The 144,179-nt window shown below is 36.9% G+C and overlaps 5 protein-coding genes across 19 annotated transcripts in view; 4 read left to right on the top strand and 1 right to left on the bottom strand.

Annotated features, from left to right (window-relative positions):
* Positions 1 to 1,501, top strand: part of LOC127876588 (microsomal glutathione S-transferase 2-like) — an 11,816-nt gene extending 10,315 nt beyond the window's left edge. For all 4 annotated transcript variants that reach the window (XM_052421913.1, XM_052421914.1, XM_052421915.1 and 1 more), the window contains exons 4-5: positions 876 to 957; positions 1,343 to 1,501. In XM_052421913.1, coding sequence (XP_052277873.1) covers positions 876 to 957; positions 1,343 to 1,478 — 218 coding nt within the window. In that variant the 3' untranslated portion in view covers positions 1,479 to 1,501. The remainder of the gene's footprint in view (positions 1 to 875; positions 958 to 1,342) is intronic.
* Positions 1 to 18,472, bottom strand: part of LOC127876586 (MIT domain-containing protein 1-like) — a 23,450-nt gene extending 4,978 nt beyond the window's left edge. Inside the window, exons 1-9 of one of the 8 annotated variants that reach the window (XM_052421907.1) lie at positions 18,427 to 18,472; positions 13,709 to 13,879; positions 12,844 to 12,945; positions 12,373 to 12,509; positions 11,866 to 11,952; positions 9,891 to 10,009; positions 4,125 to 4,255; positions 3,040 to 3,201; positions 1,542 to 2,463 (exon numbers count right to left, since the gene is read on the bottom strand). In XM_052421907.1, the coding sequence (XP_052277867.1) occupies positions 2,261 to 2,463; positions 3,040 to 3,201; positions 4,125 to 4,255; positions 9,891 to 10,009; positions 11,866 to 11,952; positions 12,373 to 12,509; positions 12,844 to 12,945; positions 13,709 to 13,850 (1,083 nt within the window). In that variant the 5' untranslated portion in view covers positions 13,851 to 13,879; positions 18,427 to 18,472 and the 3' untranslated portion in view covers positions 1,542 to 2,260. The other 7 variants (XM_052421904.1, XM_052421909.1, XM_052421908.1 and 4 more) reach the window with 7 other exon arrangements.
* An 8-nt stretch (positions 18,473 to 18,480) lies between these two features.
* LOC127876587 (spermatogenesis-associated protein 4-like) lies at positions 18,481 to 36,219 on the top strand. The gene is made up of 6 exons (XM_052421912.1): positions 18,481 to 18,636; positions 29,543 to 29,672; positions 30,225 to 30,343; positions 33,096 to 33,258; positions 34,494 to 34,665; positions 35,309 to 36,219. The coding sequence occupies exons 1-6, from the start codon at positions 18,560 to 18,562 to the stop codon at positions 35,410 to 35,412; spliced, it is 765 nt and encodes a 254-aa protein (XP_052277872.1). The 5' UTR covers positions 18,481 to 18,559; the 3' UTR covers positions 35,413 to 36,219.
* Positions 36,220 to 58,350: 22,131 nt separating this feature from the next.
* LOC127877349 (uncharacterized) lies at positions 58,351 to 100,036 on the top strand. 4 transcript variants are annotated; one of them, XR_008048369.1, is made up of 21 exons: positions 58,351 to 58,632; positions 63,096 to 63,182; positions 63,664 to 65,181; positions 65,437 to 65,566; positions 67,819 to 67,937; positions 68,927 to 69,015; positions 69,843 to 69,919; positions 70,627 to 70,734; positions 70,874 to 70,941; positions 71,278 to 74,151; positions 76,621 to 76,737; positions 80,432 to 80,540; positions 81,025 to 81,163; positions 81,903 to 82,027; positions 86,136 to 86,277; positions 89,738 to 89,920; positions 90,628 to 90,695; positions 91,662 to 91,762; positions 92,391 to 92,499; positions 92,978 to 98,605; positions 98,896 to 100,036. XR_008048369.1 is itself a non-coding variant. In XM_052423094.1 (20 exons), the coding sequence occupies exons 1-20, from the start codon at positions 58,464 to 58,466 to the stop codon at positions 93,030 to 93,032; spliced, it is 6,387 nt and encodes a 2,128-aa protein (XP_052279054.1). In that variant the 5' UTR covers positions 58,351 to 58,463; the 3' UTR covers positions 93,033 to 100,036. The 4 variants fall into 4 exon arrangements, 1 of the variants encoding a protein (XP_052279054.1); XR_008048370.1 differs by having other exon boundaries at positions 92,978 to 98,750; positions 99,041 to 100,036; XR_008048368.1 differs by having other exon boundaries at positions 92,978 to 98,750.
* Positions 100,037 to 107,438: 7,402 nt separating this feature from the next.
* Positions 107,439 to 128,327, top strand: LOC127879550 (mucin-5AC-like). Of its 2 annotated transcripts, XM_052426473.1 has the most exons (8): positions 107,439 to 107,579; positions 122,606 to 122,699; positions 123,062 to 123,171; positions 123,704 to 123,868; positions 124,520 to 124,610; positions 125,105 to 125,232; positions 127,020 to 127,535; positions 127,806 to 128,327. In XM_052426473.1, exons 2-8 carry the CDS (start codon positions 122,653 to 122,655, stop codon positions 128,144 to 128,146), a joined length of 1,398 nt encoding a protein of 465 aa, XP_052282433.1. In that variant the 5' UTR covers positions 107,439 to 107,579; positions 122,606 to 122,652; the 3' UTR covers positions 128,147 to 128,327. The 2 variants fall into 2 exon arrangements, with proteins under 2 accessions (XP_052282433.1, XP_052282432.1); XM_052426472.1 differs by lacking the exons at positions 122,606 to 122,699; positions 123,062 to 123,171; positions 123,704 to 123,868; ... (2 more) ...; positions 127,020 to 127,535; positions 127,806 to 128,327 and adding an exon at positions 114,444 to 117,660.
* Positions 128,328 to 144,179: the final 15,852 nt, after the last annotated feature.

Below are 144,179 nucleotides of genomic sequence, written 5' to 3'. Positions count from 1 at the left end.
GTGTGGTCTATGTGGGCGGGGCGCCCCAGGGTTTGTAATGGGGCCATGCATAGTTGAGATTGACCGTATTGTCATAAGAGAAGTTCAGTATCAATTTGAAGTAATCGGTGTAGAAATGAAGAAATTATAGTAAAAGGCAATTTTGGGTGGGTGTGGTCTATGTTGGCGGGGCGCCCCAGGGTTGGTAATGGGGCCATGCATAGTTGAGATTGATTGTATTGTCATTAGAGAATTTCAGTATCAATTTTAAGTGAATCGGAGTAGAAATGAAGAAATTATAGTAAAAGGCAATTTTGGGTGAGTGTGGTCTATGTGGGCGGGGCGCCCCAGGGTTGGCAATGGGGCCATACATAGTTGGGATTGACCGTATTGTCATAAGAGAGGTCCAGTATCAATTTGAAGTGAATCGGTTTAGAAATGAAGAAATTATAGTAAAAGGCAATTTTGAGTGGGCGTGGGCTTTGTGGGCGGGGCGCCCCAGGGTTGGTAATGGGGCCATGCATAGTTGAGATTGACCGTATTGTCATAAGAGATGTACATTATCAATTTGAAGTAAATCGGTGTAGAAACAAAGAAATTAATGTAAAATAACAATAAAAAATGAGTGAAAATCTCTGACCCGGCCTCACCCCAACCCCCATAACTTTTGACCCAGGGGTCAGATCAAAATTCCAAATAGTGCAGGGTCGCACATTTGCTCATAGCTACCATGTGTGTAAGTTTCAAGGTTCTAGTGCTTATAGTGTAGGAGGAGATAGTGGCCAGGACGGACGGACAGACATACAGACAGACGCCGGAGATAACCACAATAATAAATAATTATAGCTGATACGTGTACATGTACATATGTTATGATACGTTCAATTGTTTTCTAGCGCCAACTGCAATGTTGGGAATGGTCTATCTGTACGCCAGACAAAGATACATCAAAGGCTACATTGAGGCTGCAGAGAAAAGGTAATCTCGCCTGTCCTGTAATACGACTTCACATAAACCAACCAAATACTAATATAATATTCTATATATCAACATTAGAAAGGCAGATAATTAAGGCTTTCTCCATCAAATCTCTTGCGCGAAATTAAACATGAATATGATGTGTCATTTTCACTAGATGATGTGAACATAGGTGGATTTCCAGGACAGTGAGTCTGTGAGCGATAAAGGGATTTTTACACGGACACTTTTCTATATTTCGCTTCTTCGGTTATATTTTAATTAATAATTGTGTGACAATTGATAACTAAGTGTTTTCGGACATGAATACATTTTGTTATGAAAGTTATAATACTAAATGTTCATCGGATTCGTTTTACAGTTCAACGCTTCGTGTTTTTTTCAGGGTACCTCCATTCTGGTTGAGTATCCGCGCCCTACAGGGCTTGTCAGTGCTCAGTATTACGGGGCTGATCAACGTGGTGCTCCGGGAGTACGCGGGGGTAAACCTTGTTGCCATGGCGAGGGAGCGCATCTTTTGATTTTAATAAATGGTAAAATGAAATACAGTATGTGTGTGCTTGTATTTGTCTAATAAAACAAAAAACAAAAACTACTTTATTAACCAAGTGCAGGTCCAAAAACAGAGGATATTTTTTTAAGCATTTGGTCCTTATAATTCATGCAATTATTGGCACGGACAAAGCAATCCAGACTCTGACTCAGCGTTCCGATATCAAAATGTCCTCAAAAGACGCATATTTCTCATTCTACAGAGGGAACAACTAGAATCTAACAAGACCGAACTTTCCTTGTAATACAAAGTGAAAAATGCAAGGTGCTGTATTCAATGCCGAAAATGTCAATGACAATGCCGTTGAAACATAAGAATAACGAAGGCTTAAGTTTCAGAACACAAGGTCGCATGTTCGTACAGATTAAAAAATGCCGTATGAGCCGTAATTATGATTTTCCACCTTGCGATTTCTGACACAGTTCACGAGATTAGAATGCGCACAGGTGCTTGTATACTTATCTACACTGTATATATATATGCCAGGGTGAATTGGCGTCTACCTAAACAAAGCGTGACACAAACGTCATAAATTATTGCTAAAATGTCGCTTCTGTTCACTCAATTCGACATTTAATTAACTTTCACAAATTGGGAATGTCTTTACAAAGGAAGAACACTACAAAACAGTCGAGCATAAGTCTTGAAACTTACGCACGTGCCGTTATGCGTGCTCGTATGAATTTTACTGAACGTGCAAACCTTAACAAACACAAGACAATCAGACACGTCATAGTTCATGATCTATGATTAGCTAGTCTTTCGGCGCGTTGTCACGTGGCCGTTGCACCCGGACTTCCGTTCACTGATGACGACACTGCGGCGCTGGTTGACGTCATGACCGATGTAGAGCCCTAGGAAACAGACAGGCACCGCCAGAAGCAAGGTCAGACCGACCCCCAACAGGACATAGTTTACGCTGCCCCACGTCCGGTCATGCGTCAGTTGAATGGCTAAAATATGTAGTGAAAATTGAGTTAGGAAGGCATCGGCGACGTGTACCTATGTTATAAAAAACATGATAATTCTCATAAGAACTTTGAGTGTGAAAACTTACTTTAAACCTTTTTATTTTGGTTTGATTGTATCGAAAACCTTGGATCTATCAGAACAATCTCGATCCAACTTTTTTGGAACCACCGGTACTTTAGCAATTATTTCGCGAATACCAACATCCATTTAACAATGACCTGTTATCCAAGGAATGTCAAAAATTTAAATACAGGCATTATTCACGTTATATTTTACTAGTATGCGAGAAAAACGTACATTTGTACACTGTATATGTTCATTTGAAATCCAACTTCAATTCCCAACAATGGAAATATATTTGTACTGGAACAGCTTAAATCAGAACAGCATAAGACTTTAAAAGAAACAAAGCGCACATTTCCGTAATGACAGACATTAGTAGATTAGCACGATACATCTGCTTCAACCCAGGCCGGAAACGGGTTAGTTATGTCGAGTTCAATACTGTAATGTACAGTTTAGTCAGGAAGGAATGAACAAACACAAATATTCCATACGCTTCTTTTCCAGCCAGTACGCCAATATAAATCCCATGTAGTTGTTTTTCTTGAAGTCCGTACTGAACCCTATGTAGGCTTTGTCACGTGACGTGCTGAGAGGCCCTTCCGGCCAAGTGGCGCCACACCATGACGCCAGAGATCGGTGAAACTCCTTGTCGCCTGTGGAAAAAGTGTTTTTTGTTTTTGTTTTTATCATATAAAATATACTATATTTCCAGACTTAAGAATCTGTCCGTCGACAAGTTTCAACATAAACCCAACAGGTTCAAAACGCCAATATAGGTCGAAATTAAATCGTTCGAAAACAATGATAATGAATAATATAATACGTATTTTAAGTTATGTGCAAGGCAAACTTATTTTTCACGAGATTGGAATAAATAAGCCTACAAAAGGCACTATAAAAGCGAAGGGAACATTTACTATAAGTTGTTGGTTAACCGCTTTAATATTTGACGTGATATCGTAAGTACCGGTAACTTATTCTTGTACCGGGAAACAATATAAATGTCCCAAACAGGCGATCTTTCACAATATGCTACTTTGCAAATAACGATCTACGGCTATATAACTCTTGATCTGTTCGCAAATAAGAAATAATATTTAGCACAGAAGAGTTTCATCTATTTGTCTATTTTGTTTCCTTAATGCGCGATACTCGTAACAATTGCAGCAGCTTTGTCCTCACCAGTATACAATCAAATAATAACATGTTTTGATACATATTAGCGCAATTAGATACATATTAGCGCAATTAGAAATGTCTTTGTCTTCGTTGTAATATTGCGTTTGGCAATAACAAGAAATGATCACAATATTTCCATTTTCGCCTGCGCGAATGAAAAATAATCGCTTTCCAAAATATTTTTTCACAGCCTTAACAATTTACCATGTTTTCTTTAGATAAGATATTGGGTAGTCTTTACATTAGATATTATTCTTTTTATATCATTGATATGTTTTTCTTATGTTCATGAGATCCACTTCGATTAAACTAAATACAACAAAATAAATATAACTAGTTATATAACTAATATAGCCATAGTACTGAGCTTTAAGACTTTAGCCAGGACATTACGTACCGTCTCGGATCTCCACGGAGTCGCGCACGCAGGCCAGGGAGTACTCTAGTGACGAGTTAAGCACCTCCATTTGAATGATGACGTCATCGTACCCAGAGGCCGCCTCGATGACCCAGGAGCAAGACAAGCGTCTAGAAAACACGAACCTTAGAACACCATAATGATGATGCCGTTTCTGTTAAACATTTATATAATAATATCTATCAATATCTACGATCACTGTTTAAACATTCGTGGAGTTTTCTTTTAAGAAGAACGTTTTTATTCGATGTGCATGATATCAGAGCAATAATTACTGGTATGCAATGTCTCACTCCATGTAAACAGTGCACGTTCTCATCAGTCACTGAATACTTTGCACAGGAAATATAACTTTCCATCATGGAACAATGATTTGCCTATAATTTAAAATGTATATGTAGTTTTTTTTCGGGGGACTAATTTAAGTCTAGCAGAAACCAACGTCAGATGCATCAGCAAACTGGTACAATTACAATATGGTTTCGCTTAAATTTCGAAAGGTTATATTGGGAACATAATTTGAAAAATAAGACGACATATAAAAGCACACATATTTCGTTATTAATGTTATTTCAGAAAATACTACTAAGTAACATCGTAAGACAATTGTATCAAACTTGCAGTAATGATAACTATCTAACATATCATTATGCTGAACCCAATGGCATGCAGCTGCAAAGAAATGCAAAAAAAACGTACGTGTTTTCTCATAAACTAACCAAATATATGTTGGATAAGTAGCAACAATACAGTGATACAACATTTATAACTTCAAATATATGTTGGATAAGTAGCAACAATACAGTGATACAACATTTATAACTTCCTTTGATTAAGTAATACCTTTATACCAGCAATGACTGTTCATTAAGTATATGCCTTTCAGTTGGTTAACTGAATGTGACCCATTTACCGTGTTCACAAAACTGTTTGTGATCAATTATAAATGTTTGTGTTTCATGATAAAGATGAGCTTGAGCCCAATAAGAATAATGTAGAATTTTCATTAAAATTTTGAAACAATACACGAGTACAAAGAACTTGAAATGAGACTTCGCTGTATATAACATGTTGCACATATTTTATTTTTCAACCAGTCCCTAAACAAATCATTCTATTTTCCCTCAAACTATGTAATTTTGAGAAAAATGCTATCGCTCACCGTTGAACGATAAAATCAAAATAAAATAAGGCTAATCTTGATCACGCAGTTAATATTTTTGTGAAAACGGGGCCAATTCTTAAATAATGCCATACTCTTCAAAGACGCCATAGTTGCCTGGGTAATTGGGTGACGTTAGGTATTTCGTGGTCTGGTAGGCTGTCAATGACGTCGTCTCCGGTGGGCAGCCGGGAACTATTACAAATTGCATAATGAACGAGTATGAGGAGAATGTTTTAACGTTTTGAAACGTACTTACTTGTTAAGCTTAAATTCAACATTTATTTACTGATAAAATCTCTAAACTGGTCGATCGCGCTTTTAAGTTTATGGAACATTGTTGAAATACATTAATCTATATGAAGACTTACTACATAAACAAAACCTGACGAATGCAAGTATCAAACAAGCCCAGTAGGTCCAAAACATTATTATTTATGGTCTATTGGAAGTTGACGATGTTGTCGTTTCTTCGATCGTTCCAAGGTATACGACAATTCTGATGTAGCACAGTTGGAAGCCGCGCTATCAGTCCTTTATATACACTGTATTTTTTTAGTTTGTGTGCTCTGATATTAAGTACGAGATCCAAATGTCACATTACCCGGTAAATAATTAAAACACATTCCATTGTTCTTCAATGTCTCACTTTTTATTTTTCACTTATCAAACAAGTAAATAATGATGACTTAACAAAAAAATTCACTGTTAACTTTCCATGAATCAATCACTACAAAACGACAATGAGGCTAAATAAATAATTGCTGACAATATTTAAACATCATTTGTTTGCATTCTGTTTTTCACGTAATACTTTCCGCATCCATTCGTCGCCGTTGACGGTATAATAGTTTATGGTGTACAAAAAAAGAAAAATACTCTTTGCATGCCCCACGCGTCCGAAAAGACAGGGCTAATAGAGATCGGCGGTAAATCACATACGTTTACCTGACCGTATTGACATAAGAATAGAGATTAAACTCACCCCTTCTTCATAAGTTGTTTGTGCACGCGTTCTAAAGAAACACTAGTTCCCAAAGGTTGATAAGGTCTCAAGATAAAAACTTATGACATCATAATTTATCCGATACGTTCGCAGTTGTCCATTATAGTCGAACGGCAGATCAAAGTGAATGCAAATTGTCCCATTAGCCATTGTCAGTGTAAATGATTTAGTAATATCGATTTGAGTCCAACAAAGTGATGAGTAAGACGTCTGATTTAAGTTAATTTACGTATACAGATTTCGAGTGATTATAAGCGTGCATGTATGATGTCAAGTTCTTTAGAAATTGTTACATCGCGCAAGTTTAACGTCGGTCCCATGCACATTTTTTAGTAATGATTGTATATACGTCATCATGTAAGAGTGTACGGTTGGTGAACCTGAATCCTAAAAGAACGTCAAAGAAAAAAGTTGTATGTCTGTAAATGTTTTTAAGCCTTACTTCGTCTCAAGAGTTCAGTATCGATAGAGAACGAGTGCCGTAGTCCATCCTATTGTTAGCGCAATATAAATTTCATGATGCCTCATCAAACGTGTCTGTAACAAAGAACACGCTCAAATTCTTTTACACTTATACTGAATGTTTGTACAGTTTACAGACATAAACGGCTTTCATGATGTTATTTTATCATCGATTACAAGACATGAGATAAATATCGGGTACAACGTAAATATGGTTTAAACATGCGTTAGTTCGTATGATATCATTACAGTTAGTATGAAAATTAACTGACTTAGGTGGTCACAGGAAAATACATGTACATATTTTATTTAAAAAAACAACATTTTATACAAGTGTTTACAAGCTCAATTAAGGTATATACTCGTATAAAACATAAATATTAACATTGTCAGCAATTTGTTAGGCTGCCATAAATATCAAGTATCCGCTACCCCAAAAGATGTGTTGACGTGTTTCTGGTGAAATATATCCACTGTGGTCTCATGGCACTTTCGAAGGTCAAAATCACAGAAGCCGATCACAAACTTCCCGTCCGTAGCCTTGTACATATCCAGGCCTCGACCGATCTTGATGATCCACCCGTTGTTGAATCTGAATGCATACGTTTCAAAACGGTCAAAAGTGAAAAAATACATTTGTAAAACGGGCAAACGTAAGGACATACATGTATAAAACGGTCAAACGTAAGGACAAACATTTATAAAACGGTCAAACGTAAGGACAAACGTTTGTAAAACAGTCAAACGTAAGGACATACATGTATTAAACGGTCGAACATAAGGACAAACATTTATAAAACGGTCAAACATTAGGACAAACATTTATAAAACGGTCAAACGTTAGGACATACATTTATAAAACGGTCAAAAGTGAGGACATACATTTATAAAACGATCAAAAGGGAAGACAAACATTTATAAAACTGTAAAAAGTAAAGAAATTTTCAAACCGAAAAAGTGAAGGCATACATTTATAAAACGGTCAAAAGTGAAAACATACATTTATAAAATGGTTTAAATATAATACCAGACAGTGGGACATGGTCATGTAAACGTTTTCATATGGTAAATAAATCATATGTCTAAAAAACTAAATGAAAACATGTTAACGTAACAGCTTCCTACAGGAATACATGCATATTGTTTTCACAATTGTTGTTTGAAGGAATACGCATTTTCCATTGTTCCACCGTATATACACCGTAATTACCACGTTATAAACCTTCTGAAAATAGCCTATCACAATTTTATTTATATGTGTTAATAAATATTGATGAGTTCCGTATTGACCTGTGTACAAAGACCTATCAATTTACATTGATAGGTCTTTGCTGTGTATTACACGAATCCATAAATGCTCTATGAATGATTAATACAATTAGTACTTTCATTTGACCAGATAACAGCAAACACGACAATCGCAAAAAAAACGCACCTTATTAACTTTGAATACCCTATTGTTACACCGGTGGAATACCACAGCTGGTTTAGAGACGGAGCCAATAATAGTCTGATTATAGAGACGGTCAAGAAACAGAGCGAACTTCAGCTAACGTCAGGTACGAAGATGCAACAACTGCAAATCAGAGATCAGTCTACAAACTGTTCATTCACAGATTGTTGCACAAAACCATACGTTTATCTGAACCAACATGTCAAACAAGAATGAGCATGTATCGAATTAGAAGTATTACTCTCACGAAATGTATGACATAACATTTAATTCAGTTTCAATTATTCAGAGCTTGTCCTTAAATTCAATGGATTGTTTTTTCTTCCATGCATGCACATGCAATACGTTGATAGAAGGTCATCAGAGTTTCATTGAATTACATATTGTTAAGGGCTATTCAAAAAGCTAAAGAATTGGTGGTGTTCACAGTCTCGACAAACCGATTTAAACTTAAACTTGAACTGTCCATTTTAATAACTCTGAAACAGTATACGCTTTCGGGGAGATTGTCTTAAATACAGACATGTCACTTTGTACACATCTCAAAATTATTACACGGGTCTGTTGATTCCTGACAATGTAATGTCATGGACAGTAAATGTAATGACGAGTTTCATGTCATGTGAGGTCAATTTCTGAAAATGTAATATTTTGGAAAGTTCCTTCCTGACCATGTTATGTCATGGGAGGTTAATATAGGTCACCTGGTAATTCCTGACAATGTAATGTCACGGGGACTTAATTCCAGACCATGATATTTATAGAAAGTTAAATATTGACATTTAAATGTCATGGGCATTTGATTGCAGACAGTGTAATTTCAAATATGGAAATATTATTAATTTTTGAAAACGATGTGTTCTGGGAGTTTAAGAACTTAAAACGAAATGTACTAGAAAGTAACACCTCAATTTCGTCCCCATAATGCAATATCGTTGCTGGTTTAAATTCAACAAAAAGATGTCATTGGAGGTAAATACCCATCAAAACCATATGGAAGGTTAATGTTATGGTACGAATGAAGATATGTACATGGAAATTTATCACATCCTGGAAAGTTACTTCCATGTCTATATTGTGTTTTATTCAGGTGAATTCCTGATACAAAGACATATCATGATAGGCACAAACATACAAAAGCCATGTAAGATGACTATCAGGTAAAGGTAAATCTCAATATCATGCATGTTTACTATTAAATCCTCAATCTTGGAAAAATGGGCTCAATGCATGTGCATAAGTTGTTGTCCAAGATCAGGCAGTTCAGTCTGCACAGGCTAATCAGGGAAAACACATTTTGCCTATGCAGGATTTTTCTTAAGAGGACACTTTCTTTAACCCTTTGCATGCTGGGAAATTTGTCATCTGCTAAAATGTCGTCTGCTGAATTTCTAAAATTAGCATTTTCTTCGATTTTTTTCAAAGAATACTATCAGAATAGCAAACAGTTTGGATCCTGATGAGACGCCACGTTCTGTGGCGTCTCATCTGGATCCAAACTGTTTGCAAAGGCCTTAGAAGTTCGGTTCCGGCACTGAAAGGGTTAAATGAAATTTCCATAAAAGTGGAAAGTGTCGTCCCTGGTTAGCCTTCGCTGACTGGGCCGACACTTTAAGCACATGCATTAAGCCCAGTTTTCCCACCAAGTGTTTCACTGAGTACCTGATCTCCCGGTCATGCAGTGTGTTGGAGTACTGCCACTCCAGGGAGATGTTATAGCTGGTCAGGCTGGTGGCCAGATCCCGCAGCTTCCCTTCCTGGTTCGATCTCTGGTCTGGCCGCTATAACAGAACACAGTAGTGAGCAACCAGAACAATAAATAAGCATATACAGTAGTGAGAAAACTGAACAAGAGCACTGAATAAAGGGTGCCAATGCTCGGCTGTGGGTGCAGTTTTGAATAAATGAAAGTTTTTCAGATTTTTTTTAGAGGTCACAGTGACCTTGACCTTTGACCTAGTGACCCCAAAATGTGTGTGGCGTATAGAACTCATCAAGGTGCTTCTACCTATGAAGTTTCCAAGTTGTAGGTGGAAGCACTTTGATTTTAGAGCCAATGTATAATTTTAGCACGACGCGGATTTCGGACGGCTGACGACGAGCTGGCTATGACAATACCTTGGGTTTTCTCTGAAAACAGCCGAGCTAAAAATGGTATATGTGTCTTAAGATTTCACAAATGTATTTACTGTTCCCCAATAAATGTAAGAAGTGTTTAAAATCTTAGCCATAAACTTTGTGACTTAGTCTTTTTTGTTCTAAGAAAATGACTTGATTTCTAGCCCCAAAAGCAATATTTCATTTAACAAGAGGACCAAAGATCCACAGGCGCTCACTTCAGTCCCCAAGGAACAGAGCAGATATTTTTTAAAGTTTTCGCAATAGAAACTGGGTACCATATTTTAAACAAACCACTATAATTTTTGAACTTACCTCAGATATATACAAAATTGTTGAATGTTCTGAAAAAGTTTCAGAATGAGAGGGTCAAAAATGTGACTTCTAGAGTGCTCAAATGGTTAAAGTAAAAGTTAAACTGCCATGCTTCAAGGCTACCATGATTTTCTTTGGACAGGAACATTATCTCACTCGTCAATGGAAATGATCGCAGTGGTGTAGTGGATATGGTGTCTGCCTAGCAATCAGGAGGTTACAGGTTCGATCCCCACTGTGAGAGCGTTCTTTAGATTTCACCCATAGACACCAAGTACTAGTTCTAGTCCCAGGAAATGGACACGAGAATGTTTCATATAAGCCTTAGGCTTTCTATGCAATCAAGCTACTATAAATAGGTTAAAATTAAAGGAAATGATTGGAGCAAGTTTCATGAAGATTGCACAAACAAATGTGACATCTACAATGTTCACCAGCTTTTTCCTTAATTTGACTAAGTCAACTAGTTTTTGCCCGAATATGACCCAGTTTCAAACTCATCTAAGATATAAATGGGATGAATGTTCTTAAGTTTCATAAAGATACTGATAGCGCAATAAATATGGATTCTAGAGTGCTCGCAAGCTTTTTTCTTTAATTTGACCATGTGACCTTCATTTTTACTTCACGCTACCAAGTTTTAAACTCCGTTGAAATATAATTGGCATGAATTTTCTGACCATGTTTCAAAAATATTTGAAAATATATGTGGCGCCTTGAGTGTTAACAAGACTCGCACAGACTTGAAACACCTGGAGGAAACTTGTCCGCAGCCAAAAACATTACCATAGGTAATGATGAGATGAGTGTTCAAAGGTATTCTATTTGATCTAGCTGTTGACCTTAAGTGAACCAGTATTTAAATTGGCAAATATTTTAATGGGACAAATGTTCTTACCCCGTTTCATGAAGATTTGGCAATAAATTTGACCTCTTTAATGTTGACGAACTTATTCCTTAATTTTAACCAGAGTTGTTTTTTTTGCCAAACTTAACCTAGTTTCAAACTCAGCAAAGATATTGCGAAAAATGTTGTAACCAATTTTCATGAAGATTTTGCAATAATGCGGCATCTTGAGTGCTCACAAGGCAGATGTTGAACAATGCGCAACAGATGATGAATGATGGACAAAGAGCACAAAAGCTCACCTAAGCATTTTGTATTTTGTAGGTGAGCTAAAAAGTAAATATTCTATAGTCTTACCTCATCTTGACCAGTGATCAACTTGATGCTTCTTACTTTTGCCTCAGACTTCACTACCATTTCACAGAATCTCAGAAAATTGTAGAGCTGTTTAAGAAAATAGTACAACTGTAAAAGATTACAATACTGGTAGTGAACACCCATTAATGTTTAAAAACTGAATTAAAATATTGGGTAACTGCATCTTCATTATCTATAACATGAAAATGATAAGCACAAGCCCTGAGGGCGCTATATACAAGGTTTTTTCCAGAGTATTTTATGTATAAAGACCATAAATATTACACAAAACATAGAATGCTTATGGAATGGTTTAATAATTCAAGGAGATTGAAGTTTTCTGCTAAAGCACATTTGAAAAAGCAAAAGAAACATAGCAAAATCAATGAAGTTGTTTATAGATTATCTAAAATTCACTAACTCGATTCGGACAATAAGACATGTTTAGGATGCATAAATAAATAAAAAATGTATCATGGCTGGTCAAAAAAAGCAAAAATTTTTTACCTGATGAGTGGACCTTATGTATGGATCTTCCACAATGACTTCTGTCAGTGTTGCATCTAAAAACTGTCCAAATAACCGACTATAGCTGTGCCCAGTAGAATCATTCTCAATGTGTATCTGCTCATGATATTTCCCCGCTAAAACATACACAGTTCTTGTACAGTATTATCGATTTCCACTGAGTGCACATTTTGGGACCAGGCATGATGTACTTGATAAGCATAGTATTAAGTAACAAAATATTACATACATGCTGCAATAGCAGATTTAATTTCACAATCAAGACATTAAAAAAAGAAGTTTGGCTTGGCAAAGCCCAAATTCTTATATGCAATTTATGTTAAAGACAAATAAAAAGTTACAAGCTGACCAGTAGTAATCTGAATATCGTAGTGTGCCAAAATTTACAATTGGAGGATTCACCAGTTTATGAAAATTTCAATCACAAACAGTTTTAATGGAAAACCTCACCTTGCTTTTCTGCCTCGACAAGTTTCTTGAGTTCTTCAGCTCTAGCCATGTAGGTCTTCACTTTCTCCCTTAATTTCTCTTTGCTATCTCCTGCAGGTGTATCTGTTGTAGTCAAGGCAAATAATTGATGAAAATCAATTGAGTAGATGAAATGATATAATGACAAGCCTACATAGAGCCTTTAATCAAATGTAATTTACTGACTTCATATTGTCATCTATTTTTTTTTTAATTTTTACTTGAATAGTAGTGACTAGGAAGCAGCAGGCATATATAATGTAAAAACATTTCCTTTAAAGTCTCTATAACACTCAAAATCAAGGAGAATTTCGTAAAGTATTTCGTAAAATAAAGTTAACACCTAAACAATCAGTGTTCCTTATAGCAATAGCCACAATTTCAACGCTAGATGTGGTATGATTTCATAGATTTTTGTAGATACAAAATGCTCGTTTTTATTTATTTGTGACACAATTAATTCCATTTTAATTTCCCTCAAATATATCTATTCATACGACACACAAACACTAAAATGGTAACATAGTGTTCATGTGTTGTATGAAAAGATATTGTTGCGGGAAATTAAAATGGAATTAAATATGCAAAACAATAATAAAAATGAGCATTATGTATCTACAAACATCTATTTTACCAGACCACATCTGGCGTTTAAATTTTGGCAATTACCATAAGGAACACTGATGTTTAATTGTTTAACTTTATTTACGTAATATTGTACGAAATTGTTGTTGATTTTGAGCGTTATAGGGACTTTAAATAAATCTATTTTAAAGTGAGATGTGAAGCTCCATTATGCACCTGTGAATGCATTAACCTCCACACCCTTAAATATATCAAAGGCTACTTTTCATGACATCCATGAGCAACTGCAGGCCCTCCTGGTAGCAGACGACTGCTTCGTCCATTCGGGCCTTGGTGTCCAGCTCCACTGCCCTGGTCAGTACTGATGTGGCTGCAGTCAGCATGCCGCCTACCATTCCAGACATAGTGAAGACGCAGGCAAAACCTTGAAACCCTATATTAATAATAAACTAGTTTATAGGCAGCGCCCTCACACTACTTTGGGGGAAGGGGTCTGCAGCCCTTAGGAGGGGGAATTTTCGCAGCGTTTCCCTTTTTGGGGGATTTTTTTACTTACTCTCTCATTATTACATTTGTACATGTTTGCACTATATTCATTGCATTTTTCATACTTTAGTATGTTTGCAAAGATTAAATTGAAATAGAATTGAGATATAATAATCATGAGACACATCTTTCTATTAAAAAAATAAAATAATTTCCCCCCCAAAGGGGAAAAAAGTATACTTTCCAGGTGGGGGACTGCCGCCGAATTTCGGCGGCAGATTTAATAGATTGAGGGCCCTGATAGCTCATACGTAATCAGGTTATATGGAAAATTATTTTTAGGACCAATCTTTCCTTTGACTGATTAGCACAATCACTTTCTCTCATCGTATAGCCCCTCCTCATCGTATCGTCACATAATTAAAATCAATAAGAATCAAGGCTCGCGTTTATCCGAAGTTGTCCGAATATCGAATATGGTTCGTTTATTGCAAGCAGACGTATTTTGCCTTTCAAAATTGAAATCATGCGTAAAAAAACAGGTATAACACATTTAATCGTATTAAAAACACTGGAGTTTCAAAAAATATTTCGCAATTATCACTCTAAAATGTTTTAATTCCCAATATTTACTGTCTACTTCTGCGAATCTTTTTGCATCCTAGGCTAACCTTGACATTGCCTGTTCACCGCATGCAGATGCTTTATGTATACGATAGTTCAGTAGCTGTAATCTACCGCTTCAAATACACCACATTCACGTCCAAAAATTAACGCGCAAATTGTCTGTGTCATTTTACTCTCATTTATTATGACGTGACCATAAATCAAAAATAAATAAATTGTTTGTGTGCATGAGTAGGGTTAGTGACTAAACTTTTGTGAGTTAGGGAGTGACTGGGCGATTGAGTGAGTGTCTGGGCGAGTGAGTGAGTGACTGGGCGAGTGAGTGAGTGACTGGGCGATTGAGTGAGTGACTGGGCGAGTGAGTGAGTGAATAGGCGAGTGAGTGAGTGACTGGGCGAGTGAGTGAGTGACTGGGCGATTGAGTGAGTGACTGAGCGAGTGAGTGAGTGACTAGGCGAGTGAGTGAGTGAATACAAAATACACATTTTAAAGATAAAATTTTCCTTTCAGGAAAAGCCCAATAGGTTTTTAATAAATAAAATAAAGAGGCGTCAATATGATATCGAGTCGTTGAACTTCGCGTATTAAGCAGTCCACGAGAAAGGCGTTAAAGTAAAAACGGCAGCCAAAATGTTTGGTGTTCCCCGTACAACGCTTAGAGATAGGGTGTCTGGCCATGTGAATCACGATAAAATGGTAGTTGGCGGGGCCCCTATTTTGAGTCTCGATGAGGAGCAGGTACTTGTTGATTACGTGGAAACACTAGCGCAGCTTGGGTACGGACTCACCAATGAGAGGCTAAAAACATTGGCAGGCGACCTGGTCTTCTCGTTTGGAAGAAAAAAGAACAACAAACCATTGAGCAACAATTGGCTCTACGGATTTCTTCACAGATGGGAACACCAAATCGCTTCGCTTTCAGCTAAGAGGCTGGAGAGTACACGGGCCAAGTCAGCAACGCCGCAAGCTGTTGACATCTACTTTAAAAATCTACTCAACACATTGACAACGTACAATCTCCTAGACAAACCACACTTAATCTTCAATATGGACGAAACCGGCATAACCCCAGAACACAGACCTCCAAACATTATTGCTCCCGTTGGTGTCAAAGCACAGACCATAACTTCACCACGTTCCTCCACAACGACCACAATTGGATGCGCAAATGCCATTGGAAATGCACTCCCGCCGTTCTTCATATTAAAGGGGAAGCGATTCGATCCTGCATTAATGAGCGGCGCACCAGCGGGAGCATACTGCACAATGTCCGAATCCGGCTGGATAAATGGAACAATATTTAAGGAATTTCTCCAAAACCACTTTCTTCCACACGTCGGCAACATGAACGCCAATCCCAATCAACATGTATTGTTGATTTACGACGGACATGCTTCACATGTTTCGATAGACACCATTGAATGGGCCAAGAGCCATAACGTAGTTCTGTTTGTGCTACCTGCTCATACCTCCCATCTTCTCCAGCCGTTGGATGTAGGCGTTTTTGGACCCTACAAAACGTACTACAATGCGGAATGCGCATCGTTTTTGACAAAAAACATGGGGCAGCAAATTACTAGGTATGAACTTTGCGCACTAGCTAGTAAAGCCTACCTAAAGTCAATGACACCCGCAAACATACAGTCGGCTTTCCGAAAGTCGGGCATTTTCCCCTATGCAAATGATGTTGTGCCAAAACAAAAACTATTCCCTTGTGAAAGCTTTCGCGAAAAGGACCCAATCGGAAAAGTGAAGGCTTTAAAAGGCAGAGAAGAAGCAGTGAAGCTGTTCATGGAACAACACATCAAAACATCGCAGGACCTTTGTTCTATCAACAAAGCATGTCCGATGTGTAAATGTTCATGTCGCATGAAGAAAGATGAACAAAAGGATGGGACAGTGAAGAAGCCGTCATCTGGTGGAAAAGAAATAACAAATGACGTGTTTCATTCGGAACTTAAACAATATCAACAACATCGGGTCAACAAATTGAAAAAAAAAAATGAAAGCCAAGACACCTTGAATGCCATACAAACTCGTGAAATTCAGGGGCCATCAACAAGTGGGATAAATCCCATTCGAAATGAATTTCATGATCTGACTGACTCAGATGAAGAATTGGACGATGACATTCCGTGCTGTATGTGCAACCAGATCACACCGCCTACACTACGCAATCAACCTTGTCTGAAGATTGTAAATTGGGCCCAGTGCGACAAGTGCGATGGTTGGGTGCATCTTGCATTCTGTACTTCAGTTCACGTCGTGAGGCGGAATATTCAATTCTTTTGTCCAAAATGTCAAGACGATTTGTGAAATTAACCTTTACCGTTGGAAAACATTGACTTAAATAGTTAATTGTTGGTTTAATTGTTCATTTGTTATTGGTTACAATTGTGTATTGAATTGCGTATTTTATGTTTGAATACGCTTTCTGTTACAAATTGATTATATATACTTAAAAAAAACTACTTGATATCCTAAACCGAGTTACTTCTTTTAACTTTTTCGTTGCCCCTGTTACGTTCAGAAGTTGTACTTCACTTTGCGAACTGAATTGTAGCATGAACTCTTGCCCTTTCCAATAATAAATAGCAACCAATCACGAGTGGCAATACAATGAGACAGCACTCGAATGACATGGAGCAGCAGAGGGAGGTAAGTCCGGTTAATGTAAACCGATACCGTTTATATTTATGTTTGGTCTTTCACCTCATATTGACAGCTTACATGATAATCAACAAAACAAATACAAAATCAATGTATTAATTTTAAACCCGCTAAACCCGTTATGAGTAATAAGAGGGTCGATACAACGAATGAACATGCACAATATGTTAAATAAATTCCTAGGTTCTTACTGAATATGTTGAGAATAGCAGTACATAAATTTACAGAAATTTGGGTCTTATTCAGACATGAGTTTTTATATTGCATCTAATAATTCTCATATCACTGTTTTACCTAGCAAAGGAGTGACAGGTATATAGGGAATTAAGACTGAGGACATGCAGGAATGTATTTTCCGAATTATTAAGGTCCTAGAAAAAAGGTGTTATTCTGATCTCCATGAGTTTGAAAAAAATGATTGCTGACCCATGATATAAACCAATGAAAGCCTCCTCTATTCAAATAGTATGGTTTAATTTTGAATGTAATTTTGATAGGGTTTTAAATCAGTCCGCTTTGTTTGTTTGTCTTGACACCCTAAAGTAAGTCTTTAAAATAAATCTTGCCAATTGCAAGTTTTTTGGTCAGAATGTCAATCCTAGTAATAAAACCCCAATGCGAGCTATATGACAGAAACATTACATCTTTAAGTGAATGGTTGAAGACAAAGATGGTTCGGTTAAGCCCTAGTTCTTCTTAAATGCTCTGAGCTTTTATAAGTACATATGTACAGCGACCCGGAGGTTCAATAGCAGGGAGTTGTATTATTGCAACTAGGTTAAGCCCTATACTATAGACAAGTGGGGCATTAACTTAGTAACTTCACTTCTACAAAAAATGTCCAGATCTACAAATTACAATGCAGTAAACGTGCAGCTTATACACTCACAACCAAAGGGAGAATTTTTGTTAGTGCATAAATCGCAGTAACAGCTACAGAACGTACTTATCTAATGTCGCACAAAAAAGGTTATTGACATCGTTATCTTTCAAAATTGGCCGACTTATTTCAATGTCCTGATTGCATCTAAGGGAAGTAACTGGTTTATTGTATTGACTTTGATTCCAATTGTTGGCAAAACTATTAATATTGTGTTTGAAATTATAATATACCGGTAAGCTCCGAAATATTCAATTAAATATATGCCTTATAAGGCTTATTATGTCTATGGCATTGTAAAAAAATATAACGTACACCTTTTGCTGAGGTGTGCCCTATACACTTTGTTCCATTATTTTTTCTTTGGACATAATGCAATTTTTATGATATAAACATTTTACGATCCCGGAAGTTGTGATAACCGTGGCAACAACACCGCCAAAGTGAAAGATGTCTGGTTTACCAAGAGAAGTTTTAAAATGGATTCAGAGCTTAGACTTAACCTGGCAGGTCAAAACACCTAAATGGTAAATATTCTTTTTGTTAGCAATATCTGCGTTCTCAAACAGCAACGGCCATATTCACTGATTCAGTTTCATTGAGTTGTTCAATCACAATCAATGTAATCTTCTGACATCTGTCTATTTTTATCCACTTTGGCGATTTGTCTAGACTCAACATCCCCATTTTTTTTTATTTATGGCACAATGGTAAAAAACGCTTTACACAGCCCAAGATGATGAGTCTTATTTGTAAATAACACAATGTAAATAATTTTAAACTAACACCCAACTGAGCACTTAGTAGTGATTTGTACAGTTTTCACCCCTTAACCAATAGGCACGGGCACAAAATCAAATTGGAGTTAGAATAAATTTTGCATTTGTGTAATGTTATGATCAGAATAAGATATTCTGATATTAAAAAAAGGAATAAGATATTTCTTTTATGGCTCCCCAAACGATTATTTTATAACCTGATGTGCATCCTCTTCTTATTAGTACAAGAAAAATCTAAGTATAAAACTGTTAAATGCCAAATGCAAACTTTATGTTTATCATGCAAACATAGGCAAACAATTTCACAATTTAGATTTCTTTTAACTAGAGTGTGGTGTGAGGTCAGTTGCTTACTAATCTGTCACATGGTTAGTTGAGATGAAACTGTGAAGTTCCAATAGATTTCATGTTAATCATGCACACATAATTATGCAAACAATTCCACTATTTTGAATTGTTTCCACTATAGTGTTGCTTACTGCCAGTTGCTTACTAACCTGTTGCGTGGTTAGTTGAGATGGGAGAATGTCTATTAGTATTTGCAATGGTTTGACACTTTGTGTACTTTTGCCTTGGCATGCGTGCCTGGAGTATAGTGTATAAAGTGTGAACCATCGTCCCAATAAACTCAGAGTGCTATTCTGTTGATCTTGCATTCAACAGCCTCACATCCAGCACACTTTACTTCTTGGCTTCACTCTAGTACTTACATCTATTGATATCAAAAATAAACTTTTTTAAGAATAACATTTTTAATAACAATCACTTTTCATATTGCTGGTAGGATACATATTATTGAGCTACTGAGCCATCATGGTCTGAGTTTTCAACCACTTCAATCATTTTGACCCAAATTCCTCATTATAAAGGGAGCTATAATTTATAGATATGCATCTTAGAAATCTAGATGCCGAAACTTATTACATGATTAAATTACATTTTCGGTGTCCATTATCTAAGGCTGATTTTGTTTTTTTACGCTCCCGGTAGGGTGGCATATAGCAGTTGAACTGTTTGTCAGTCTGACAGTCTGTCAGTCTGTGCATCCGTCCGAAAACTTTAACATTGGCCATAACTTTTGCAATATTGAAGATAGCAACTTGATATTTGGAATGCATGTGTATCTCATGAAGCTGCACATTTTGAGTGGTGAAAGGTTAAGGTCAAGGTCATCCTTCAAGGTCAAAAGTCATAAAATACAATCCAAGGGAAGTAATAAGCTTTAAAAGGGAGATAATTTCTTAACCTGCCAAATGATATATTGATATTTTATTTCAAAGCGGCGCAATAGGGGGCATTGTGTTCGCAGTAGGCGGTATTGTGTTCATTCGTGTCGCTCATCTCGCGGTGTTCGGACGTATTCTTCGCACCTCGGCATTTTCGTTGCGTTAGGTTAGGTCGTGAAATTAAGCGGATTATCTTGGAAATATTGGATTAATAAAATAAAATTGGATTAATAGTAAAATTAATTTGGAAATAATAAATCAAATTTAGGGTCTAATAAGATCTTCTATTTGAAGGCGAATAGTGGAGTTAAATAAAAACATAATTAGCGTTAAAGTGCTTCAGTGCAAGAAGGAAAATTATCTAATTAATTAATGGGTTATAATTAAATCTAAGTGTTTAATTTAAAAGCAGGTGCTCCAGTGTTAGAAGGAAAGGTGATATTTAAGTGATAATTGTGTGGATAAAATCGGTAGAATCAGGGAAAAAGAAGGGCTACGGAAAAGTAGTAAGTCTATAGCGTAGTACGCCAACCTTTTCTAAAAAAAAAAAAAAAAAGTGACTTTAACATTATAAAATTCTTTCCTCGGTTTAGATTACCTGAGATCCTTTTAATTGATAACAGCAAGACATAGTTTATATATCTTTGGTAATATCCTTTAAAAAAAGAACGCGAAAGATAGTAATCGATTAGTATTTTTAGGTCTTTAATGTAATAGCACTGTAGAATTATCTGACATAAAGAATCTAGCCAATTTAACATTAAAAAGATAATCACGCCAATTTCAATAGTTTTTCATTAGAGTGTGCTTTTAAAGTTTAAACAAAAGAAAACAGTATAATACATGGTTTTATATCAATTCAATATTGTATTCAGTTAATCAACATACAATATTTTTCCAAGAAAAGCTTTTTGATAAGAAAATAAGATACAGAATAAGCGCTTTAAGTGTAATGTAAAAAGACCCTTTACAGTATAAAAACCTACGCTCATTAAGATTAGAGATCGCGTAACAATTAGCACTTGCAATTTGCAATTGTCGCGAAAACAGGGACCCTCTGTTTACTACCAATTATCGGACTACCAATTAAGCGCCCAAAGACCCCTATTAGTCTAAGACCAATTAGAAGTAGATACCATTTACTATTCGACTACTCGCGAATCATTCATCAAACCGCTAATAACTGAAAATAAACTAACTAGAACGCGAAAACAGGGACCATCTGTTTACTACTAATTACCGCTGTACTAAGTAACAGATCAAAAGGGCCCTATTTAGTTCTCAATTAAGACCTACTAGACTACTCGCGAAGTCCCTATCGAACCGCAAATAATTGATAGATAATTAACTACTCGCAAGTAAAGAACAAAGAATTTTCCTCAATCATTTAAATCCAAACACTGCGCGAGCGGCGAAATCGCAAACATAAGTACCCAATTGCTTCTTTCCATTACATACAAACAGCTTAAGGAAAACAAGACTGAGATTTTACAAGGGAAATAATAATTAAGATAAACTTAAGAAAAACGACTACCGTACACGTATTATTCTAAATCAAACCTTACCGCACTTCCTATCATTACTATGTCCGTGCCATTTAAGAAAGTTCTCAGGAGAATGAAGAGGTCGTTCTCCAGTAAGGAAACCTCAATGACGGAAACCCCTAAAATCAAGCGCGCAATGTTCCGCCCCGGGGACATCTCAATTGACTCCGAGTCTGGCGCTCCGTATTCAGCGACGCGTATTACCGATGACACCTCAATAACCCCAGTCGTCCCTGTAACCGTCACTCCCCAGACAATTAATGACAATATGACCAAAACCCCATCGACCACGAAGCAGACTACTCCCCCTGCCAACGGGCCATCATGCTCCCAAACCCATAAACATGCCCGGCAATATGGCTTACCTTTTGCCTTACCACTGTCGCGGTGATCTTCCCGCGAGAGAAGGCTAAGGCAATAGGGGAAGCCTTTATCAAACTGCTAGGCTCTGAGAGAGTAAGACCCCTAAAAGAGTCCAAAGCTGGTCTCCTCTTCAAAATTAGGGACGACGCACTCAACCAAGCTAAACATTTCTCCTTTGATAGATTTGACTTCAAGCTAATTGCTCAAACTAAACTTGCAAGGGGTGTCATCCAGGTTCCCAAAAACGCGGATATAGACAAATTAAAAAACAATCTAAAAAACAAATCCAATGTAGAAGCAGTCCATAGTGGTCTTAAAAACAATGTCATTACGGTCACATTCAAGACGGAAAACGCCCCAACAAATATACTAGGCCACAATGTTAAGCCCGCGCTCCTAGCAACTATTCGATGCTTTAAATGCCAGATGTTCGGCCATGCGTCCAATGTTTGTAACAATAACGCGAAGTGCCCACATTGCGCGGGGAATCATTCGCACGCGTCGTGCAATACCAGGCACGCTAGGAAATGCGCAAACTGTGGCGGCGGGCACAGCGCGGCGTATAAGGGGTGTCCGATCTATCTCAAATACCAATCTACTATCAACAGCAAAAACTTAAAGGTTACCAATCAATACATCAATAACCTTCAAGCTATTAATAAGCGACCCAATCTTGCCCAAATAGCTAAACAGCTAGTTGGTAAATCTGAAACAGAAATTTTGTCCATACTCAAAAACAAATTCCCCGAAAATGAGGCGCAATATAATATTGAGCATACCACTCCTACTCCGCCCGAACAACCGGCATCAACCACAAATAATGTAGCCACAAACAATGTTGAACATACATTCCGCCATCAGCAACAACAACAGCATAAGCTACCCTCCAGCTCACAAACTTCAGATCACCCTAAAAAAATGCTCAATCCTATACCATCACTGCAACAAACAAGGCAACAACAACAACCTAGGCAACAACGCCATCATCAGCAACGACACAGGATATCCGACCACCCCGCGTATTCTCCCTTCATTATACATAGAAACCGGCTACACATGGCCCATAACAGCTCGACCCCGATCATGCGCCATAGCCTCCGCAAAGAACACGCGATTGCACCGCCGTTTCCGGTCTTCTTTCGCCACGCGTGCGGAATATATTAAGTTAATCCAGTAGCCTTAAGCCCGTACGTTAGGTCAATTTAACACACCAAACCCCAAATGTCTGCGACAGTTCATACTCATAATATAAACAGTCTTACAATTATGTCGTGGAACGCCCGAGGGGTTACTCATAACTCAAGTGCAAAAATGTGCGAGCTTCAAAATTATGTTAATAACAACGAAGTGCATGTAGTATGTCTCCAGGAAACGAACTACAAAAGTAATCACAGACAAGTTCATTTAAAAGGATATCAAGAACCTGTGAGAGGTAAACAAAGAGAAAAACTTATAGGCACTGGGGTAGCAATATATGTAAAATCGGGCATTTCATTTACTAAAATAAACATTGATCAAGATTGCCCTATTGAATCGTGTGCCCTCACACTGTACTTGACTAAGCACCAATCATTCTGCATTCAATGCGTATATGCTCAAACTAAAGATAATACGTGTAAAAATTATGCAAAAATTTTCCATTCAGTTGAACATAGAAAGAATAATATTATTGTTGGGGATTTCAATCTAAAACACCCCTGCTGGAACCCCAAGGGTGATCCACGATGCGACGATAACTCTGAAAATCTCCTAAAATTAATTAACAATAACAGCATAAACTTCCTTAACGACGGTCAAATAACGAGATTGTCTGATCGCGAAGATCAACCCGACAGCGCGATCGATCTAGCTCTTACCTCAGCCCATCTTCAAGCTATAAGCGATTTCAATGTCATTGACGACTCGTTTGGAAGTGACCATCTTCCAATCATAATAAACATTAAGACAAGAATAGAGAATACCCTTCCGTCCACACAACACAAATGGAAAATACACAAAGCCACACCTGAACAATGGAACAACTTTAAAACTCAGTGTAATAATGAGTTCCTTCCTAATGTAGATAATACTGACACCAACTCTTACTTTAAATCCTATATAACAAAAATTAAAACTGCGCTTGATAACTCAATCCCTGTAAGCAAAACACCTAAAAAACTCAAACGGTCTGTACCATGGTGGAATCAAGAATGCACAGACGCCATTAAATATCGTGAAAAATGTAGGAGAAAATGTATCCGAATCAGAACCGGACCTAAGTATGACAAATATAGGGAAGCCCGCAAAAGTGCTAAACAAGTATTAAAAAAGGCAAAATTAGAAAGCTGGAACGAATTCTGTAATAATCTCTCACATAAAACAACTAGCAAAGAACTATGGGATCAAGTTAAGCGCATGCAAGGCAGACCCCCTACTAATACACCTATCTTTCGGGTTAACAACAAAGTTCTTGTATCTAACGCTGATAAAGCTTCTGCCCTGGTACAACATTATCAAAAAGTAAGCAGTGACGAAGGATACTCTGAAACGTTTATTGCAAAGAAAATAAAAACAAAAAATGAATTTCCTGTCTGGTTACAATCTCTTACCGAGGAAAAAACTCACAAGTACAATGCTCCTTTTAGCCTGTTCGAGCTCGAATCAGCTCTCCTTACATGCAAAAACGGCGCGCCGGGCGACAATTACATCCATTATAAGATACTTAAACAACTTCCACTCTCGGGGAAACAAGAATTACTTGCCCTTTATAATAAATCATGGTCTGAAGGTACTCTTCCTGATGAATGGCACGAGGCCACAATAATTCCTATCCTTAAAATCAATAAGTCTAAAGACTCTCCAGCCTCATATTGGCCAATCTCTTTAACCTCTACGTTCACCAAACTAATGCAGAAAATGATAAAACCGAGACTCTGCGTGTATCTAGAAAAACATAACAAAATCTCAGAAGTCCAATCGGGCTGTAGATCTAACCACTCTTGCGAAGATCATTTAGTACGCCTTGAAGCTGATATTAAAAGAGCCCAAAATCTTGGTCAAACCGTAGCAGCCGTATTTTTAGACCTCACAGCCGCATTCGATAAACTATGGAACGAAAATGCCATTAAAACACTTAATATGTTAGGAATAGAGGGTAAAATGCTCAACTGGCTTGCAGCTTTTCTTACAACTCGTAAAATAAAAGTGAGACTGCATGACGCGACATCAGAATCAGTTGAGACTATAAACGGCTGTCCCCAAGGTAGTGTCCTATCTCCAATATTATTCTCCGTGACTATGAACACCCTAGACAGAGAAATTAAGGCACATTAATTCACAAAATAACACTGATCTAATCAATTTATCACTTTTTGTAGACGATAGTGCAATATGGACCACATCTAAATCACCGAATCTAGCAATTACTAAAATCCAAAAAGCCCTAACTGCAATAGAAAACTGGAGAGCATCGTATGGCTTCCAAATAAATCCCACAAAAACCCAAGCAATCTTATTCCCTGCCAGTGCACAAAAAGTAGCGGCCAATGCACGTAAAGCAACTCGATCTAAGAAAACCCCTACCCCCCCCACAACTTACTCTATGTGGTGCTCCTCTTCCGCTTCTTGACAACATTACTTTTTGGGGTATGACATTTGACAAATATTTAACATGGAAAGACCACATCCTTAAACTAGTTGTACGCTGCCAAAAGGACCTCAACTTTCTAAAATGCATCCAAAGAAACAACTGGGGTACGGATAAAAAAGCCCTTATGCGTATCTATAAAGCCACTATCTGGGCAAAAATAAACTACGGAAGCATTGCGTACAATTCAGCCAGTGAAACATTACTCAATAAATTACAAGTAATCCAAAATACGGCACTTAAAATTATAACTGGTACACGTTAATCTACAAGCACCGTTCTGCTGCACGCTGAATGTGGAATGATAGAACTGGGTCAACAAAGGCAAATTAACCAACTAAAATACCGCGCGCGAACGCTATCTATGGGACCACACCTCCCAATTAACCTAAGTGTTACTGAAGACCCGGCCTACCAAAAAAGGAAAAAGAAGAGTGGTCTCCCGTACGCGCAGAACGTGCTCGAGCTAGGCAATTATTATGAGACTATTGACATTAAAACTCAGGAACTTACATACTTTAGCTTAAGAAATCTATCAAAACCAAATATTGACTTACATCTAACAACATTAATTAAAAAATCAGACAACGACCCAAACAGTGGCTCTATAGCTCAAAACTATGTAACAGATAAATATGGGGATTACACCCAGATTTTCACTGACGGTAGCAAAAATGAGGAACTTGAAATAGCAGGCGCGGCTTTTGTAGTGTATCAACCCAAAAATGTCATTATACATCAGTGCAAGGTAAAATACAATAAAGAACTGTCTATATTTGCTTGCGAACTAGCTATAATAAACAGCGCCATAAAGTGGCTTAATGAACTTGAAACCCACGAACGCTCAAACTACGCGATATTAACCGATTCTCTCAGCGCCTTACAAGCACTTAATGCAGGATCATCGAAAACGCGTCCCAACCTTATATGTGCAACATTAAAGGGAATCACAAAACTAGCAAACAACAATATCACTCTCCAATTCGTATGGATCCCGAGTCACGTAGGCATTCCGGGTAACGAACACGCTGACCAACTTGCCAGAATAGGTTCCCATGAAGGTCTACCCTCTGATTTAAAGCCTAGCGCGCGCGAACTAATTGCAATCATTAACCAAAAAGGGTATAATGAACAGGATCACAAATGGTCAATTTACTGCGCCGATCATAATTTACCGATATTAACCAACCCTAGCCATAAGATTAACATCTATAGTCCCATTAAAAGGGAGGACAGGGCTTACTCGCGCATGCGCCTAAGGGTGACTAGATTGCACGGCGACTATTACAAAACTGTCCTCTGCCCCCAGTGCAACATTCATAACACGTTTGAACATCTTTTCTTTATATGCCCTAAACACGCTGAACAGAGACTAGAACTAAGTGCAGGGGTAATAGCGGCCTACAAAAACCCACTTATCATTAATCGCGACTCACTGTTGATGCCTGCAAGCGGAATCGCTCCTGTTGTGCGACTGCACGTGTTTAAATTTTTGCGCGACACGGGCTACTTAGATAAAATATAATATTCCGTTGGACTATTAGCGGTAGATAGAAATAACAACACATACCGTCAGTTATATACTGCTTCATTTATTCAAATTAATAATAGCAATCTTATGTACTAATGACGGGCGGGACTCGGACGATGGTCACTTCGGTGTGCACCATATGGCCACTCGTCTGGGCCCGAACTGAACCTAACCATATTATCCCGGCCCTATAGGAAAAATTAAAATAAATAAATAAATAAATAAAAACTCAGATCAATAATGGCAACTTTATGTACTAATGACGGGTGGGTCTCGGACGATGGTCACTCCGGTGTTGTCCATATGGCCACTCGTCTGGGCCCGGCTCGAACTTATATACTATTATTAATTAATTTGGTTCTAAAACTGTACCGTAAAACAATCCATGATATATGTAATTTTAAAGATTCCAATTAATAATGACTATCTTATGTACTTATGACAAGGGGAAAATTGCATCAACAAATAAATAGATATAGAGACACTGCATGTTATGTGCACGCCGAGAACCTATATTTGTATTTGGGGTCCAAATGTACTTTGGATTGGTAGTACATTACAATGCAGTGTCCAATAACACCTTGTTGACGTCAATACATAAATAAACAATACTATAAACAAGGCAAAGATGAGGGAGCTGTCTATAACGAACGTTCGCGGTTTCCTCGTCTGCGCTTTATGATATATAGGAAAATTACACCAATAAATAAATAGATAAAGACTAATAATACTAAAACGACGGAAGGGTACGTCCCCCCCCCCCAATACATATGTCACTTGGCCCCTTTCGACCACTATGGATAAGCTCTAAGCCTTCTTTTACAACCAAATAGCGCTCTAGGTAACAAAACCCAGGGTTCCGCGAGACCCTCGCTTTCCTCCTCTTAAGCTGTAATCAGCAACAACGACGAAGGTAGGGGAAAAGCACACAGACAACATACTTCCACGCAGGATCGGAAGACGCAGTAAGTGCGCACGTGGGCAAATTTACCCACAGTGCAACCCCTATAGGTGTAAATATTGTTGTAATTAAATGTGATTAGTTAACATTTTTCCCATATGTACAAGACTTAAACATGTTGAGTAGAGCGTGTCGGCTGGGCCAGAGGGCGCGCCTGAAGAGATATCTCTCGCCCGTGCACTCTTGCTCCGTTGACATGACATCCGTGCACTCTGGCCCCGTTGACATGACATACCCAACATGACAAAAATAAAAATAAAAAGAGAATGGTGACGGTATTTGTTGTTGTTGTTTCCCCTACTGTAGCGTAGGTGATGTTTTCTTGTAGAGTAGTGTAAGTTTTTTCCTTGCATGCCTGTGCCTTGTTACGTTTGACGTTGAATTGTAAACCTTGTATTGCTAACCTGCACGTATTACCCTTGTCACTATGAGGATCAGATCGAATTAGAGGGATGGTCAGCATTAACATCCCAGATCTATTCCCTCCTGAACAAAATGCACTAATACATATAATTACCATCTGTGTAACCACTAGCAATATAAACAGGAAGAAGAACGTGCGCTCTCTCTCTCTCTCTCTCTCAAAAACAAATAAAGGCGCGTGAAAATTGTCTCCCAAAGAAAGAAAGTGTAGAACCAGATATTGTCCTCCCTGTACCACCAACAACCAACCAGTCATCTCGGTCCAACCACACAAACGCAGCCCCTTTTCTACTATATTAAACTTCAAAACTATTCTGACCCTTGCAACACCATTAAACACCTGACAATATCCACCAGCACAACAGAGAGAGCCCATGTGAATTTACACCAAGACACAGGGCAATAGAGTAATATCTGTACTAATCTATGTTTATGTACTAACAAGTCCTCCGCGAGGGACGTTAAACGGGGGTGCAGTGTATCGGTGCTGTACACCGGGCACTTAAAAGAACCAGGGGCGCCTCTGGAATCGGGGCGCCCTCTGTATCCCGCTCGAACCCCCACTAACACCTCTTGGGGCGGAGAGCACAAAAACCACACACAAACTATAAGGAATTAACATTAATGCCAATAAGGATAATGATAATCTAGAGATAATAGGAATACTGCAAAAACCATTTTGATAAAAGGCAAACCACTACATAATCCATTAAAAAAAAACAACAACATCTAGTCACATTAAGGTCTCATTGGCCATCGTGCTATTATGTATAATATGACCTTATTTTCTCCCCTGAAGGGTCACAGGGGCAGGTTGATACATCTGTAGTCGAGAAGACGCTGGACGACCTGTAAATAAATCTCAAATACACACACACACACGGGCATTGTGTTTCTGACAAACACATCTCTTGTGTGTAACAAAAAAATTATATTTTGAATTTAACCCAGACATATTATTTTATTTTAAATTGTTTTCAGGGACATGACCAATGGCTATCTAATTGCTGAAATTTTCTCCTGGTACTTTCCACAAGATATACAGATGCACTCCTATAATAATGGAAAATCATTAGACTCAAAACAGAAGAATTGGGATTTACTCAAGAACGTATGTACTGATACATTAGAGCTGATATATAAACACTTCTCTGTATTTATGGTTTTCATATCTAAGTGGTAAAGAATCAATTATTTGTTTTTGCATTTTCTTTTAAATACAAAATGAACAATTCAATTTTTTAAATTGTATGTGAGTGTACTTTTTTGCATAAAGTTTACTATATTAGCATAACAAAATGTCTTTAAACAGACACTATTGTTAGAACATGCATTTTTTTATTGCTGGAGTTGTAATTGTTTTATGACTGTTTATTCAGCAAATATACAACTGTTGCTTTGTAATCATCATGCAAACAGCTCTGAACTTGCTTTGGGAAGATGAAATTGATCAACTAGAACCTACGCAGCTTTCATAGTTATTGCAAATTGGGAACGTTCAAAACTAAAGATCACAATTTAATATTTGTTCCGCAAAGTTATCGAAAAACATCTGGACACAAAATATAATTCTTTTCGTCAATTTTGAGTTTAGAAAAATATTGAATATTATAAAATGTACTAGAGAATTTTTTCATATTATAATACTTTTTTACATGACCAGTTTATAAAAAGACACAGACTGAACATACCAGCAGACATTGTTGATGGAACAATACACTGCAAAGAAGGGGCTGCAGCCTTGTTTTTAGAAAAGATGTATGAAATACTCACAAACAGAGCGTAAGTATGCCTTTGTGAGTGTATTATCCACTTGCACTTAAATTATGGTTTTATAATAATTTTACGTCACATTTGTTATCACATTCTTTTTGAGGCATGTGTAATGTTTTCACAAATGAATTTCTTACATCATTGTTCTATCTATGATTTAAGACTATGAGACAGTTATTTTACAGTATAGCATAAAAAGTGTGTGTATTTAAAATGGCTTAAAAAATGGTAATTCAGTTATTAAACCTTGTTGGGCAGATACAGGGCATCATTATTAGATTGTTATTTATTGTACTCAGATTAAATCAGAACTGTCTTCATTGTCAACAATAATTTTAGCATTTATTAAAAATATTACTGTAACACGACTAACTATTGAAATGTTACGTTCTTTTTTAAGATTGCAAAACAGCAGGTGATTATGAGTTCTGCTTTCAGAGTATAACCACTCCATCATGCTTATAATGTTCACATTTTCATATAAAAAAGACATACACATTGATTGTTCATGATATCATCCTGATAATATGGTATAATGGCAGATCATATACATATATATGGGCCGTGCTCTGTGAAAATGAGATTTAATGCATGTGTATAAAGTGTAATCCCAGATTAGCCAGTGCAGTCTGCCAAGTGTAATCCCAGATTAGCCAGTGCAGTCTGCCAAGTGTAATCCTAGATTAGCCAGTGCAGTCTGCCCAGGCTAATCAGGATAAACACTTTCTGCTTTTATTGTGTTTTTGGTTTAAATGAAAACTGTTCTTGACAAAAATCCGGTTTCGGTGAAAAGTGTTGTCCCTGATTAGCCTGTGCAGACTGCACAGGCTAATTTGGAACGAATCTGTATGCACATGCATTAAACCCCCTTTTCACAGAGCACGGCTCATATTCATTTGATTAAAAGCCAGCTGGGATATGAATTAAAATGTAGATCAGAGTTGCTCAGTTCTTGGGTTCATCTTGTAAAGAATATTAGAGTGTCCTCAGGAAATCTAGAGACCCAGATATAATTCAAGAGACCAAGGGTTGATAGTCTCTTCAGCTAATTTATATACCTGTTCAAGACCAAGATTAAATACTTTCACATGTGTATGACTTTTCCTGGCATTGTTCACTTCACTTTGTTCGCGTACTCGACACAGATGTGCATGTTCTGTTACTTTTTTACCATTTCAATTTCCAAAAGAAGAGTCACTTAGTATATGAGAATAGTATGCTTGCTTATAAATAGATTCTTAAAGAATAATTATTTTGTTCTTTCTGCCATTTTCAAGGAATAGTTTTCTGCTTCTGTTTGGAGACTGATTAATACATGTGCAAACATTAATGTGCTAAGTCATATATACAGAATATTGTAATTTAGTTAAATATATATAATTCCCAAATAAATTTACACCTTACCATTTATTTTTGTATGTTTGCAAATGCTTCAGTTTTCTTTCAATTGTTAGAAAATGTTTTATTTGTTAGAACCTTTGAAATTTTAAGGGTGATAGCGCACATGGTTTTGTTAAATCTGGTATTGACATATAATTGTCAGCCATGCTGACAAAGTTCTAATAAACCAACTTGTATAATTTGTTTGGTTCTTAAGAACAATGTCAAGTTATATTAAAATAAATCAGTGTAATTTATCATTAAATAATATGTTTTGTTAGAACTAATTTAATGAAATTTAATGTATAAACTTATTGTATGTTTCTTACAAAGAAAAAATATGTAAACTTTTTCAGGTATTAAATAAAATTATATTTAATTTAATAACATGTACTTTTACTATTTTACTTTTACTACTTTTACTTGCTATTGCAAGTTATTTTTAAGATATATTTAGTTTTATTCTTAAGCAGACTGATGCCTTACATCATTCATTTTAACCCTTTGCATGCTGGGAAATATGTCGTCTGCTAAAATATCGTCTGCTGAATTTCTAAAATTTGCATTTTCTTTGATTTTTTTTAATGAATACTATCAAAATAGCAAACGGTTTGGATCCCGATGAGACGCCACGTTCTGTGGCGTCTCATCTGGATCCAAACTGTTTGCAAAGACCTTCAAAATTCGGTTCCCGCACTTAAAGGGTTAAAAAGAAATGCATGTTTGTTTGTGTAACACACTTTTATGAGAATATGGGTCCAGGGATAATACATCAATCTTGGAATACATTGTGTTATCTCACCAAAGCTTTATATGTTATAATACCAGTTACATTTTATAAGTTTTAAAACTTATGAGGATCAAAGACACGTGCATATATAATTGCATAATAAAATATCTACACATGAAACTGTATTCATGCATGCATGAAACAAAATGAAAATAGAAAGAAAATAATCAAAAACATCACTGTAAATAAAAAGTCATGGACAAGTCCTCAATTCATGCAAAGTTAAGACAAAATGAAACAAAACATTCATAAAATTCATTGTTTATTTAAGAAAATCTCCAAAAATTATGTCCATTTTAAGTTTGGTGTCTTATTAAAAAATTCTTAATATATGATCATTTTAAAAGTATAATATTGTTATATACATGAACTTTGAAATACAAACATTATTAAACATTGGCATTACATTAACTGGGTATGTTATAAGATATGCTAAATAAGATAAATGATCCTGACCAGAGTCACCAGACTGAGCTGATGGGCATAAGACCCATTTTTGCTTGACGGGGTCATATATAAGCAGTGAAGATTTTAAGCACTTATATTATTGCTTGTTGAAATAAGGTGACAATAGCAGTACTGCTTTTCCAGCATTCGCCGTGTTCCATTGGAGTTTGAGACAGACTTCACTGATAGTGGCTACCAAAGCAAACTGCCTATGCATGCACGCTCGACTGCCTCCCAGTCCGTGAAGAACAATCTCAGAATCACCGAAATCCAGGCAGACTCTAGTCTTATCCTGAATGCTCAAAAGGTAATAGTTGAAAGTATGAAGAGAATATAAGCGTTGGTATTGTTTAAGTTTATTTATAACATGAGAAGTGATTCACTTTAATGTTCTAAGGATAAACTTATGTTTATACAATACTTTATCTGGTCATTTATTTAGCCTATATCGATGACTTTATTATGAAAATAGTCGAGATAATAACATAATAAATATAAGGCAAAATAAAATGACATAAACAAGATTATGTCATTATTAATGCATGTGCTTGCATTATCCCGCAGAGAGTGAATAAAGCGAATGTTTAAGCATATTCTATAAGGGTTTATTGCATAAATTCATGCTTTATAATTAGAAGAAACATTTTTATGTCCCCCACTATAGTAGTGGGGGACAAATTGTTTTTGCCCTGTCTGTCTGTCTGTTGGTCTGTTGGTCTGTCTGTTGGTCTGTTGGTCTGTTTGCGCCAACTTTAACATTTTGCAATAACTTTTGCTATATTGAAGATAGCAACTTCATATTTGGCATGCATGTGTATCTCATGAAGCTGCACATTTTGAGTGGTGAAAGGTCAAGGTCATCCTTCAAGGTCAGAGGTCAAATATATGTGGCCAAAATCGCTCATTTTATGAATACTTTTGCAATATTGAAGATAGCAACTTGATATTTGGCATGCATGTGTATCTCATGGAGCTGCACATTTTGAGTGGTGAAAGGTCAAGGTCAAGGTCATCCTTCAAGGTCAGAGGTCAATTATATGTGGCCAAATTCGCTCATTTTATAAATAGTTTTGCAATATTGAAGATAGCAACTTGATATTTGGCATGCATGTGCATCTCATGGAGCTGCACATTTTGAGTGGTGAAAGGTCAAGGTCAAGTTCATCCTTCAAGGTCAGAGGTCAAATATATGTGGACCAAATCGCTTATTTTATGAATACTTTTGCAATATTGAAGATAGCAACTTGATATTTGGCATGCATGTGTATCTCATGGAGCTGCACATTTTGAGAGGTGAAAGGTCAAGGTCATCCTTCACAAGGTCAAGGTCATCCTACAATGTCAAACATCATATAGGGAGACATTGTGTTTCACAAACACATCTTGTTTCTTTATAAATTAACCAAACATATTTCCTACAGATTTCAAGCACAACATTCCAAATATATATATATATACGAACTTTCTCCCAGAAAAGAATTAATATAAGTAAAACAACATTTACTGAGTAGACTGTTGTTTTGATATACCAGAATATTTCAGGCACAAAAAATAATCAATGACCATATTGAGCATAGACGATTGGAGCGCCAAGAAAACCCTGACCGCTTCAACATACGTCCGTCTGTTGGGGAGGCGAGTTTCAGACGACCTTTGCCCCAGGAGAGGGACCCTGGGGCGGAGGAAAACAGAGATGAACAGGAGCCAGAGAGAAGTATGGGACTGTACTCTAGCTGAAGGAATTTCAAGAATTAAAAAAGTTTTCCCATAGAAGCTTTGCCGATATGGGCCTGGCAAGGCAAGCCCGACTTGTCTGATATCACATGATATCAAAAGTCACCAACCATATATTCTCTATTTATCTTGATGATATTGTATAGATATCAAAGGGTGTTGTGAATATTGCAACGGTAGAAAAGTGATGTCTATTGGCTTCAATAGACTGTACTTTTTCATAGGACAATATTTTCTCTATCGTTACATGCCTATGATATTGTTTTAACCAAACATACTTGCTGTCCTTTCATTAACATACAAGTCACATGTGCAGATTTTATATGAACAGTCAAGCACTTATCAACATTAATGTGTTTCATACATTTTAGTTACAGGCCCTACTCAACATAAGCTTGACAGGAATTTTTGGAAAACTTATTCTACTATTTTTAATCCCTTGTGATCTATTAACATTTAAAGCCCGATCGGTATGGATTACTCTCCAATGTCATGGCATATTAAAATTGATGCAGGTATGGGTATATGGAAATTTTACTCGAGGAAGTCCTGTTAGGCGTTATAATATTGTTTATACTTAACCACTTAGCACAAGCCATAACATAAGATATTATGTTTTCCAGCTCAGAGCCCTATATCCCGTGAGCCAAGCGTACATTTCAAGGAGGTACAAGTGAAGCAGCTTGACAAGAACGCCCTGTATAACATGCCTATTCAAGGCTACTGAGCCATTAAACAGTGAAACTTGCATATAACAATTGTAAAAAGCTATTGTCTATTGCCATCACCTTTTCACACTGCAATCTGATTTTAAAATAGTTTAATCCATTTTGTAATTTTTTAAATAATTACTAATCTTTTAATAAATGTATTGTTCATATACCGGTACAAATTGCTTTGTTCGTCAGTGTTATATGGTCTCTCTTCTTTAGAATACCAGTGCTGCCGTGATGCTAGTTTTTTACTGAAGTTAAAAGCATATATCTCAACTTTAATTACCAATTATAGCAGTAATTTGTCAGTCAAACAGTCACATTAGACTCAATCATTTGTTTTGTAAAATTACATTGCAAGTAAAATCTTCGTGCTTGTGGCTTTTGCTTGTTTTTTACCCTTTACAGTTTACTTTACTAGTTATAACAAATGCAAAAGCATATACTTGTACTGAGCTGTCATTTAGACGAGTGTACCTGAATTATTTCTATGTTTTATAATTTAAAATCTCCACTCAAATCTGATGGCAAATAAGCAGGCTCATTCTTGGTGACCCAGCATGTAACAGCATAGCACACATGGGTATTGGATAATAAAGCACGCTTTGCTTATGCAAACTTGAATTATTTCTGTTGTAAATTGTAACAATATTGCAAACTTGAAAATGATTGTTTTATTTTGTATGAATAGTTTGTATCTTTTTTATGAATTCTACACTAGTGTTTCTTTTTTGTAATCAGTTATTGTACATTTCAAACCATGTTTATTTATATTGTCAATTCTTGTTTATAGTATTTTACAATAAAATATCTAAATGTTGGATTTAAGTATTTTTTTAAATATCCGATTCCTGTTGGGAAGAAGTGTGGTATTATTTGGAAGTATTTGAATTATACTCAGATTTTTATATTTATGTTAACAGTACGGCCTTACCAAATTTGCATACATTTAATAAGTGACACATATGTTAAACTGTCTCTGGTCATCATATAGCCTTTTATAATAAACTCCTTCATGTATGTATGAATGGTTCAATTAACGTAATAAGAGTGGACATACAATGTGTAAGACGTTACAATAATGATGAACAAGCAAAAAAAAACAACTATTGAATAGCTCTATTAAATTGATGAACAAGCAAATATAAAGCTATAGCTTTGATACATTGATGAACGAGCAATAATGTAGCTCTAGTGTATAGTTCTGATACATTGATGAACAAGCAAAAATAAAGCTTTATTGTTGATTGTATAGCTCCAATACATTGATGAACAAACGAAAATAAAGTTCTATTGAATAGCTCTGATACATTGATAAACGAGCAAAAATAAAGCACTAAGAAAATATAAATCTCTATCCCATAGCACAGATTGATTAACAAGCAAAAATGAAGCTTTATGGTATAGTTCTGATACATTGATGAATGAGCAAATATAAAGCTCTATATGTATGGCTCTGATACATTGATGAATGAGCAGATATAAAGCTCTATTGTATGGCTCTGATACATTGATGAATGAGCAGAAATGATGCTCTCTTGTGTAATTCTGATACATCTATAAACAAGTAAAAGTAAAGCAGTGAGACTCATCTAAGCAGTGAGGCTCTTGTAAGCAGTGATTTTCTTGTCATCAGTGAGTATCTTTTTCTCCACAAGGCTTTTGTCAACAGTGAGACTCTTGTCAGAAGTGAGACTGTTGTCATCAGTAAGGCTGTTGTCAGAAGTAAGGCTGTTGACATCAATTAGGCTTTTTTCATCAGCAACACTCTTTTGAGCATTGAGCCTCATTTCAGCATTGAGTCTTTTTTGTCAGCAAGGCTCTTGACAGCAGTGAGATGTTGTCATCATTTAGGGTCTGGTCCTTAGTAAGGCTCTTGTCATAAGTGATGCCTTTGTCATCCGAGAGGCTTTTGTCGTAAGCTAGGTTTTTGACATCTGTGAGACCATTGTCATGTGTGAGGCTTTTGTACTCATTAAAGCTCGTGTAACCCACACAATCTTTTTCTTTACCAAGGCTTTTTTCATCAGTTAGTAGCAAAGCTCTTGTCATCAGTAAGACTCTTGCCATCAGCGAGGGTCGTTTCCTCAGCGAGATTCTAGTCAGCAGTGAGGCGTTTGTCAGCAGTGGGTATCTTGTCCTCAGCAAGACAATTGTCTTCAGCAAGGCTATTGTCACTGGTGAGGCTCTTGTCATCCGTGACGCTCTTGTCTTCAGTGATGTTCTTGATTCAGTGAGGCTCTTGTCATCAGTGAGGCTCTTGTCATAGTGATGCTCTTGATTCAGTGAGGCTCTTGTCATCAGTGATGCTCTTGTCATCAGTGATGCTCTTGTCATCAGTGAGGCTCTTGATTCAGTGATGCTCTTGATTCAGTGAGGCTCTTGTCATCAGTGATGCTCTTGATTCAGTGAGGCTCTTGTCATCAGTGATGCTCTTGTCATCAGTGAGGCTCTTGATTCAGTGAGGCTCTTGTCATAAGTGATGCTCTCGATTCAGTGAGGCTCTTGTCATCAGTGAGGCTCTTGTCATCAGTGATGCTCTTGATTCAGTGAGGCTCTTGTCATCAGTGAGGCTCTTGTCATCAGTGATGCTCTTGATTCAGTGAGGCTCTTGTCATCAGTGAGGCTCTTGTCATCAGTGAGGCTCTTGATTCAGTTAGGCTCTTGATTCAGTGATGCTTTTGATTCAGTGAGGCTCTTGTCATCAGTGATGCTCTTGTCATCAGTGATGCTCTTGATTCAGTGAGGCTCTTGATTCGGTGTGTTTCTTGATTCAGTGAGGCTCTTGATTCAGTGAGGCTCTTGTCATCAGTGATGCTCTTGTCATCAGTGATGCTCTTGATTCAGTGAGACTCTTGTCATCAGTGATGCTCTTGTCATCAGTGATGCTCTTGTCATCACTGGTGTTCTTGTTCCAGTTTGGCTCTTGTCACTTTTGAGGCTCTTGTCATTAGTGATGCTCTAGTCATCAGTGAGGCTCTTGTCATCAATGATGTTCTTGTTTCAGTTTGGCTCTTTTCATCAGTGAGGTACTTATCATCAGTGTGGCCCTTGTCATCATTTAGGCTTTTATCTTCAGAGAGGCTCTTTTCATTTGTGAGTCGCTTGTAAAGCAGTGAGGCTGTTGTCATCAGTGAGGATTTTGTAATAAGTGAGGCTCTTGTCATAAGTGAGGATTTTGTCATGAGTAAGACTCTTGTCAGCAGTGAGACTCTTGCCATCAGTGAGGTCTCACTGCTGACAAGTGAGGCTCTAGTCAGCAGTGAGGTTGTTGTTAGAAGTGTGGTTGTTGTAAGCGGTGTGTTTCTTGTCAACATTGAGGATGTTTTTGTCAGCAGTCAGGTTCTTGTCAACTTTGAATTTCTTGTCAGCAGTCGGGCTTTTGTCATCAGCAAGGCTTTTGTCAGCAGTGCAGCTCTTGACAGCATTAGGCTCAGCGGTGAGGTTCTGGTCAGCAGTGATGCTTTTGTCGTCACTAAGGCTCTTAAAAGCATTGGGTCTTTTGTGTCAGCAGTGAGGCTCTTGAATTAAGCAGCGAAAAAAAGAAATAGAGCATACATTTAAACAAATATGTCTACGGGTACTATATTTCACTTTTATATAATATTTTATATCATATAAATGTTAAGGATTAGGTTTGGTTGATGCCCAGTTAGTATACAATGTAGAAAATACCAGTTCGCTTAAAGGAAAAAATCATATTCAAGCGCACAGAGTAAACCTTAACAATTATCGTAATGCATAAAGTATATGTATTCTGATTATTTTGTTTGATTTACTTAATAATTGTATCTTTTTTTATTTTTCTTTAAAAGCTTATATCAAATAACTAAAGCGTGCATAAGATATAGAGAAGTTTGGCTTATTCGAATAATAAATAAGGAACAAGGATTCAAACGAACTAATTTAATTACTTTCCATGTATTCAGTTCAATCATTGGCATAGCAAACTAAAAGAGTTTTATCATGTTTCTCAACCCATCAGAATATAACTATGAAACTGAGATAAGCTGAGGGTCACTAAGTAGAATCCGAACTCTGTCCATGTCGATGTACTAAAAAACAGGGCGGCGTTATTTTCCAGATAGATACGACACAAATAACAGATACCAAATATATATTACACATCAATAATGAATTAAATTAGGACTGATACAGTACAAAGATATTTTTATACGGATGAAAGAACTAACCCTAACCCTTCCACGCTGGGTATGCGGATACTTTGATAACAGATGGCACTTCGATACCAGATAACAACAAAAGCCACGCGCGAGAGGTAAGTTCATCAGTTTTTCTCAAAGTTATATCATAAAGATTAGTTTTTTTAGACAAGGCCCATGGTCGAGTTTATTAATGGTGTATCCTTTTCTTTTGCAAAGAAAACATCACGGAAAAATGGTAGATTTTTCCCCCAAAAATAGAAAATTCGGTCGGAAAACAGCATAAACTGGATGAACAGTAAACATTTCAACAAAATAAAACTACTTAGAAATATTGCAAGAAATTGTTTGATATTCCACCATGTAGAGTAATCACTGTGCTTCAAATACTGAAATTTTGATAGTATTTAATGAAATATAAACGAAGATAGAGCATGTTTTGATAGGTGGTATTCATGAAGTTGCGGATACTTTGATTTCCGATATAGGGCACTTCGGATAACAGTGACTTTCAACAAATTGGGCACTCTGATAACCGAGTTTTATCTTCTACCTGAAATGCATTTATGTATAGATTGCTATTCTTACCAAACATTTTGAAGTACGAATCAATTTGCATTGTCAAGCCCGACACATGTAAAAAATATACGTTAATAGAGAACATCAGCTAATTATAACGGGTTTTTCGGTACATGAATAACGCTCTCAAACGCTTGCGCGCTGACCGAAATCGAACCTGTTATTACGTGTGATGTTGGTATTAGCAATAAATTAACACTTCTTCAACGGCATAAGTCTAAGTATTAATAATTATGTAAAATAAAAATGTGCTCGCAGTCAAATTCATTCATTAACGACCACTTGAACGTTAATATACATGGGTGCACTTTTAACGCATCACTTTAATACATTATTAATAAATTCTCAATCATCTATCAGTTCAGATCTGTTCACCTTTTGGAATATAAACGACGAAATCCTATTTAAACATATACTTAAATGTATTGAAATCGATTCGCAATTCAATAAATTACTATTATTAAAACGAGCAATGCCACTCTGCAATAAAGTTTTAACAAATGACATGCTATTAATCACAGGTGGTTAGCGTGTGGCTGTGATATTAATTAGTAACAAGAAATATCTTTTAAAAAAGATATACGGCGTTGATTGTGGTCGATGTTTATGAACGATCAAAAGTTATCTCTATGAGATAAAAAGTAGCGGATGCCTTTTTTCTGCGCAGTTCTTAGCTACATCATAAGCAAATCAATTACGGGGTGTTGCGCCAGATTTCGTGGCTTATTTTGCTTTATGTGATATTATTACTCAGATATCTATATTTACAGAATAGAAAAACACAAGAAACATGAAAATAAACGAGTGCATATAGGTCAGCTGGCAATACTCGAATCTTATTTAATTGCATAATTATAGTATAGCGAATTATTGTGCTCATGCTTAATAAACTGGTCTAAATGGATAAATATTTCTAATTAATTTTATCAAAATTGGTCCTTATCATGCAAATGTTGAAACCATATTAAAAATCGATGATTGACATACCACAATAATATCGCCGAATATCATTATTTAGTATCTTTCTGATCAAAACAGACTTCAAGTGCACAAAGTTTACGAGACGGCGTTTATATAAAGATTTCTGCTACTGACCGCAAACTGACCTTTGATACCTTGCGGATTGGAATGCAATGCATTTTAGTCACTACGTTATTGTCAGTAAGACCGGTGTAACACAATGATTGCAACCCCTTCTGCGAACTCCGGTGATGAACTGTATATAAACTCTGATTTCACAAATGGCCGCGAATTGACCCGAAACCTCGCGGGTTGAAATGCAATGCAAGTAAGTACTAAATATGACAACATAGCCTTTAGTATAAACGCTTTTGCGCTGGTAATTCTCTGAAAATAAAAGGTCAACGCACAAACTGTATTTATGTCGAAAATTGATTGTAAAACTGTTCTATCTATTGAGCCTTTTCATTAGAGATAAAATTGTTTCATGCAGTAAAACAGTGTTTCAAAGACGCGGATATGTTTCCAATGTTCTGGTGTTATACTCAAACCAGCCAATGGAATAAATGAAGTGTATTCATTCGTACCTAGCCGCGGGAAATTTTATTTGAGTATTATTGGACACTTACAAAGGTCAAGTCAGGGTGAAAAGCTGGCTTAATACAGCTTACGCCGAAAAACATTGTGAATGATAAATAATCATATTATAACGTAAAATCAACTTTTCTGAAAGAAAAATTTCACTGTCAAATATATATATAACAAGGTATTCAACTCGAAATCACCCGAAAACGGGGTGCATTGCTTTGAACAGCCATATAACTTCATCAATTGGGCAGCGATTTTCACGATCTCGGTCTTATTCAACGCAGAAATGACTTTCCTTCCTGGAAATGTATATCTGGCAATATTTTAACAAATGCTGGGTCAACTTTTACTGGGTCACGCGTGTTGTGTATCGTGTTTCTTCTTAAAATTTGACCAGCATTTGTAGAAATATATCAAGATATATACATTTTCAGAAAGGAAAATCATTTCTGCGTTGAATAAGACCGGGTTCATGAAAATCGCTGCACAATTTATGAAGTTATGGCTGTTCAAAGCGATGTTCCCCGTTTCGGATCATTTTGAGTTGGATACCTTAATTGTTATATATATTTGATAGTGATTTTTTCAGAAAAGTTGATTTTTAGTTATAATATGATTATTTATCATTCAAAATGATGTTTTCACTCATTAATATCATAGCCACACGCTAACTACCTGTGCTATTAATCAGTGAAAATCATTAAACATTAATCACATTTCCCTTTCTATGGTTGCTCAGTATCATGCATGTTAACTAATTGTTCTGATGATAATTTGATTCATTTACCTCTTCTGATGAATACATCAATTCCCGAAAACGGGCTCGTACAAGTTCCTTTATGCAACACATGTATGGCGTACCATTTGTGTCGAAAGTCAACAAGACCTACTAGGTAAAAAGAGAAATGTACGTCGACGTACAATATGTACGTCGAAGTACAAAAATTGTACTTCGACTTACAAATATGAAATACACTTCAAAGTATATAAAATTATGTGTACGTCAAAGTACAATTTTGTACTTTTGACGTACATGTTTGTACTTCGACGTACACATTTTCTGAACAGCCAATAGAAACACTCGTCTCTTCAGCCGCTTTTATTTCAGATTTATTCATAATTAATGTTTAAAATCTCTTTTTTAATTGAGGACAAAATGAATAAAAATATCCAGATTGAAAAAAAGAAGTTTGAAGTATTTAATACGTTGAAATAGATTATATACCAATTTGAAGAAGATTCAATGTTACCTTTTTTTAAATGAAAATTATAAATCATATTGTGAGTATGTATTGACCGTGCGGGACGGAGTATCACGGCCCAGCGCATTACCCTGTAGGAAATTCCCAACGGTAACAAAAAAGTTACCAAATGATTGCGGGATTTAAAAAATATAATAAACTCCCTGGTTTGGTCGTATTTTGTGATAACCATTATTTGCATAAGTCAGAGGTTAATTCCGCCACGCCAGGTCCATAAATACGCACAATATCTATGAGTAAGCGGTCGAAAGTCGCATAATTTGGTATAAATATTAGTAATAATGTTCAGTAAATACGCACAATATATATGATTTAGCGGTCGAGAGTCGCATAATTTGGTGTAAATAATAATAATAATAATAATAATAATAATAATAATAATAATAATAATAATAATAATAATAATAGTGTTTAATGTCAAATATCTCTAAAAGCAACAGATGTAAGGCGTCTTCTGATTGGCTAACACTCAAGGGTCGGTGAAAACTGTACAATTTTGTACGTCGAAGCTCAAAAGATGTACGTCGACGTACATATTGTACGTCGACGTACATTTTTCTTTTTACCTATTAGGTCTTGTTGACTTTCGACCCAAATGGTACGCCACACACATGCAACACAGACCGTGCTGTGCAAGTCATCACAACACAATTAAATAGTATTTAAATCGGTCGCTTGTGTTGGTAGAACAAGTGCTCGCTGTGTGTGATGTTATCAGTGTATGATACATGTGCTGAACATGCGCTACGAGATGGTGTTCAAATATACTACTCAATATTTGCTAAGGATCACTTTTAATTTTCACATTATCTTCAATTTAATTTAATTTAATTTAAATTGTTATTTTACAGGTTTTGATATTCGAATGTGTGTTTTTGATTTTATTTTTATGTATTGATGTGTTATTGATGCATGACGCTGGCTGAATCTAGCTAGGGGTAAACTTCAAATTACACATACTATAAAAAGTGATCCTTAGCAAATTTTGAGTAGTATACATAGCTGCTTTAACATCGAGCAGCCTAGAATCGTCTTATTTGACACCCACTGTTGTCCATAAGACTGTCGTTCGACAATAATATTCCAGCGAAAACCAATAATGTTCTCTTTACTTCCATTTGCACGTGATGCACGAGGTAATCCCATGCGCACGTGATCCACACGCGTCAGAGCCTCATGGATGAATGATTTCAATCAAACCATGTAGACAATATGGTCTCTTCAAACAACAACATATAACACGTGAGAAATTCTGATGGTAAAGTGTTGCGTCGGAAGTGTGTTTGGGAGAAGACTCTTGATTTGCAAAACGAAAGTACGTGTAAGAACTTCCTATAATAGTTGGCCTAAAATTTCCTGAAATCTGACATCTGATGGCATTTCTTAGGCATGGCTTCCTTTAATGTTATAATGATTGCAAATATCTTCTTTAAAAAAATCTGGAGGGGATGTCACCCTCTGGGATGCTTGACGACCCTGTAATTAGGTCAAAAGGTTAATGGGTGCATTTTGCTTTAAAAATTGAGTTAACATTGCCAAAATTGTGAAATATCAGATACTATTACTGATTTTACTCCGGAACTTACTTATATTTGATACTTGATGGGTTTTCTCATTTTTTAACTGTTTTTGGCTTTTCATAAGTAGGTCAAAGATCATCAAGTGCACTTTAATAATCCGTATACTAATAGGACGTAAAATGCAGTGTATGTTGAAACCAACCATGCAAAGATCCATGTTGTATTATATATTTGTAAGTAACTTTTCAATGAGAGATGGATACTTTGATGATGAAAAGAGTATTTCTCTGTTGTATGTTACGTGAATATTCCTAAAGTTGTAAATTACTTTACCTAAATTAAAAGAAACAATGTTCATTTTAGATTTTTTATACTTATTGCGTTTTATAATATAACAACTTTTTATAATAAGAACCAACATTATGTCTGCATTATCCTATCAATACAATTACGAGACTCAAAACAATGAAAGTATAGTTACAAGTAAACATGTGTGATCTACTTTACAGTCTATATATATATATATATATATATATATATATATATATATATATATATATATATATTGTTTTTATGCATATTATGCTTAATACTATTTTAAATAAAAGATTTCAGTTCAAATATTATACTCTAATGAAGTTCTTAATACTGTTCGTTCTATAATGTCATATTCATGCAAGATAAGTTATTTTTACTTCACAAAATTAGTATTAATTGTAATAGATATGACTAATGTAAAACAGAAATTATTTTATAAAAATAACAGTGATCTATTAAGTAATATGTTAAACAATCTTGAAGTACCATTTATAAAATAAAACAAATGTTCATCTGACTTCAATGCACTATAATGACCATCTGTATCATATTGCTGAAGATAATGTCGGTCTTGTGTGATAATTTATTTAACATACGTTACATAAATTCACAGTTTTGTTCAAAAACACGAATTACTATGGCAGTATATGTATCTCCTTATCTTTTATCGTTTACAATAATTATCTAGGGTTTAAACAGCTATTCGCTTCACTGCGCATTCAAACAAGCATCCTTGGTCAGATCGAAAGCACTTATATCGTGCTGTTCTACACTTGATTTGACAGCCACATGATACTAACTGGACACATGCTGCAGGGACCTTTGGTTTCCTCATCCATACCGGTTTCAATGAATTTTCTCCAAGTTTCCATGCGCCATTATAAAGAGGATCATCAGGCTGACAATCCTTATCTGTGGCATTTAGCCATATCTTTGCCTGATAATTTGCCCTGTTAATGTGAAGTTTAAGCGCATCATTTGTAGGGGTCACAAATCCAAACTCTTCCTGGCTTTCCAAAATAACTGATACCTTCGTGTGTCAATATTTGGTGGGTGGTCCTGACAGCAGCCATACAGCAAACACCGAAATTTAGAAACTACTAGAGCATCACCATCTCTACCAACACCCTCCAATGTGTAAGGTTGTGCAATATACTTCACCCAGGCAGTTTATTTTACTTATTCCATTTAGAGCAGACGTGGTTTTGCATCCTGTCAATGCGTGAAACCCCAAAATGCTCCTTCTTTCCCACTAGCCTTTGCAAATGATAATGGCACATCAGAAAGTTTATGTTCTAGTGCAAATGCTGTTCATACGGCTCTCCCTGAATTAGCTGCGTTGAAAAGTCTCTGCATTAGCTTTCTGTCAGCCTTTAAAATCTTTGTCACTTTCTGCTTTTCACTGACTGTCTCCTTATCAAGATTATCTTCGTCCTCATCATGTTGATTGAACAATTTCATGGTACTATTGGAAACCTCAGATCTTACTGACCACGCAATACAAAAACTATCTCTTGTGTGGTCCTGTCTTGTTATTCCAATTATACTCCCTGTCATTTTACACACTTTCTTCTGTTTATCCACTCAGTAGCTTGGTCGACAGGCACTCCGTTGAATTCTTTTTCCTTCAGCCTGACTACAAAGTGACCTTCAATAAACTCTTTGAACACGTCAGGTGCTTCATATTATAATGCTTTTATGTCTGCTAGATATACAGGACCCCAACGGACATAGTTTGTGTGGTCGTACACAATTAGCTTCGGTAGCATCTCGGAAAAGGCTTCAATATGCAACATCCAATAGCCTATTCTTTGGGCTTTAATGAACTTCATAAGTATGTCAACCAAATGTAGGTAGGAACTCCAGAAAAAAAGTTCTTCACTTAACTTTTCTCTTTGACGAATTTATCTAGTAATCTTTTTCTCCTTGACTGCTTCAAGAAGATTATCATTTGCTCCACGAATATCATCTTGGTTAAAGCGACTTTTCATTTCAAAAGCAACCTCTCTTACTTCATGTTCAAGTTCTGGGATTTCTTCTTCCTTTGATTCTAACCACTGACTAAAATATCTTAACTTAAACCTCCAAATCGCCTCATATGCAAGCTTATGGCCCCTAACCGCACGATAGTATGCCTTTCCATCCATAACCTTAGTATGCCTCAGTCACAAATAATCCGGTCGCCGGCCGATGTGTCCGATCTCCAGGCATCGGGAAGACTTGACACGTCGGAGCCGGTCGCCGTCCGATGAGTGACACGAACTCGGCCTTTTATGGGCGCCGGACGAGAATCGGCCGATGATCGAACGGCAATCGGACAGTTTGAGAAAAGCTTTTGGGTTGAGCGTCAAATTGTAAATCGGACGACAACCGGCCGATGTTCGGACGGCTATCGTCGCAATATCGACGTAGCGCCGCAAGAAAGCCGGAAAGTTTTAATAAATCGGACGTCAATCTGGCGGGCTTCGGCCGGGCTCCTTGCGGGCATCGGACGGACTCCGCAAGGAAAGCTTGTCGCGCCGTCTGGAAAATGGTATTTATATATAATGCGTGCAGTCTATAAACTTTCATTTGCAGGATGTTTTATGGTCATGAACAGAGATCAGCGAGTCACGAGGCTGAGGGAGCGGCACGCAATAGCCAGACACCGCCTCAACGTTGTAGTTGCTGCTATGGTAATAATTGAGGAGTTCGAAGAACCACAGCGACGTAAAAGACGATGGTGATTCAAGCCTTGGATTCAGAGACGATCCCTCTACGGGCTATACGAGACCCTTTTGCATGAATTGCGTCTCGAGAACCCGGCCGATTTCGAAGCTTATTTGCGTCTCAAGCAAGAGTTGTTTCAAGAATTATGTACAAGAGTCGGGCCTCTTATTCAAATTAATCAAGAGTGAGTATAAATTGTCTGACATACTTATTGATGTACTTATATACTTATAGTAACACTAGAGACCGATCCCGACTGTCATTCGAATTAAAATTCGAAGAGCTTTCGGGATAATGTGAAATGCATTCGTAATAGTTCTAGGCATTCTGTAAGCATTTGTATCAATGTTGTACTTTTATCAATGACCTGTTATTTTTGTCAAAATAAGGTAATCTATCTAGGCACTACCAAATTAGGTTTGTTTGTTTACAAATACAGCGCCAAGTACCTAAACTGAAAAAATTTAATGCCGTGAAAATGCGGAATCACAAAGCGCGGATTTAAAGAGTGACTTCGAAAACATCTTAGAGATTATTTCAAACGACTTATACATTTTTGTGTTTTCAGTAGACGGCCTCCTCTGAGCATTGGCATAAAGCTGGCCATCACCTTGCGCTTGTTGGCCACAGGCAACTCTTACCATTCACTGGCGTTTGACTTTTTTTTTTGACTGGGCAATTGCTTCAGCTTGCTCAGGATTTATATGTGGCTGCGATGGCTCTTCTTTCTCCTGGTCATGCTGTCCATCATCGGGCTGACATTCTGTTTGAGGAGGTGGCATTTGCCGTGCTGCGACCTTTCTCTTCGGCATCTTGACTTTAAAATGGAGGTGTTTGGCGCTGAATCTACCCACGTGATCTGTCCACGTGCATTTACCGGAATCCTTCGGTCTCCTTACGAGCTCCGTCCGGTGTCTGTCAGTCATCGTGCGGAGGCCCTCCGGCAATCGGACGGTCGCCGGCCGATGTATATGTCCCTGTGAAATATCTTGATTTTTGCCGATACGCGTACGATAAATCCGATGTCGGGCGATCGCCGGGCGAAAACCGTGCGTTGATTGTCCGATCTTTTTACGATCTCAATACGATTCCTTCCCGGGCCCGACGTCGGGTAAAATTTTAAATGAGACTTAAAATTAATCCGGACGCCGCCCGATGCCACAAAATGACCCGATGCCCGCGCGATCATCGCCCGGTCGCCAGCCCAATGAGCGGAAAAAGACGTCGGCCGCTGATCAGACGGCGATCGGTCTCTATTTGTGACTGAGGTATAACAGCATTTGGTCCAAATACATCTGCTTCAAGAAATACGTCCTCCAATCCTGAACATTCCATATGTTGACCGATCGCGCGAGGGATTTTGAAGCATACATGAAGTCCTCCCATCATGAAAATAACATTCCTGTAACGTTTTTTATTTGCCCATAATATTTCTTTGCCTGTGCTGTATAATGGTTGGTCAGTAGTTATAACAGTGTATTTCTGTCCAACATGCCTACTTATTTCTTATACACAAAAGAGTTTCAGTCTTTTTTAAGCGTACGTTATTCTTCATTATACATGTATATATAATGGACCCTTTTACTTTTTCTTTTTACTTGACAAATATGTTAATAGAGTTAACAAAAATTAGCAAAAACTATTTCATTGTTTAAAAAATACTTTTTGAACATAATGTTTTATTCTGTTGATTTTCAATGCCAGTTGTCATATGTTTATTTTGGCACACAAGTGCACTAAATGACCTTTTGACCTATATAAGTGAAGATCCAAGCAGGTTCATTGTTAGACAATATTACTGCCTTAAACTTTTTAATTTTGGTTATAAATCACAATGAGATGTATTTCATCTCCTAAACAACTGAAAACTGTTACCATTGACCTTTGACCTAATTAAAAGGATGTCAAGCACCTGAGAAGGTGACATCCCCTTTAGATTTTCAGAAGAGGGTATGTAGATAATAAAAAACATAAAAAGAAGCCATGCCTAAAAAATGCCAACCAACTTTTTTTTCCAGGCACATTTCTCAGATTTTTAGGTTAACTATAATGTTTAAAAATAATAATCATAAATATATCACACAAAGTGCTTGGCACTGCTTGCAGTATAAATGTTCGTATTTAGGATAAGTTTTTTACGTGGCACTCTGAAAGCTATAAACATCTTCTTTTTTTTAAACTCCGTCTTGATTTGTATACGCATTTTATAAGCGTTATATACTTATCTCATAAACTTACACAAAGTGCCATAAAACATAGAAGCGCAACGTACTAGCAGTGTGCAAGCCTCCGGAGTTTGACAATGAAACCTGTCCAGTTTGTTGAATTCCATCTTGATTTGCTGCCAATTATCCAGGACCGTATGCAGGAATTTTTTATTGGGGGGGGGGGGGGGACACGTGACATATTGACACGTGACAATATTTTTACCACAACTATTCGTGAAATAAAATCCGATTATACACCGAAATCTAAATTAGCCTCCATATAGTGATAACAAATAAAATAATTCTTTAAAAATAGTGTGTTATAATGAACATTCACTACAGTCTTAACTTTATTTGTTCATGCTGGGAGTTTTGTAACGCACGGTAACATTTTTGATAAGTTTTTCATTCATTGAAAGCATTTAAAACATTGATAATAGTCTGGTGCGTGCATGAAGATAGAGATCGATTTCTTGTTTAATTGGTCCGCCTTGTGAAATGCTAGTAGATATACATTCAAAAATAAAACACTACTGCAAGGTATTGTTTCATTTAAACATTTTAAAGAATGATGTTCTACAAAATAGTAAATATAATGGATCCTGTTGCGAATTCGGCAGTGCATACGAGCACGTTCCATTTCGACTGTTATTTGCCAGTTGTATTGCGTTATCACACATTGCGTTAATGGTGTTACAAACAATTTACTGTTCATCACAAGCATGGATTGTTACTAAAAACAAATATAACTGACATATTGTTATGTAATAGTGTCCCTTTTTGAATAATGGATAGATGTAAATTGCGTGGGTTATTGAGAACGACCGCGTTTTGTTCCTACATATTGATGATGATGATAATGATGATGATGATGATGATGATGATAATGATGATGATGATGATGATGATGATCATCATCATCATCATCATCATCATCATCATCATCATCATCATCATCATCATCATCATCATCATCATCATCATCATCATCATCATCATCATCATCATCATCATCATCATCATCACATGATCATCATCATCATCATCATCATCATCATCATCATCATCATCATCATCATCATCATCATCATCATCACATGATCATCATCATCATCATCATCATCATCATCATCATCATCATCATCATCATCATCATCATCATCATCATCATCATCATCATCATATTGACGATGATTATATTGATGATGATAACCATTTTCATTCAATCGGCTTTGATGATTCTTTGGAACATGCAGATACCAGACCGGTAAGCAGAAACCTGGCCATGCGTCCTAATAGAAAGTTTAAACCTATTTCGACCCCTCCGCGGGTCTCATCAAGTGGTGGCCCACTGTGTCACATGACACAGTGAACAGATTTCCCCACGATAGGTTTTTTTTTCATTCATTTTTATAATCTGCATTTCGTTTCAGCTGTAACGTCTTGATTTAATTCTGAAATTTCGGAAGTGGATGTAAACGTATAATGTATACGTATATGAGGTGTTTTTCACGGGAAGGAAACAGGCTGAAAAGAGAATTTACGTTTCTTTGGCAAATTTTCCTCGCCATTTGGAGCTGATCGCTTTCCTGTTAGTCTGACTGGCTGTTGAGTGTTGCAATTTGTTTCAAATGGAATGGTTGCAGGTGATCTTTTATTACCAAGATCAAATTTAACTAATTCATATACGAACTTCCTTTTCTTTTCATGACAGTCAGAAAAACATGGATTCGTTACATCTCGCTTTCTTGTGCTGCACTCCATGTTACTGTTATTGCTGTCTGTAGAATCCAAAGAGTCACGACTAGAACTGTCAATAACATCTTCAAGAAGATTTTTAGCTTGAGATGCCTTATTTGAGAATGTTATCTTTCTTTGGCTGGCCGATGGAAACGGATCAGAAACAATAGCATTGATTTTCGTTGCGTTTTTTGCCATTCTTGTATCGTTGACATTATCATCCAACGATGCTTCATTAATTTTAAGAACTTCATCGATCTCATTAAGCAAAACGTCGACTGACATGTCTTTGTACACGATTGGTTTCGCGTTGTTCTCTGTAAGAATCGCATCAACTGTTTTTAGGAAATCATTCAGTTCTTCCATCTGTTTGCGAGCGTACTCCTCAAAATTGTCGGCATTTGTTAGCTTGGAATCATCGTTTGCTGCTGTATGACCGTTTTCCTTGTCGATCTCTTTTTTTAAAGTGACATTTATGGGCTTCAAATTGTCGCTTTTATTTGCGCTAAGAGCTTTTGTGTTAAGAGCTTTTTTGCATTGATCAGATGAATTTGTTCCGTTTGGTTTGTGATCAGTATCTGTCGGGGTAGAGCTAATTTTCTCAGGGTTAACCAACCCTAACTCAACACGAACTCCCATTGGCAAATACCTTTTCTTTTCTGGAAATCTCAGCCTCTGTGTAAATAATGTTTCCCACGTTTTCTTGACATTACTTTGTCCGTCGCTAAGAGATTTTGTGTTAAGAGCTTTTTTGCCCTGATCAGGTGAATGTATTCCGTTTGGTCTGTGCTCAGCATCTTGTGTGGTTATTTTCTCAGGGTTTACCAACCCTAACTCAACACGAACTCCCATCGGCAAATACCTTTTCTTTTCTGGAAATCTCAGTTTCTGTGTGAATAATGTTTCCCACGTTTCCTTGACATTACTTTGTCCGTCGCTTCTTTGCAGAGAAACGGAAAATCCGTTTTTCTGAACTAGACCAGCGTTCAAAACGCCAGTGCATCCAACATGATAGAAGGTGTTGTTTCCCTTGCAGGGAAACGAAGTGTATAAAACCATTTTGTGAGACAGATTCGAAATGCGTGTTGCTCGCTAGACAGCTTGCGCTAAAATGACGTTGTTTCTATGCCGCTATTTGACGTTTTTCTTTAAATTACGTCACCCAGATTGTAAAGACAAGACGTCGTAAAATGTACGCGGAGAGCGTCAATACCAAAAGCGATTTAAATAGCCGAATACCACTAATAACCGTAATTAACCCAGTAACCGTACGAAAATGTGTGTTGCAATTTAGTATAATTATTCTCTTTTATGAAAATACAAGTAATGCTTAACACTCACACAATTGCAAAAATAAAAAGGAATGATTCAAAACACCACGTGAACACTATGTAGATAATCGGTGGTCTACTTATCAAAGACAAGTTTTTAGTATATTAACAAAATCGTTTATTAACAGCATGTTCCCGAAGTATCGGTACTAGTAAAGGCATGTTAAAGATGCTGAGGTCGTGACAATAATTTACCCGCTAACCAATGGTTCTATAATAAGATCATATTTGTATTTCACAGTGGCGTAGTGGATATGGTGTCCGTTGAGCCACCGGGAGGTCACGGATAGGGATCGTTACTGTTCCCGTTTTTTTTCTTCGCAGGAAACGGACTCGAGAGCGTTTCGATAAGCCTTAGGCTTTCGAGTAATCGAGCCAAACTAAATTGGTTTGAAAATAAGCGATCACACTCAAAGTGTCGGTTAATCGAAAAGCCAAATATATGTTCATGAATATTCTTTCGAAGTAATAGTATCAGTTAGAAATGTGTTTTTTTTTTGTATCATGTATTTCACTTTCACATTATGGAATCAAATGGTTTAATATGAGGTGTCTATAGCCACGGCATGTCCCGTACTGTCAAACTGGGAAAATGAATGTGTTAAACCAGTAAACAATTGTCCTGCCTTTAACACACAGAACGCCGTTGTTTAATCAAACGATCGAATTGCAACCAAACGGATACCAATTCTGATGTGTTTGCAATATCTGCATTGCTGTTAAGTTAGTAAACGTTATAGCAAAGTTCTTACACACAATGCCAATTTGGGAAAGATAGTTAAATATCGCCGAAATTAATAATTTACATACATGTACTCGTACAAATCAATCGCAATTTTAATTAGTCTGCACACGCATGCTATCACAAATGATTTATACTTTAAGAGAGGTTTGTTAGTATAACAGTGGTAAATTGTTCATATGTTCATATTGAGAATGGCATTGTGAGAATTAATTTTTTAATGTATCATTTCGCCTTGATTACAACGCCAATACATAATGTGATAAAAAAAAATCGCACTGTCGCCATCGTATTGTCGCACTGTCGCATTGTCGTCATCGTACTATCGCGTTGTCGCTATCGTACTATCGCATTCTCGCATTGTACTATCCCATTATCGCCATCGTACTATCGCATTGTCGCACTCTGGATTTTAATGTGTAACCAAGATGGCACTCAAAGTATTCCGTAGTATACCGATATAAAGTTTAGCGTACGATCTACCGGTATCTTTCGATACATATCTTAACTAATGCACCCGTACGTAAAGAAAATCGATAATATCGGCATTCCGTAGTATACTAAATTAATGATATATGAATTATAATTGCGATACTCATCAAGAGCGGTCATGCGATGTCCTGCTTTATTAAAATGCTCAATATGGTGTTTGTTTTTTAATTGCACGGTGTAGATGCATATCGGTGGCCTTTCTGTCACAATGCTGCCTCTCGGTTCATTCTTGGCTGCCTCTCTGTCATAAACAAGAAAATGGATGATCGACATTCAAAAATCAGGTAGACAATCTAAAATTAAAACCCAAGCCAGAAAAGTGAGCCGATCGAGAGGCTTTCCGTGCCACAACGAAAGCGAAAGTAGGCATTTTTAAGTTAATAAATTGATGAAAATTACTACACAGCGTACCTCTTTTTATGCACAAATGTGTTTACGGGTTTTAATTTTAGATTTTCTTACCTGTTTTGTGAATTACGATCATCCATTTTCTTGTTTATGACAGAGAGGCAGCCAAGAATGAAGATGCATCTACACCGTGCGAGGGAGTCTGATGTTTATGGAGCAGAACAGTTTAGATTGACCTTAGAAAAGACTAGATAATTTACAGGTAACATCTTGGTGCTATGTGATTTTAATTACCCACATTTTTCTTGGGAAGAAGAGCATACCTCAAATATCAGTCCTGGCTGTGCGCACCCACAAATATATGAAGACTTTATAAGTCTTCTTGATGATTTTAATTTGGTTCAAATGGTCACAGACAGCACTAAACAAGATAACACACTTGACTTATTCTTAACATCAAACCATACACTCACAAATATTATTATCCTGGAATCTCAGACCATGACATTGTAGAAATAAATTCTGATGTAATAGCTAAAATGAACAAGACTATTGCCAAGCAATATATGTCCCCTACCGGCTCCACCATTGTCAGAAATATTTTTTTTTATTTGTTGCCATAGCAACCAGAATTCTTGACATAGAAGCAAAACGAAAAGACGTGCATAATATCTCCATATTGCCATCTGACTATGTTTCAAGTTTCATTTAAAAAAAACTTTTAAAGTTATCGCAGGATCCAGAAAAGTGCGACAGACAGACAGACAGACAGACTCACAGACGCACAGAACGCAAACCATAAGTCCCCTCCGGTGAAACCGGTAGGGGACAATAAACAAAACTCAAGAAAAATACACAAACATTGTATATACAAAAGCAGATTGGTCAAATTAAAAAAGTTATTTTTCACGGGACAGTAAAAGATTACTCAGTGGATATGAAACTAAGAGTGTTGAGGACATTTTGGTCAGTTAAAAAAAAATCTCATTGAACAAGGTATCTCTTAATTCATTCTAACAAAAATTATATGAGAAAAAAAATCGTTGCCCTGGATAACCATAAAAATTAAAAGACTCCTTAGAAAAAGAGACAAATTATTGCTGTCGAAACACGCTGGAATGCATCATTTGGTAAAAAAACACCTAGTCTTAAAACATTTAATTAAGGCAAGAAATCAAAACGCCCTATACAAATTACTTGAAGAGAACCTTAGGCATTGATGACACCAACCCAGATCAAACTTCTTTAAAAAAAAAAATTATTTTCAATAATTATTAAGAATGCTCGACAGGACAATCAAGGTATTGCACCTCTCCATGACAAATCCAGTGGCACACTGATATATAGTTACATAGAAAAAGCAAACATTCTTAACCAACAATTTTAATCTATTTTTCACTTCATTGAACTCTCTATCTCTTGGACAATCTTGTCTTCATAAAATCAGAGGCAAACTTTGTGATGCTGATCTCCCCTTTCATCTCAGAAGCAAGACCCCATCAATGCCTGACATTTTTATCAGCCTTAATGGTATTCTCAAACTATTATCAAACCTCAAAACTGATAAAGCTTCTGGTCCTGACAACATTAAGCCAGTTGTGCTGAAAGAACTTCGCTGTCAAATAGCTCCTATTCTTCAAATTCTTATCCCAAAGTCTATAGATTCTGGTACCTTACCATCTGATTGAACAAAGGGAAATGTGGCCCCTCTCTATAAAAAGGACCCCAGAGTGACCCATCTAACTATCGTCCTATAACTCTGGCTTGTATTCTTTGTAAACTTACTAAACATATCATATCGTCTCAACTCTGCTCGTTTTACCAGATACAATATATTATAATCTCCAACATGGTTTTAGGGAGCGCCGTTCCTGCGAAACGCAACTCATCCAACTGGTAGATGACCTTGCGAGAACCTTTGTTGCAGGCCAGCAGTCAGATCTTATTCTTTTGGACTTTAGCAAGGCTTTTGATAAAGTCAGCCATTCTAAACTTCTCTATAATATTCATGAAGATGGTATCAGAGGCTGTACTCTTGACTGGATCCCTTTTTCTTAATAGGTCGAACTCAAGTTGTCGTTCTGGAGGGCGAGAAATCTGATGAAGTTCCTGTGACATCTGGTGTGCCACAAGGCTCTGTTCTAGGCCCCCTCTTATTTCTTCTCTATAAAGACAACCTCCCAGATCATGTAAGATACCGAGTCATCTCTTCGCTGATGACACTGTTGTCTACCTCACGATCAACAACCTAAATGATGGCAATCACTTACAGCATGATCTTAATACATTGGAACAATGGGAAACCAAATGTAAAATGCATTTTAACCCCAGTAAATGCCAAGTTCTTAATACAGTAGACTGCCAATACCGGACTCTCTGAATACCGGAACTCTCCCGATTCCGGACGGTCGGGCCAGTCCCGTATTTTCTCCTTCTATTTCTTTGTTAAAAAATGTTGAATAAACCGAACTCTCTGAAAACCGGAAACCGGACGGGTATCTCCGTAAATTTGGTCATTTTCAACGTAAAATACATTGAGTATACCGGACGGTCTAAATTCTCAAGATGCCCGAGGCGTGAAAATAACAATACCTAGTCAGCACAGCGAGTGCGGTGTCACACATTTTGCTCGCGATATTATCGATAATTTGGATTAAACATACCATAAAGGTGTCAAGTCGTTACCGCGCTATGGGAGTCCGATTTAGTAATGTAAAACAATCTGTGAACGTCTATAATAGACGTGCGGTAACACCAAAAAGTGATTGACTTGATCGTTTTATTAATTATTTATTATCTTCTATGATAAACAATTTAATTAAAAAATTAATGCATGCCGTTGCGACAATCACTTTCTTGTGATCATTTCAGGTATTTTAAAAGATCTTGTAGCCATGTTTTTAACGCTGACATGGTTGTTTGTTTGTAAAATAAACTGTTAGAAATATGGCTGTTAAATATCCGTCCATCTGTATGCAAATTCATTCATTGCCGTTTACTTATTAAAAACACATTTTCAAGAATGCAATTAACATCATCAGTACCTGCGTACAGTTATCACATGGTACGTGTAAATGTATATGGTTTGTTTTATTTTTATGTGATTCTGAAATAGAAAACTTGGCTTCTTTTAACGCAACATCCAAACTAAAAACCAAAAGTAAAAGAAACTGCCTATAAAACTCGTGTCAGGCTTTAAGTAGAATGCTCGTCTCCAGTCTGGTCGCCATACACTAAACAAAACATCAATAAAATCGGAATGGTTCAGAGAAGAGAAATCAGATGGATAAATAACAGCTATTCCACGTATGATAGTGTCTCAAACATGCAACTGTCACCTGGTATAAGATCTATAGAGAACAGACGGACTGATGCTAAATTAGTCCAATTCATTAGTAGCTGTCCCCGTACCCACATATTTTGAAAAACCCAGGAGATTGACTCGCCATACACATCCTTTAGGCTACAGGCAGATTCGCACAGTTACTAACTATTATAAATTTTCTTTTTTTCCCAGCTCTGTCATACTATGGAACAACCTCCCATCAGAAATTGTCCTCCTGCCAACGCTTGAATCCTTCAAGCTGGCAGTTAGCCAAATTTCATACAATTAGTTGCGGCAGAGTGTATTTTTAACCTGTTTTTAACTCTTGTCTGTACATATACTAACACTTTCAAACATTGTTTCAGTCTTACTTTCTTTCTTTGACGTCTCACTGTCAATACTTTTATTGTACAATATTGTATAAATCTTTTTCTTGCACTGACAGTGCGATCCACTATAATAATATCCGAAATGGGAGTTCAATAGTATCCGAAGATAGATAGAGGGATAGATAAATAGATAGAAAACCGATTGATCTTTTGAACCATTCTCCTAGCAGAGTTGTCGTTCGTGCCTCAACAAACATGAACCGCAGTGTAAGAGAGTGCTTTTGAACGTTTCGACTTAATAAAAGTATAGTGGTGTGTGATCTACGGAAGTACGAATAATCATGCGCAAAGCTTCATTTTCACGTTGTAAATAAACTGCAAAATGATAAATTCGAACATTAATTTAAGGACTCTATCTACAATGATAATCATTTCCCAACACAGCTTAAATAATGCCAAAGTCTCGTAAAAGTAGAAGTTCAAGTCCTCAAAAGAATCCCACATTAGAAAATCCAGTGGAATTGGCCAGACGGGAAACTCTGCAAAATGTCAAAGATATATTCTTTGATTCAGTTGATGAAGACATCGTCGAAGAAGTTCTAAAACAGTGTAACTGGAAAGGTATTTAACAAAGTCACTTATAAACAAGTATGGATAATAATTGCCTGCAACAACTGTTTGTAATGCCGTACATGCTGGGTATAGGTGTGAATGCACACACTACACAGTATTGTCCGATGGTAAAAAAATTAGTCTATATAAACGGACTCCCAGAGCCTTTGATAATTTTTGCTATGGCGGCTCTGGCAGTCCATATGCACCCCTTCATAAACATGGATGCAGTTCAGCGCAGCGAATCCCTGCGCTTCACTAAACAGACATCGTCGAGAAAAATTGAGGAAAATAATGAATAAATTCATCAACATGTTAAATTTATCTGAATGGCAACCAACGGATGTTATCTTTTGCATGCACCCTATAAAAACACATCTTTTGCATGCACCCTATAAAAACACGACAATGTTTCAACACACTTTTCTCGCTGACATGTTTATGTTTAAATTTGAAACAGTGTATTCTGTATCGAATACCACATCGTTATAGACTTTATAGGCTGGAGCACATAACCCGACATGCAAAATATTGGTGTACTGCGACCTAACCAATATTGGGTCAATTTTCCAATATGGCGGATACAGCGTACAAAACAAAACCTTAGTCAATAAAATCAATTATTTCTTGCTTTAATGGTACCATTTAGATAAGTTTGTGGTTTAGATAGGTAAACTTTAATAAGTTCTTGCAGTTTCAGTGTTCCTTAACCCTTGCATTGTTGATAACATTTTGCAACCATTGACAAGAGAGAGCACATTGCAACTCTCAGCCTTAGCTGAGAGTTGAATTATTGCAACTAGTACAAAAATCCTCTTGTAGTATTTCTGTCCACATAATCTATAATATACCATAAAATACCGTAGAATCGTTGTTAGACTCTTAAGTAAGGATATTCATGCCATATTCTTTACAATGTTTCTTACTGTCCAAGTTTGGTTTCCAATATCAATTTATTTATATTATGCTTGCATAATTAGCCAGACTTCCAGAAACTCTGTCGGACCTACGGACATGTCCGACACAAACAGTCAAGGGCCGATCGAAATTCTTAACTCGTCGGCCCAAAATGTCAGACACAAATATTTTCGGGTTTACCCAATAAATTTAAAGTATTTTTAGAACATCGGCGAAATACGGCGGAATACTCACTTTGCCAATTTTCTGAAATACAAGATTTTGTGAAATTCGAGTGTATTCGTCAGTCAGTTTACCCGCTGTTGATTGGTCTTCTTGTTAAAAGTTGGAAATAATCTGTCAGTGCTCAGTGAAGAATGTTCTAGAAATACATTTGGTTCCCTGCATATTTTCGATGAGTAAATAAGTGCATGCTTCAAGCTGGGATATACATTTGACCATCATTCGATGGACTTTTAGTTTAAACAAAAGTGAAAGTTAAACAAACAACCGCTTGCAGTTATCAACGATATCGAGGAACATGCACGGTGTTTAACAGGGATTTATTACCAGGTGATTTCGTTTTCATTTTCCTTCTTTTGAATTAAGTAAATTTGTAGTAAATAAGTAAGTATTAATATTATAATGTGGAAGTTTTTGAATGTCTCAAAGCCTAAAAATCCAAAAGTGAAGATGACATTAATCTTTTTAGTGATACAGATAGTGATTTTATTAGTGACTTTAATAATGAGGAAGTGGGTGTTAACAAACTGTGTTACTTTACTTTGTTATTCAAAGTAATATGATACAAAATAAAATGACAGGGCTTTCCTTAGACCTCCTATCTCAAGAGTCAATGACTCTTGGGACCAAATTTTCAAGAGTCAAAATCAAATTTGTATGAGTCATAATAATAACGCAGGAGAGTCAATGATCTTTTGTACTTAAAGTGAATTACTGATATATATATATATATATATATATATATATATATATATATATATATATATATATATATATATAAAGCAACAAATTTACAAATATCTAAACATTTATTTCTTAATATATTCCAGTCAATAAAAGAGATAATGCAAACATACATTGTGACCAACATTGTGAAAAATACACTCGAACTTGTAGTGACATACATGTAATATATATCAGGGGTGTCAATTGTCCCAAATTCGAAATACGGAAAATTAAGCAGAGATTCAGAGACCGTAGGATAAAGGGAATAGAGGGCAAAGCCCCTCCAGCCCTTGCTTATTGTTGTTCTTTATTTTCTTTCTATGTGCAGTTTCTTGCGAGTACAATGCAAAATTTTATCAATCAGACCATCCGTAACACCGCATGTGTATTTGTCATTCTATAAAAAATGTTATAAAGACCGTTGAAAATAAATTAAAATCGACGAACCATACCGTATCCGAAAACGGGTAGAGATACGTCGTTTGCGAATGAAATAAAATATGTGTTTTGTTTGTCTGCAGAAAATGAAAGCCAGTAATAAGTAACCTAGCAAATACGCAATTAATATATAATTCGGTTGACATATTGTTTTAAGTATGATATTGCAGTGCTTTACTTTGCTAATAGATAATTTATAGTTGGCGGACAACTATAGCAACGTTCGTAGAATGGTACGGTTTTGGGAAAGTAGCGAAGATGTTTTAAAACAAAACAAAAAGATGTTTCGTCAGTTACTTCTCATGTCAGTGCCAGCCGTTTACCATCAAAATACCTCCTTAAACTAACTAATTGGATTTCCTATCATCTCAAAATCGACGCTGGACGGCTTAAATCCGGATTTAATTATTTCATTTGCCATCTTTACCGAGGACGTGCGACAAACACGCCGATTTTCTATGCCGTCTCAAATGGTCAATTATTACACCTATGTTGTAATCAATTAGCAGATGCAGCATCCAAATTTGTCACTTTGCCACACGGTCAGTTATACCAGTTCTATGGTTATTATTAGCAACTCTGATGCAAAGCGTGTAAATTTACTTTGTAGACAGTACATATGCCAGCATAACTTTCGCGCGTCTTTGAACGGAGCAAACATGGAATAAAACAGGGTTGGGTACACTGTATTCAGCATTGGAAATACATTCTGACATATTGTGGAAGTATTTCTCAAAATATTGTGGATAGGGATGTTATAATTATATATTGGATATTATTAAAACTGACGCGGGTGAGTCCATTCTGTTTTGGTGGGTTGAATACATGTCGTTTCTGCAAACAGCTGATAACAAACGCTCAGATAAATAATGGAACGTTGATACACGCGTCATCGAACCAGCAGTGTTTTAATTGGTCATTATTAGATTTCTCAATGGGCAAAACTCTGCGTACTGGGCGGACTTGTGCTTCAATGATTGGAAACGGGCGATAACGGTTAGCGTCTACCAAAAGATACTCCGCCCCAAGCCAATTATCGATTACTCTTAATAACTTTTGATCTCTTTGACGCAAGTCGGTACATTCCCCCGGGTCAAATGTGACGCATGACGTAATTTTCTCAAGAGTCAAACTAGGGTATTATGTAATTTTCAAGCGTCAAAACCCGGGAGCTCGGGTCAAAGGAAAGCCCTGAAATGATAAAGCAATATTTACATATTTCTAATGATTTATATTTTTCTCAGTTTTGTTTGAAATTTTAAGTATGTTATTTGGTCTGATAGAATAACCTAAGGTCTGACAGAAAGTTCTGACCAGTCAGACCAAATGTCTGACTGAAGGCTGTTGAGTTTCAGGAAGTCTGAATTAGCTTAGTTGACTTAGCTGTCAAAAATTTCTTCTTTCAGACATTATGCTTATACTTTCATAAAGAGTTGAAATTTAAAATATCAGGAACAGGAATTAGTATTTCTTCAGATCTTGCCATTATGTTATTGCAAGATAGTTACTGCCTGTAAGATCAAGCTACAGTCCGTAACATCAGATTAGACCAGGCATTATTTTCCTTCTGTGAGAAATGTCAGTTGATGGCCATTTTACAACACAGGTGGTTAGCGTGTGCCTATAATAATAATAAGTAAAAACATCATTCTGAATGAAAAATAATTAAATTATAACAAAAAATCAACTTCTCTGCCAAAATGATCACTATTATCAAATATATTTTTTTTTAACTTTTATTGGTATGTAGCCAGCTTGTATCGTGCTTTTAACCTTTGATAAAATGTATATTTATGTAAATTACATTAATTACAGCACTTTTAAGTGTTGAATAGTTTGTGAAAAGATCTTCTAAAATTCCCCTTTTCACCTAAAACGATGCGAAATTTCCCCCACAAAGGGCCCCGGTCCCAATCCCTCAAAGTGTAGAAAGTGCCCTGCTGCTTATGAGGTTTTTTGTTTACCAGCTTGGGGATAAGCCTTGTAGCCTTTATGCTGCTTAAAAAAAAAACTGTTAATTTGGTGTAAGCAGAAACGTTATTCTAGTAGGAAAATGAAAAATGATTGGTTAAAATCAGTTTCAAGGGAAAATCTTAGTCAGTGGATGATGCCTTATACAGAGTACAACCACATAAAGATAACAATTCATATTCTTTTCAAATTCACAGATGTAGAAGCTGTTGAGAAGCTCCTGCTTATTGCAGCCAGTGAGGAAAAGAAAAAGACCACAAACAATCTGCAGACTATAGCAGCAGGTAAATATCTTAAATATAAATTGTCTCTAAGCAAGATTTCTTTCAAGTATTTCACATTCCCACAAAGAATGACTATTCCACTTGATTTCTTTCTCTTTTAGCTAACTGTGGTAATTTCTCACAAATTGTTCATAAGGCATCTTAAATCAATCTTTTGGTTATCTTAAAAAAAGTCAACAAGTATCATTACCAAAATGTTTCACAAAAACAGGTTTTATTATTTTAATAAATTATATTGAGCACATAATTACATAATATAGATTAGTAGAAGAAACAAATCATGTTGGAATGGAACTAACTTTTGTGAAGCTGAGTTGACTACTCTCATTCGTAATGATGCCTGGCTTTCACACACTAAAACTATCACTGATCTTTCCTACATATATGAACTTGTTAAAAAAATATAATTTTTTTTTTTTTAAATATTTTAAAACATGTTAAAGTTATGCATGTTCTTGTAATATATTTACTTTTTGTGCAGGACTGATTGGCCCTGCCCACACCAATGTCTTCAACGCACCAAGCCAACTGTCTCCGTCCCAGAAAGTTATCCAAAGACCGCAAAAGGGTTCAGCTAATAGCAGCCGTACTGCCAGCCCCTCTACCTACACCCATGACCCTTACAATGCCAGGGGTGGAGCCTCCCCACTTCATGCCTCCATCGCTCAAAACACACTTCCTATCAACGATGATGAACATTTTCCCAGCTTAGCCTCTGCAGTTGTCTCAAGGCCCGATGGGTATTTGTCCAGTGGGTCTCAGCGACTTCAGGGGGATCGTAAGCAGCAGGCTGCAGCGCCCATTAAAGGGGCCCTGTTGTCCCTGGCCCAGAATGCCTACCAGCAGCAATATGATGACGCAGAGGGGGCCCAGAGGTGGGAACAATGCAAGCAAAATCTCAGTGAACATTACTTGGAAAAGTTTTCCAAGCAATCTGCAAAATTGGAAGAAAATAGCGATAATATTACAGTTCCCATTTCGAGGCCAGTTTTTGCTGGTAGTCAAGCTGGGAGGTCAGAGAATGGGGTCCAAACAAGTACCGGTAGGAAGTTTCCTGTTCGTCTGCTTAGTAGTGATCTGGATGAAAATACAGTGGGAAATCCAGCTGGGGTAAACTTTCGGTCTAATATTCTAGAACAGAAAAAAGATTCAATGCCTGGAAACAGTGGAAATAGCAAATTAGAGAGACAGAATAGTACAGAACTTAATGAAACCGTTTTAAAATGTCTCCAAGAAGTCGAGAATGATTTGCTAGATGAGCATGAGTTTCCCATGAAGTCTCGAAATGTTGATAGTGTAAATGTTAAAACTGAATCACCTAAGGCAAATCAGCCCATGACCTTACCAACGATAGGGCTGCTTTCAGCTGATGCAGCTGAATTTGTTCCAAGACCCAAGCCTGTTTCCTCCCCAGCAGACGACTCTGGTGAGATACCATCTAATGATAAAAACTCAGACAACTTATCAAATGTATCTGGTCCCACATCACAGCGACCGATATCAAATTCAAACGCTGTACACAAGAAAGGCGGAGTTAGAAATCCAGCACTAGATCACACAGAATCTCATTCAGTAAACCCACCATTGGCTGTAAGCCCAGGGCTAAGCGCAGGTGTAAGTCCCCCTGTGTCCCAGGTAAGTCCAATCGCAAACCTTACAGGGAGTCCCATGTTCATTACCCCCAAGTGGATGAACAGGCCACCATTGGCACAGATAAATGCACCAACCAGGTTTGTGGCAGCTGGACCCCAGACTGTGACCCATGCTGCTCTAGGACAAGCCGCCCGCTTGGGCTATAGGTTTCCTCTGCGGTACCCACCACATGTGGTGTTCACGGCCGCCCCTGCGCCGCGCCAATTCCATGTAGCAGGACTCCCAGCTCACTACGTGCACCAGCAGCCTGTTCCTATGAAGGATAGCATTGAAGACAGGGCTGTCATTGCTACTGGACAACCAATAATGGCCACTGCTGAGTCTGCTATTCATGCATCTTCAACAGGTAATAGTTTTTGCCTCTCTTCGTGTCAAAAGTGAGAAATTGTAAAATGCTTGCATCAAAAAGCAGGATTTTGCTTCAATTGAAATCCCTGTATAATATCAGACATCTGTTGGTTTTTATGCCCCAGCTATTACAATGGTTAAAAAACCCAACTCAGTTCCAGTACCCTGGTCCCTGGTGTATTGCATTTTAAGTCACTTCGACACAATTCTTTTATGAAGTCTTTAGTTATGGACATCATGTACATTTCATTAGTCATCAAAAAGCCGCCTCTATCCCCCCTGGAGCAGAAGGTGGAGAAAATCCGACAGCTACATACCAGTGGCATTAAAGTGCTGGTTATAGTGAGGGGTCTGCCAGGAAGTGGGAAGTCCACCCTTGCCAGGTATGTACTCTTTTTAACCATAAAGGTATTATTGGTGGGTTTGTATGTAGTCATGGATTCCATGGGTAGACATAAAATTAGTCTCAATGAATTTCAAGCAGAACTTTACTTAAGATGAAGGTATTAACTATTATTCTGAAATATTGTGTATAGATAGTTTACCTGCTGAACTAAGTAGAGATTACAAATATTTTTATTAAATTATATTAATAATGTAAAATGTTAAGCCATCACAGGGTTCTCAAAAAGAGACAGCTGTCAGCCAAATCGGCTGTTTGTAATCAGATTTTGGCCGGTTGAATATCACTCAGATTTGGAAAATCGGCAATTGACTTTTTGAAATTTTTGTGTCTTTTCGGTAATTTTGCTCCTATTTTTATGTCCCCCATTATAGTAGTGGGGGACATATTGTTTTTGCCCTGTCTGTTGGTCTGTTGGTCTGTCTGTTGGTCTGTTTGCGCCAACTTTAACATTTTGCAATAACTTTTGCTATATTGAAGATAGCAACTTCATATTTGGCATGCATGTGTATCTCATGAAGCTGCTCATTTTGAGTGGTGAAAGGTCAAGGTCAGAGGTCAAATATATGTCGCCAAAATCGCTCATTTTATTAATACTTTTGCATTATTGAAGATAGAAACTTGATATTTGGCATGCATGTGTATCTCATGGAGCTGCACATTTTGAGTGGTGAAAGGTCAAGGTCATCCTTCAAGGTTAGAGGTCAAATATATGAGGCCCAAATTGCTTATTTTATAAATACTTTTGCAATATTGAAGATAGCAACTTGATATTTGGCATGCATGTGTATCTCATAGAGCTGCACATTTTGAGTGGTGAAAGGTCAAGGTCAAGGTCATCCTTCAAGGTCAGAGGTCAAATATATGTGGCCCAAATCGCTTATTTTATGAATACTTTTGCAATATTGAAGATAGCAACTTGATATTTGGCATGCATGTGTATTTTATGGAGCTGCACATTTTGAGTGGTAAAAGGTCAAGGTCATCCTTCACAAGGTCAAGGTCATCCTTCAAGGTCAAACGTCATATAGGGGGACATTGTGTTTCACAAACACATCTTGTCTATTAAGCAAAGACGGCGCTTCATTCATTATCTCCCTTAACGCATTACACAACAACAATGAAAAGGCGCATATTTGAATCAGTCAAAAAGCAGTAAAATATTTTGACGTTCAGTTCATCACATGTTGAACTAAAATTTTACAAAAGTAATAAAGAGCTTTAAATGCCCCCAGATTGATAGATCGGGTGTATATTGTTTTTTGCCTGTCTTTCTGTCTGTCATTCTGTCCCAAAACTTTAATCTTACAGTCAAGTTTTGCAATAACTTTTGAAATATTGAACATAGCAACTTCATATTTGGCATGCATGTGTATCTCATGGAGCTGCACATTTTGAGTGGAGAAATGTCAAGGTCATCCTTCAAGGTCAAAGGTAAAAATAAACAACTTTAACCTACAGTAAAGTTTTGCAATAACTTTTGAAATATTGAACATAGCAACTTCATATTTGGCATGCATGTGTATCTCATGGAGCTGCACATTTTGAGTGGTGAAAGGTCAAGGTCATCCTTCAAGGTCAAAGGTCAACAACAAAAAAGTGGCACATTAGAGGGCATTGTGTTTCTGACAAACACATCTCTTGTTCCATTTATCTTTTGTTAGTTAAAAAAGCTAAAATTCATAAAATGCACACAAAAATGCTCAAATATAAGTGCCTGGTTGGCCACTAAAATAGCCATAAAATGGCCCAAAATGCAGGAAATCAAGTGCTCAATTTAAAATTTTTCAAGGGGAGCATGCCCCCAGGACCTCCCTAGAAGGCCTGTTGGTTTCACATTTGGGCCTGTTGGCTCAAAAGTTATTGAGAACCCTGCATCATTTTTACAACAAATTAATATACGGTAGCCTTCGAAAAGTACATGTAATGTACATGTAACCCAGGCCTTTATGGGCATATTTTCTGACAAGTAATCACCTTTGTTTTCATGTTACTAAATATCAATAAACTGAATGAAATTGTTGTTTAAAGACCCAAGAATTGTTGTTTTAAACCTCAGAAACCCATCATTTTCAGGCAAATATCCTTGCATTTACATTTTTGATGGAACTGTTCAGTGTGCATTTTCATTGATTTTTATAATCAAGTTACCAAGATTACCATTTCAAATGGAGAAGTCTGTGGAACAGGACACTCGTAACCTAATTTTGACTTTCATTTAATGTTTTACAGAAGTCTACAGATGCAGTCAGGAATTGTGCTGTCGACAGATGATTTTTTCATGAAGGGTGGTTTATATGAGTATAACATGGACAAACTGCCTGATGCACATAAATGGAATAGAGATAGGGGTATGTGTGGGAATTCTTTTTCGGAAAAAAAAAGAGCTCTGTTTGTTAAGTCTTCTGACAAAATTGAGAAAAATCTCAATTCTTTGTTACTTGTTATTATGAAACGTCATCATATTTGTGATAAGAACTTATGATAAATATTGGTACAATGACATGGTATTCATTGATAAATATTGGTACAATAACATGGTATTCATTGATAAATTTTGGTACAATTACATGGTACTCATTGATAAATTTTGGTACAATAACATGAAATATCATATATAGATACATGTATATAAAGATCTTGTGAATGAAGAATAGTAGTAACTAAAGTTCTGTAATTTATGTTTAACAATTATTATTAATTATTACTTATTATATTTATTATTATTATAGTTTAGCAATAACAAAAACTTAGTAGTATAGTTAATGTAATCTTCCCTGTTAAAAGTGAGCATGATTAAAATATACACAAACTTGATAGCAAATGATATATATTTAACAGAATTTTTTACCTATATTTCTTTATAAATAAGAATTTAACATGAAATTATTGCATTTAATCACAAAACACAAACCATTGTATGTTTCAAATCTGTACTAGTGAAATTTAAGCTATACAAACACTGTTTTAACCACAATATTGAGAGAAAAAGTTAAATCATCAGTATGTTTTTTTCAGTTCATATTTGGGTCATTCCCATGGATTTTTTTCCCCAAATGGGACTTAAAAAAATTCCCATTAAAGGTTTCAAAATAGAATATTTAAACACGTAGTTCATCTCCAAACCCATCTCTATGAGTTGAACCTTATAAAATAAAATATTGAAATCACTTTTATCAATTTAAAAATATTTGTTAGCATGAAAGCAACAAATTAAATTCCCAATTTTAGTCAAAAGCATGCGATATATCCTTATTCAAAGGGACCTGGCCCAATTCCCAAAATGGTGAAAAAATCGCTGATCATCATTTATTGTATGTAATGTTTATGTCATATTCAGCAAAAGAAGCCATGAAGAAAGAACAGAGCCCCATAATCATTGACAACACTAACACTCAGAAGTGGGAGTTCAACGCCTATGTAAACATTGTGAGTTACACCACTTGCCATTGCTACTGTAAGGCTTGGGAATCAATTCGTTATGAACTGAACACGCTATATGAGCCGTGCTCTGTGAAAAGGGGGTTTAATGCATGTGCCTAAAGTGTCGTCCCAGATTAGACTGTGCAGTCTGCACAGGCTAATCAGGGACAACACTTTCCGCCTAAACTTGATTTTTGCTAAGAAGAGACTTTCTTGAAACAAAAAATTTCTTAAAGCGGAAAGTGTCGTCCCTGATAAGCCTTGCAGACTACACAGGTTTATCTTGGACGACACTTAAAGCATATGCATTAAACCCCTTTTTGCCAGGGTTCATATATATTTTGGTATCACTGGTAACAATGAATCTGTTGTCTGCCCGGAGTCTGGGAGATCTTGGATGTGATAACCACTTGGGGAGCATTCTCAAGATATTTCAAACAAGTACTGGTTCACCCAGGAACCAGAGTCCAGAGTGTCTACATAAGCAAGAGGCTTTTGATGTAATCAAGCTAGAAAAAGAAAGGCTGAAACTACCTGCAAAACGACAGTATGAGTTCATGATGAACAAATTCGAATTTTTATGAAATCTCTTTGATAGTCTTTGTGATGTACATAGTGTGAATGCTACTGAGTAGTTAGTAGCAAATAAAACCATTCAAATTCAAAGGGGCAGCCATCTAATACTTTTTAGCTCTTGGAAACAAAATTGTTCATGGGCTGGTTCCACTTTGGGAACCAAATGTAATCAATTAGGCATAGATCAAAGCTGTAATCTGTTTCTCTGTGTTGAAATATGCATAATGTCTCATTGTCAATTTGTATTTTCTTTTCAGGCTAACAACCTTAATTACCATGTGGAGCTAATGGAGCCAGATACACCTTGGAAATTCAAGCCCGCAGAGTGCGCTAAGTAAGTTGTCATAGTGACACAAAAACAACATGTATCAGTTGAATCATAGAGCTTTCTGAAAAAGCAGGAGAGTCTGTGTCATTGAACTGTAGTTTAAAGATATTTAGTTGAAGTACAGCAGATTCAAACAAATAATTCTCCTTAAAGTTTGATATTTCAGAAAACATTTTGGTTGTTCATTGTTTATCACCCAATAATACATTAGTTTTAGTTTGTTAGAATATAAGCTTGTGGTTGGCTTCTGGTAGGGCCAAAAAATAAGGTGTTACTGTTAGCTGATTGGGGTATCTGCCTTGTTATCAAGAATGTGAAAACACTGGATCATTTGATTTCAAGGGCTGAGCAATATCCTTCCAAGAAGCTGCAGGTCTTTTGACTGGATTGCTTACATCAGTAGCTTCAGTCTGAGTTTCAGAGGGGACTGTTTCTTCATGGATTGCTGAAGCACCGGGCTTTAATTCGTATTCAGTGTCTGTAATGCAAGACAAAGGGTGTGCTTCATTTTCTCCGTTTAAATCTACTGAATATGGCACACTTAAATGGGTATGGACTCTGGAGATGTTTCCAAGATTTACCACAGGGTCCTTAATGTATGCTCAAAATCATCTTGAGATTGTGTTAATAAGGGATAGGCTTTCGATAAAATGGAGTTGAAATTATTTTGTTTTAACTGCAATAAGTCTGAACCTGAGAGTTCAATGTTTCAGACGAACAGTACATGGTGTGCCGCTTGCCCAAATACGGGGCATGTTGGATCGATATGAGCACAACATCACCATTGAGGCTGTTGAAAGCATTAGGAAGGGAAAAACAAGGTTTGTGACCTCATGATTGAAGTGTTCATTTGTGTTTTGATGATGTTCACTATTCCACCCCCACCCCCCACCCCCATAGAGTCAAAGACTGTGTCATGTTACTTATGTTTGAACTGTGTTTTTCATTATCTTATTAAAGGACCAGAGAGGAAATCATCGAAGTATCTAGCTCAGATATACCTTCAGTGCCTTGCAAGGAAAATGCAGGTAATGGGGATTCATATGTGGATAATGCACAATAAAGTGAGAAATTTTTTACAGTAATCCTTCAATAGTATTTGTGTTCATGTCATGTTTATTTTTCTATATTGTGTGCATACTTGCAAAAGATGTTCTAATGGTTCCACTCCATTGAATATCATTTCATTTATTGATTCTGACATAAACTTTATGATGAAGAAAAATTTGAAAATCTTTTTGTCAGAAACCACATCTGTGATTGCAAGTAATTTTAATGAACATTACCATAAGCAGTTCAAAACCAAAAATGTCTTCTTATTAGCTAAAAAACACTTGCTGAAATTAATTGCTAATTTGTTGCAGAATGCATAGTGATAAAGGATGGCAGTGTGAATGATACAAATGGTGGGGTCAATGAATGGACAGAGATGGACAGAATACAGAACTTGTACAGAGGGGATGACCTGCGCATGCTTAAACAGAGGTCTGCAGAGTCGGATTCTGACAGTATCTCTACAGAAACCGTTAGCATGCATTCAGAATCAAGATCCAATACGTCCTCACGCACAGCTTCTCCCAAACCTCTTAGGCCCTCTTTGATGACCCTGGGGTCACATCACAAAGTTGAAAAGAGCAGGCTTAAACAGTTGACTGTCAAACCAACAGCCCAAAAGGTTTCCCTGAAATCTATTACACAGATTGAAGAAACCCTGTCAACTGAGTCGGTTATGATAGTTAATGATTTAATAAACGAGCATGCTACAAATAAGGCTTTATCGAATGAAGATGTAAATAAACTGGAAGAAGGTTTGAAAGCGTTGTTAAGTATAACGCTGAGTAACATGTCTGAACTTAGATCAGCTGAGGAATTGATAAGCATAAAGTTACGCAGTCTTATTCATGGGAGCTTTGAAGACAGCGAAGAGGTACCAAAAGTGGACGACATTAGCGTATCGGTCACTCCAGACTTGACAGATGATGCTAGTGGAAGCATGCATTCTGAGTTAAGTGTGCCATATTCAGTAGATTTAAACGGAGAAAATGAAGCACACCCTTTGTCTTGCATTACAGACACTGAATACGAATTAAAGCCCGGTGCTTCAGCAATCCATGAAGAAACAGTCCCCTCTGAAACTCAGACTGAATCTACTGATGTAAGCAATCCAGTCAAAAGACCTGCAGCTTCTTGGAAGGATATTGCTAAGCCCTTGAAATCAAATGATCCAGTGTTTACACATTCTACGGATGCCATAGTGAACTATGTATTCTCAACATCATGGGATAATGTCGCGTATGCAAATGGGACAGGGGCTCCTGATTTTGAAAAACAATATTGGAATGAAGGTTACAATCATTACAACGAATCATCTGCAATTGCAGAACCTGAATCTCGGACCACTGAAAACGGTGAGGGTGATTGGGAACATTATCCTAGCCAAGAGTTGGTGGAAAGTTGTGCTAGTGAGAGTCTTGAAGTCGCCGAGACTGCGTGGGAACAGTTGGCAAAGCCTCAGAGGAGAAAGAAAAAACAACAAAAGCTAAATATTGTAACAAGTCAGCCATTAAATGGGAATTCATCTGTAAATACATCTTATAGTAGAAATAGTGGTCAAGCCATTAGCCAGGAAGGTGTTTCTGAAGATCTCATGCATGAATTAGATTCAACCTTTGATACCAGCAAAGCTACAACTGATGCCAATTCAGAAAACGCTAATAGCACTGATGATTATACCACCCCAAATGAGACAGCTGGCCATTCTGATGGGGCTAAGGAAATTGAGATTGATATTGATAAGGAGAAGGCATGTGCTAATGATAATACCGGTGCTTTAACTAGTGATGAACAGACACTTGAAAGTATAAATCAATGTGTGCAAGGAAACTGTGTGAATGATTCATTAGAAGCCATTAATAAAGCATACTCAGAATCAGATGAAATCGAACATCAGTCAACAATAAATGGTGAATGTGAGTTAAATATTTGTGATAAAGAAATAAAAAACTGTAGTGACCAAACTTGTGTAACGGAAGACATTCAAGATAAGAAAATTACTGATGAAGTTTCATCTCCTAAAGCTAAGAGAAGTGGAAAACAAAGAGGAGCAAAACTTGCACCATTTTTGGATCAACAAGACAAAGAAAAATTCAAAACAAGTGAATGGAGAACCCTCCCCATCACATCAGAAGATTTCAGATCAGAGACTGAAAAGACAGCAAAGGACAGCATGGATAGAAAACATGCAGACTGTATGACAGAGATAGATATGTTTAAAACAGTTGAATTACTTAATCGTGGTGGTTTCATAGATAGCAACATTAAGTATCTAACTGGTAAATCTATGAAAGTTAATGGACTAGATAGAAGAGACTTTCAAGTAGAAAAAGGTAAAAAAAATGAAACTTTTGGTGTTAGAAGTTTTCATCAAAGTACATCCACTGGTGATCTCTCTGACTTTTACACTAGCAATAACGTCGAATTCTTGCAAACCACTTTCCCCAATGTCCCGATAGCAGATTTGGAATGCGTGCTTCATACTTGTGGCGGGAATGTTGAATGGGCCATTAATCTTATTGTAGACTGGGATTACAGCTTGGATCTTACAGAAGACGAAAAGCGTAGGTTTACTGAAGGAATGCTTAAAGTTCAAAGAAGCATCGACCAAGAATCTGGCGATACTTTGCTTCCTTGTAAAACCTCCCCAGCAAAACTCCTGGATATGTGTTTCAGTGTAGTAGAGATTAAACTTCACACCAGTAGAGAAGTCCTAGAGCGACAAATGATTCAGACTGCGAAAGTGAGACTTGACAGAATAGAAACGGACTCCATGACGAAAATTCGGTACCGTCGTTCAACTAGTGTTTCTGAGTCAGCAGCCAGTGGTGTGGATGTTTCACATTCGAGTGCTGGGAACACTTCACTAATGAGGTATCTCAGTTCTTCAGATTCATCTTTTCAAACTTCATTCACCCTAGGACCAGAAATAGATTATAGTATGTTTCGCTATGAGCCATCGTCGGAAAGCTCTGGGAGTGACAACGGTAAAACCTCTCTGGACTTAGTAGAAATCAAAGACAACCAACAGAGAGCAACTGTTCAAGAGGTGGATGGTTCAGACCCAGCTCAGGACAGTGATGTGTGTGACTTGGGTCATTCAGGAGCCCAGATGCAAATAGAGTTGGACAGGGCAGTGCTGGAACAGCTGGAGTCAGAGTTTGGAAAGATTCACTACGGGCAAGGTGAGCCGTCAGTTTTATAACAGTTCTGGGTTGTATAGGGTACATTAACTGCATAATTGTTATAGTGTAAGGTTTTGTCATGCAATATGAAAGCTTAACATTAGTTGTAGTGACATTGCTTCCAGTGCAGGGACAGAAATTATTGGCTGCCCATTTTCATGTGGCAAGTGAATTTAAGCCAGTGAAAGTCATTTTCAAAAATTGGTAGTCTGACTGGGAATGTAGCTTTTAAGAAAAGCCTAAACCATCATCCTCATAGTTTATCACTTTATTATTTATAAAGATTGAAAATTCAGGCTCATAAAAGGTCAATATGTATTGAGTGTTGTCAGCCTTGTTATATAATTGTCTGATTATATATTTTTGCGTACTTGGTTCTGAGCCCTTATTTTTGCCCTGGCAATCAAAGTACTACAGATAGTTGCAACCTACTGTAAAAAGTTAGTTTCTATCCCTTTAGTGCTCTTTTGATGTTGAAATTTTGTTGTTGTTTTTATGCCCCCAGTAGGGTGGCATATAGCAGTTGAACTGTCCGTCAGTCAGTGTGTCTGTCCGTCCGTCAAAAAAAAAATTAATGTTGGCCATAACTTTTGCATTATTGAAGATAGAAACTTGATATTTGGCATGCATGTGCATCTCACGGAGCTGCACATTTTGAGTAGTGAAAGGTGAAGGTGAAGGTCATCCTTCAAGGTCAAATGTCTAATATATTGCGTCTGTCCGTCCAAAAACTTTAACATTGGCCATAGCTTTTTCACTATTGAAGATAGCAACTTGATATTTGGCATGCATGTGTATCTCATGGAGCTGAACATTTTGAGTGGTGAAAGGTGAAGGTCAAGGTCATCCTTCAAGATCAAATGTCAATTATATATGGTGTCTGTCCGTCCGAAAACTTTAACATTGGCCATAACTTTTTCAATATTGAAGATAACAACTTGATATTTTGCATGCATGTGCATCTCACAGAGCTACACATTTTGAATGGTCAAAGGTGAAGGTCAAGGTCATCCTTTAAGGTCAAATGTCTAATAAATGGCGTCTGTCCCTCCGTCCAAAAACTTTAACATAGGCCATAACGTTTTCACTATTGAAGATAGCAACTTTATATTTGGCATGCATGTGTAGCACATGGAGCTGACGTTTTGAGTGGTGAAAGGTGAAGGTCAAGATCATCCTTCAAGGTCAAATGTCAAATATATGGCGTCTGTCTGTCTGAAAACTTCAACATTGGCCATTACTTTTTCAAAATTGAAGATAACTACTTGATATTTGGCATGCATGTGTATCTCATGAAGTTGCACATTATGAGTGGTTGAAGTTCAAGGTCATGGTAATCCTTCAAGGTCAAGGTCATCCTTCAAGGTCAAAGGTCAAAAAAGATAATTCAAAGCGGTGTTCTCATGAAGCTGCACATTGTGAGTGGTGGAAGGTCAAGGTCATCTTCAAGGTCAAGGTTTTCCTTCAAGGTCAAAGGTTAACAAAAATGTTTTTTTTTCAAAGCAGCGTTCTCATGAAGCTGCACATTGTGAGTGGTGCAAGTTCAAGGTCAAGGTCATCCTTCAAGGTCAAGGTCATCCTTCAAGGTCAAAGGTCAACAAAAAAATATAAAAAATCAAAGAGGCGTTCTTATGAAGCTGCACATTGTGAGTGGTGCATGTTCAAGGTCAAGGTCATCCTTCAAGGTCAATAGTCAAAAAAAATAATTCAAAGCGGCGTTCTCAGGAAGGTGCACATTGTGAGTGGTGGAAGTTCAAGGTCATCCTTCAAGGTCAAGGTCATCCTTCAAGGTCAAAGGTCAATACAATTATTTTTTTTCAAAGCGGCGTTCTCATGAAGCTGCGCATTGTGAGTGGTGGAAGTTCAAGGTCATCCTTCTTGGTCAAGGTCATCCTTCAAGGTTTAAAGGTAAAAAAAAATAATTCAAAGCAGCGTTCTCATGAAGCTGCACATTGTGAGTGGTGGAAGTTCAAGGTCAAGGTCATCCTTCAAGGTCAAAGGTCAAAAATAAAAAAATAATTCAAAGCGGCATTCACATGAAGCTGCACATTGTGAGTGGTGGAAGTTCAAGGTCAAGGTCATCCTTCAAGGTCAAAGGTAAAAAAATAAAAAATTTGAAAGTGGCATTCGCATGAAGCTGCACATTTTGAGTGGTGAAAGTTCAAGGTCAAAGGTAAAAAAAATAAAAAAAAATAATTTCAAAGCGGCGCAATAGGGGGCATTGTGTTTCTGACGAACACATCTCTTGTTTAAGTGTTATATATGTGTAGGGAGTGTATTATTTGTGAATGGTGTCTGCTCAGACATGAATGAATTATAAATAAAGACAGTATTTAAAGAAAACATACACCAAATCCTAATTCAATTTGTCCTGATTCTAGAAGTTCTCATATTTGTGCTAATTCATGCATTCGGTATTGATGGACACATTTCCACAGGCCATGGTATAACCATGTTTGTCAATTCTAGATACGAGCAATGTGGTTGTTCAGCTCCGCTCGGACACTGCATACCGACTGTACCAGGACATTCAACGTAGTCTGGCCAGCCAGGCAGAGTCTACACGTAAACTTCAGCTCTTACAGGGTAAGTACCCAACAAATAGACGTACAGTACAGGCAATGTGTACAATTTTCCTGATGGGTGACATTTCGATGGGGGCGGACACACTACTGACCGCGGTGTTTGGCGAACACCCGAAATCGCCGCGATTGCATGCTATCGTTAACGGGAACACCCGTGATCACCGGGATGCTGCGCAGCCACCGTAAACACCTGTCTGCGAGGGTCATTCACGCGTTTTAAATGTACATGTACATGTACAAAATAAAATCATACACCTCATGTACATGTAGATATTATGTGCACATTTATGCGTACTTAAACTTGGGCAGTACGTTAAGTCGGAAACTAAAACTTAGTGTTTGGATGATCAATACGATTAACTTTTATGGTGTTAATCAATGCAATTGCCCTTTTTGTTTTCACAAAATTGGGTTTCATTTCTCCCGATTTCCAGAAAATGACTTGTACATGTTGCATGAAATCTAAATATAGCGTGTTACAGCGTGTTTGATTTTTATTTTATTCATATGAAATGTCAATTCCAAATCATTCGCGAGCTACCCCGGTACTTGAGAAGAAATTCACTACGTAACTTTAAATCCAAATTAAAAGATCCCAATGTTGTCTGCGCTACAAAGAATTTGTGTAAACAATAAATACACCCACGCCAATTTGCGCTCGCTTTTTATGGTTCAGAACAAAGAAAATGAAAATATCATGGGCATATATACATGTATTTATTTCCGGCTACAATTTGAAACAGAACATGAACTCTACACAACGCGCGCACTAGGCGTCAGGGGATTTACGAATGTTGGAATACACCTGTTCTGATTGGGCGCTTATTTCATCAAATCTTTAAATAGAAACATATGCCGACATTCATTTGATAGTTTAGAGATATGGCGAACGTTTGTGATTTTTTGCATTTCTATCACACTTTTATCGTTAACATTGACCAGAATTTGCATGAAATCGGAAATCTCGGGATTATCGGGTAATGGACAGAGACGGGAATTTTTGCATGTATGCGGTAATCGATTGTGATTGTTCGTAATCGTTGTTAATTTTTTAGACACCAAATGACACCTTTAACATTCAAACGCACGGTAGATTCTTTCTGCAAATTGGTATCGACCTACGTTTATGTTTAATTATATTATTTCTAGCGAACACAATGAACACTGCGGTAGATATTATGGGTCCGCGGTGATTCGCGGTGTCTACCTTATGGAAAACGGCCCCCGCCAATATTTGATCTGAACACCCATCGAGGGGGTCGTTTGGTAAGCGAACACCGTAAAATGAACACAGCGACGAGTGGCGTTTGTCAAAGTACACGTTGCCTGTACTGTATTTGTCAAATTTTATCTTACAATATACAGATTTGCACACAAACAGTTTAGTTTACCCAGCTCATAGCAAGCTATTTGTAAAGGATAATTTTTTTTCAACCAAAATCACAGAAATCACCTGTTTGTTTTTAGCTCACCTGAGCACAACGTGCTCATGGTGAGCTTTTGTGATCGCCTTTTGTCCGTTGTGCGTTGTGCGACGTCAACATTTGCCTTGTTAACTCTCTAGAGGGCACATTTATTGTTCAATCTTCATGAAATTTAGTCAGAAGGTTGGTCTCAATGATATCTTGGATGAGTTCGAAAATGGTTACGTTTGCTTGAAAAACATGGCTGCCAAGGGGCGGGGCATTTTTCCTTATATGGCTATATATGGCTATAGTAAAATCTTGTTAACACTCTAGAGGCCACAATTATTGTCTGATCTTCATGAAACTTGGTCAGAAGATTCATCCCAATAATATCTTGGATGAGTTCGAAAATGATGCTGGTTGGTTGAAAAACATGGCTGCCAGGGGGCGGGGCATTTTTCCTTATATGGCTATAGTAAAACCTTGTTAACACTCTAGGGCCACATTTATTTTTCGATCTTCATGAAATTTGGTCAGAAGATTTGTCTCAATGATATCTTGGATGAGTTTAAATGGTAACCTTTGCTTGAAAAACATGGCTGCCAAGGGGCGGGGCATTTTTCCTTATATGGCTATATATGGCTATAGTAAAATCTTGTTAAAACTCTAGAGGCCACATTTATTTCCAATCTTCATGAAACTTGGTCAGAAGATTCATCCCAATAATATCTTGGACGAGTTCGAAAATGATGCTGGTTGGTTAAAAAACATTGCTGCAAGGGGGCAGGGCATTTTTCCTTATATGGCTATAGTAAAACCTTGTTAATACTCTAGAGGCCACATTTATTTTTTGATCTTCATGAAATTTGGTCAAAAGATTTGTCTTGATATTTTGGATAAGTTCGAAAATGGTTACGTTTGATTGAAAAACATGGCTGCCAAGGGGCAGGGCATTTTGCCTTATATGGCTATAATACTAAGATCTTGTTAACACTCTAGAGGCCACATTTATAGTCCGATCTTCATGAAACTCGGTCAGAAGATTCATCCCAATTATAACTTGGACGAGTTAAAAAATGATGCCGGTTGGTTGAAAAACATGTCCACCACGGGGACGGGGCATTTTTCCTTATATGGCTATAGTAAAACTTTGTTAACACTCTAGAGGGCACATTTATTTTCCGTTCATCATGAATCTTGGTCCGAAGATTTGTCCCAATGATATCTTGGATGAGATCGAAAATGGTAACCTTTGCTTGAAAAACATGGCCACCAGGGGGCGGGGCATTTTTCCTTATATGGCTAATATGGCTATAGTAAAACCTTGTTAACACTCTAGAGGCCACATTTATTGTCCAGTCTTCATGAAATTTGGTCAGAAGATTGGTCTCAATGATATCTTGGATTAGTTTGAAAATAATTATGTTTGCTTGAAAAACATGGCTTCCAAGGGGCAGGGCAATTTTCCTTATATGGCTATAGTAAAATCTTGTTAACACTCTAGAGGCCATATTTACTGTCCGATCTTCATGAAACTTGGTCAGAAGATTCATCCCATTAATATCTTGGACGAGTTCAAAAATGATGCCGGTTGGTTGAAAAACATGGCTGCCAGGAGGCGGGGCATTTTTCCTTATATGGCTATAGTAAAACCTTGTTTACACTCTAGAGGCCACATTTATTTTCCGATCTTCATGAAAATTGGTCAGAAGATTTGTCCCAATAATATCTTGTTATCTCAGGTGAGCGACTTTGGGCCTTTCAGGCCCTCTTGTTTTAGAATAGATTTAAACTTACATGGCTGCAGGTATGTATAAAAGACTTTATTTTGTGTATTACACTTCTGTTTTACTGCTTGCATGATTTCACTTCGACATTCAAAGCTGAATGTTAAGGTGCTCATGGAGAATAGAATTTTAGCTGCAACCAGTTTTCCTCAAATGTGTTGTTGGGGCACCTTTGTTTTTCGACATATCTAGTTTTCTTTTTCAGAATTAGTATAAAAACATACTATTAGTAAACACAAGACGTCCTGTTCCAGTTTGAAGCATAAGAAATTCCCACCGCTAAGCAACATTTCAGACTGTATTTTAATATGAATAAAGTATATGCAGGATGGCTGTTCATTACTTAATAAACAACTCTTCGTCATGGTTACAGACTGATTTTGGCCATTTAATTCCTGCATATCAAACTCCGATCAATGTTTAGTAACGGATAAACAATGATGAATACATCATTTATTTGACAGATATAGCTTGGCTTAATCATTGGCTACGCATATTTCAGATGAGGAGCTTGCCAAGCGGCTGCAGCAAGATGAGCTGTCCTCCAACAGCCCTAGGAGTCGACGTGGCAAGGTAGACCTGCCCAGCACGAGACCACAGAGAATGGACAGGTACCAATGTTTTTAAAGTGCAGTAGAAATAGAAGCAGGAGCCATGTTTGTGGAACTGTTCTTAATTACATGTTTATATGCCTCTCCCTTCTTGACATCTATAGACACAAATGAATATAGAAGTTACGCTTCTTGTTTCAATTTAGATTTTCTTTGACATGATTATTACATTTGAAAACACTATATGAGTCACCTCATGTGAAAATGGGTCTTATGTCATATGCGACCAGCCTAACTATAGACGGGCATTAAGTGCAGTCTGCTTCTTAGTTACCTTGTCCACTATAAAGTCACTCAATGCTTCATGGGGACATAAGCAGAAAGGGTGGCTCCTGACCAGACTGTCCATAATACACAGGCTGGTCTTGTGCTACGCTGGCTGCACATGGCATAAGACCTATTTTTGTATTAAGCCACTGATATTAAATGCAGAATTTGTAAACATTTGTGCAAGTATTGAAGTTGATATGACAATATTTTGTAGGCCAACAGCTGTGGTAGGATTTTCTGTAAAAGGAAGCCTTCCCATGAATGAGGTGTTAAAGAGAAACCCTACACCAGTCCAATCCCTGACTGACATCATGAACGAAGAAAAGAAAATACAGCAGCAGGAACTGAACTTTGTCAGTACTATATAACAATTAATCTCCATTTCATCATTGGAAATATTTTTTTAATATCTTCATGTCTGATTTTTTCTTTATATCACATCCAAGTCTTTTTTAAAGATTTGATAGTTTGTGGCTCTTTCATTCTGGCTATGTGTTTGCTGCATCATTAAGTATGTCTTATGTTAGTTACATTGAAATAAAAGTTTCCCAATTTTTTTTAGGAAAGTATTTGTAGAGAAACTGGCTAATACACACAGTTGATTGAATAGATCATCATATGGATTATTAAAATAGGTCCCCATGTTTCACCATTCCATCATAAGGCATTAGTGCCAAAATTCAATAATGTTGTATACTTAGTGTAATCCTTCACTTATAATATTTATTAGATTAATGCCCCACTATGATACCTGGCTTGTGATGCTAGGGTTTTATCACCTGACCCCAGAATGACAACCATGCAGTCCTTGGTCTTATATCTGGTGTATATATATATATATGCATAGTAAACTCTTTCTTATGATTTTTTAAAGGATATATGATTGGAAATCGGTTAATTTTGACTTACCTGTGGTACGGCAGACAGTTTTGACAAGCTCTCAGAAGCAAGTTAAGGAATTTTTAGCCAGTTGGGATGATCATAACTGATAATTTTGAAAAAACACAACAACAAGAACTGGTTTGCAATTCACAAACATCTTACATTGATTATACGAAAGGGACTGCATTTCATGGTATTTGTACATTTCAGGATGAGCTGTTGCGTATTGAAGGTGGAGAGCCCATGTTGGCTACGCGTCTCAAACTGGAGAAACTGTTCAGCTTCTTCCCTGACATCGACAGAGAGTTCCTGGAGAATGTCTTCAGGGTCCACTGGTACGTGTGAAGTCTGAGTCTCAGGGAACAAAATGGATCTTGACTTTATTTTGAAAACCAATTAACCCTTTACTTCTTAGATATGTATTTTGACACATTTGTAGTCCTTAAGAAAAATATATTTAATTAAATACCTTTCTTACTAAATTCAAGTTTTAAAGGCTTCATCTCAATCCCTTAGATACTGACGAGCAGCAAACAGCATGAAACCTAATCAGACTGCGAATTACGCGCAGGCTGTTCTGGTTTTATGCTGGTTGCAAAAGCCATTTTCACTTTGCTTCTTATGGGGGGAAAGAGTTAAGCGTTGTTGTAGTAAATTGATTGAAATGACTGAAGCCTGCGAAACCTAAGGACTTTTTCCAGGGTAAACTTAACAATTGTATGACTTCAAAAATACATATGCACACAAGCTTACTCTTAAACTATTTTTATGTCCCCCACTATAGTAGTGGGAGACATTGTTTTTGCCCTGTCTGTTGGTCTGTTGGTTTGTTTGCGCCAACTTAAACATTTGCAATAACTTTTGCAATATTGAAGATAGCAACTTGATATTTGGCATGCATATGTATCTCATGGAGCTGCACATTTTGAGTGGCGAAAGGTCAAGGTCATCCTTCAAGGTCAAAGGTCAAATATATAGGTCAAAATCGCTCATTTAATGTACACTTTTGCAATATTTCAATATTCAAGATAGCAACTTGATATTTGGCATGCTCATGGAGCTGCACATTTTGAGTGGTGAAAGGTCAAGGTCATCCTTCAAGGTCAAAGGTCAAATATATGGGTCAAAATCGCTCATTTTATGTACACTTTTGCAATCAACTTGATATTTGGGATGCATGTGTATCTCATGGAGCTGCACATTTTGAGTGGTGAAAGGTCAAGGTCATCCTTCAAGGTCAGAGGTCAAATATATGTGGCCAAAATCACTCATTTGATGAGTACTTTTGCAATATTGAAGATAGCAACTTGATATTTGGCATGCATATGTATCTCATGGAACTGAACATTTTGAGTGGTGAAAGATCATGGTCATCCTTCAAGGTCAAATATATGGGTCAAAATTGCTCATGTAATGTCACTTCTGCAATATTGAAGCTAGCAATTTTATATTTGACATGCATGTGTATCTCATGGAGCTGCACATTTTGAGTGGTGAAGGGTCATGGTCATCCTCCAAGGTCAAACGTCATATACGGGGACATAGTGTTTCACAAACACATCTTGTTTAACTTTTGGATATCAGCTTAAAAAAGGGGGTTATTCAAAAAGGTCAATCGAAGTTTTATTTTTTATAAGTTCGCAATTTCTCGTTGTTGCTGTCTTAAGAGTTTTCTGTGTGTATAATTTTGTAATTTTAAGTTGATTTGTGTTGATCTTTTGCAGGTGACAGTTTATTTTAGGCGTTCAGGAGTTTTCTTTTGGTTGTAGTTTGTTTCTTTGGGTTAATGAGAGTTTCAATAAGGTTGTGATGTTTAGTTATAATACCAAAAGTGTGTCTTTTAACTCTGGTACATGTACTATAGTGCAAAGTTTACATGACTATATAACTTTGTATAATTTAAGCTCTTACATGCCATGTTGTAGGCATTAATTGTGAATTAAATCAGCTGTGTAAACCTTGCTGTCAGATAATTGTATAATTAAGTCACTTTTATGGGATATTTCAGAGACTCAAATATGATTCTTTTGTTGACAAGAAAAAAATGAAATAAATGGTAAAAAATCTAATTTAAAATATTGTTCTTTGTTAAGTTTATGTTATAAATAATATTTATATGTACCTTTCAACAAATTTCTCACACTTAATAAACTTAATTAAGGGGTGTTGCTGCAGTTTTGCTGATTTTTTTCCATCTAATAACTTTTGCTCAAAATTTATATTTGAGTAATACATACTAATATTATATGAAAAATGAAATAAAAACATAGGGTCACCGGCCTTGTTTTGATTTTATTCACCATTATATGACATGTACTTTTTCATTAAAACTGAAAAATCTCTAATTGCATAAAAATGATTAATAACCTATGGAATTGGCAACATGTAGACATTATATAAGCTAAGATATATCATATACCATTTTATTAAACCACAAACTACCAAAAAGATGGAGAACACAAGTTAAATTTTAAGAAATTTAATTTTTGTAATTTTTATGTCACCCAAAAATACGTCAATATTTTTACTATTTTAACCTCAAAAATGGAATTAAAAAAAGTTCTATCTAATAACTTTTTGCGAAATTGCTCAAATATGTTCATCTACGTATTGTTATCATAAAACAAAAATAAAAAAGGGGGGTCACCACACTTTTAACAGAGATTTTTTGTTTAACTAACTCTACCGTCTATGTCAAATTTCATAAAATACAGCAATAAGGCGAAACACAAGTACCGGTACATAGACTGTTAGAGATATGCATAAACATTATTGATTGTTTACAATCTTAATTGGGATCACAACAGTTTACAAAAAAAAACAAAAACAATACTAATTCAGTATTTAATCACAAACATAAGACCATACAGTATCAAACTCAACCTTAATCATCAATAACAGGGACTTGCTGTCAAATTTCGGCATGTTTTGAAGTTCGTGATAAAATGCTTTTAATTGATTAATGTAAACAACAGGACTTAAGAGCTCCAGGAAAAAAAACAAGAATGAAATAAAAGAAAGAAAAAAAGTTAACTGCACCTGGGATCGAACCACTGAGTACCTATTATGAACCTACTCGGTCATTTATTTGTGATGATTCTGATAACAAAACTATTGGGTTGTGAGAATAGCATCGGTGTTGCTATAAATATATCCTCGGTTAAATAAACTGCCGCAACACCCCTTAATTGAGCGTTTGCAAATAGGATATTTTGCAATTATTGCTCTAAATGACTAAAACAGTGTTCAGCTGCAGTTGTACAACAACTACAATATCTCCTTCTGTCTGCTTATCAGACTTGCAATCTCCTGGATTCAAGTAGGTTTCAAGTTGATGCATCCTGCTAAGTGCAAAGACACTTAATCATTTAAGTACTTGGTTCATCTCTCTTCAATGCCAACTTCATTAATTTCCTGGGGACAGTTTTAACACAGCTGCTAGGGAAATCTTGACCTAAGTTATACATTAGGCACTTGCACGATTATGATAAAAATACTAAACGTCTTTAAATTTTTATGCGCCGCGGCTTGAATGATCGGGGGTATATAATTTTTGGCCTGTCTGTCTATCATTGTATGTGTCTGTCTGTCTGTCTGTCTGTCTGTCTGTCTGTCTGTCTGTCTGTCTGTCTGTCTGTCTGTCTGTCTGTCTGTCTCTGTCTGTCTGTCTGTCTGTCTGTCTGTCTGTCTGTCTGTCTGTCTGTCTGTCTGTCTGTCTGTCTGTCACAAACTTTAACCTTGGTTAAACTTTTGCAATAACTTTTGTAATATTGAAGATATCAACTTGATATTTGGCATGCATGTGTATCTCATGGAGCTGCACATTTTGAGTGGTGAAAGGTCAAGGAAATCCTTTAAGGTCAAAGGTCAAAAAAAATCAAAGCGGCGCATTAGGGGGCATTGTGTTTCTGACAAACACATCTTTTGTTAACCGTGTTTTGTTTTTAAAAAAGGTCTTGAATACAAACCAGCCAAGTGTTACATGGATTTAAGAAATGGTTTTTCTCAACTTACATTGTAAATCTAGCTAACCTTTCCTAATTTACATTGTGAATCTAGTTGATACTGGCTTATGTTTTCAGTTTCAACCTTAGTGAGATCATTGACCATACTGCCCCTTGCTTTCAGTTTCATCCACAGTGAGACCATTGACCATAATGTCCTATGTTTTTAGTTTCATCCTCAGTGACTCCATTCTGCCATATGTTTTCAGTTTCAACCTCAGTGACACCGTTGACCATACTTTCCAATGTTTTCAGTTTCAACCTCAGTGAGATCATTGACCATACTGCCCTATGTTTTCAGTTTCAACCTCAGTGACACCGTTGACCATACTTTCCAATGTTTTCAGTTTCAACCTCAGTGAGATCATTGACCATACTGCCCTATGTTTTCAGTTTCAACCTCAGTGACACCATTGGCCATACTGTCCTATGTTTTCAGTTTCAACCTCAGTGAGACCATTGAGTCCATCAAGCACAGCCGAGGTGAGCATGTGACCCAGCCCTCCAGTCAGCCCCATGGGGACTGGGAGAGTGAACAGAGACTGATAGAGCGCACCAAGAGGCAGAGCATGCAGGACATGGTGGGTAGACTTTTGAGCTGCTATTTCAGACAACCTATAGATTCCCCCACCTACCAGATAATGGAATTGAAGGTATATATTTTAGCTCACCTGAGCACAAAGTGTTCTAGATGAGCTTTTGGAATCACCTCATGTCTGGCAGTGTTCAGATAGCAGTGTGCGATGTATGTGGGGTGTGTTGTTAACTTTGCTAGTTATCAATCTAGAGGCCACATTTTTCATCCAATATTGATGAATCCGGGTCAAAATATTAACTGGACAATATCAAGGTCAAGCTCAAATCTGGGTCACATGCGTCCAAAAACTTAGTGACCAGGTCAGATCTTAGAATAAATCTTGTAACCACTCTAGTGGCCACATTTATAATAATCTTAATTAAACATTGTCGGAATGTTTATCTTTAAATTTTCTAGGCTGATCGCTAGACTGTTTCTCACAAGAGTTCAGTTTACTTGTGTGTGTTATGTGTATGTTGTTGATAGTTGGAAGTTTGTTATGCCCCCTTTTGGAGAAGGCAGTATAAAGCAGTTGCATTGTGCATCTGTCCCTCTTTACAAAGTTTCATGTCTCAGCCATAACTTTGCTGTACATTGATGGATTATACTTTAACCTGACACAATACCTCTTCAGGTGACAAGTAGCTTATAATAGTTGTCTCCCTATTTGAAAGGATGGAGGTCACACTTTTTATGCCCCCTTTTGAAGAAAAGGGGGCATATAGTGATCGGACTGTCCCTCTGTGTGTCTGTCCGTCTTTCCGTCACACTTTGTGTTTAGGTTTCGAAAATGCTCATAACTTCTATGTCCCTTGAGATATAACCTTCATATTTGGTATGCATGTGTATATGGACAATGCCTTTCCATACGCACATTTTTTTTACCCCTATGACCTTTGCCTTGAAGTTAGGGTCTGCGTTTAGGTTTCGAAATCTGCGTTTAGGTTTTGAAAAATGCTCATAACTTCTATGTCCCTTGATATAAAGCCTTCATATTTGGTATGCATGTGTATATGGACAAGGCCTTTCAATGTGCACAAAAAATTTGACCCCTGTGACCTTGACCTTGAATTTAGGGTCCGCGTTTAGGTTTCAAATTCTGTGTTTAAGTTTCGAAAAATGCTCATAACTACTATGTCCCTTGAGATATAACCTTCATATTTGGTATGCATGGTTATATGGACAAGGCCTTTCCAAACGCACAAAAATTTTGATCCCTGTGACCTTGACCTTGAACTTAGGGTCCGCGTTTAGGTTTCGAAATTCTGCGTTTAGGCTTCGAAAAATGCTATAACTTCTATCAAAGCGTTTATAGGGGGCATATGTCATGCTATGGTGACAGCTCTTGTTTCTTTTTTTTTTAAAGTTCAAAGATCATATTTTGCCATAAAACAACTTGTTCAGGCTGTAACATTGTCATTCATTATGCTTTTTAGTGAGGCTGTTTTCGGAGAAAACCCGAGGTATTGTCATAGCCTGCTCGCTGCTGACGTCCGCCAGCGTCGTGCTAAAACCTTTACATTGGCTCTAAAATCTAAGTGCTTCCACCTACGACTTTGAAACTTCATATGTAGATGCACCTTGATGAGTTCTACACGCCACACCCATTTTGGGTCACTAGGTCAAAGGTCAAGGTCACTGTGACCTTAAAAAAAAAATGTGACAAGCTTTCGCAGCCGAGCGTGGCACCCGTTATGCAGTACTCTTGTTTAAGATAACTTACCACAAATGACAACCAAGAGGGGGCAGCATTTAATGCTTAGCAAACGTCCCCCTACCTCAAAGGTCAAGGTCACACTTATGGGTCAAGTCAAATTTTGCCATATTACCGCTTGAAAAATCTTGTTTGAGCCATATCTTTTCCATATATTGGATACATTTTGAATAACCTGACACAAATAATATTCATACTAATAAAATAGGTCAAACATCAAGGTCTTCAGATATCAATTTTGGAAAGAAAGCAGCTTATTCAGAATGTAATTTTATCTTTCATAACGCTATTTTAAGAATTTTTAACTTATCACTATTGCCAATCACAAGGACATGGCATTTTGTATGTAAAATCTTTCTACCTCAGACAAGGGTCACATTTAGAGGTCAAAGGTCAAAATTGATGATACAACAGCTTGTCAAGACTGTAACGTTTTCATTTATCATTCAATTTAACACAACCTCCATTAAATGAGGAGACTGAGTGCCCATAGTATCACTTGTTTTATTACCTCAAAGGCAAATGTCACACTTAAAGGTCAAAAGTCAAATTGTGATTGACATAAAAATAGTTTTGGGAAAAAGTGGAATGTGGGGGCTTCTATGCAGCTGCTCTATGAATACATAATATCTTGTGAAATTATTTCTATTCTATTGTTCTTCTACTAAGTCTGTGCCATCTATCAGTTGAAGTCTTCATCAATTGGTGGTCAGTGAACTTTAACGAGCACTTAAGTGCCATCATGGCCTTCCTGTTTCGTTAGTTATCAGTATTCAGACAGATTTATAATATAATTTAAACATTGATGCTGTAAATAGGCGCATATGAGACTATGTTAGGGAAATTTAAGAATAAATAACTCCACAACATTTCATTTTAATTTCCACATGCATAACATGATAATTGAATATAAACATTCACATCCATTTTGTTTGCTTTATAAATGCATTTTTTTAAACGAGTTAAACACTAAGTAATTTCCACAAAATGAATGTTGAACAAAATTCTAAATGAATGAAGATAAGGAAAAGCAAAATGAATCCAAATATGTGCATTTTGTTGCAAACATATTTAATCATTGACAACAAAAAAAAATTTTTTACTCATCTTTATACATGTACAAAGAAATCTTATTGGAGTTGAAACAAGAGTTCACATATTGGCTTGATAGGTTCAAGTTAGCGTTTAATTTAACAAAAAAATCAAAAACACTTTTGTTAATTTTGAGAGCTTGTAAATTTCATTTGAAAACAATTTGCATTCGTGAAATGTATATGTTTTCTTGTTTAACTCTTTCATTGCGGGAACCGAATTTTGAAGGTCTGTGCAAACAGTTTGGATCCAGATGAGATGCCATAGAACGTGGCGTCTAATCAGGATCCAAACTGTTTGCTATTCTGATAGTATTCTTTGAAAAAAAATCGAAGAAAATGCTAATTTAAGAAATTTAGCAGACAACATTTTAGCAGACAACAAATTTCCCAGCATGCAAAGGGTTAAAATGAGCAACACTCGGGAAAATGGGGTTTAAAGCATGTGAGTAAAGTGTCGTCCCAGGGACTACCTTTTCCGCTCAGACTGGATTTTTCTTTAGATGAGACCCCCTTTAAATAAAAATCCATAAAAGGGGATAGTGTTGTCCCTGATTAGCCTGTGTGGACTGCGCAGGCTAGTCTGAGATGACACTTACGCCCATGCATAAACCCAGTTTTTCCAGAGCATGGTTCACCTATTTTTTCCCCGTCCACAGCTGGATGCATACATCTACCACCCTGTGGTGAGCAAGGACTACCAGGACGGCGCAGCACCAGAGTACGAGGACTACAGAGGGGAGGCCACTCTACACCACCGCCTCCGCCACGAGTGCTTCCAGAAGGCCCAGGAGGCGCACAGGCGTGGCCTCAAACAGGTCGCAGCGTTCTACTCACAGCAGGTGTGTATTGGGTGATAAGCTTTCCTCACTTTGGGACATATTTAACAAACTTGAATGGCCAGAAAGTAAAGATTACAGTTAGACTGTAGATTAGAGTTAGACTGCGTCCCTATACGGACCTTTACTCTACATATTGTGAAGGCATATGGACGAAGGCCCACAGTTGGCAATCTGTTTATGATATTTTTTATTTTATATGTCATGTATTAATTTCTATACTCTTTAGAGCAAAACAAATTTACAAAAAGATAATTTTTTGAAATGAATAACAGGAGCACCCCTGATTTGGAAATTCAGGCACAGCGGTGCCCTTGTGCTTAAAGGGCCTGAACAAAGGCTTGAAAGAGCTTGTACTGTTAATATTTAGGGGGCCGGTCATAATAAGTACAACCTCAACTGCAATTCATGTTTATATACTACATTTGTGTACACTTGTTTTATCTGCAAAAATTTTGAAAAATGAATTTTGATGCAGTAACTTGCACATAGTAATATCTTGTAATGCCATTTAAACAATATATGTTAGATTTGCTATCCTGCTGATAAAAAGGCTAAATTGCTTGTGCTGTAAAAATGTTGAAAAAAATCAATGGCTTTAGTGTTGATGGTGAATATAAATTTAGATTTAATACTACAGCATGATTAAAAATAGCGTTCTTAGAATAGACCAGTTTCAGAAATAAATTTTATAATTTTTTGTGATACAGGGCCATCAACACACTCAAAGGATTAAAGAAGCAAACATGAGGGCATCGGAACACATCTTGGCTGAAAGGTGACCTTATATTTTTGTAGTCAACTTTAACTGTTGTGTTGTTGAAAATATGTGTGTTCGATGATGTATATGCAAAACAGACTAAGGTAGTTAAGTCGCAGTTCACACCAAAATACTCAGGGCATTGTCTCCATGAAGCTGGTTAAATTAATTTGCAAATGAAAGTATGTCAGAAATGTTATTGAAAGTTGTTTTACATGTTCAATATGAAAACAATAACTGTTTGCTAAAAAAAAATTGCAGTGCTGATTTTGGTTATTGTGACTTTAGGCACATATTTCTTGTTTAGCTAGAGTGAAATTAAACGTGCATTACTTTGGTTTTACGTCGAAGTCAAACTTGTGACAGTGACAGCGTGGTTTGAGGGCGGTCTTGCAAATAAGAGTTTTGGCGCGTTCTCATTATCTTTCATCTGCTACCAAGTAATCTTTCTTCCCATGAAATTTTCTAATAAGGGTCTGTATAAGCTGTGTTTTTGGGTAAACTGGGCTCTATGCATGTGCGTTAAGTGTCGTCCCATATTAGCCTGTGCAGTATGCTCAGGCTTATCTGGGACAACACGTTTTACCTACACCGTATTTTACACTTAGAAGCGGAAAGTGTTGTCACTGATATGCCTATGTGAAGGCTAACCTGGGACAATCCTTTAACACTTTGCATGCTGGGAAATTTGTCGTCTGCTAAAATGTTGTCTGCTGAATTTCTAAAATTAGCATTTTCTTCGATTTTTTTCTAGGAATACTATCAGAATAGCAAACAGTTTGGATCCTGATGAGACGCCACGTTTTGTGGCGTCTCATCTGGATCCAAACTGTTTGCCAAGGCCTTCAAAATTTGATTCCCGCACTGAGAGAGTTAGGCGCATGCATTAAAGGCCAGTTTTTCCAGATAGCGGTTCATATAGGCTTATTGCTTATAATATAGCTTAAATAAACCGGTTGCAGCTAGGGTATGGCTGTGTTTCAGGCGGGAGCTTCTAGATGAGCACAATACTCTGGACCTCCATGGTCTCCATATAGATGAGGCATTGGTGGCCCTGGAACGCATCATCACACAGAAAATAAGTGGTATGTCACCTAAATGTTGTGTGATAGAAACTGGTTTTTGTCACCTAGGTCAGAAACTGCTTAATTGCATAGAAACAAAGTTGTATGCAATCTTATTTTTCTAGTTCTAGAAACAGTGTGATATGTTCCCTTAGTTTTCATGGTATATAAAAATTGCAAACATATAGAAATATACAAATTTATTGAGTGTATTACAAAATGTTTTAATGATACCTTACATTTACATGAATGGCTCGAAATGAAATCTTGAAATGCAAAATAGGAAACACAATTATTAAAAGAGGCTGTAATGTTTTGATCAGTAGGGCAGAAGATAGTTTGGCGGAACAAATGCTGTGGTCTATCTTTATGATCCATAATACAGTTTTAGTTAGTTACACTTTGAACACAGTTTCAGTCCCATGTTTTTTCAACATTTCGTAGACAATTTCTAGGGGCCATGGCATAGTAGAACCTTTCTTACTTGCATCCCAGTTAAGGTTTAAACAAATAAAATGGTTGAGCTGACTAATTTGTGTTGTTGATCTATTTTTAATTAGACATTGTATATTTAAATCGGAAGACTTTCCACCATGTTATGACAAGGTTATTAGCAATTTTGCAGTGCCACTTGTTTTTTATGACATAGAGAGACGTAAACACCTGATAGTGATCACCGGGCGGGGGGCTCACAGCCGAGGGGGCGTGGCGAGGCTGAGACCTGCCGTCCTGCAGTACCTGAAGAAGCAACAGTACAGGTAGGACTGCATCTGCATTCTGGGAAAACTTGGCTTAAAACATGTGCATAACATGTTCTCTCAGATTAGCCTGTGCGGTCCCCATAGATATATCAGGGACGACACTGTCCGCTTTTTATGGAAATTTTTGCTAATAAAAAAGAATCCAGTCTTGGCAGAAAGTGAAGTCCCTGATAAGCCTGTGCTTACTGTATGGGCTAATCTGGGACAACACTTGATGTACATGAATTAAGCCGGGTTTTCTCAGAACAAGGCTCAAATAGTTAAGTGAAAGTCTTCAATAAAGTTGAGCGTGAGGGCAATTTGGTATCAAACTTTTTACATGAAATCTTATGTATTGTGTTTACAAAAGGGTAATATATACTGAAACATTCATTTACTTTTGCTATAAGCATGTATGTAAAGGGTTACAACAAAGTTCATGAAAACTTTATTTTCTTCTATGTTACTTACCCCGGGATCTGTGCTCTATTTGTAGCTATAGTGAAGAGCAGACAGGCGTGCTGAAGGTATCATTGAAAAATGCAGCGTAAGATTGGGTCAGGTCATTTAGTATCTACGCCATCTCATTGAAGTATGCAGAGTATTGCTCGCAGTGGTTCTGTAGCAATAAGCCATCTGGAATGGTCTTGTCTTATCTACAACTACACATGTCATTTTGTTTGAAATGTGTAGGTTCGATCTTTCATGCTGGTTACAGTGTAAAGGTGCGATCTTAAAGTGTGTAGTTACAATATTTCCTGTATTTTTTTTACTAAACAAATTTTAATAAGTCTTGAAAGTTTGCTCAAAATGAATAAGAAAGTACTAATGTGTAGATTTTTTTCATCTTTCATCAGTTTTATGTTGCAATAACCAACTGTCAAGTCAATGAAATTGCAAATATCAGGTTCAATATTAAAGGACAACAACTATATGATAATTAAAAAGATATTTTTTTGTTTTTAATGGCAATATTGGTCCTATATTTGTATATTTTAAGTACAACTACACCTTTGTAAACTTTATTAGTTGCAATTCGCCTCTACGAGTGTACAAGATGTTTTGGTCCAAAATGTGGACAGGGTTGTTCCTGACCAGACTGCGTGAATGCTCAGTCTGGCCTGGAGCTAAGCTAGGCTATTTTGCTTGACCTACTTTTGGTTGACACCGCTTACATGAGTTGTATATAACATTTTTTAATATACTTAGATGATTGGTATTGGATTTGTATATATATGTGTACGTTTTATATTTTATAATGAAAATTGATTCTGTAATTGTTAACAATGTATGTTTTAATACTCTTCAGCATGAATTAATTGTCTCATTTCAGAACTCATTGTCATCTCATTAAAGCGAGTATGTACGATTTTTATATGTGTTAAATTGTAATATATTGATAAAATTATGTTACAATAACACAAAAAGGCAAGCAAAATTATACATTGAAGACGAATGTCATAAAATGCAGCAAAGACAAATTAGCGCATTGCATTATTGAAGATAGGAACTTCATATTTGGCATGCATGTGTATCTCACGGAGCTGCACATTTTGAATGGTGAAAGGTCAAGGTCAAGGTCATCTTTAAAGGTCAAGGGTCAAATATCATTGTATTTTTCTTTCCAAAAACTTTAACCTTCGTTAAAGTTTGGTCATAACCTTTTTAATATTGAAGATAGCAACTTGATATTTGGCATGCATGTGTATAACATGGAGCTGCACGTTTTGAGTGGTGAAAGGTCAAGGTCATCCTTCAAGGTCAAAGGTCAAATTTATGGCTTCAAAGTGGAGCAATAGGGGGCATTGTGTTTCTGACAAACACATCTCTTGTTTAAAATTTATATTGAAATATATGTATAATAAGTTTTTTACACATTTTATATAAATTCATAAATATTTTACAAAATCGTCATACTGGCTTTAACATTAAATTATATTTGATACTCTATGCAATAGCTGAATAGAATATATTTTTTAGATGAATTCATATTCAATTCATTGACTCGGCTGCATATAGCTAGAAACTGTGTTTTTTTTTAAATTAAGTTAAAATATAGACAGATATAAAAATCTAGATAGTAACTAGGCATATTGCCTTTCTAGTTATATACTAGCGATCTCAGAATTCTCTTAGGTGTCTTAGATGCATAATTTATGAACTTCAAACGACCTTGAGCAGAGGTGAAGTAAATAAATAGTTGTATATTTGTATGTATATATAACCATTATGCACATTGAAACAATGAATTTAACATAAAATATTTAAAAATGTTCAATGTTTACCAAATTTTAATAAATTTGTACTGTGATTATTATGACAAATTTCAATATTTTCCTCACTTACAGATATACTAATGTAATGATTATTATTAATTGTTTATTGTTCTTTTACATTTACATCTCTGAAGTGCTTATACTATGTTTGTAAATATGATTGTTACAATTTTATTTGAATGTCGTTTTTAAACGAAATGTACTTGCAATTTTGCTGTTGTTACTCCGTTTTTCTCAAAATAATATTAATGCATGTAGTTACATTGTGTCATTTGAGTATGGTTATCTTGTTGGAAGGTAAATCAAAATTAGTCGTGCTCTGTGAAAAAGGGGTTTACTGCATGTGCGTAAAGTGTCGTCCCAGATTAGCCTGTGCAGTCCACACAGGCTAATCAGGGACAACACTTTCTGCCTATACTTCATTATGCTCCCCCAAAAAATTTGGAGGGGAGCATATAGTCGCTGCTTCGTCTGTCCGTCCGTGTGTCCGTCCGTGCACAATTTTTGTCCGGGCTATTTCTCAGCAATTAATGACCGCAAATCAATGAAACTTTATGGGAAGCTTCACTACCAAGAGGAGATGTGCATATTATCAGCCGGTTCTGGTCGGATGATTTTTCACAGAGTTATGGCCCTTTGATATTTTCCATTAACTGTACATATAGTGCAAATCTTGTCCGGGCTATTTCTAAGCAACTAATGAACGGAATTCAATGAAACTTTATGGGAAGCTTCACTACCAAGAGGAGATGTGCATATTATCAGCAGGTTTTGGTCGGATGATTTTTCACAGAGTTATGGCCCTTTGAAATTTTCTATAAAAAAATTATTGTCCCCCCAACTACTGTGCCGTCAAGACGTTTCCTTTTATCTGAATATATAGTGCAATATTGTGACAAAAAGACCTTTGGGGAGCTTCACCCGTCTGCGACAGTTTCTTGTTTATTCTAAGAAGAGACTTTCTTAAAATGTAAATTATCATAAAAGCGGAAAGTGTCGTCCCTGATTAGCCTGTGCGGACTGCACAGGCTAATCTGGGATGTCACTTTACACACATGCATTAAAGCCTTTTTCACAGAGCACGGCCTAAATGTATATTTGTTACGTGGTATATGTGAGTCAGGTTAAGATTGACTGATAATCATTAATCAGTGATGTTGCTGTATATAATGTATGTAATATTGTTGACATTTTGTTTGAATATATATCTTTTATTTTGTTTGTTATTACAGTATTCTATACATTTAAAATGCATTCATTTTAACAGTGTACAAGTGAGTTATACAGAACACACAAAGCAGGGTTACTCATTGATTTGGGCACTAAATCAAAATATGATACCTTTTAATTGTAATACTGAAGATCCATTCACTGTTAACAGTTACATTTTTGAATTGTGTAATTATTTATGTATTTATGTATACATTTGCATCATTGGTGATAGGAAATATTAAGAAATGTGTATTCATACAGTTTCCACATTAATCATTAAGCATGAATTCATTTGAATAGACAAGTACATCTTTTCATATGTTATTTCAATACATGTAAATATGCTTATCTTTTTTCTGATATTTGCCCTGTAGGACTTACCGGTATGATTGACTGGTATTCTTATGTGCCCACATGAAATGTGTACTCACCTTAAAAAAATCACTAATTATGGTTTGAAAATCAAAATAACATTTTCCTATTTCAATAACATCAATTTATAATATTTGAATATGATGTTTTTTTTTATTATTATGGTCTGGTAATTTCCTTAATGTCCCACAGTGCATGATAAAAAATACCTGAACATGACAGTAAATACAATTATTTGACAAAATAATGATTTTTATGTATTCGATTTAATTTTTATTTCATGGAAAAAGATGTGCAGTAAGTTCCTGTTTGCATACATGTGTCAGTGAACAATCAATATTCTAAAGCAGATGTGACATTTTGCATTTTCAAGAATGAATTATGAAAGTATCAATTATAGATATGGGAATGGTTTTGAGCATCTAAGTATAGATATGGGTATTGAAATCAGAAATTTGCTTGTATACAAATGCATATAGATTTGAAAGTATCAGTATCAAATTGGGTATGATAAATGTCATTCTTGTATATAAATGGGTATCAAAAAGTAAATTTCAGTAGCGGGAAAGATATAATAGCAAATTCAATAAGTATACTGTATTGATATGAAAGAGATTGAAATTCTAGTATGAAATGTGTCCACTTTATAAAATTCTAGTATTTAAATGGGTCCAGTTTATCAAACTTCTTGTATTGAAATGGGTCCACTTTCTCAATGGGTATGCTTTCAAAAATCTTGTATCAAAATGGGTCTACTTTATCAGAGTCCCGGTATAAAAATGGGTCACATTTCGGAAGTCTCAGCGGGACACCCCTACCCTAAAAGTTGGCAAATTACCCCCCCCCTCGGGATTGTGAACGTAAAATTGCGAGTACAATATCAGGTTTTCCTAAATGCTTATTTAAGAACAAAGACAAAAGATGATGTCAATTTAACATTTTAAAAAGTTTTCACACCATTTAAGAATTTTACAAGAACAAAGCACTCCCTTGATGGATTAGGCTTTAGATGAATTGGGCTTGCCTGATGGCATCTTTATGTCCCCACCATTATAGTGGGGGGGCATATTGTTTTTGCCCTGTCTGATGGTCTATGTGTTGGTTTGTTTGCTCCAACTTAAACATTTTGCCATAAAATTTTTGCAATATTGAAGATAGCAACTTCATATTTGGCATGCATGTGTATCTCATGGAGCTGCACATTTTATGTGGTGAAAGGTCAAGGTCATCCTTCAAGGTCAAAGGTAAAATATATAGCTTCAAAGCGGCGCAGAAGGGGGCAAAGTGTTTCCGACAAACACATTTCTTGTTTACTCATCATGTAGGGCTTGCATGAGGAATTCTACACTGTGACAGATACATTTTGATGTTGTTTTCAGTTTTGGTGTTTCCAGTATATACGTTTATATGTTTGGTGTTTTCAGTATATTCATTATTATGTTAGATATATTATTTTTAGTACGTAATCATTCCAAACAGCAGTCGTATATTCTCACCATCTTTCAAAATGGTAAACATGCCCTGTTTTGCCCACATTTTTGTAATTGCATGTCAGGATGTTAATTGGTATTGATCATCATTTGTGTATACATGTTGTTCATGTCTTTGGATATTGTGCCTTTTGAGTTTCGTACCAGTGCAGTATACATGTAAATTTATGTGAATGTGACTTTCAAGAGACTTCACCATGCCAACATAAGCTGTGTACTGAACTTTTTTGACATACTTTTTCATGGTTTTCATTGTCCTCCATGTCATTTAATTTAAGTTTAATTTTAAACTGACATAATTGATAATAATTTGAAATAAATATTCATTAATTCAATCACCGCCACAACTTAAGTATTACAATTCATTTACATTTCTATAATCTATATACATTAAGCCAAAGGGAAACATGAATTGTTTATGACAAAGACATTGCTCATTCAAAGTTTAATTAAAAGTACACACATTATGCTTTTATGCTGTAAAGGTTATTGCCATGAATACAGAATGATACCGCTTGTTTCAGAGTGCAACATTTTAAGTGATGTTACATGCAACAAAAGTTGCAATGCACGGTATGGAATTTTTATGCCCCCCTTCGAAGAAGAGGGGGTATATTGCTTTGCTCATGTCGGTCTGTCGGTCCGTCCACCAGGTGGTTGTCAGACGATAACTCAAGAACGCTTGGGCCTAGGATCATGAAACTTCATAGGTACATTGATCATGACTCGCTGATGACCCCTATTGATTTTGAGGTCACTAGGTCAAAGGTCAAGGTCACGGTGACCAGAAATAGTAAAATGGTTTTTGAATGATAACTCAAGAACGCATACGCCTAGGATCATGAAACTTCATGGGTAGATTGATCATGACTTGCAGATGACCCCTATAGATTTTGAGGTCACTAGGTCAAAGGTCAAGGTCACGGTGACCCGAAATAGTAAAATGGTTTCCGGATGATAACTCAAGAACGCATACGCCTAGGATCATGAAACTTCATGGGTAGATTGATCATGACTTGCAGATGACCCCTATTGATTTTGAGGTCACTAGGTCAAAGGTCAAGGTCACGGTGACCCGAAATAGTAAAATGGTTTTCGGATGATAACTCAAGAACGCATACGCCTAGGATCATGAAACTTCATAGCTACATTGATCATGACTTGCAGATGACCCCTATTGATTTTGAGGTCACAAGGTCAAAGGTCAAGGTCACGGTGACCCGAAATAGTAAAATGATTTTCGGATGATAACTCAAGAACGCTTTTGCCTAGGATCATGATACTTCATAGCTACATTGATCGTGACCCGCAGATGACCCCTATTGATTTTCAGGTCACTAGGTCAAAGGTCAAGGTCACAGTGACAAAAATCGTATTCACACAATGGCTGCCACTACAACGGACAGCCCATATGGGGGGCATTCATGTTTTACAAACAGCCCTTGTTAGTTATTTAAATGTTGAGGCGTATTGTATATAATCACTGGTCTGATAGGTGATGTCACTTGGGTCATTCTAAATGGCAATATTTGAAATATTTTATATACATAAATAATTACACCATAGAAAATTAAATACAATTAAATTTTCTAAATCTTTGATGCGTTTTATGTTTTGCTAAGTCAGCATGAATCAATATTTTTTTCATGTATTTCTGTAGTAGATTACAGTTGAGCTGCTATGATTTGTTGTTACAGGTTTTGATAGCAAAGTGTAACTTCTATACCAATAAACATATATTGTACATCACATGACATGGACCAACATGATTCAGGGAGTAAAACGCATATGCAGTTCTTCTTGTACTTATGTGTGCACATTATTCTAACATGAACAGCTTATCATCCCATATTTTATATCTAGTTACACATGTAGGACATTGGTATGTAAACTGTAGTAATTTTAGTAATAATAATTGTAACTAAAACAGTTTTTTGGTAGTTGTTGTTCTGCCTGATAACATATTAATATTTAATTGTATATACGATATAGTTGTACAGATGTATGCAATTAACATGCTAAAACTATATTAGACGCAAGCTTAATATTTGCCTTTACATATAATAATGTATACATGTATATATTCAATGAATTATGTTCATTTATAGCAAAATAAGTATTTTAAATATAGACTTTTAACTAGCCTTACAATGTTTTGAGTGCACACGTGTGGTATATATTTTGTTTTAATAAAGTCACATTTTATGTGAGTGTTGTTTTATTTTAAATGTCTGTACCAATAGGATAGATAGGCAGTGCTCACGCTGCTGCCAGACATTATCGCCAATGGCGATTATTTTATCCAACTGGCTATTATTTCATAAAATTGTCTAGAAAAAATGGCGATTATTTTATCCTCCTACATCAAACAAGAAATATCTTTAAAAAAGATATACGGCGTTGATTGTGGTCGATGTTTATGAACGATCAAAAGTTATCTCTATGAGATAAAAAGTAGCGGATCCCTTTTTTCTGCGCAGTTCTTAGCTACATCACAAGCAAATCAATTACGGGGTGTTGCGCCAGATTTCGTGGCTTATTTTGCTTTATGTGATATTATTACTCAGATATCTATATTTACAGAATAGAAAAAAACAAGAAACATGAAAATAAACGAGTGCATATAGGTAATCCGGCAATACTCGAATCTTATTTAATTGAATAATTATAGTATAGTGAATTATTGTGCTCATGCTTAATAAACTGGTCTAAATGGATAAATATTTCTTATTAATTTTATCAAAATTGGTCCTTATCATGCAAATGTTGAAAACATATTAAAAATCGATGATTGACATACCACAATAATATCGCCGAATATCTTTATTAAGTATCTTTCTGAACTAAACAGACTTCAAGTGCACAAAGTTTACGAGACGGCGTTTATATAAAGATTTCTGCAACTGACCGCAAACTGACCTTGATACCTTGCGGATTGGAATGCAATGCATTAAAGTTAGGTAACAATTCTGCTGCTGAAACGACGGCTTGTTTACGCCAACTGTACACGACCAAGGCAACAGCTGTGCCTAAAATATTGATATATCGACAAAACGACTAAACGAACTATTTACTCCATCAGACAAAAATAGCATAGATTCCAATTGTTTCCTTCAATGAAAAGATCGCAACCCATTCTGCGAACTCCGGTGATGAACTGTATATAAACTCTGACTTTCACACACTGGCCGCGAATTGACCCGAAACCTCGCGGGTTGAAATGCAATGCAAGTAAGTACTAAATATGAGAATATAGCCTTTAGTATAAACGCTTTTGCGCTGGTATTTCTCTGAAAATAAAAGGTGAACGCACAAACTGTATTTATGTCGAAAATTGATTGTAAAACTGTTCTATCTATTGAGCCTTTTCATTAGAGATAAAATTGTTTCATGCAGTAAAACAGTGTTACAAAGACGCGGATATGTTTCCAATGTTCTGGTGTTATACTCAAATCAGCCAATGGAATAAATGAAGTGTATTCATTCGTACCTAGCCGCGGGAAATTTTATTTGAATATTATTGGACACTTACAAAGGTCAAGTCAGGGTGAAAAGCTGGCTTAATACAGCTTACGCCGAAAAACAAAGTGTCTCTAAATGTTGTCCAGCGAATGCGAAACGCCTGCAAATCGGGCCATCAAGCAGGAAAAATCGATAACGAGATTACCTGTGTACACACTCGACCCTGTGTATTGTCATACACGCGTCAATAACTTTTGCGACATTGTGGCCTAGAGCGTTTTTCTCAATCAGTGTCCGACAGTAGTGATATATTTCGGGAAAAAACGTTTTTAATCTCCCCGTGCTTTACCAATTATCGGTAACTGTTAGATCTTTGCTAATTTTTCGCCAATTATTATTTAATCGTCATGAAATCGCTGCTTATATTGTCGGCTGGTTTGTTTTTCACGCCGTTTTTTCTGCAATAAGATTACGTTGAACATTGCTTGATGAAATAATTATTTAATCGCCATCAACTAATTATCCCCGTAATTACCGCTGTTTGTTGTCTGCTTTAACATAATGATTTCAATTTTTAACCAGGTAACCTGGTTTTCCCAATTCAAAGGGACCCGGCATATGCCATGACCAGCAAACACGTGTTTGGAATTACACTGAGGTGGTGTATTTTAACTCACACGCTGTGACGTTAATTGATGTAAACATGATCGGCATTGCCAAAGTGTTATTTTTGGAGTAAATCATTTACAATTGATATTGGCCTCTGCCTACAATATTGCGGCCGATGGCAAACATCGTATTAAGAGATAACGTAGTCGAACGATATGCACATTTTAGATTATGCATATTAATATTTGATATTATGCATATTTCATGTACAAAACCGTACAATTATTCGGATTACCGTTTTCGGATACTGTTTTTTTTCGTCAATTATGATTTATTTTCGAAGTTCATAATAGCAAAATTAGAATGACGAATACACATGTGGTGATACGGAAGGTGTGGTTTATAATATTTCAAGTTGTATTATAATATTTCAAGTTGTATTCACCAAAAATTGCAATTGGAAAAACTATAAAAAAAATGTATAATTAGTAAGGGCTCTGGGTGGGTTGGGGCCTCTGCCCTTAATTCTTATGTGTATGTAACTGTAGCTGAGATCTGGTTTGTTAAGTCACACTCACAGCATTGATTGTATTCTTTATTGTAAAGCCATGATAATATTTTATAAGAAAATGGCACACTGATATTATGCTTGTTTTTAAGTGTACCGGTATATTTATATTATAACTTTAATCCAATAGATATACATTTAATAAAACATAGATAAAATGAGATTCATTGTTTTTTCTTTCTTTTTGCGTTCAGTTCCGTTTTGCGGAAAAGTCCGCATATGTTTTGGCTATTATTTTTTTAAGTAAAAAAATTATGGCTATTATTTTCTGAAGGCCAGAGTGAGCACTGGATAGGGTTATTTAAGGGTAGGCTTCCTCCACAAACTCTTGCATATTTGACTGCGGGACAATCTCTAGTGATCCGCTACAAAGAATATTCAAATTATTTCCAATCTATTTGTAAAGACTAAACGGAGCACATTATGGCACTTTCGAGTCTCGTGTATAGATATGACTTATTGGATCAATACTTGGAAGAGTGCAATTGGAATCTCGTTCATGATACTTTAGCGTATATAACATGAATCATAATGTGAATCTATTGAAAACGAACTAAGAATACCCGACATGAATCTATTGAAAAAGAACTGAGAATACACGATGTTAATCTATTGAATAAGAACTGAGAATACACGATGTGAATCTATTGAATAAGAACTGGGAATACACGATCTGAATCGATTGGGTAAGAGTTGAGAAAACACTATATGTGAATCTATTGACTAAGAACTGAGAATGCACGTCGTTGAACGATTTTATAAGAACTGAGAATACCCGATATAAATCTATTGAATCAGAACTGAGCATAGACGATGTGAATCTATTGAATACGAACTGATACAACACGATGCGAATCTTTTGAATAAGAACTGAGAATGCGCTATGTGAATCTATTACATAAGCACTGAGAATATAAGATGTTAATATATTGAATAGATACTGACAATACGCAATAGGCATCTATTGAATAAGAACAGATAATACACGATGTGAATCTATTGAATAAGAACAGAGAATACACAATGTGAATCTATTGAATAAGAACTGAGAATACACGATGTGAATCGATTGAGTCAGAGTTGTGAATCAATTGAAGAAGAACTGAGAATGCGCGATGTGAAACGATTGAGTAAGAACTGAGAATACCCGATATGAATCTGTTGAATCGGAACTGAGCATACACGATGTGTATCTGTTGAATCAGAACTGAGCATACACGATGTGAATCTATTGAATAAGAGCTGAGACAACACGATCTATTGCATAAGAACTGAGAATATACAACGTGAATCTATTGAATAAGAACTGACAATACACAATGAGCATCAATTTAATGAAGAACAGAGAATACAGGATGTGAATCTATTGAATAAGAACTGAAACACCATGTGAATCTTTTGAATAAGAACCGAGAATACACGATGTGAATCTATTGAATAAGAACTGAGAATACACGATGTGAATCGATTGAGTAAGAACTGAGAATACAATATGTGAATCTTTTGAATAAGAACTAAGAGTACACGATGTGAATCGATCGAGTAAGACCCTATAATATACTATTTGAATATATTCAATAAGAACTAAGAATACGCGATATGAATCGTTTTATTAAGAAGTGGGAGTACACTGTGTGAAACTATTAAATAAGAACTTAATATACACGATGAGTTACACCCGGGAAAACACGATGTGAATCTATTCAATAAGAACGGAGAATACACGATGTGAATCGTTTGAATAAGAACTGAGAATACACTGTGTGGATCGATTGAGTTAGACCCGAGAAAACACTGTGTGAGTCTATTAAATAAGAACATAGAATACACGATGTGAATCGATTGAGTAAGAATTGAAAATATACGATGTGAATCGATTAAAAAAGAAATGAAAAGACACGATGTGAGTCGGTTGAGTAAGACCCGAGAAATAACAATCTGATTCTATTAAGTAAAAGCTGAGAATACAAGATGTGAATCGATTGAGTAGGAGCAAAGAATGCACCATGTGAATCGATTGTGTAAAAACTGAGAATACACTTTAATGCACCATGTGAACCGATTGTGTAAAAACTGAGAATACACTTTGTGAATATATTGAATAAGAACTGAGAATACAAGATGTGAATCGATTGAATAAGAACTGAGAATGGACGATGTGAATCCATTGAATGAAACCTGGGAACACACTATGTAAATCGAAATAACAAAACCGAATAGTGCTGTATGTGAATCGATTGAACAAGACCAGAGAACACGCAATGTGCTTCTATTGAACAAGACTCGATCCTACAAGATGTGAATCTCTAGGAAAAAGACTTGAGAAAACAAGATGTGAATCTCTTGGAAAAAGATATTACAAAAGATGTGTATCCTTTGAAAAATATCTCAGAATATTTTTGAATAGAAGGATTTAGTGAGCAAGACCGGGGATTAAACGATGTGAATCTCGTGAACAACACCCGAGAAAACACGATATAAATATCTTGAAACACGACCCAAAAAAGCAGAATGTTAATCTCTTGAACAAGACCCGACAAAACACGATGTGAATCGATTGAATAAGACCTGAGAATGCCCTATGTGAATCTCATGGGGAAAACAACTTGAGAATATACGATGTGAATTTATTTAGCAACATCTTAGAACACACAACGTGAACCTATTGAACAAGGAATAAGAGTACACGATGTGAATCTACTAAGCAATACCTCAAAATACACGATGCGCATGTGCCGGAAATCACAATAATGAATGCATTGAACACGACTTGAGGTCTTACTACGTTAATGTATTAAACAATACTTTTAAAAACACGATTTGATTTAATTGAACAAGACACGATACTACTCGATTTGAATGAATGGAACAATACAGGAGTATTGTTGGAAATCGTTTGAACAAGACATGAGAATACACGATGTAAATACGACCTGAATATACACTATGCAAGTTCTCTTGAACAAGGCGTACAAACACGCTTGAACAACAATGTAATAATATTGGTAATATGTGTATTTATAGAGGCAATAACATAATTTCAAACATTTAAGTTCAGTACTGATCACTTACCCGTATCAAAAAATGACCAAACAACTTAAACAATATCGGGCCTCTGTACACGCACAAATGTAATTTCTATGTAATTCATTATAACGGAATGTAACTTTTTCTCAAATAGTCATGGGAATTCGCCCTTTGTTTAATTTGCTGGCGCGGAGCAATGATCCATGAGAATTGAGAATATTAAAAATAAAACCACATATTTTTAGAGGACGTTGAGAGGAAATGCAGATTAAAATGACGATAACTCTATATGCACAAGTTTGGTGTTATTACAAATTGCTTATTTTACTATTGCTGAGCACAAGTAATAACACATAAGTGCAACCATAACTCAAGAAGTATTGAAGGCATTTAAATGAAACTTCATGTTATGATGTATGCGCATGTTCGATGGGAAGTACATAGTACAAGGACCATAACAATTTCGTTTATAATAATGGATGTATTGCACTTATGTAATTCATTTTGTTCAGATAATAACCACACATTGTAATTTACTTGTGTGGCGCTAAATCTCATACTCGTGTTCTTTATATTATAGAGGACGTTCAAAAGAGGTGCGCAATACAAAACATTAACTTTTTTTATAATATTGTCAGAGATTTTACCGTTGGTTGATTGTTGTTTGCAAGGCGTAACGCCATTATTTTGCGCAGGTATTTGAAAGAAAACAACACATATTGACAGAACTAGTTGATTCATCTTTCTTAGCTCCACCGCGTCTAGTCAGAAATAGCTCATTTTAATAAGGGGTCATCATTGGGGACATTCATCTGTACCGAGAGAGCGCATGTAACTTCTGGATTCGACGGTCCATGCGATACAGATTCATTTTTAACAGGATAGAATGGTTTTACAAAATGAATACGTGTTTTTTATCATTCATTTTCACTTTACAACAGTTGACTCCAGCCGAGTGTTTGTGCGGCCGTACGTGCGCTTTTCTAGACCCGCTCATGATTGCCTCTAAGGAGTCGCCAACATGTATTACAATGTATTTTCTAAACAAGGATTGACATTTAAGTATAATAGTGAAACTTCTATTATTTGCTCCATAACCAACACACCTGTTTTACACGTATTTGTGTTTTAAACACTTCAAACGAATTTATTATATCAATCAATACCTTGTGAGTTATTATGCTCGCGTGTTTTCTTTTCTATTTAAATTGTATAGCGTATTATGCATTGTACTTAAATATAAACAGGCTTGGGCTAAATTAGTACACTGCGGCCTTCACGTATATGGTACTTAAGTAAACTTGTGAAATTCCTGCACAAATACATATATGTAGATCAAAGCTGCATTTGTCCTTTCAAGGGGGTCAGCGTGGGCACGAAGTCTGCACAATCAGGGACGACACTTTCCGCTTGGAGTGGAATTTTTTGAGACAAGAATTCCTTTAAATGTAAAATTCCTTAAAAAGCGGAACATGTTTCCCTTGTTAGTCTCTACGGACTACACAGGCTAATCTGGGACGATATATTGTGCACATATGCATTTATGCCCGTTTTCCCAGAGCGTGGCACGTTTTTATGTGTATGTCCGCTATGCTCCACTCGCAGGACTCGGGCTATCCCAGATGGTTGCGTACTGGCAAGTCAAACAGCATATCGTTAGTTCAAATCCCAGTATGGCCTCGTGACAGTAGGGGTTGGTTATGACCCCTATCGGATCTCAATTTAAAGTAAGGGAAAATCAGTTAATGGTATATGCCTTAAATTGTCTGTCCAGGAAAAGTGTAAGTTTTTCAAATGAGCGCCTTGATATGAATGAAATTCTTTTAAAACACGGAAAAAAAACACGAATAAACCAGATAAATCCCCCTCTCCGATCCCCCCCTTCCGAACACCGTTTTCCGTTCCGCTCGGGAAGTTTCGGTGCACACGGAAATACCAACCACTAAGCGAGGAGAGCGGTTTTAAGTTAACAGCGTGTCTAGTATTGTTAAACTCGGTCGGGAAACTCTGGTATAAACACGGTCCGAAAAACACAGCCAGAAAACCACCTGTTGATTGAAATCGTAGTTTCCTTCTATCGAGGTAAGATTTTACAATTATTTTATAGCGTTATCATATATTAATACCGTATAGTAGTATACATATTAGTTTTGTTATTTAATGCTTTAGGTTATGTAGTATAAAACCATGTTCAGCTTGTTTCCTATCATTTGTAAAAGTTTGTCAACTTTTCTCGGCTTAGTGTCCGTGGTGTGCTTAAATAATAATTATCAAACTCGCGTACATCACCGTTGTAATAACGTAATGTATATATTTCCACGAGTTTAATGGCCAGATATTTTGCTTGGTGTAAAGCGTATCCGCGACTATAAACTTCAGTCCCCGGCACAGGACGTGTAGGCCTATATTTCATACGACGATAGAAGCTACATATACAACCAGCGGTTTATGGACTTTTAAGGTCAGGGAAGTAATCCGCAAGGAAACTATAAATAGCTCCAGCTATAGCTGTGTGCATTCGGCTGCTACAAATGCGCGCTCCGGTGTTTCGAATGTCACACCAAGGTGTAGATATTTGTATTCATGTCACATTTCGCTATACAAGGCTGGGGTTTCCGAGTATAATCGTGCATTGTGGTTAAATCTCAAAGGACAACGCACCGTTCTTTCTTTATAAGTTGGTCATAACTGCGCATAGTATATATACAAAGGCATATCGGATATAAAAAAGGATCGGATATTCTTATTGAAATTGAACACAAAATATAGTCGAGGCAAATTTAGATTTGTATCATTTACGACCACTTGCGACACTTGTTTGCATTGTATTCTTCGAGTAAAAATGCAAAGTCAACTTATTCCAAATTAATAAATGCATACAGTATGATTAAAATGTGAATGACTGTTAATATTAAGTTCCATTTAAGTTGAAACAACACAATTTTAAATTGAAACATGTACGTAAGTTTAACATGATGGATGCTTTTTTTCAAAGAAAATGTTTTACATTTAGAATGTTGAAGCTGCGAAATTCTCACGGATTTGCCGAACCTAACGATTTAATGCGCACTATCTTTTAAATCAAGACCACAATTTTCGCCAATTTAAATACATCCAATCTTTAGTATAGACAGACCACGTTTCCTATGCTGGGAAAGTTGCAATCGTGTGTGTGCTGCTCTAGATAAGATACCGTCACGGACTTGGCAATCAATCCCGTACAGCGATATCCCATAGGGCCTCGTGCCGCCTTCTGGCGGCTGGGGAAGCTTGGGACACGGTCTGCTTTTGCACTGGACACGGGCGTAGCCGTAGTGGATGTTGTGTTCGGCGTAGACGCTTTCTTGAAAATACCGTTACTTTACCCGACATAGGCGTAGCCGCAGGCGGGAGGGGGGGGGTCGATCTTATGTCCAGGGTATACGCTTTTTAGAATCGTTGATAACGAAGTCCACTTTACCCTGCAGGGGAATAGCCGCAGTATTCGAAATAGTATTGCTTAAATAGCGTTTTACGTATGTTCACGTTACTACACCGTATGCTTTACCCGGTACTGTTTATCAGTTTATAAGACGTCAATGTTTTGTTCGGTGTAACAGTTCCAAAGGGGCGTCAATTAATGTTATGTACGGTGTTACAGTTCCAAAAGGTCGTCAATGCTTTCTTAGGTGAAACTGGTGTATAGGCGTCAATATTATGTTTGGTAAAACTGTTGTAGAGTCGTCATTGTTATGTTCGGTGTAACAGTTCCAAGGGGGCGTCAATGCTTTCTTAGGTGAAACTGGTGTATAGGCGTCAATCTTATGTTTGGTATAATAGTAGTAGAGTCGTCATCGTTAAGTTTGGTGTAACAGTTCCAAAGGGGCGTCAATGCTTTCTTACATGTAACAGGTGTAGAGACGTCAATCTCATGTTTGTTATAACAGTTTTAGAGTCGTCAATGTTATGTTCGGTATTATAATGGTAGAGGCTTCAATATTATATTCAGTGTAACTGTTGTGGAGCAGTACCGGCCGATGCACGTAAGCTGTCTCGCTCGCGAAGTGGTTGGTACACTCGCTTCTCACCTAGGCGACGCGGGTTCAGTTCCCATTCCCGGCAGCATGTACGGTTGTTTGGTGGTCACCATACTGGACAGGCGGGGTTTCCTCCGGGTTTTCCGGATTCCCACAACAAAACAAAACCACACCAAAATTGAAAAACTTTCAGTAACGAAGAATTAGTCGGAAATTGCAGCTATAATTCAAAATCCAAACTTTCGCGAGCTAGGAAGTTAATTATGTAGGAGTGCTGGGGCCCACTCGGACACTCCTGGTCCTCACATAATATAGCCTCTTTCTCGGAAAGGGCCTCATAAATTTCGAAGTACACACACACACACGTAGAGGTGTCCATGTTAAGTGAGTTCTAATGGTAGTAGAGGCGACACTTATATGTTAGTTGTTACAATTGTATATATATGCGTCCATGTTATATTTGATGTAACAGATATATGGAAGGCGTCAATGTTATGTTCGGTACACCAATCGTATAGATGCGTCAAGGTTGGGGTCAGTGTTGCAGTTGTAGAGGCATCTGTGTTATATTCAATTTAATACTTAAAGAGGCTTCGTTTCGGTGATTTGTTTGTTGTTACCGTGTAGAAGAGTCAGTGTTATGTTCGGTATAACACTTTTAGGGGAATCAATGTTGCACTGCAACTGTTGTAGATGTGTCGTTGTTGTGTTCTGTGTACCAGTTTAGAAGCGTCAATGTTATGTAGGGTGAACCGCTAAAAAGGCGTCCATGTTATGTTGGGTGTAACCGTATAGACGCGTCGATGTTATGTTGGGTGTAACAGTTTTAGAGGCGCGAAATTGTATGTGCTGGGTAACTATTTTAGTTGCGTATATGTTATAAAGGGTGAACAGTTGTAGAGGCGTCGGTGTTGTATTAAGTGTGCGGGTAGTAGACGGATCGATATTATGTTTGGTTTGTTAGTCGGAAAGCATATACCCGCGGTCGCTGCAGTGTCCTTTCGGGAGTTGGTGCTCATCATACCATGGTTATACCAACCACTGGCTTAACGGATCTGTGTAGCGTGAATTCGCAATACTGTGAAAACATTAAAACAGTGTGGACAAAGGTCGCGAGACTATATCCTATTTACTTAAGCTGTAAATAACCGGGTGAAAACATTTTAAATAGGCGCTTCAGGATATGATACACATACATTATTTAAGTTTATTGGTATGCCGAACACAATATTTGTAAGTAGAGCTCTTGTATGTTAAAGGACACCAAGTACCCATTATGACTGTATTCATTTTCTGTATGTTCTTTTCATCATATAAGTTGGGCCTTGCTCTGTGAAAATGGGGGTTAATACGTGTGGGTAAAGTGTCGTCCCATATTAGCATGTGCAGTCCACACAGGCTTACAGGGTTTTTTTTTCCACTTTTTGGGAAGATAGCCCATGGCTTTGGGATTGGGAATTTTATCGGCATTTTCATGAAATTGGGAAAATAAATTCATTAGCCTTTTTTTCCACACGAAAAGTCCACTGATTAGGGAAATACTAAATTTGATTTAACTCTTTATAATCATTCAAATTAAAAGAAAAAAATCATATAATAATTTGTTAGATGTAATTGAATTAAAATTGAGATAAAATACACATAAGACTTCTTTCTAAAAAAAAAAAAAAAAAAAAAAAAAAAAAATTATTTTTTTTTTTTTTTTTTTTGGCAATTGGGAATTTTTTGCCACATTTTGGGAAAAAAAGTATACTTTTTGGGATTGGGAACATAGCCGAATTTCGGCTATAAAATCAGGCCAAAAAAAACCCTGGCTTATAAGGGACGACACTTTCCACTTTTATGATATTTGTCGTTTAAAGAAAGTATTTTCTTCGAAAAAATCTAGTCTAGGCGGAAAGGGTCGTCCCTGATTAGCCTGTGCGGATTGCACAGGCTAATGTGGAATGACGCTTTACGAACATGCATTAAACCCTCTTTTTACAGATCACATGTTCGCATTTTTTGTCCTATTCTATAATTTATTATGATGTTGTTCGAGACGAAAACTCTCACATACCAATGCAATGTACTCATTTTAATTCAAACGCAAAACAGTAAAACTCAGGTAAAAAATGTTGATATTGATATAGTGACGATAATGTTTGCTAGTAGAATTCGTAATTTGAACTGTTATGTGTCTATGCGAAAGGGCACACATTTTTTTTTCATTGTGACTGAATTCCATTTCTTTATTACTCTTCATCATATCGTAAGTTTTTTGTTCGGACGTTAATCCTGTTCTGGTGTTAATCATGGATTTGGCCGAGCAGAAAAGAATCTCACACACAAATCCAATCTACTCATTTAAATCCAAACGCAGAGCAATAAACGTTATGTAAGAAAAACTCTGTCTGAGTTGGCTTGGTACGTCCATGCACGAGAGACTCGTGCTCAGTCGGCGCCACATCCGGTGTAACGGTGCATGCTGACCGTGCAATATGTTTCCTGGAGTCTTATCCATATATCTTGTGCCAGATACAGCCACAATTAAAACGCCGGATCGGGTTTCAAGCGGAAAATTTGCCAATTTTTGTTCCGCCTCGAGTTTTTTTGTGTGTTTGAAATACAAAGAAGAAGTCCGAGTGAGTTTCGTGTGAAAGAACGCGCTCTCTTATTTCAATTGTTCTGAATGAAGGAAGCTATCCAGACAGACGATACTATACGGGCGTAAACATCTATTACGCATTCTCAAGATCGAGGAAAATATTTATAGATAATTTTCTGATCGATATTTGACTTTTTATTTATCAAGACAAGTTATTTCTTGACTTATTTTGCATGTTGTACGTTATAAAGGTTTAACGTGTTTTCTTAACTTACTGAGTAAATGTTCGTCAGTAAAATATTTAGACTCTTCACGGATTGTTGACATAAAACTATAATAAACAATAAATTCCGCCCTTCACCTATTATGTAACGATACTTAAGCAAAGTTGTGAAATTGAGTTTCCATACATTTAAGTATGGTAGACTGTACTGTTGGACCAGGACCCGTATTCTCTCAGGTATATATACATGAAGATATACCTACATACACTAACATATGAGCCTGGCTGCAGTCCGCACCGGCACAGGCTGATCACGGACGACACTTTACGCTTTTATTGTATGTTTCGTTTACAAGAAGTCTCTTCTGAGCGAAAATCCAGTTACGGCGGATTAAGTGTTGTCCCTGATTATCTAGTGCGGACTGCACAGGCTAATCTGGGACGACACTTCACGCACTTGCATTAAGCCCCGTTTTCCCAGAGCGAGGCTCAATTGTGAAATTATATTCATAAATGTAACAATGTTTAATTCGCTGGCCGTTCCATGTACAAACTGTCGACTTTTTACGTTAGGTTTAACGTCGGAATACGAAACTTGACATGTTCTTCTGAGCTTTTCGTATTGTTCCGGTCCGTTGGTCCTTTATTTCAACCTTCGTTTATTGCTCGTATAATGCGCTCTGTTAACTGGAATGAGTATCTATGCAAATGTGTCACATATATCCTTGTTCATTAAGGCGTTTTTATAACTTAATTATGTGAGAATGAATGGCGTTTTCTACGTATTCATAGCATTTGCTATCAGCGAGTTTTCCCTGCTAATTATAGTGGTGTTAAGTCATTGTTCGGACAAAACAATGCGCTTATTTCGATTAACATCACCTGCGAACCCAACCAAATACGATGTTGTTTTAGTTATATTGTATCCGGAAAGCATGTTATGGTATTTAACCCATTTATGCCTAGTGGACTCTCCCATCTTTCTAAATTGGATCAAGTTATTTCCAAAATTCGGGATGTCTAGTATATTTATTTCTATATTTAGAATATTTTTTACAGAAATTCCTTTAAGCAAACAGCGCAGACCCTGATGAGACGCCGCATCATGCGGCGTCTCATCTGGGTCTACGCTGTTTGTCAAGGCCTTTTTTTTCTAGACGCTAGGCATACATGGGTTAACCCAATGCGCTGTGTTCGCTATACGATATGAAATTAAAACAAACTTTCAAAGTTTGCACCCTTGTCGCAAAAGTCATTTAATCTAGATGTGAATCTCATAATGCAAGATAGCAACATATGCATTTTGTTCGATCCGAATATATTTCGATGCACATCGTTAGTTAGTCTTAATGATTAAAACTTCAAATTACAACAAAGGCACGCTTTTTAAAGAAGATTATATAATTATGAAATCAAGAAGTCAAAGAAACTTTGTCTTATGTCTAGTATGAATAAATCGCATTGATAAATACTTTAAACCGCATTTAAATGTTTTGACGAATGGTTCTATTTTATTAAATGAATTGTAGTTATTACATGTATTTCTGTTTACTTTCAAGTTGTAATGCCACTAATATTCTGCACATTTTACAAATAATTCATAAGGAAGATCTTACATCAACACACGGCCTTAACATTGATGAGTGTTTTATATCGCTGATGTCTCGTATGGCGACTGACAGGTAGCGTGACAACGAAAGAAATATGAAGGGATATTAATACCAACATTCCCCTGAGTCCTCGCGAAGGTTACCTCCCCTGCAGTAACCAATTTAACCATAAGTCAAATCCTTCCGTCAGATTATTACGTTAGTTCCTAATGTTTTATTACAGGGAATTATTGTGACTTTCCGCCGTAAACAACAATTGAAAAAACTGTTTAATTGATCGTAACTTACTTGTGTGGGCTTTATATTCAATTTACAAGGCGCGTTGGTAATTCAGAGTTATTTACTTACTTTTCATGAGCGCCTTTCAAATTCGATCAGCCACCTATTACGCGAGGTGATAAAACCCTTTCTTAGACCTCAGCCGTCGCACAGTTTTCACCACCGGAAAAAAATGAGGATGCCCGCAAATAATGCAATATGTTTTATTTATACACTATTTATTGGTTTCAGACGGACGCTGTCGGGATAAGAACGATGTCGGGCCGCTCCCGCGGGGTCCTCTCCCGCTTCCTTGAGCAGTCCATCGTGAAGCTGTGCCGAGAGGCCGTCACCTACCGAAGCCGTCTCGAGATAGAGGGCGTCCTCTGCGTCAGCGTTGACGACGGCAATGAACACGTAATAAAAATAAGGGAAGTCTTCACTCAGGAATGTAATGGGGATAATGAGGAAAATTTGAAATCTCGCCGCCAGGAAATAAATGAGTATCAGTCGAATACGCTCAAATCTCCCGCCATTTTATTGGGACTTGCAAATATGCCAGACGAAACAATCCTACTCCAGCGTGGGCAGAAGGACTCTAATGGTAAATACTCAAGCATTTCAAGTCAGCTGTTTGAGATGCCGACAACATCCAAAGGAACGCAAGACGATACTCAGGAGAATGAAATAGACGTCGAATGCAAGTCATTGGCAAAACATTCCGGGAAAGAAACACTGAGCTCTGAACCAGAAACCGTAGATTTAGATAAAATTGCAATATCTACAGCCAAAGACATTCTCTGCAAAAAATGCGGCGAGACGCTAGCCGACGTAAATGCGTTTGATACTCACAACATAACCTCACACGGTCATTTTACGTGCCTTATATGTCTGTCCACGTTCACGTCAAGGAATAATATGAAACGTCACATCCGGCTCCACACCGGCGTCAAGCCGTACCGATGCCACAAGTGTAGCGAAAGCTTCTCCCGAAACGACGACTTCAAGCGCCACTTGCTGCGCCACACATTCCAGAAGCCGTACCGGTGTGTCGCGTGCCAGACCGGCTATGCCGACCGCACCGGCGTGAAGACGCACATGATGAAAGAGCACGGAACAAACGTGTTCCACGCGTGCACGATCTGCGGCGAATGCTTCACCGACGCACGGAAGTTCCAAGAACACCGCGAGACTCACACGGAGAGTCAGGAATACCGCTGCTCTTTGTGCGCGTTCATAGGCTCAAATGCGCTAATGTACAATAAGCACATGCTGACACATGGCGGCCAGCGGAAGTTCTCTTGCGCGCACTGTTCTTTAACTTATACGGATCCCTTTAGCTACACCAGTCACGTAAAGAAGCACAAGGGTGACCCGTCCGTGACGTCATTCCAGTGCTGCTTTTGTGAGGTTGTCTTGGCGTCTTATGAGCAGTTTCAGCGACACGAACATTCGCACTTACAATCGAAGCAACACACGTGCAACATTTGTAAAAAACACTTCCGGTATCCGTACAACCTTAGAGAACACATGTTGACTCACATTCCAAAAAATGAGCTTATAGGCCGCGCGGACGGCCAGAACGAAACATCTAACCTGTCTGAATGGTCGCCGTCAACTGACGACGAAACGGTCGATAAATCTCACGAAAGCCTAACTGATATAGACAATGATAAAGGCGATATGGAAGAAAACAACAATGTTATTGAGTTGCCAGTATCAGCCAATGATGAAAAGGAGAGAAGTTATGATGAGGACAAGAACGGTTCCAGCGAGTACTGGTGTACCGAGTGCAATCACGGGTTTGGTACAGAACACGAACTACAGGAACATATCGTAATGAGACACGAACACGGGCCGGAAGGCCCCGCCAATCATCAGAGCGCAGACGATATGATCGGTGACGACAATGTTTTCTCTCGACGCGCGCATTCGGCGACGGAAAACAACATACCCGCGTTCAGTTACATTCTGCCATCATGCCTCGAGGAGGGAAACTCGTCACCGCCGCTGGCATCATCGCACTGGAGCCACGCTGAGCGGGATTCGCTGGCCACGGTCAGCCATCTAACTCACAAACGAAAGTCTGGTCTGACGCCGGAGCGCAAAATCAAACACTCACGACTGGAACATCAGAATGGCAGACCCTCAGTAGGCGAAGAGCTTCAGGGACTCTTGTATCAGACAGGGCGCAGTTCTGATTTTGCTTTAAAGGATAACATTTCAACAGATGTCGTAACCACGCCCAAATCAAAACGAGCCATAACAACGTCTTTGAAAGGCATGAAATTGAAAATATGCTTGGAGCACGATTCAAATGCAGATTCCTCGACGATGCAGTCCGATATTTCTAACATATCGGAAGATTCTTTTATGGAGAAAGACGCATCGTTCGTCTGTGAAAATTCCAGCGACGTCGGAAACAAATACAGCAAATCATCCGTGCTGGGCATGGATACAAACTTTTCTACCGTAACAAACAGTAACTCGCCGACTAGCATCAACCTCAAAGTGCGCAATCCAGGCTTCGAGAAGGTCATTACACCCGAAGTCCTGTTCAACACAAAGGCGCCCTTCACGTGCGAGGTGTGCGACGAGACCTACAACGATTTCGGCTCATTCGACACGCACGGCGTCAAAGTCCATCGCCGGTTCCTGTGCTCCTACTGCGGAAAGGCATTTACGTCGCGGCCGAACCGCGAGCGCCACGTTCGCTACCACACGGGCGAGAAACCTTACCGCTGCGATATCTGCCCGGCCTCCTTCTTCCGGGGCGACGATCTCAAGTACCACCGCACCACGAAGCACGTCGACGTCAAACCGTTCCTGTGTGGCGTCTGTCAAACGTCGTTCTGCTTTCCAAAGGAACTAGAGAAACACTTGAGACTGAACCCGGATCACAAATCCAGCGTATAGCCGAGATCGACATCGCACAGCCTGATTTGTCCATATGAAGATAAGGGACTTATCAGATTTATTTGTCCATATCGCTCCATTGGTGCCTTTCCATACGCATACAAATGTTGACCCCTTTGACATTGAATTTTAACTTAGGGTCCGCGTTTAGGTTTCGAAAAATGCGTTTAGGTTTTGAAAAATGCTCATAAATTCTATCAAATTGTTTATCGGGGGCATATGTCATCCTATGGAGATAGCTCTTGTTTAGATTCTATTCATTATTATTGTAAATTGTGTATGCTTTGTACAAACAGTTCAGATTATATACGGTGCAATTGGGACCGTCATATTTAAACAGAAATAACGCATATTTACAGATGTATATAATAACAGATATATTTCAGTCGACGAAAATTAAACAACGTTGTTTTGTCAACATTAACATTCCATTATTCTGTACATATTCACGCCGAAGTAACGTTTGTTGGTTTTTATTTTGTTTATAAGAAAATACACATATATTTATGCTTCAAAAAGATTTATATTTCAAAAAGTTGTTTCAACTCTTTAACCAGTCTTATCTTTGTAATTTAGTTTTAGAATTCCTCATAAATATATTTTATGACCTAATCTAGTCCGATACACTGTCTGCCGAATCAGGTATTTCGCTATGAGACGTCTCAACTTCCAATCGGCAATTTTATCATTCCCGAGTAAGTTATTTGCAACAAATAAATGCCGTTTTAAATTGTTGTTTAAATTTTTAAATTCCTGCTCAATCGCAGGTTGATTATTTGATCAGTGTTCGTTTATTATTTCCAAACATAACCGAAGCCTTAAAGTCGTCATAATGAGTACGCTATTTCTCCAGGTCAAAATGTACAAAGTATTTTTCTTATATTATTAACTGTGAAAGCGACAACTTAAGGCGAAAATAAATGCAACATTTTGTAAATAGAGACCCCTATAACCATACCTTTTCTTAAGAGCATTCTAAGCATGTACGAAACAAGAAGAAACTCGACACAAATCAAAATAGAGTTTTGTTGCAACATCTTTTTCGGTCGTTTTCTGTGGAATGTAACGCATTAATTAAACCACAATATTTGACTATAGATTCTAATTGCATTATATTTACAAGATTTTGACGGCTGTCTTAAATGTAAAACATGCCTTCGAGTAAAATATGTTGACTTATTAAGAGAGAACAGCCCTACATGACTCGCTTATTTAGTACTTCCATGCAAATTATAAGGGAAAACCTCTATTATAGACGTCGTGTATGTGTTTCGAAAAAATGCGACGAGACACTTGCCGACGTAAATGCGTTTGATACTCAAAACGTAACGTCACACGGTCATTTTACCTGCCTCATATCTCTGTCCACGTTCACGTCAAGGAATTACATGAAACGTCACATCCGGATCCACACAAGCCGTACCGGAGCCACAAGTGTTCTGAAAGTTTCTCCCGGAACGACGATTTCAAGCGCAACTTGCTGCGCCACACATTCCAGACGCCGTATTGATGTGTCTAGTGCCAAACCGGCTATGCCGACCGCACCGGCGTGAAGACGCACAAGGGCGATATCGCACAAATAGAGCTTGAAGTGCTCTTCAGCCTTTTTTCTCAACATGCAAATATGGTCATTTTGTCGTTGAAGAGATGTTAGCCTTTGACAGGAAAAATGAGTTATCAGCCTTCTTTGCACAAATGCTAATATGCCATTTTGTTTTAAAGAGACGTTGTCATTTGAGTCTGCTTTGCACATAATTATGCTAATAGACCCATTCGAGTTTAAAGAAATTCTGCCCTTTTCTTATATGTTGATAATACCGTTTTGCTTTCGTTTGCCAATATTTAGGTTTGGATGGTGAACAATTTCAAGCAAGGATTTGTACATTATTATAGTTAACACTTATATTAGTAACCGTTTAACAAGAAAACCGTTTATTAAGAACATTTTAAGATTAATTTATATTTCAAAAAGGTTGTGTCATTTTATTAGCAAGTGTTATATTTGTTGTTTAGTTAAATAATTTCACATACAAATATGGTATGATTCGCTCTAGTTCGATATACAGTCTATCACGCCGAATCAGATCTTGCTCCAAGAGACATATGAGTCGCGTTCTGAGAAAACTGGGCATAATGCATGTGCGTAAAGTGTCGTCCCAGATTAGACTGTGCAGTCCGCACAGGCTAATCATGGACGACACTTTCCGCTTTAATGGTATTTTTCGTTTAAAGAAAGTCCCTTTTTACCGAAAATCTAGTTTAAGCGGAAAGAGTCGTCCCTATTAGCCTGTGCGTACTGCACAGGCTAATCTGGGACGACACTTTACGCACATGCATTAAGCCCAGTTTTCTCAGAACACGACTCCAATAGTGTTATGAATTCCGAGTAAATAATTCATAAGAATTTGATGCCGTTCTTAATCTAGCTATTATGTATAGTTCGTCATAGTGTTATTAGCTAATTAATTTTTACTTTCCAAACATAACCGAAGTCTTAGTGGTCAACGCTTCTTCTGCAGCCAATTGATAAGGGGAAACAACTGTCACAGTCGTCATGTACGTGTTTTGCACGAGTTGTGAACCTTTTTCTGCTTTTAGAAATAAGCTTTTTGAAGTGTCTCAGTTTCTGTACTAGCCTTGTGCAAATATGTATCCACAAGAAATGTAACGCGTGAAAATAGTTTCATTTCTGTGTGTCAAACAGAAAGCTAATTCAAGAATTTATTAGTATATGTGCGATGCTTAAAATGGCATTTACCTGTATACAGTATTAATTGCTTTAGGCCTTTGTGAATGGTAGTGCTGAAGACGTTTGCACAGGGTCTCGAAAAAATAAGTATCTTTTTATTTAATCAGGTGTAGTAACAATATAATAAGTTCATAATATCGAATACCATTTGTTGACACATTAATGATCCAAAGTTCTGATTTTTGTATATGCGTATTACGGCATAAAGTTCGAGTATAACGTCTTTTTGTATACAATGTACGTACAAAGTCTCTCAGCGTTTCCGCATACGTTCAATGCCATTCCGTATGAGTACAGCGTATTTTCGTACGCGAACAAGGTCTCCCGTATGAAAACAAGGTCTTCCGTATGCAAACAGCGTCTTTCCGTGTACGAACAACGTCTTTCCGTATACCGTACGTACATAGAGGCTATTATGTGAGTTTTGGATAAAGATCAAGTTTATCATGCAAGGCTTAGAACCAAGTAAGCGCGAGGCTTGCTGAGTGCTACCATGGTTCGAGCCGAGCATGATAAACTTGATATTTATCCAAAACTCACATAATATTATATTTATCATATTATTTCATCCCTTTGTCCATTAATATTTATAAAATATCGCATTTTGTGACGATTTTATCTTTCAGAAGTTGACAAAAACATATTCACCAATTTTTGGAAAAGAAAACAAATCTGGTCTAAAAACAGCGATAGTATAAAGCTTAAGTTTATACGATCGTTGTTATACTATCGATTTTCATCTGGTAAGAGGTTAAAACGTCTTTCCGTATGCATACAACGTCTTTTCGTATGCAAAAACGTCTTTCGTTTACGTACATCGTCTTTCCGTATGCGTATATCATGTTTCCGTATACGTACAACGCTATTATGGTACAAATGGCGCCAATTAGAAAAAACATATTTCTTCTTTGTAAGTGCTTATTATACCACGAGCCTTCATCAACCATACGTAAAATAACCTGCTTCTTCTAGCAACATTTAAATATCAGTTACATATGTCACTTTTTTAAACCATATCTGAAGTCGAGTAAAAAGATACAACACTTATGGCACACTCCGTATTTTTTTCCGATGTAAAAGCTCGGAAAATGTAATCTGCAATTACAGTAAACTTGAATTTCAAATTGTATTAATTTTAGAGGATTTTTTAATATAAAAACCTGGATAGTGTGTAGATTAATTAAAACAGCATCGTTATGTTTATTTATTCCTGCAAAAAGTCAGTATCAGATAAATTAGTCATTTGTTAATAAATAGTATAAAGTGGGACCGGTCGTCTGAAAAGTGTGTTAAACATGCACCTGTGGCGAAAGCGGACCAAACACAGAGGCAATATTGTTGATAAACAATGTTGATAGACTATTCGTGCGAAACAAATTAACTGATATTTACACTTTACATACTCTGTATTATACCGGTCAATCCATGGTCATTGCTAATTGCAATTATAATCTACTATATCCGAATGGTGTGTACACGTCGGCTTTAGTTATTGATAATAGAGACTCATTACACCTCAAAAGAAACACTCTTCAGTTGATATTACATCAGTTTTTGCTTTCATTAAATTCACAAAATATTTTGGTCGCATTTATTCGATTGTTGCGAAAAATCTAGCTTAAGTCCGTGTGTACATAATTCTCAGTAGGTGGGTAAACACGTGCTACTGGTCATTACAGATACAACGTTTGTATAAAAGCTTTGTTCTTAATTACTTTCTCGTATCAATTGGACCCAAAGAATACGGTATGCTTACCTCAGAGACCTCTAGATTTTTAATTAGGGCCTAATTTAAGTCAGTTACTCCTCGGATTCATCTAACCACCGTAAGGTAATGTCAGTCGCGGCGCATGTTTCAACCAGACATGGCATGTTTCTTGAAGTTCCTGATAGCCACTTGGACTTGCGTCTCTTTCGGAGTACAGCTAAGTAAGCATGTTTAAAGGGTAAACGTTTTAACGTGTTCACAGGGTGCATTATCAACGTGGTTTACATTGGGTTTACACAAGGGCTGGGCAGAATTTAAACACTTTATTATTGCAAATTTTTAAAGTTATTGAAATACATTTGCTAAGCCTGAATTGTTTAGTTGTTAACTGAAAGCGTTTTCTTCCAGAGGTCCCAGGATCGAATCCCGTCGAAGATAATAGTGTTCACTTGCTGTTATGAGAATTTCATTACCTTTATGGTATTAAAGTGTTATTAGTATATACATTTAAAGAAATTTATCAAAAATTCAAATATCTGCGAAAGTTTGTGAATTGAACGATCTTTTAAAAACAATTGCAATTTCTAAATTGTTTTAGTGTCGTCATTAAAAAAATCTTCTTTAAGAAACATTTTTAAATTATTAAATTATTTTTTATCTAAGTATCTGACAAAAACGAACACTTTACTTTTAAAATTAATTAAAACTTTTTTATTAAGAGTTGTATAAAGTGTTACTTTTGCTCCAGATTTTTGAATGCACGTGTGGCATCAATATACAAATGTTTCGCAAAAAATTCACACCCCGGTGCAATTTTGAAACAGTGACTTACAGGTTCTTACAAAAAATGGACTTTGAGCCGTCTGTTTTAATTTCTCGTTTAGGTTTTATACACTTAGAACCGAAAACCTTATTCGCGTTATATGTCCAAATAACTCTTAAAATAACAGTTTGCATAAAAATTTAGTCAACTGTTTAGGCAAACTCATAAGAAAGTTAATTGAAATGAGTCCTTCGTCATGGTGTATGTTGTCGTCACAGCGCATGCGCAGTGTTCCGGTACCCCGCTGGTTCTGGCAGCCACTGAGATGCCAACCGTCTTCCAGACGCCCGGTTTTCCGACGAGCTACGCACAGTAAGTTTCGTTTCTTACCAATTACTGGTTCATAAAAAGTTTCACATACGACCCAATTAACCGCGCACTTAAATACAGTTATGTTTACAGAATTCAGTACAAGTGCCATTTGTAATGTATGTCGCCCTAGCAAAAGACCACCTATTGAAGTGGAATATGTATCTAAATAAGTTTTATCTCCGGAAAAAAACGACAAACGGTGTATATGGGATTTTAAAATGGCTTCAAGTCCAGACACGAAAAAGGAACTCTTTCGACATATGCACTACTTTCGATGGACCACTATAGGCTACGCACTAATTTCTTGGCATCAAGCCGATATATATCCAGATAGCATTGACTTATTTGACGGTGATTCGCAGCAACCTCGACTGCATGTGGCTACTCGACTCGGGCACGTTGGGCCAAGGCATCCTGATGTATTCAAACCTGCTCGATGTAACGTGCAATGACGGTGTCACCATTCACAACGGTAAGAATATTTTCTTTCAATAAATAGTTTTCTGATAAATGTATGTTCAACACACATACAGTCCATGTAATCGAGTATGATTTGCGTGTCGTTGCCTTTTTTTATATTGTATATTGAAATACGGCAATAACTTGTTTCAAGTACACTGAAAATATAAGTGTAGATAGAGGGTCAATTTTTAAATTTAGTGGATAATCTTCAAAAAACATGATGATCCTCGTTCTGTGAAAACTGGTCTTAAGTCATGTGCGTAAAGTGTCGTCGCAGATTAGCCTGTGATGTCCGCACATGCTAATCAGGAACGTAACTTTTCGTGTTTATGGAATTTTTCTTTTACATCATGTCTCTTCTAAACTAAAATCCAGTTTAAGATGAAAATATCGTCATTGATTAGCCTGTGCAGACAGCCCCGTCTAATCTGGGACGACACTTTACGCACATGCATTTAGTCCGGTTTTCCTAAGACACTGTTCATATTGTCCGTATTGGCGTACAATCCTACCCAATTACCGGCTGTGTTTTCGTCTGCCAGGACAGTCCACCTCTGATTCGACACTGATGAACAATTACTGCGGAAACAACAAAGTGACCGGCGAATACACGTCCACTAACCGGTACGCGCTGGTCAGACTGCGCACGGACGCCTCGACTGCCGGAAAGGGGTTCTCCATGACCTACATGTCGGCACCAGACACATGTATTCCTTTTTTGAAATAAAAACGTGTTTTATTGAATATATATATATATATATATATATCAAATGGTCAGTCAACAAATCTAACACGAAATTCGATATAAATAAAAAATTAAATAGCAGTTCAATAACCCATTAAGAACGCAAAAGAAGGTTCCAAATTTGAGCATAATATAATATAATATTTTAAGTTTTTTTTATAAAGCATAATATTCGAAATTCTTATTTCATTTTCTCAATTATTCGTAAAGTCATAGAATCAATATATTATTCACATTATGAATAATTGGGCCATGCATTGATACTTCTTTCGTTTTTTTATGCGTGGGTATTGAAGAAACCGGACTAAAAGTCTAGTTTAATTCCTCAGTAATACAAATGGTTGTTTGGAGATAAATATACATGTGCCACGATTTATATTAAATGTCTTTATAATCCAAAACCGTTTCAGATAATTTAACTGAATCTTATAATCAACTCATCATAAGATGTTTAATAAATCATGCGCGCGCCCGCCGAAGCATTTCTTGTTTTTATTGAAATTCAGTGTGTTTAGAATGAACATGTAAATGCGGACACTTTATCCCTACACACACTTATGCAGGAGCACATGTGATTGCGCCCACTATCAATTTCTTCTTGTGTCACCTGCAGCTGGTTCCGGTTGCACCGCCACTGAAACGCTTACAGCGACCACGTCATCGCATTATCTCACGTCACCAGACTTCCCGGCGCCGTACCCAGTGTGAGTGTTCACTCAGTTATTCTTGCATCAATAGTCAAATCCGCCCAACCTACTACAGTCTCGGGGGTTGTGTTCATAGCGATGGTGAACGGCGTAATGTATGTAGCTTTCATGGCATAAACTCAATCAGTTGAAGTAATCTGGGCTTGTATTCACCATTCGATTCTTAGACTTGAGTCTTAGAATAAAGAATATTTACTAAGCTGTAATGTACGAAAATGTGTGTCGAAACTACGGTCAGTATGTCGAAGTCACAAAACGTTATTCAATTCGCAAATGCCGTTGTGTTTGTAAAAACAATACATAGACCACTAGATGAGATAAAAAGTACTTAGATATTTCAATGATCATACACGTGTGTAAATATTTTTTACGTGTAAATTTTATATGGATTTTAATCCACCATCTCAGTGCCCAACTAATGTCGTATAGAAGAGCCCAATTCAAACGGCGGTCTATACGTAGACATTATTAAAGACACCCTTTTTCCCCAGTGACAGCGACTGTCGGTGGCGTATCCATGCCTCCAGCGAGAACTCGAAGGTCTATCTCGAGATTCTGTTCAGCTACATAGAGGAGGACGGCGAAACCTGCGACTACGACCATCTAACAATATACGACGGTAAACGTAGTTCCGATGGAATTTCTTGGCCCTCTACGTTTACAAAACCGCTTACCAAAATTGTTCGATATTAACGCCTTATTGCTGAGAACTACTCGGTACTTCCAATCTGCCCACAATCCTACACCTCACTACAACCTTGACCTTATTTGGGCGCTAGATAATTAAAATGCGCTAATCAGAATCAAGTTAACGCAACCAACATATGGTATGTGCGTTTATTAAAGACAAACACGGCCTCTACCGATTTAAGTTTATGTCAGTGATGAGAATCCCTGTATAACGAAATCACTTAAAAAACAGCTAAGGACACTTGAAGTATGTCTCACGTACATATCACGTACATCTCACGTCCACCTCATGAGTATCTCACATGTGTTATACGTATACTAGTATATCTCGCATACCTCACGTATACCTCACGCATATCTCACGTATATCTCGCGTATATCTCACGCTCATCTCACGTATCTCTCACGAATATCTAACGCAGCGTCACATACATCTAACGTACAGCTCGCACATGTCTCACGCACATCTCTCGTAAAGCTCAAGTAAATTTCACGTATATTGTATGTACTTTACGGACACCTCTCATGGATATAAAGCGTACATCTTATTAATGTGCCACGTACATCTCACGAATATCTCACGCTATTCTCATGCAAATCTTGCGTATGGAACAATTATTTCTGCAAATACTCACCCTTGTGTCTCCCGTAAATCTCACGTATGTCACTCACATGTCGATTCGTCTCACAGACATATCACGTATGTCTCAAGTACATCTCACGCATGTTCCACGTTCGTTTCGAATTAATATCCCGTCTGCACCCACATCTCTTGAAAGACTCATTTAAACCCCATGGACATCTCAAGTACCAATCTCTTGCACGACGGTCACATTACATTCACCTCTGTGTTGGGCTCAGAACGGACTATTGTTATGAAAGCGTCTCATTCATGTCATAATCATTCCAAGCGTTCATCATTGAGGTTACAGTATACTAAACAATCTCTTGCACGACGGTTACATTGCATTAACTGCATTAAAGAAAACCATCTCATACCATGATATCTTATATCAGTCTTAATTAATTATTATAAAATTGATATGTTTTTTTTATGTTAAGAAACCAACATACATAAATACGTCGAAACAATGCCTATCGTCACTCAATAAAAAAATGGACAATTGTTTACATTTGTGAAGTGCGTGGAATGATTACATCTGTGTAAATGGGCAATAAAATAGTTCCAAAGAGTTGCATTAAAACTCACAAGTTTTTGCACGATTTATCGTACATTTAAAAGTCATATTTCTTAATTAAATGCATGCGATCTTAAATATCCACACAAATATACATTGTATGCGTTTGTTCGGTTTTAGCTATTTGGTAGACAAAATGGCGTGCTGAGCCTTATGCAGAGTTGTATGTGAGAGCAAGAAACGACAACTCTGCGTGGAGATTGCTCAAGTACATCTCGCGTATATCGAACGTCTATCGAATGAATTTCTCATTATACATATCTCACTCACACCACATGTATTTATATCTTTTTTAAATCTAATTTATAGAATTATTACGTATAGTCCAAATATATTTCATGTAAATCACAAGCATTTACATATTTCAAGGACATCTAGTAAATATTTGTATGCACATAACATGTTTATTGCATGCATATGTCTTAAATGTTTCTGGTATATCTACCTATATTGTGCGTACATCTTATGTATATCTCACGTATATATCTCGCAAATCTCACATCTATCTCACGACTAGGGGCTTACATTTGCGAGCATAACTTCCTGCTGACCCAGTGCCCGGCACGGACCGTAGTCGGAACCAGTAACCGGAACTTCACTTCCACTGACGACGCGATGACGGTAATCTTCTCGTCCGACGCCTCCATAGTGCGTATCGGGTTCATAATAAAGTACTTTGAGGTGACGGGGGAGACGACGACGACGGCGGCAACAACAATTACCACGACAGCGGCATCGTCTTCGTCCACGACTTCCGTTGCGACCACAACTTTCGAAACGACGACTTCGCCGTCTGCATGCTGCGCATGCACAGCGACACCTGAGGAAACGACAACGACCACAGCCTCAACTATGACTACTGCTTCAATGCCTGACACAACTACAACTGTAATCAGCACCACTGTAATGTATTCTGGAAACTGCACGTGTCCATCCACGGCTGCATCGGGAACTACCGCCCGTGAATCCACCACCGACAGCGTACTGTCCGGACAAACATCATCTCAAGACGTGGAGACTGACTCGCTATCAGGTAATCGTGGAATCAATTTGCGAAGTTAGTTATAATGAAATGCTAATCAAACAAGCACCATTTTGCCTCTTCATTATATATATATGTATTGTTATTATTATTATTATTAGTATTATTATTATTATTATTATTTATTTATTTTTATTAAATGTTTATGAGTAAATGGTGTAATAAAAAAATCGTACATGTATATATAATAAGCAGTCTCGTTATAATTGCCTTTAAAGTTGTTCAAACAAACGATACTGACTACAATGTTGGGTATTCTAGATTCTGACATATATCTACTCGTCGGCTGTGCCGTTGGCGGGTTAGTTGTTGGCGCGGGCACCATCGGCCTTGTGTGGGCTGTCAAGGCCCGACAGGTTGCACTAAAAGGCATGTCAACCGTCGCTGACATCAGGATCCCACCGGAACCACACGCTGCCGCCGATACACCTGGGTCTAGCAAGAGTGCCCCAGTGGGCAAGACTTCCGGCAAGGTCGGCGCCATAGGGAAAAACCCAGCTATAATTCGCGATAAAGCGTTGCCCAACTCCGTTCCGTCGAAGAGGAAACCACAGGCCCAAGTCGTCCAGTCGCTAAGGAATGACGCCTCGCTGAGTGTATGAGCGTGAACTGAGACGCTGAGATATGACGCTTCGCTGAGTGTATGAGCGTGAACTAAGACGCTGAGATATGACCCCTAGTATGTAATCAAGGACTATTTTCATTAACTCTTGACACATTTACAGACGAACCTTGTTTTGTAAACGCATCAATGGATATATTGCAGTATATATTATCATAACCTATGATCACCATATTTTAGTAAATGTTATTCGCTTTGGTGGTTATTTTTTTTTATGACCAATTTTAAGGTAGATATTGTAAACGCGTTCCAAAGTTGTTTGTTTCATTTTTACCCGATCGACACTTAAGTTTCATGGCGAGTCTAAAATAATAATTTTGTTTATCGGAATTCTATCATATTCGCGAATTAACATAAACATATAAAGAAGAAATGTTGCATACGATAGTGATAATAAGTATTTCTTTCTTTTAACATCTTCAGTAAATTGGGAAATAACTCATGTATAATCCAATAGTCACGAACAGAAGTTAAGCCGACTTACCTAGGTATACATAATCACCTAAAAAGTCGCTTATGATTTCTGATTATAAGACGCATGATTAATCGTCTTTGTTCAGTTTGTGTGTGTGTCGCTTTAATATCCAGTATATGCCCGTATACAATGTACTCTATTAAGAGTCATATTAATATTTTACACACTATTAACACATTTATTTCACATCTTAAATTATTATGGCTTTACTCATCCTCGCATGGCGGCTGATGACTTCACTAACGATCTGGTGGCAGACGGGATTGGAGTATGATAATACGACAACACGCCACTTGTACGCGGATAGACGACAATTACATACGTTATGACATTTGACGTTTGTTCGTGTTGGCAACTTTCAAACTCGCCAATACACAAACACGACAAATATATGGTGTACGAACTGGTCTAAAACTATCCTAAACCGTACGGGACGGTTTAAAAACCGTCCCGGACGGTTTCCTAAACTGTGACGGACGGTTTACATACTTTTGAACGGCTCGTGCGTCTGTAAACCGTACCGGGTGATTTATTTTGTGGATAACAAACCATGCATTGAATATTTAGACTTTGCGTTAACTGTGCAAAAAGCTATCATGTGTGATCACAAAACCAAATATCAGGTTTAAACGGATTTTAGAGTGCTTCATTGAAATACTCATAACTTTAAAATGACTGCATATTTTTAGGAGCAATTTTGATGAAACATTAAAAAGCGATGCATTTACATAACTGCATATTCATATTTTAAATATTCGGTTTATTTAAGTCACAATATACGTTTGAAGTAGGGTTCCACTTTTTTGAGTCATATTTAAAATATGGTAATAAGGACAATGGGAAAGTTTCCGGCGCGAACGGAACTGTTCGGCGGCTGACTTTTTTTTCAGTCAGGTTAATAAATATAATAAAGCTTTATTTTATGTAGACATTTTAAAATCCATTTTACTACGATTGGACATTTTTATTAAAATTAATGGATGCCGCATGGTGACAATGTTAATAAAATTTCTTACATCACTTAAATATCTTATAAAAAAATACACGCGTTTTTATATTAACAAATAAATGCAAACAACACATGTATTATCCATGTATTTTTATGGTTGTCTTTCATAGGCCCTAAGTACTATCCCTACCACATATAGAGCGCGAAGCGCGACACGTATTATTGATTGTAACAATGAGTTGCGATAACGGAAGTAGCCGCTTATCAAGGAGGAGCTGTGTCCCAGCAACCCGATTCCCTAGAGTCAAGCATTCCCCGGAGTTTTTTTTTAAGAACCACATATAGAGCGCGAAGCGCGACACGTATTACTATCCAGGTGGTATGGGCCCTTTAGCATTATCCGACCATTACGTCAATAGTTATCTTCCTTAGAAATCGAGAAATTTTGAAATCGTTGTTCGAAGTCCAAAATTTTCATCCGATTGTTCCCAAACTTGCATAAATTTTTTTTTATCAATGAGGACCCAACCCAAACTCTACATGAGCAATATCGGACCATAAGTCCAGAATTATGTCTCTTTGAATTTAAAAATAAAGGTGAAAAACTGCATGGTAAGGTGATTAAGTCAACATTTTTCATCCGATTCTTTCCAAACTTACAGTGTCTTCATATCAATGAGCATTTTTACCTCATTTAAAATGAGAAACATCGGGACAATAAGTCCAGAATTTTTTTCTATTAAATTTGACAAAATAAACAATTTCCACTTGTTTAAAAGATTTAACAACTTTCGTCTGAATCATTCCAAACTTGTTAAGTGTTTTTATATCAGTATTACTCGAACCCTATTGAAAATGAATGAATATCGGAGCAATAAATCTATATGATCTTTTACTGAATTTCAAAGTATTTTGAAATGCAGCTTCTTTATGCAATTTAAAGTTTTCATTCAATTTGTTTTTTCAAACTTTAACAGTGTTTTCATATCAATGAGTACTCAACTCCTATCGTAAATGAGCAACGTAAGAATAAGTTCAGAATCACAGTTCTGTTCCATTAATGAAAACTGCACACGGATGCCAGTTAAAAAAGGAAACCAATGTAAATAAAATGAACTATGAAATATTTGGGGGTTACAACACAAAATCATAGATAATGGTTATTTGGGGGTTATAACACAACATCATAAATAATGGTTATTTGGGGGTTATAACACAAAATTATAGATAATGGTTATACCAGTATCTTTTTTCTATTTTGTTTAAAATAATCGGCCAATATATTAATATTTACAGTAGAAAAAAAAATCGTTCCATGTAACTTCATTGAGTGCCTTTTACATTTAAATTCCCGACGCCCTTTGATGCTTTGCATCAATACTTATCTTGTTCAGCATATGTTTTATTGTTTGTTGTGATTATGCCAAAACTATTCTATGCCGTATCGGATGGTTTATGCGCACGAACGGTCCAAAACTTTCCTAAACCGTCCCGGACAGTTTATAAACCGTCCGGGACCTTTAACAAACTGTCCGAAACGGTTGATAAACCGTCCGATACGGTTTAGACTAGTTTTGGATCATTTCGTACACCATAAAAATAAGACGCTCATCGGGTTTGTCGTTCTGTCGTTCTGGCGGGTTTGAAAGGTAAGCACACAGACACGCGACAAAAAAAAATTGTGCCCGCCAACACGTCAATTATGACATGTGTCGTTGGTTTGTGCTGGTGAGTTTTAAGGGCGCCAAACAATACAACACACGATTACCAGGAATCAACCACTATATTCCAAGGGTGCAGAATCGACGGGGTTTCCCGAGTTTTACACACGGGCTGGACAGAATGTAAACACACCGTTAAGAACTTTATTTTTGCAAATATCTCGAGTTATTGAAATACATTTGCAAAAATATCAAGTGCATAGACACTTGTTTTGCAGTTTGTGCCGATATCTTAACGTATAAGAATAAACCCTTGCATACGTCTGAAATAATTGACAAAATTTCACGTTGCGTGAATCATAATCATTAACTGCACTAATTGAAATTCTAAAGAAACATAATTATAAAAAGTTATTTGAAATAAAGCACACTTACCGTCGTGTATACATCCATTAAATTAAAAGAGAAACCAAACAAAGTCACGTGATCCTGCACCCTTATTCCTGCATCTTGATTTTAAATTTACATACACAAGTAAACAAGTAAACAGCTCCTTTAAGCGTCTGTGCAGGGTCTGAAGACGTATACGTTCGGAGTAGACAATTAATACATGTACTATGTTATACATAACAAATACCACGATGTACACTGCGTCTATGGAACATGTTTATTGTAATTGTTATAATTACTTTGCGGTAAATTGCTCATAGCAAACATAAATACTCATTCATTTTAATATGACTATGAGTTCAGAAACACTTGAAATTGAGCGACACGCTAAAACCACAGGTGGAAGTAACGTACCCTGGATATTTTTTATTTATTTATTTTTTAGGAGCGCAATATATTCAAATAAATATATAAAATCATGTTTAATGAGAAAAAAATTGACAAAGAGCCATGAAAAAAAAATCCCCACCCTCTGATATTGGAATCATAACAAGGTCATTAACTAGAATTTATCATAGACCTGTCTTCGCTGGCCGCAAAAATGTCAAAAGTAGCTTTAATCAAACGCATCCATTGATCCTCCTATGGGCAATTGGACAACCTTTCAAAAAAAGTTAACTTCAAAAATATCTGTCCAGCCGTTAACTCACAGTCGGTCAAAAAACCGAGCAATATTTCGAGTCCGTTTGTCAACCCGAATAAATCTTCGACAGACTTTCAAACAATATTTTTGAGTTTTTGCCCCTTAATCGATAGCTCGCGTCCTATTCCTTTGAAACAACGAAGCGTGTCAAATAATGCATGCATATGCAACCATATTTTTGACATTTTTGCGGCCCGCGAAGACAGGTCTATAATAAAGTCTAGTTAATGACCTTGTTATGATTCCAATATCAGAGGGTGGGGATTTTTTTTCATGGCTCTTTGTCAATTTTTTTCTTATTAAACATGATTTTATATATTTATTTGAATATATTGGGCTCCTAAAAAATATATATATGAAAAATACTATCCTGGGTACGTTACTTCCACCTGTGGCTAAAACTGGGGTACACATGAAAAGGCAACAAAAGACATGTCTCGAAAATGACAAACGATCCTTTGCAATGACCAATGATAATCGAGAAAGGCCAGCGGCAATGGCCGAAGCAAATAAAGGGTTCCGTAAAAATAATGTATGTTGTATGCTTGTTTAGAGTTTAGAGTTTAGGCTCTATGATAATTTATACATGTATATAACATCGAAATACGCCGAAGCAGTGTAAGTTCGAGCCTTCATATAAAACATAGGCACCATTCGACAGTTATAAAATGGTTAACACAACTATTTACAAATGTAAAAAAAATATTTGTATAAAACAAGATTCGCTAGCATGTGAACATATACGTGGCTCAAACAAAAACACACAATAATTTACTCGGACGAATAAATAAAAAGTCCGAAAAGCTGTGCATTAACAAGCCTTGCTGATCGTACCCGGTACGTTTGGAAGCAATAACACTGTGTTTGACCAGTCCATTCAAATTCAATACACTCAGAAAGTTATGTCTCACATCAGAAAGAATATAACGGTAGCATCCATGTTTGAAAACCGACGAGAGCAATTCAGAAAACACTAAAAATGCACTGATGACTAGTAAAGTTGTGATTCAGCCATGCCGAGCCTTGGCCGAACGAATAATTATGTGTGTTTTCAGGCAACGTTCTAAAACCAGAACAGATAGGAATCTAGCTTTTTTTAAGTCTTGCGATAAAATTAAATCAAAACCACAACTCCTAAATGCCAAAACTGTTAACATTGAATTGTACTTAACAACAATACAAATCTGACGATTTAATCGACGGAAGAATATGGTCTCTAAAACTTTTAAAGAAATAGGACGATCACTGGGTTGGGTCGGGTAACCCCAAAAACACACAGTATTACCATTTGGCCTTACATGTATCGGCTTAAATAAGTGCCAGTGTGCTGGGCGGCGGTCCCTGGCGGCTCTGGAGACTTCCGCTGTCGCTTCTGCCGCTGTTGGAGGTCTGGGAAGTCGCCCCCTGCACGTGGATCAGGTCCTTCTTCGGCCGCTTCCCCCCTTAAAGTACTTGAAGGTCCGCCATACAGCAAGCAACGCCAGAACCCCGCCGGCCCCGGACAGCCCCGACACCACCATCAACACTATATTCGTACTGGAATCTACAAGAGGAGTTGTAACAGTAGTCGTGGTAGTAACTGTCGTCTCCCAGTACTTGAGTATGAATCCGTAACGCTCGAACGAGTTATCAGACCTCAGTATGACGGTTATCGCCTCGGCGGATGTGTGCGTCGTCGGGGAGACGTCAGTTCCGGTCCGGAACGGGCAGTATGTTGATACAAGCTTGTTCTCACAAATGTAACTGCCTGCAAAATACAGAGCATGAATACGGATTTTATATCGAATACGTTTCAAGAAGATGAAAAACACGCTTGGCATCTGTTAATGATTTCAGAAAATACAACGATGACTTAATAAGGCGTAAAATTTGATATGTAGCTCACAATCAAAATATTTCAGAATGATTGTGTCGTTCAAACTGTTTTCATTTAATTAAAACAAGTGTATAGGTGTTGATAAAGACTTTCTATTTAGTGAGGATGGGAATAGTGCAATAACTTCCGACAAATTATCGCGTTGTCTTATGCATAGCAAGTTGCATTATCTATGAAATTGGTTATACTTAAGACAATTTAGTATTCGAATGTTGTTAAATCTATGACTGTTGGTATTCCACTTTCGCCTCTTAACCCACATCGTTCTTAATGGACAACACTCAAATGTTGTTGATCTAATTCTAGGGGAACAGCTTATTTTTATATCAAATAGCACAGACTATAAAATACACAACTCTGTTGTTGATCTTCAAGGTACTTTTATGGCACTTGACATTTCTGTGAATGGATATAATAATAATAATAATAATAATAATAATAATAATATAGAGGATATTTGTTGGATTCGGTGGATTATCGATATTAATTCACGAGTGATCATAGAAAATAATATTTTCACGAGTGGCGCAGCCACGAGTGAAAATATATATTTTATATGATCACGAGTGAATTAAAATCGATAATCCACCGAACCCAACAAATTTTCTTTTTATTTTATGCTTTTTTTTCACAGTTTATATACATTGTTAAAGGGTTTAACTAAAGAATTTCGCTTGGAAAATGACGTCATTTCGTCAAAAAAATGACGTCATTTAACATAAACAGTGAAAATTATCGATAATTTTCACTGATAATTTTCATTGTTTGAAACAGTGAAATTATCAGTTTTAATTCACTGATATTTCTCTATAAACCACCGGAAAGCATAAAATAAAAAAGCTTTATTTACAGAAGGTTACACATAAAGACAATGACACATTATACATATTATGCAAATGAATCAATACTTTTTTACAATGTGGCCTTCTTACACTAACATACACAAATAGGTCTATAACAAGTAAAACATTTAAACAATATTTTCTTACACCAATACATAACACACATTTTGCCCTTTAGACAGACACACATGAAATATCATTGATTAGAAAAAAAGACAACAACAACATATGACAAATAGGTCTATAATAAGTATAACGTTCAAACAATATTTTCTTACACCCATACATAACACACATAGATAGACACACATGAAATATTATTGATTATAATAATAATAATAATAAAAGCTTTATTAACAGAAGATTACACATAATAAAAACTTTATTAACAGAATATTACACATAAAGACAATGACGCATTATACATATTATGCAGATGAATCAATACTTTTTTACAATGTGGCCTTCTTACACTAACATACACAAATAGGTCTATAACAAGTAAAACATTTAAACAATTTTTTTTTACACCAATACATAACACACATTTTGCCTTTTAGACAGACACACATGAAATATCATTGATTAGAAAAAAAGACAACAACAACATATGACATATTATTGATTAGAAAATAGATGTGCTTTATATTGCCTTTTAAAAGCAGAGAAAGAGCATGCCATTCTTATTCCAATCGGTATACTGTTCCAAATATCCATGCTATGGTATAAAAAAGCTCGTTTCTTATAACCTGTATTTGCTTTGGTATTAAAAATATCGCTATGGGTGGCAGATCTTAAGTTATATTTTTGATTTTGAGAAAAAGTTATAATATTATTTAAATATTCTGGAGTCTGATTGTTGACACATTTATATATCAAGATTGCCGTGTGGTATTTACATCTATTATTAAACGAGAGCCAATTAAGCTGTAAAAACAATTCTTTGGATGGTGTTCTATTTGGCTTTTGCAGTATGACTTTCGCTGCGCGTTTTTGTAAAATATTCACTTTTTTTAAATTGGTTTTATTAGCGTTGCCCCAGATCGTACAACAGTAATCGAAACATGTTAGTATGTATGAATTATGAAATAATTTCTTCATATCAAAAGTGAGATAATTTGATATCTTTTTTAGTAGAGTTATTTTACTGCTTATTTTAGAGCATGTTTTATCAATGTGTACTTTCCATTGCAGATGTTTGTCAATATAAAGACCTAAAATGTTATGACTAGTGACTTTTTCAATAGCATTATTATCTATTTTTAGATCAAGGTTGATATTCTTAATTTTTTGTTTTGATCCAATAAGCATGCATTTTGATTTATTAGGGTTTATCATCATGTTATTGAGGGTGCACCATTTTTGTATGGAATAAATATCATTTTGTAAGTTAGTTTGAATTTCTGAAGGATTGGCCCCTGTAGCATGTAGTGTCGAGTCATCAGCATACAAGTCTATGTCTGATTGGTTTAGTAATAACCCAATATCATTTATATAAATTAGAAACAAGAGAGGGCCCAAAATAGAACCTTGAGGGACACCACTCTTTATAGTAAGAGGGGTAGAAAAACTAGTTCCTAGCTTAACGCATTGTTGTCTTTGACTAAGATAAGAATGAAAAAGAGACAAGGTACCATCCGAAAAGTGATGAAGTTTTAGTTTGTATAACAGAATTTCATGATCTACTAAATCAAAAGCTTTTTTCATGTCAATAAAAACAGAACAAATACAATTACCGTAATCTACATCTTTGAGCCACTCATCAATAAGTCGAATCAGTGCTGTTTGGCAAGAATGATTTTCTCTAAAGCCTGACTGATGTTTATTCAACACATTTGTTATTCGAAAGAATTTTTTCAATTCGTTTGAGAGATGTCTTTCGAATATTTTGGATATAGTTGGCAAAATTGAAATCGGACGATAATTATTACAGTCCTCTCTGTCTGAGTCTTTATATATTGGTAGAACATACGCTTGTTTTAACAAATCGGGGAAAATTCCTGTACGAATACAATTATTAATTATCGAGGTAATTGGTAAAACAATATGCTCTCCACAGAATTTAATAATGTTTGCACTGATCCCGTCGAGTCCCGTAGCCTTGTTAACATTTAAATTGCCATTTATTATACTTACTTCGAGAGGGGTAATGTAATTTATAGAAAATTCATGCTGTTTTAAAGATTTGTCGAGATATAACTTCAAATAAGCAAAGTTTTCTTCGTGAAATTTAAGCTTATCAACAATATTTGATATGTTTGTAAAATGCTCATTTAAGGCAATTAGGATCCTACTTTTGTCCTCAACATACACACCGTTCACTAAAATTTTATTTGGCAAATTTACTCCGCAGTTTTGATCATTGTCATTATTAGATATCATTTTCAAATTTTTCCAAATATTTGTCGTACTAGTACCATTTTTAACAGCATTGTTGTAATATTCTTTCTTGCTTTTGCGAATTAATGCCGTAGTTTTATCTCGTAACAGTTTATAATTGCCCCAGTCTTTAATTTTGTGGAAGTGATCTCTATCGCACATACTTTTAATAACTTCTTTGTTTATCCATTTTGGCATATGTGTGCTTTTTATTCTCTTTTGCTTGTAAGGGGCGTGCTTTTCTAAAACGTTATTTAAAATTCTATATAAAGATTGAAGGGACATATTTGGATCGTGAACAGTTTCAATTAAGTTTAGTTGCGAAATTGATAGATCAAATTGGAAATCAGATATTGAAAACTTTTTAAAGCATCTATATCTTATATTCGAGTGAGTGCCTTGTTTCGAGATTTTATAGTTAATTTTCCTTGTCATGCATACCGGATAGTGGTCGCTTATAGATATTTGTGGACATAAGCAGTACTTACTCTGGCAGTTCGATTAGTATATATTAATAAATTATTGAAGACGATTTATCTGTGACTGTGGTTGGTGTGTTAATAAGTTGCAAGAGGCCATGCTTTAATACCGTTTTTGACCACATTTTGCATTCATAGGACTTGCTGTCAGCAAAGTATTTAAAATTGAAATCACCTAATATGTGATACTCAACGTTTAAACCCTCAAACTTCACAAGTAACGCATTACATTTTTCTATCCATTTTTGCGTCTCATTAGGTGGACGATAGATAAAATTTAACAGAAAAGATTTTGTGTTTTTACAATGCTTACTTTATATGGGCCAAATACAGACTCAGCTTCCTTTTTGACTGATATCTTTGAACTTATTGAATGACTTGAAAATGAAGCCTTTATTGTATTTCGGTTGTACGCGGGAGACGTTTAAACCAGACAAGGAAGTACCGATATATTGTACACACAAGCTACATAAGTTTATGTATGACGCTAAGTGTCCTTACACCGACAAAACAGAGAAATCTAAGCATACGGACCTGATGTTAATCTGTGTCTGTAAAATACTGCGTATAATGGGAATTTGTCAATTTCGCGACCCGCCCATAACACTTCATTTGTGTCGTTAATAATTTTCCACTGCTTATAATATTCAATATAATATTTAATTTATTTTGTTGGTAATTAATTCGTAACGCTTCTCATAATTTACTTTGTTACGTTACAAATACCTCACCCTAATTAATTAGATTTTTTTATATTGTATGATATGAAAAATATATTAGTTACATAAACAAATTTATAATGAATGGTCTAAAATATGATTTTAAAATGTCTAATCACAAGACATGAAAATGCACAACATAAAAGAAATAAATGCATAACATGTAAAACATCAGAACGTGATATACTAATGTTCGAAGACAACACTATAGATAAACTATACACGATATCCATTCCACAAAATATGAGAACTGAAAACGTACATGGAATCGATGTACAGTATGATACGACTATCACAATGATATTTATGCCCCCCTTCGAAGAAGAGGGGGTATATTATTTTGCTCATGTCGGTCCGTATGTCCGTATGTCCGTCCACCCGATGGTTTCCGGATGATAAGTCAAAAGCGCTTAGGCCTAGGATCATGAAACTTCATAGGTACATTGATCATGACTCGCAGATGACCCCTATTGATTTTGAAGTCACTAGATCAAAGGTCAAGGTCACGGTGACCCGAAATAGTAAAATGGTTTCCGGATGATAAATCAAGAACGCTTATGCCTAGGATCATGAAACTTCATATGTACATTGATCATGACTCGCAGATGACCCCTATTGATTTTCAGGTCACTAGGTCAAAGGTCAAGGTCACGGTGACCCGAAACAGCAAAATGGTTTCCGGATAACTCAAGAACGCTCATGCCTAGGATCATGAAACTTCATAGGTACATTGATCATGACTCGCAGATGACCCCTAATAATTTTCAAGTCACTAGGTCAAAGGTCAAAGTTACGGTGACTCAACTTAGAAAAATGTTTTCTGGATGATAACTCAAGAACGCTTACGTCTAGGATCATGAAACTTCATAGGTACATTGATCATGACTCGCAGATGAACCCTATTGACTTCCAGGTTACTAGGTCGAAGGTCACAGTGACTTGACACAGTAAAATAGTTTCCGGATGATAACACACGAAAGCTTACACCTCGGATCATGAAACTTCATAGGTACATTGATCATGACTCGCAGATGACCCCTAATTATTTGCTGGTCACTAGGTCAAAGGTCAATGTCACAGTGCAAAAAACATATTCACACAATGGCTGCCACTACAACTGACAGTCCATATGGGGGGATGCATGTTTTACAAAGAGCCCTTGTTTTGTTTGTTTTGATATTCGAACGACCAGTAGTCCCCAATAATGGTTACCCAATCCTGCATACAACGATACAATCTTACAAACAACAATTAAACCATGCAAACAACAATACAATCTTAATCTCATCACCTTTACCCGCATTTTTTTTAGGTTAGTTTGAATATTCCCAGTCCAATATTTACATATTTGATTTGATTCCGTGAAATGATAAGAGTCGCCACAGCTGTCGTGACAACAAGAAGAACAGCAGTCATTTATATGATACTCCCCCAGGTTTAACGCCAGCATATATGAAAAACGAACGAGTGCTGACTGAGTAGCTCAACGAAATGCAGCGCGATAAATGCAGCGCGATGGTGGTGTCAAATGCTTCCTCAATCATTTGTATGAATTGTGTTATTGACAAACGTCGATAGACTCTATAAAGGAATTCAAATGCACTAATCGAAGATATGCTCTAGCTAAATTTGAATAAATGCCAAATTAATTGATTTCTTTGCAAAGTTTTGAGTTGATAATATCATATATACGTACAAAGTGAGAAAGCATTTAATCCATAAGGATTGGAATGTGGAAATAATCGATACAGATTAAAAGGTTACGGATAAAAATGTTTCCTGATAAAAGCATGTAAGCAACGATAGATATTTCGTCGTTATCATATACCTGTTCCAATGATTTAAAAGTTTCAAAAAATATTTCAAAGATGTCTCTTGGATCGGCAGGTATATCTTTCGTTAATTCACATTTTTGGGGCCCTTGAATCGAGGCAATCCGTGAAAGAATGACGAATATTGAAGCAGTTTAAATGAAGAATAGGAATACAGTTGTTTGTCGACAATTCGAAGTGGTATCCTCCGGCTGTGCGGGCGAGACGCCTGGTGGGATTGATGGCAGCTGCGGGACATTTCGCTTGTCACGGAGTGACATATTCGCAGTGATTTACCTTATCGCGTTGTCTGACCGTAAAGGCATTTAGTTTGCGTTTTCTGCGCCGACAAACTTGGATAACGACACCCATTTTCTTAAAATATGTGTAAACATTGGACGACCTAATCTGATCTAGTTGCATAGGATTTTGTTCTTGATAGATGGGTGGATTAGAGGCTCGGTTTCCTTGCGATCTCAATTTAAATCTAGCTCTTACATTTTGTTTATTCATTGCGCTCATAACGGCTGCCGTTAGAGTTGCTTGATTTTCGCGCATTAACTTAAGTAGCAAATAATCTTGTTATACTCCGTCAATAAAATGCACAACTAATTGTCTGTCAATATTGAATAATGTATACCGGTAAATTTCCTTGAATACTGTCGTAAGCTTCGTTCGCTAAAAAGAGAAGTTTAAGCTTCGTTCGCTTAATTGATTTGAGTACCCTAATAATGTGTATCCTTAATTTCCGCAAATCTAGATTTAAGCTCGGTTTTTAAATGCCCACGTCTTCCCTGGTTTGTAAGATAGGTATCTTCGAATGTAATCCCTTACAAGTCCCCTACTTGATTGATATGCTACTAATTTTAATTGACCTACTGGTAAATTTGAAAGCGTGACGAATTTCTCTATGTTTTAATCCATTTTTTTAATTCTTTTGGGTTCAAATCAAATGATTGAAATACTCGGTGTACCTAGCGCGTTTGTAAAACCTCTAGTTTTATCACTTTAGCTTTGGAAAAATGCGGGATTATTTGATCTTGGTCTGCGATTATTTCGATAGCTAAGTGTTAGTAAAGATAAATATGTCACTTACCTGAATTGTTTGTTGGTGGTTGTACTCTGGTCGTTTGTGGTAGTTGTACTTTGCGTCGAATCCTAGGTCAACGGCGCATATTCGAACTGTGTCGCGTAGTTCTATACACTTATTTTATTTGTACTATCAAACACAACTAAGTCAATTCAAAAGGTTAATTTTCTCTAATATAATTGATATGAATTTCCAATCTAAATTTATCACAATTGATAATTTCAAAGTGTTATTCTAATTCTAAAGATTTTACAAAATGATCAAAACAATATTAAATAAAAAGCCTATCTAACTTCCTAACACAACTGAACAATCGTGTGTGTGAATGTCACAGTTTATTTACAGGTCTCGCTGCGTCTTCACGACTGCCTTATGTGCGGACCTGCCCCTGTGACCTTTCAGGGGAAAATATTTTAATTTTGAACCAAAGTAGGTCAAATTTTCCCCAACTGCTCGGGTTTGCGCCGAAGGTTTATTTTTTTTTTATTATTATTAAAGTTATTATTTTTTTTTTTAATTCAAATACACCAGTGCACGGTGGCCAATGAGACCTTATCGTTAAAAAAAATATAGAAAAAAAAGAAAAAAAAGGAGAGTTATATTTCAATAATAAAAAACGTTAATCATAGTAGATAGTAGATCCGTTATAATATAAAATAGATAAATGATTAAGTATATCTTTCGTTAAGTGTAAAATTTTTGTCCTATTATAACCATAGTTAGTATAGTCATCATCATAATAAACTCCAGCATCCTAATAATATATTTACTTTATGGTTGCTACTACACTTATTTATTATTGTTATTATGTTGTAAAAAGTCATGATATGGTGGTTTTAATGTTTTATTATTATTATTATTCGCGTATTTATGCGTGGTTGTTGTGCTCTCCGCCCCGAGAGAGGTGTTAGTGGGGTTCGAGCAGGATTCAGGAAACGCCCCGATTCCAGAGCGCCCCTGGTTCTTTTAAGTGCCCGGTGTATAGCAACGATACACTGCCCCCCCCCCCCTTTTAACGTCCCTCGCGGAGGACATATTAGTACTGTTAGTATTGGTGTACATATCATTATGCTGCCTGGTGTCATATTTTATAGTGTCGTGGTCTCTCCTTGTTGTTTTTATGAGTATTGGTTATATGGTGTTGTAAGGGTCAGACTAGATTATTAAAAGATCATGTACTTGACGATAGAAGAGAGGGGCTGTGTGTGTGTACTTGACCGAGATGACTATTTCATTGTGGGCATAGACAATTTCTAGATATTCTTTCTTCTTTTTGTTGAGTTTGTTGTCTGTGTCATTGTGGTGGTGTGAGGGCCAGACTAGTTTTGGTTGGTCATTTACTCGATGATAGAAGAGAGGGTCTGTTATTTGGAGAGCACGCACGTTGATGGTTCTGGTTATATTATATATGGTGACAAAGGCAGCAGCTATTGTATTATGCCCGGCTGGTTGCGTGATTTGAGCTGGTACTTGGCATTCAATGGGCTCGATCCGGCTACATAGGTACATTAGGAGTGGCTCATACAATGGTTAGTAACAAAAGAGCTGCGATTAGTTAATCTCATCAATACAAAGAGACACAAATAAAATAGTTATGCTCACTTTTTCCTTTTTTGGTAATCTTGGGTGGGTCTGATCGGAAGAGACATATTGCGCGGGGGGGGGGGGAGCCTCACCATCCCAGTCGACACGCTCCAGCCAACATATTTTCATACAATGCATATAGAAAATACATGGTTGCAATATTTACATCTGCAGGGGTTGCACTGTAGGTTTCACTAATGAGTTACCTGCGTGCGCACTTAATGCGGCTTCCGTCTCTGTACGGAGGTGAGGTGTCTGTGTGCTATCCCCTGTACGCGTCGTCTTCGGCTGCTGCGTTCTGGGTGTAGCGAAAAAAATAAAAATAAAAAGGACCAGCACGATGGGGGGGGGGTCTCACGGACCCCGGATACTGTTTACCTGATTTATTATTGGTTCAAAGGGGGCATTAAAATACGTCCATATCGTTACATAGTGGTTACAGATGTCCATTATATTTGAGTACCCTTCCGTCATTGTATCAAAGATTGTTGTTGTTGTTTTACTATGTTTTATTGTGCCGCAGCCATGCCCGACCCCGTCCATGGCGTCCTCACAGGGCACAGCTCCAAGGGGCCCCACGGCGTTCGTCAGAGATGTCCGTCGGCTATGCCCTGTGAGGGGGTAACTATAGTCCGGTCGTATGGCACCGCATTGCATAGGCCAGGATAAAAGGCTAGTTTATCATTGCTAAACACGGGCCGCGAGAGGCTTCTATCCGAACTAAACAATCATGTCTTGGGGTAGGTATTATATAGGCCCAGTTACGTCTCTATTGACAAGATACCATCTGCAGTGGCCATCTGGCATCGCTCTGAGGCATGTATCCGTTTGTTCATTACGTAGCTGAGTTACGTCTATAAATAGAAAATAAACATGTTCTGGCTATCTGGCCTTTTAGTCTTTCGGGTCGTTTAATTGCGAAACTCGGTATTAATTCAACACCGGCTACGCTCCAAGGCATGTACCCGCCGTTCAGTACGTACATAGACGTGTTTTATCGTAAAGTTCCATCATGGTATCCACATCTGGATGCCAATCAAAACTACATGTATCAC

Source organism: Dreissena polymorpha, chromosome 4 (genome assembly GCF_020536995.1).
Source record: "Dreissena polymorpha isolate Duluth1 chromosome 4, UMN_Dpol_1.0, whole genome shotgun sequence".
Taxonomy (NCBI): Eukaryota; Metazoa; Mollusca; class Bivalvia; order Myida; family Dreissenidae; genus Dreissena; species Dreissena polymorpha.
Note: the sequence above shows the minus strand (reverse complement) of the source record. Positions and strands in the feature narration are given on the sequence as shown.

What these genes read in the sequence shown, in the direction of transcription:
- LOC127876587 (XM_052421912.1), top strand. Translation starts at nt 18,560, where the DNA reads ATGTCTGGTTTACCAAGAGAAGTTTTAAAATGGATTCAGAGCTTAGAC. An exon ending in CAGGTCAAAACACCTAAATG is followed by an intron (nt 18,637 to 29,542) that starts GTAAATATTCTT and finishes AATTGTTTTCAG; the next exon opens with GGACATGACCAATGGCTATC. An exon ending in TTATCCTGAATGCTCAAAAG is followed by an intron (nt 33,259 to 34,493) that starts GTAATAGTTGAA and finishes AGAATATTTCAG; the next exon opens with GCACAAAAAATAATCAATGA.
- LOC127877349 (XM_052423094.1), top strand. Translation starts at nt 58,464, where the DNA reads ATGCCAAAGTCTCGTAAAAGTAGAAGTTCAAGTCCTCAAAAGAATCCC. An exon ending in TATTCATGCATCTTCAACAG is followed by an intron (nt 65,182 to 65,436) that starts GTAATAGTTTTT and finishes ACATTTCATTAG; the next exon opens with TCATCAAAAAGCCGCCTCTA. An exon ending in CTGAAGAAGCAACAGTACAG is followed by an intron (nt 92,500 to 92,977) that starts GTAGGACTGCAT and finishes CTCTATTTGTAG; the next exon opens with CTATAGTGAAGAGCAGACAG.
- LOC127879550 (XM_052426472.1), top strand. Translation starts at nt 114,468, where the DNA reads ATGTCGGGCCGCTCCCGCGGGGTCCTCTCCCGCTTCCTTGAGCAGTCC.